Genomic DNA, 143,843 nt, shown 5'->3' with positions numbered 1-143,843 from the left:
TTGTATTTAGTTATTGTTAATCATCGTTAATTAATTACCTTACGATTAATTAACGATTTGGTTTTTATTATGTCGTTACTAATTAACAATTCGTGTTAACAACTAATCGTCCCAAAAACTCCGTTGGATTGAGTACAATAGTCAATTATCATTAATCAACTATTTAGATTTTTCATGCCATAATTAATCAACGATTAGTAATAACGATAACACTGCTCAAAAAAAATGTTCTACGGAAATTTTTATGGTTTTAGGTTATATTGGGGCTGCGCTGTGTGATTTTTATACTGCTTATAGTGTATACCATTGAAATTTAATTTTCACTTTATCTCAAACAGTAGAGCCGATCTAACAAAACCAATGCCAGATTTAAAATCAACGCCCGAAAATCATTGCCAGATTTTAGGATGAAATGCCTGATAAAATCCCATCTTTAAGAACAAAACCAGAGTAGATGAGTATAATTAATTGTACAAAAACTCCGTTGGAGATTTACTATTTCACTATAAAACGAATAAAAGACAAAAGTATCCGTTTTACTATATACAGTGCAGATCTTCCAAACAAATCAATTCTTTCAAATGAATGAGACTGTTTTGAGAACCAAACATTTTATTTGTACTCAAATAACACTGAAATAAAATAATAAAATAAACAAGTCAAATAACGTACATTTACAAGTCAAAATCGATTCGAGTGAAACTCTAAAAAAGATTACGAATCATGTAGATAAGAATGTCATTTCTTCATATTTTCTTTTATGCATATAACTAAAGGGTCATCAGGGTATCGGTGTTGATGCGACCCCGAGGCTTTCGATTCCGCATTCGTTGTTGCCTCTGCGGATGCGGAAAAATCCGTCTTCACCCCAAGACGTGCCCCAGCTGTTCTTTACGATCCAATACTTCTCTCCGGTTTCGGTGTCAGCTCCGTATCCGACGACCAACACGGCGTGGTTGGTGATGAAAAAGGGGTTGAACCCGTCCCTCAATCCCGTGTGATGGTATATGCCACCGCTGTACTGCTGGAAGTCCGGGTACACCTCGAAACCGACGGCGATCGGTCCGTTCCGAACCAATTCCAATCTCATCAACTCTTCGTTACACCTGCAATGGAAAATGATACGCAGTCGGTATGGGATTAGAGATACTTTAGAACGGAAAATAATAATTAAAAAAAAATGTCATTTTGAAGCAGGTTTCAGAGGTTTTACTCGTTAGGGGCCGTTCAAGTATTACGTCATCATCGATGGAGGGGGGGGGGGGTTTCCGATTTGCTGACTTTTTATGACAAGGAGGGACGGGGGGGGGGGTGTTTGGATAATGTTTACGTCATTAATCACCCTTTATGAAAATATGAGTTAGGATTCAGAGGAGCAGAGCTGATGACGAAATTTTGCTGACAAAGGGGGGGAGGGGGGTCAGCGTTTTGCTGACAAGGACGGAGGGGGGGTCAAAAATTTGCTTACGTAATACTTGAACGGCCCCTTATTTGTTACCGGATGTTAAACAACACGCAAGAGCAAGTTTGAAAACCCTGACGTGATTTGGCAGGATGGCGATTTGCAGGGTTAGACCTGTGAATGGCTGAGAGCCAAAATAGTCTCATGAGTGGTTAGAGTTGGATCGCTCCGAACATTCTTTTTTCACGTTCACATCATACGTCTTAATAGCATCATGGAATCATGGTTGCCAATTTACGTCCTTAATCTCGAAAATCTTAACGGCGCAACGGGGGTCGACTGAAATTGCGTTTTCCAACTCCGACGCACAAATGCGAAATCTCAAATTCAAATTTATAAAATTATCTCCCACATAGAGCTGGCAGACCCTTAACAAAATTAAATATACAAACATTTTCAAGATGTCATTTTCATTTCGATTTGAATGATAGATGGCAGCACTTTTAACACGTATCGAGTTTGGGTCATCGAAGCATTTTGAACACATATAGCATGCACATCTCAGACTCATAGGCAATGTACGTTAGGGATACATATGCATGAAAAAAAAAACAACTCGAAAAAAAATAACTCGCATGCACCTACTCGCTAGAAATTCTTAAGAAAAATGTGTATGAGGTGTATAGAAGGACCGCAACTAGATACTTTGTTAGCCGGGGCAAGCATGCATTTTGGCGACCCCGTGTAATGTAGAAAGAGCAGTTAAAGAGTGAATTCGGCACCTCCACTAGTCTAGCTTCAGGGTCACCAGCTCCCTCCCCCTAGTTGCGTCCCAGGATATCTGTAACCTATAACGATTTTAACACTGATTACTACGGATGTAAACTCCGTATGGGATTGAAATTTGAGTTTTTGGGCAGTTTGGCTGTGGTCTGAACTGAAATGTCGACAATATCGGGGGGGGGGGGATATTAACTTGATGCTCTTCACTCGCAGTATAACGAGCTTTTTTTTTTTAACTCATACACATTATTTTCTGGCAAAGGATTCCTACTTGCCTGTTAAGGTCACTCTACTGACCATCCAATGGATATTCTGTCCAGAGAAAGCTAAACACGGATAAAAAGGCTTTCGAGTCATTGTGCACGTAATTTGAGGGCGATTCTTACCGATTCTAATGGAATGGATCGAGAAGAATCATTTGATGCCCATTTTAGACTACTACTGCTACTAAACCACACATGCATCTCATTCACATTCAAGATGTCTGCGGCGTCACACTCTTTTTTCAGACGTCAACGCTGACCGTCGTCTCTTTGTCTGCTCAGTGAATGTTAGAACTATAACGTTAAAAAGTACGTAAAAACGACACAAACAGTACGTAAAAACGACACAAACAGTACTTAAAATAGTGTGAAACTCAGTAACGTGTATTAATTAACCAGTAATTATGGACTGTCGTGCTCAAAACATTAACTGCTCAATGCTATATCATGTGAGTATTTGAAGCGGGTGAGTGCTCCTCCGCATTTTCACGCAATTTTTACCATCAAATGGAAAAAAATCTGTCCACTTGCTTATGGCGAAGGATGATTCAGAGCTGAACGTAGTAAGAGACTTAGCCAGAGAGGCAGGACTCAGTGCAGAAAATGAAAAGATGTACACAGACAAATTACTCCCGTGATTAAAAAATAACAACAAATTAAGCCACAAAGTTGGAGAGGATAGCAGGGCCACCACTAGAGGGTAGCAGGTGGGGTCTGGTGTCCCGGACGCTGGACCAAGAGGGGGCACAAATTTCACCCTTTACCTCCTCTAATATTACGCGGGGGGGGGGGTGACAAAATGTACGCTTGCCCCGGCTGGCCAAGCATCAAGTTGCAGCCCTGGAGGATAATCTTTCGCATTACTCTTATCGGTCTACTGCATCTATCTGAATAATTCCACGGACGAAATTAGATTAAACCTTGAAAAAAGCTTCTTGTTTGCAATGGAAAAGCCATGCCAACACGCGAAAAGAATCGAATTCCTTCTCAGGAGAGAGCTTTTCAAAGAGAAGGAGAAATCAGCAAAAGCATATCGCAAAAAAAATAATGCAGTCTCGTTCTAAATAAAAAATCGGCTACAACGAAGCCAAAGAAAAACAACAAAAAAAATATAGAAGGCCGAGATAATATACACAGAATCAGCCCCTCACCCCGACCAGGGACTCTAGAATAAATAATCAATCAAACAATTACAATAGCGATAACGATGAAGAAATCGATTGCGGGCCCGCTATCGACTCGCCGGCAATCAATTCTCAAGTAAACACGGGTAATCTGGCATCAACCTCAAGCGAGGCCTCCAATGCTCGAAACTGAACAAAATTAAACGATGGTTTCATCAGAGTAGGATCGAAAAGGGAAAAAATCAAAAAAGCAAACATTCCACCACTGGTTTTTATACTCTTGCTAAGATAATTGGCTTCGCGACTAGGCCAAAATTCGTAGTAATTGCGAAATCCCTAATTGCAAAACTGTAGGAAACAGAACTTACATATACACATACACAACAAACGATCATAGGAAAAACATCAAAATTTCTCACTACTACTAAACCAGACATGCACATCGTCCACATTCCTCTGCGGAACTTCTGACGAATTGCCACATGTTGGAATGTGTGTGTGTGTACAGTGAATCTTCCGTGAAGTTTGTTTCTGTGTAATGCTTGTTATGTGTAGTGCTTTCTTTCAAACCGAGCACAACTCAGGTCTATCACCATCTATGGGCGATTTTTACTACCTAGTGAGTTGTGCCGGAAGTGTAACTGTGTGTGTACCCAACAGTCTGAATGCGTATTTAGTGTTCTGTTTGATTTTTTCAGTGCCGCCATCTATATTTCAGAAGTGAAGTGAGTGATTTGTTATGATTGAATTATATTTGTAAGTCTGTTGCTCTCTGTGGCGAGACTTTTTAAAGGGGAGATCGGCTCGCATTCGCGCCTTGAAGTTGGAAATCGCAGGAAACCAACTTCAACCGACCACCACTGCGGCGACGGTGGGGTTTGAACCCGAATCCTCGCGATGCGAGCCTGTCACTATGACCACTCGACCACCACAGCGGCGAAATTTCTTACTGATAAAAAAATTTCATATCACACGTATCAATTACAAACAGAAAGGACAAATTTGTAATTGAAGGGCTCCCAGGAAATGTAAACCCGGAACACATCAGGAACGAATTCCAAGATAAAGAGTGTTTCCCTATCATGACAATAAATTACTTTAATGGAATGATTCTTTCCATTTTCTTAATGCAGGTACTGATAGAAATAAAAGAAATCGCCAACATTATCGACGATAACGCTGCATGAATGACGATAAATGCTGAAGACACCACTCCCAAAAGCGCTCGAAAAAAATGCATAATTGTGCGATAGATAATACTTCGAAGGAAACACCAAACAAACTGGATCTATCTGTATTCATTCTTTCGTAATGAAATATCGGAACTTTTTAAACTTAGTATAATGTAGTACACTCTTGAATTCATGTTTGGCATCACAGTGCGAAACAAAACAGAAGAACAAATGGCGTGAGGGAATTATCAAGTCTGTTTTATTTGCGATCCCAAGGCGATTCGTGGCTGTGTCTGGCTATTATAGAAATGATTCGCTGCGCAAAGTCTCGCAAACAACGAACAACAGTAAAACAGAAACAACAAATCCGTGTCGAACTTCAGGCGCCGTATTCGTGTAGAAGACACAGCGAGAGAACTTGCGCGACGAAGGCGATGACAGTCACCAGGTACAGGGAATACGAAGGGCTTGCTGCTGGTGATATCGAAGGATAGTAGTCGTCGTCGTCAACGGGATGCCCAACACTGTCCACTTGCCGAGGAGTCTCATTGTCGGATCCTTTTTGTCGGACCTCTCGTGGTCTTGGATCCTCTTTGTCCGAGGTGTGCTCTTTGAACGAGGAAGACGACGACACGCAGGTCTCTGTCGAAACGTCCCAGATGCCGTTGTCGTGCCGCTGGCGACATCTATTGCAGTAACTCCAGTGGACGGAATCTGCTTCGGACGCCGACGAAGACGAGCGGTCATCGCAGCCGTACTGTTCGATACCGCGGGCCAGCAGTGCTGAAAGTGAGTCTTCACCGATCGCAATTTCTCCCCCTGCCGTCCCCGACCTCTGCTGCTGTTCATCGCTGGACTCCAATTCCGAAGCGTCATCGGCGGTGATGGACTTGTTGGTGACGTCCGTAACGCTTCTCTGAACGTCTGAGTCTTCCTCCGGAGGTGGCGTTTTTACTTTCGCCATCATTTTGCGAGTACTCTTCGGACGAGGAGGACACCTCTTCTTTTTCTTGGATAGCTGTAGGTTTTTCTGGACAGCGTCTCTAACGTCTGAGGACGCAACTGCCGTTTCTTCAAGTACTTCAGGTGCGTAACGTTTTTCAAGTGAGCTCGTGGCAGTTTCAGCATCCAGTTCGGATCTGGCGTTAACGATGCCCGATTCCTCGCCTCTCAACGGCTGCTTTTTGCTGACGGCATTCAGTCGTGTAGCGCACATCATCCCCCTGCCGGAATTCTTTTGAACTATCGACAAAACCGACCTACAACGGGAATCGTCAGGAAATCCCACGTTCTTCGCAGAAAACGGATTCGGGTCACAAGATGACACAAACTCATCGTTAGGTGGCACGTCCGGGAGAAGAGTCGACGAACTAGAGTTAATACAACAGCTGTCGTAATGGTTCGAACCCGAAAGGCTTGTGAGTCTTGGAGCAGCGCTTTCCGTCGCTTGGTTCGGATCGACGGTGTCACTGGGTACCGAGAACAACGTCTTCAAACACAGTGATCGTATGACGGGGTCAGTGTAACTTTTTGAGCAGGACTTTTTGTCGGCGACCATCCCTAGATCGTTCTCGTTCCAGAACAACTTCTTAATGCTTCGAGATGAGACCAGTTCTGCGTCGTTCTCGGTATGCGATCCGCGACTGTTGCTCGTTTCATGTGACGCAGCGGAGGTCGATCCGGAACCCTTGTGTGGCACTGTGGTAGAGCGATTACTTGCGGTGGCGATCCCACTGTTCACCACCACATCTGCGTAGGTTTTGGCATAACATTCCGGTGGGTTTTCAGTTGAATTGTACATCTCCGTAGGAATGTACTCTACCTCTTCTCCCTCTTCGGATGTTGGAGACTGGACATCAGCGTCATATTCGGACGCCTCGTTATCATTGTTCACAACAAGGTAACTTTTCGCGGTCGAGTCTCTGAGTTGGGTGTTGTCGGCACTTATCCCTTCGCTGTCCATCACTTCGGGTGTCACATTGGTGTCACGAACACTTGCGCAGTCCCATTCTTCCACCGCAATTCCTTCCCCGTCGCCAGCGCTAGTGTGAGCATCGTTTTGGTCGGATGCTCGCAGTTTCATCTTCGTCGCGTCACAATCCAGTGCCGGTGCTAGTACATCATTAGGAGAGTCAGGGTTGTCTGTGACAACGGGTGATCGGTACGCGACACTACTGTAGCCGGCACAGGTGTCCGCGACGAAAGCTTTCTCGGATAAAATTTCAGGTCCAGCTTGGTTTCGCCACCAAAGCCCGTACTCCAAGGCCGCGGACGTGACCGGGTCGCTGGCGTTCGTGCTCTTCTCCAGGAGGGACTTGATGACGGTCGCCATCGAATTCGTGCTGCTGATCCTCCGGGCCGTCTCGGGAAAGGCGGCAACGACTTCGGATGCGAGCTGGCCGTCGATGGCGGTGGGAGAGGAACGGCGCCTTTCTGGAACCGGGACCCGTCGCTCGTCCCGATCGTCGTTGAATCCGTCGACCATGAGCGGGGATCCGTCGAAGCGATCGTCGACCAGACGGATTCCGTTGCTGGTATCGACGGTGTACGTCCTCGCGAAATGCCTGTTGTCGTAGCGCCTGGGCTGAGGCTGCGTTTGCTTGCCCGAGGCTTTTCCGTCCTGGCATCTGTAGAAGCTCTCGAGTGACATCACTCTCTCTGACTATAGACCCTTCCTTACGGAAAATTTGGTAGGTGGAATATTTATTCGAACTATCTCCCCTGGCTGATATATACCCAACCTTTCTCGGAAATGAATTATTCCTAAATTTGCCTAAAAAAACTCGTAGCTTTCTTGTTATACACAATGAAACTAATTGAAATCGTCTCGAGAGCTATTCTTTTATCAAATCGAGCAAAAGGTGTGCCTTTTTGTCGACTCAAAACTACTCCAGAAATAACATTTTTGTAAATTCGGCGCAGAATTCCCCCTGCAGCAATGATATTGTATCCATCAATAATTAGAATTATTGATGGATACAATATACAGGGTGATTACTTGATATCCATTACCGCAAATTACTGACAATCGGTTGATCCAAAGGCATACTTCCAATCAGAAAAATTATCCAAATAACGCGTAAAACTCAGATGCGTTATTTATGTTGCCAGGGGTAACTTAAATATAAAAATTAACTTTTTATACGGACCCCCCCCCCCACATCCCCCGTCCTCAAAAACTCAATTGTAAATTTGTTGCCCTGTCTCTCCTGAGACCAACAAAAGAAATTCCACGTTTCTAAGTGTAATATTCATTGAGATATTTTTTTGAATCAAAAAATCGGAGAAAAGTTGGGGAAGAAAAGCAAAAACCACAACGGCCAACGATTCTTTCCCTCATTAATTAATGCTGTTCTTCCTCAACTTTCGTCCGATTTTTGAATTCAAATATCTTTGTGAATATTGCACTTGAAAATGTGGAATCCCTTTTCCAGACCTTCAAGTCTAGCTACGCTTATGGTGGTAATTTTTACGACGAAGCTGAGGCCACAAAAAGTTCATGAATATACGATTCAACTCATATTCCTCAGTAAATACGGTTCGTCTGCAAACCATAGGATGACACTTCCCCCCCCCCCAAAAAAAAAAAACCAAAATTGCCTCGTGTAAGCCACTAAAACTCGGGGGCAGATCAATATCCCGGGGCCACGAATTTTAATGTTTCTCAATCTGATTTGTGTACCCTTGGAGTTCGGAACCTCTACCTAGTTAAGGCCGTATTGTTAGGGGGATAGCTGCTGCACAAAAGACGATCATCAGAAATTTCGAAATGATTCCAAACTATCCAATCGATATAATCTCGGCAACTGATCCTCATCACGAGCTTATCCATTTCAGAGTTTGGTTGAAATCGGACGTGTTCGGCTGAGCAACCTGTTTATTCTTAGAATACGGGACTCTTAACCAACGAACCGACACGTTATGGTCACGGTCAGCCTGTGAAATGACTTCACTCATTCTGTCATAATAATTCACAGCCGAATTCTAAAATTGAAGAAAATTATTTTATTTTCTGATATATGTAATTAATAGGATTCACACATTATAGCGGATATCCAAACACAATATAGCGGATATCCAAACACAATATAGCGGATATCCAAACACAATATAGCGGATATCCAAACACAATATAGCGGATATCCAAACACAATATAGCGGTAGAAATACACTGTTATGGTGCTTTTCGAATCCCTAAGGTATAGGAGTGACGCTCACGGCAATGCTCTCGATGCCGCATTCGTTGGTGCCCCTGCGGATGCGGAAAAATCCGTCTTCGCCCCAAGAGGTTCCCCAACTGTTCTTCACGATCCAGTATTTCTCTCCGGTGTGCCCATCGGTTCCGTATCCCGTTATGAGCACGACGTGGTTCGTGATGAAGAACGGGTTGTACCCATCCCTAAGTCCCGTGTGATGGTACACGCCTCCTCTGTACTGATGGAAGTCCGGGTACACTTCGAAAGAAACGGCGACGGGTCCGTTTCGGACGAGTTCCAGTTTCATCAGCTCCTCGTTGCATCTGCATCGATAAAAAAGAAATGACAGAAGGAAACACTTGTTGGGGTTGGTCGACCGTTCTTTTCATCACTCCAAAACACTATCTAGCTTGACCTAGAGTTAGCAGATTTGAAAATTGAAAAAAGAGGGCGCCTGTGCATGCACCCTTAGTAACATCACTTTCCCAATTTCCACAACAGATGGCGTCACGTTACTGACACCCCCCCCCCTCCGCCATCGCAACAGTTTTTCTCCGCAACTAAAACAGAACCGGCAAAAAAAAGCAATACAAGAACAAATCCGTCTCCCTTTGCTTACAATACGTTGTTTCCGACGTTCGGTTAGTTTTACTACTTTGCCTGGAGCATGGAAAGATGTTTTCCTTGGCAAAGAACCTTTTCCTTTTCGTCGGGCGACTAATTCGGAAGAGTGGTCAAATTTGAGGAAAGAGTTGTCAAGAAAACTAGAGTAGAATCGGAAAACAGCGGGAAAACCATAAATCCTCCTCCAGAGTAAAGGAAAGGTCAGTGAGCGACCAAAAGAGTGGCCTAGAGTGTATGAGCATGTGTGCGCTGTATTTTAATCTGGAAATGTGCTGCGCTGGTCACTTAAGTAATGCAGAACTGCACCGTTGATCACTTAAGTGAACCGTAAAATGTGCCGCTTTGTTAATTTCACAAAATTAGGTTTGAAGTCGCGGGCAATATCAGATGACTCCGAGAGCCACATTAAGCCAGCGGGCCATGGTTCGAGCATGTTTGATTTAAGGCGTTTTACGTTCTTGAGCGTCAAAAATAAAGTACCTCACACCCCAATGCTTCATGCCCCCCACCCATTTCCCCCATTCATATCATGTCATGCCGAACCCGCCTTTAATGAGATTCAAGTTTTATAGATTTGAATGTTTTTTTGAACCGAAATTTCGCCACCCGGGTGCACGTGCCGTAATACAGCCCATGATGGGATCTTTGATGGGCTCTTTCATGGAGCCTGAAGCAACCCTCTCCCCATTTGGGGGTGGGGGGATGCCATGCCTAACCCCTACTTCAAGAAAGTTTGAAGTATAATAGACATTTGGTTTTAAAACCGAAATTTCGCTACCCCTAATAATAATTTCACTTGCCCTAATAAGCTGAACCATAACTACATAGATAATGACTCATTAATGAATAAATAATGAATAAACGATTTTGTACGTGTACTTTGTACATGTAAAACTTAATAAAATATACTCACGCTCCATAATAGCCTCCAATGTATTTATAGTGGGCAACGTAGTAGCGTTTGCAACGTTTTTCGGAGCATTTGCTGTCCTGTCCGACGTATGGGTTGCATTCCTCAGGGACGACACCAAAGTCCTGGGCGTATTTACCTGCTATCAAATACGGGAAACCACCCTCGCATCCTGAAGCGAAAAAAAAATTAAATTAACTTTCTAACAGCAAAAGCAATCAATTATAGATCAGCGTTTTTCCCAAGATACAGGGTAGTTATAAATGAACTGACACTACTCAGACGTACGTAGCGTCCATTCTGACGAACGATATGTATATACTGTATTTTGATGAAGCTTGGTTTTTTTTTTTTTTGATACATGGACCGTGGAGGGCACAAATGTTTTTGACCACCAGTGACAGTTTTTTATTCCAGTCATATTTTTCCCATGGTTTTAATTAAATACGTCCACCACAACGAGCACTACATAGGTCGGTGTAGTGCCAGTATAGTTAAACGTAGGGCGAGCGCCGATGGATGGAGAGCCTTCATTTCCCAGCCAACTCCACTGGTTGGAAATTGCCGTATGGCGATATATGACAGGAGTTGGTGTGCGGTAAAGTAGCAGTATAATTAAACTCTGAGTATGTAGCGTCCGAAGTGGCAGACGTATTTCATTGAAACCATGGGAGAAAAGATAACTGCGATAAATAAAGCCCCACTTTTTCACTTTTCACATGGTGGTCAAAAATCGAACTTCCCCCCCCCCCCCCCCCACACATGGTCTTTCCCCCAGAGTTCGCCAATACGCATCTAGATGCGTGATTCACGCACCAAAATTTAATTTTTACTCCTTCGAATTTCGTTGAGGAGTGAAAATACACCTCAATTAATCCTCCTAGATTTTAGGCAATTTTTTTAAATAGAGTTATTCCTCACTGACAAAAAGAAGAAATAATACCCCTCATTTTACAAAAAATACTCCTTGTAATTTGGGAGAGAGAAGTGAAAATTCTTCAAACTTATTTTTTTGGATAACACTGGTCCTTATATCCTGTATACAGTACCAAGTTTCATCAAAGTACCTCTATCACAATGGGCACCACATACGTCTGAGTAGTGGTTTATTTATAACCACCCATGTTAAAACACTAGTAATGTTATATTACTCATAGTAAAACGTAGCAGGGTTTATGCTCGTTTTTTTTTATTAATAGCAGCAATATGACTGAGGTTGAATGAAATGGCCGACTGCACATGACCCCCCCCCCCCACAAGGGTGGGGCTGACAGGGCTTCAGCCCGGAGGCCAGGGATGATTCTTCATCATTTTTTTCCCACACTATAAATTCAATATGGGGGGGGGGGGAAAGGTGTCAGCTTTGGGTACGTGGGGGACCATGCAATTCCAATATGGCAATAAACTGAATGAGATAAAATGGTAGAAAATGTTAGCAAATGAAAAAAACTGAAATTACCCTGTGCGTACTCGGAGCAACTGACTACGTCTTGCGGAGAGAAAACGGGCGTGGAGGTGTTGTTCGTCATGATTCTGAGCCGGGCTTCCAACATGGCCATCGAAGCAAAGGCGAAGCAGCTTCCACAATTACCTGTAAGCATTGCAGATCAGTTTCAATCAAGCTCGCCCAGTAAAAAGAAAATTATATCTCATTGAATTTTTTTACGTTACGAAATTCAGTGATGAACGCCGTATTATGAAATACAGCACCATCACCACCACCGCTCACCTTGGTTCCTCACCGGTGAAACATAATTCACACCGTTCACGTTCCTCCAATCAAACTCCGCTGGAAGCTCTGATGCCAACTTGGCATGGTACCTTGTCACTGGGGCGGTTGGTGGCATCCTTATTCGTAAAAACAAAATAGGAAAGAATTTCAAGCACATGATAATGTACACGTTGCGTTCCCTACATTTTACCATTGTAATATTGACTCCAATGATTCTACTACCAATCGAGATCCAGTCCAGCTTACTGTCCCTCCCGTATTCTGAAGAAATCTCTCACCAAGGTACCTAAAGGGCCTTCTACCAAAGCCTAGAGAGTATTATCTAGGAGGTTTTGCCTCTGCACAGGACTTTTAGCAAGCCTTCGCGGTTTTTCCAAGAATCTTATTGTGTGAGAAATAAAAATAATAATGTCTATATTCCCTTCCCTGAATTTCTGTCCTCTTTTTCGCCCTTCCCTGAATTTCCTTCCCCTTCGCCGCACACACATTTCCTGAATTTTTTCCCCTTCTTTACTTTCTCTCTGAATTTCACTCTGATTCGCGCTCCTCACTGAATTTTTGTTCTCTTTCGCCTTTTCCTAAATTTGCCTTCTTTTGCCATTCCCTAAATCTCCCACCCCTTTCCTTTTTCTCTGAATTTTTGCCCTAATTTGCCCCTCGCTTTATTTCTGTTGATTTTTGCCCTTCCCCGAATTTCTGTCCTCTTTTTCCATTCCCTGAATTTCTATCCTCTTTCGCTTTTTCTCCCTGAATTTCTATCCTCTTTCGCTTTTTCTCCTTGAATTTTTTCCCCTTCTTTGCTTTTCCTCTGAATTTCTGTCCTCGTTTGTCCTTCCCGAGTTTCTTCCCTCCTTTGCTTTTCCTTTTTCTGCATAGGCATGGATTCAGAGTGACATGTTGGAAGGTGTGATTAATTGGGTAGCTTCATTAAGTCATACATTATTTTACGGACATGTTTTATTACTTTATTTTTTCCATATTATTTGGCTCCTGAGGGTGGGGTGATCACCCCCATCGGCTCCACCTGGATCCACGCCTATTTCTGCCTCCCCTTTTTTCCCTTATTTTCCTGCCCTTCTTTTTCCTTTTTGGCTTCTGGAGTCCGTAAGATTCTAAGAGGAGGTTCTACCACTCGGGCATTGATTCCTATAACTCGAAAGGTTCTCTCTCTTCAAAAAGAATGAACTAATGATCAATTACAAATCAAATTTTATTTAAATCTTTTATATAGTGTAATAAGGTCCATTTCTTTTATAAATTGCATCTTGAGAGAGAGGAAAAGGAATTGGTAATAGTAGAGGAGACACACATACCCGTGAATTCTAGATTTCAATCCTCCTCCTCTCTTGATGACATCCGACAGTCTCTTGAGATTGTTCTCCTCGTAGGATGTCGCCCACCAGGATTTCTGGACTTTATTGATCATGTCGATGAATATGGTACTGGGTCTTGAAACTTCGTGGGGCATGAATCTGTTGTAATAGAGAAGCATTCAAAGGAATCAGTAAAATGGGGGAAAAAAGTTACATTAATTATACCATAGAAATCAATACACAGTAAAACCTGTCAATAACGATACTGTAGAGACCAGTGTTATCCAAAAAAAAAAAAAAAAATTTGTAGAGTTATTAATTTCACGCCACTCCAAAATTTTAAGGTGCAATTTTGTAAAAAGCGGGGGGGGGGGCATTTTTTTAAAATTAAAAACAGAGAAATGATTCTACTAAAAAAATACCAAAAATTTGAAGGAGTATTTTCACTCCTCAACGGAATTTGAAGGAGTAAAATTGAATTTCGATGCGTGATAAAAAATAGAATAGACCTAGAAAAAATATTTTTACACAGGCAGTTTATTGTTGTAGACCAGGGGTTCTTAACTTATAGGCCGCGACCCAAACTTGGATCACCGGGGCTTCCAAGATGGGTCGTTCAAATCCACTAATCACCAGGGACTCTTGAGCTATTCGTTCCAAATCGGAATTTGTTTCGCAAGAACTTCCGAAGAGGGTCAAAAGAACCCCCTAGCAGCCAACGATTTTCTAAGCTTTTTTTTTCAAACCGACCACAATTTACGTCTATCGCCATCTATGGGCATTTTACTACCTAGTGAGTTGTGCCGGAAGTGTATGTACCTAATAGTCTGAGTGCGTATCTAATGTTGTGTATGATTTTTTAGTGTCATCTCAAAAAGGTTAAAAACTGTTGTAGACAGTTTGAGCATTTGCGCTATTTCCTATCGAACCGGAATTTCGCCGGGACCAAAGATATCGTTATAGCAGCCATTGGGGTGCGGTCTCACCGGGTCCCGTGCCTTGAGGGTCCCCCCCCCCCCGCACTCACGGTAATAAAAATGAAAAAATATCTGTCAATTAATTTTTTTTTAATTAAGTCTGTCTTTTTACCCCTCGGCTGTGGCCACCACATCCAGAACGGGGGCCGTTAGCCTGAAATCATTGAGGGGGGGGGCAGACCATCCGGAGCAAGATTTTTCACGAATTCCCCACTTTGATGAATTTTTTATGTATAAAAAAACAATTACCTTTGTTGGACAACTGCAAACTCAACTTTTGCGGGTGCCATAGCTATGCCACCACACAGTTTGGGAATCGCTGAGATACTACTATACATAGTCGATCCCGCTTATAACGTTCCCATTTAGAATGTTTTCCCGCTTAGTACGATTTACTTTCGTGGTCCCAAAACTCTAAGTAATTCTCATTAAGATTCCCCGTTTAAAGCGTTTTCCCGCCTACAACGTTTTTCATGACAATTTTTTGAAAAACGTTATAAGCGGGATCCACTGTACATCATGGGCGGTGATACGGAGGGAGGGCCGTGGTGGGCATTGCCCCCCCCCCCAGCGTCAAAGGTGGACTCGACTGATCTAATGTATAAATGTATATATGAATTGACATCATCATCATCATCGTGACCCCCCCCCCCCCAGACTTCCAAGTCTATTTCCGCCTATGCTGTACATATGCTGCACAAACTGGTGAACTGTGAATTTATTTAATCTAAAAAGAATAATACTATTTAAAGGTTTTCTTCAAGTGTTTTTCAAAATGTTTTTTCTTATCGTTCGACAGGAAAATGTGATTAAATTAATTTGATTTTGCTGGCGTGAAATTTTAGTTTGAAATTGCCGCATTTGTGAATTTCATAAATTTTTTGGAACTAGTAGTGTCATCTGTCAGTGTTTACATAAACTATAGCGGATAAGCCCAAGGAAATTTATTTGCCGCTAGATGTCAGCGTAGATACTGTATATTTTGAATTTGATTGTAGACAAAAAACTGAAAGTGGTTATGAAGTCCGTAGACAACTTTGCACTATGACGTAACTTAGAACCCCTTAATACTAGTGGCTATACTTAATACTATGGCCATACTTAATACAGGCGTCTTAACGTAACTTATTCAATCACCAAGAAGAAAAAAATGACCCTGATCAGGAAGTCGGTAAAACATTTTTATCTCTATGACGTCATGAGGGTAATAAATGACAAACTAACAGAGAAATGCTATCACTCAATGAGAGTTATAACTATCGGTAAAACCAAGGCTTCGAATAACGATTAGTATTAAATTTATTAGTTGTGCAACACTGAAGTATCAAGTGAAAAACAATTCCCTGACTATGACGTCATTCCAATCCCTCTGTGAATCACAAGCATCTTTCTAAACACCGTAGGTTCTCCACAGCAAATGAGAACTCCTCAAAAAATTATAAATAGAAGAAAGCATGTTTAAATTATATCGATTACAAAGATTGTAAAATCATGGTTTGTATAAAAGGGTAAGTGTTTATTTAATGAGTAGGTAAATCATTGAAATATCAACTGGAAAAAAAAATTTTCCGACTATGACGTCAAGTTAACATTTCGTCCAATCAAAAACAACACGATTTCGAACACCGTAGATATTTTTGGAACCAGCTGTTGCAAAGGCAGCGCACGGATACGATTCATATATCGGTCGTTTTTTTTTCTTTTCTCTGAACGCTCGAGATTTGAATCCGTCATTGTATGTCGGCGAAACAACACGGTAATTAATCTCATTATTGTGTTTGTTTTTAATTGAGATTTTAGTAATTATTTAAAGAATAATCGCGTAATTATCCACGCGTGATAATTCGAGAGATGGGAGACGCAGCCAAAGATACAATTCCGATGGAAGTAATCGATCCTAAGACGAACGTCCGTTACGTGCGGGGACGTTTCCTGGGCAAGGGCGGTTTCGCCAAGTGCTACGAGTTCACCAACTCCAACACGGGAACCCCGTTTGCGGGCAAGGTGGTCTCTAAGAGCATCCTCAACAAGCCCCATCACAAATCCAAGATGTTCCAGGAGATATCCATCCACCAGAGCATCTCCCACAAATACATAGTGAAATTCTACACCTACTTCGAGGATGACGACAACCTCTACATCATCCTCGAGCTGTGCCGCAAGCGCTCCCTGATGGAGATGCACAAGCGCAGAAAGGCGCTCACCCTGCCCGAGGTGAGGTACTTCATGAAGCAGATCCTCCTAGCGTGCGATCACCTGCACACCAGCAAGATCATCCACAGAGACCTGAAGCTGGGAAACCTGTTCCTCGACGACAACATGGATGTGAAGGTTGGAGATTTCGGACTTGCGACCCGCGTCACGTTCGAGGGCGAAAGGAAGAAGACCCTGTGCGGGACCCCCAACTACATAGCGCCAGAGATCCTCAGCAAGAAGGGCCACAGCTACGAGGTAGACATTTGGTCTCTCGGGTGCATAATGTACACCCTGCTGGTGGGCACGCCTCCTTTTGAGACGTCGTCCCTGAGGTCAACTTACAGCAAGATAAAGAAGAACGACTATCATCTGCCAAGGGAGCTGGACCACGATGCCCAGGTCCTCATCAGAAAGATGCTACACCCACAGCCTCTCTTGCGACCAAGTCCGGCAAAGATATTGGGACACAGCTTCTTCGTGAATCAGCCGATTCCAAGCAAGCTGCCGACATCTTGCCTCACTATGCAACCCAGGCTGGCGGCTAATGTTACGGGAATATCGCATTCACCAAACGTGAATGTAAATGTTAGGAGACCCCTAGTGGAGAAAGATCAGATCCCGCAGAATGTGGAGAGGATCGCCGCGAAGGATAACGTGCAAGGAAAGAAGTTAAAACCTTCAGAGAACATGGTTCTCGGAGAGGAAATCACGACAACTGTCCACCAGCCTCCATCGGATTATTACATAGGGGACCTGCTCCAGCAGTTGCTGTCAGTCATTGGGAGCTGCCCGCGCCAGCGTTTCACTGGCCAGGAAGAAGACGCCCAAGACCCAGCTTCCGTACCCTTCATATGGATCAGCAAGTGGGTCGACTACAGTGATAAGTACGGGCTCGGCTACCAGCTCTGCGATAACAGTAAAGCCGTCCTGTACAATGACAAGACCAGACTGATCCTGCTTGCAGATGGCGTCAGTCTCCACTACATCGACCAAAACTCCAGTGCAGCTTTCTACACCACTCAGGACTACCCTCCGATCCTCGAGAAGAAAGTGAAGCTCCTGATGTACTTCATCACGTATATGGCTGAAAACCTACTGAAGGCGGGTGAGTCGGCGACGCCGAGGGAGAATGACGTCATGAGCCAGGTGCCGTACCTGCGTCAGTGGTTCCGCACTAAGGCCGGAATGATATTCCACTTGACCAACGGCACCCTGCAGATCAACATGTTCAAGGACCACACCAAAGTCATCATTTGTCCCGTCATGGGAGCCGTTTCATACATCGACGAGAAGAAGAACTTCACCACTTACAAGTTCAAGCTCATTGAGAAGTTTGGTTGTCCTGCGGTTCTCGCCGATCGGTTGCAATATGCGAAAACCGTAGTGGATAAATACTTGTTGAAATGAGCTTTTTTAATGTGATTCGTGATGATTCCCCCATATGTTTTTGTGTATTGTGATGTACTAGTTGTGTTTAGTTTTGATTATCCTTAAGCAACGATTCCAAAACAATTATAATTTCCCTTGATAATTCTGAATGTTTTAAGGAACAATTGTGCATTTACTTTATATTTTAATGTCGTCAAAGATACAGTTGAATGCGTTGTCGTTTTAAGTGGTCTTTTTTAATTTTCATTATTTTATTTTTGAGATCGAATGGGAAATGTATTTTTTAGTTCTCGTTACTGGATTATGTGATTGCCAGTGTATTTTTATATATATATACTGATTCTATCATTATATAAACTATGCTTTGTATAATATATGGAGGTCATGCCTTGAGAAAGTTGTGTGTCGTGTTCTGATACTTTATTCTTAAAGCTAAAATAAATTTTATGTATGACCATTTTCTAGTTGGTAATCCCTTATGGTTAATTTTTTTCCCCGTAAGCGTGATCAGTGACAAAGTCTGACTTTTTATGTGTCAAGATTGACAACCCAGAATGCTGTGTTTTTCTACATTTTCTGTCATATTTCTATTGATTAAGGGTCATTCAAGTATTATGTCAGCATCAAAGGGTTTCCGGATTTGATGACAGGGGGGGGGGGATTGAAGGTTGCTTATGTCATCAACCACCCCTTTTTGAAGATATTAAATATTCTAAGCTGCTGCTGAAATTTTACTGACAGTGGGGGGGGGGGTCAAAAATGGCTGAAAATCTGCTTACGTAATACTTGAATGGCCCCTTATAACATTTTAGATTGATTTATTTGCCAAACAGTATTTTTTGTGTAATTGTATGTGTTCTTTGTCAGCCACCTTGAATTGACCGTTGAGAAAGCAGTGATGTAGGTTAATTTTCTGAAAGTGGTCAGCTCCAAGGTGGCAACTTTTTCCACGCCAAGCCATCGTAATTTTTGCTGCTGTCAATTCGAGACAGCCAAGAGAAGTTACACAATTATAATGAATAAAGTTATTGCATGAATCAATCTAATATGCAATAATGTGGGATAGTCAATCGGAATGTGCAGGAGGGATGGAGTGGGTAACTACGGAAATGGTACAGCTTTGGTATAAGGTCCAATTTGGCAATTTTTGGTGATTTTTTTTTTCCATCGCCAAACACGTCCAATGAAAAGTCACCAATGCAATCAGACACCAAAAAAATTTACAGCAGGGAAAATATAACGGAAATTAAGCATATTAATGAAAATATTACTTTCTAGACTAAACATCAAAGCAACGTAAGGTATCCAGACTCTCTTAAATAGACAACAGCCCTCTTTGTTGTATAAATAAATATTCTGAATGGAAAAAATAATAAACCGACAAGGGTATGCAAAAAAGTAATTGATATTAAGATACGTGATAGAATAGTATCCGTATTTATACAGTGAGTATGTGGACTCACTGTATACATACACCAACAATAACATAAATTTCCCATAAGTTATGATCAGCGACAAAGTGGTGACCTTTTATGTGTCAAAATTAGCAACCTGACAGCCATATTTTTTCTCACCTGACAGCCTAATTTGTATTTGTTGCTAGTTTATGGCAACCCTTCGTTAACCGCATTAATTCACTGCATATATTTGTTTTTGTTTTTCATGGGAAAATGTTTTTGTAGTTATCAACATTTCGATTAACTATCGCACAGTACTGCATATTAGATTGATTCATGTAATAAATATATTTGTGTAACTTTTGTTGGCCATCTTGAATTGACCACAGCAAAAACGATGACAGCTTGGCATGGCAAAAAAAAGTTGCCGCATTATAACACTGATTGCTCTTATTGCAAATTAACCCTGACTGCGGCAGTTTAATGCCTATTTATCGTCTGATTGGTGAATTCCTAATACAAGTTAAACTGTTATTTTGGTGGGGGTTTTTTTTTCTAAAAAATGGGACAAATCCCATGTGTCATGGTGACTAGAAATCTGTATTGGTGCTTAAAATTTTCTAGTTGTAAATAGTTGAAAATTTTTGGCGACAAAAAGGCCCCAAAACAGAATATACCAAAAATCGTGATGCAGAAGAATTTCTGGAAAAATTTTGATAAATGAATAAAGAAAGGAACTGCGTAGAAAAACTATGGGAATTATCACCGCAGAACGTTTTTTGCCAGCTAAGTGTTTGGTGTTGAGCATTCTGCTTTAAGGCAAAAGGATAGACAATATATTGAAAAATCAATCTCTGTAATTAATGTCAAGCCTATATTAATTTACATCAGATAATATTGGTTCAATCGGGTTAAAATCAATTACTTATAAAGCCCAGGTCGCCATGGTGACTAAAAAAATTATATTGGCACCTAAAATTTTTCTTTGTGGTTATAGAATTGGCTTCTGAGGGCAACACTAATTTTTGTGACTTCATGTCAATAAAGCCTTGGAAAAGAAAAAAAAATATTTTTGATCATTTCCCTCGGGGATTGGGTCGTGCCAAAATGTTTTGTTTTTTTTTTTCAAATTGTCAAGCCTTTTGGCGTAGGCTTCCATCTACCACTTCGATTAGATCAGGGGTTCTCAACCGGTGCACCTCCCAGGGGCTCTGCGACGACTTGAGGAAAATAATATAAATAAGTAAATTTTTGATAGATAAATAAGAAGCCTAGAAGGTATACTGGCCATAAAAATTCTGTACAAAAAAGGGTTCCGCCATAGAAATTATATACTGGATTACTCGATTTAACTGGATTCATAAAAACCAGAAAAATAACCTAAATAAAAAGCGGTTTGCAGGGTTAGCATCGCTAGGTCACTGGAATTTTTTTAAGACTGAAAAAAACAAAACAGCCAATAGGTGGCATTGGCATACACAAGTCAAAGAAAAGATGCGCAAATAATGAACAGAATGCCTCCAAATCATTTATTGCAGCAGTATGTGTTCCACATGACCACCACAGGGGATAGCACATTGCAGGCGCGTCACAAATCCAGCAACGGCAGGGTGCAGCAGGTCCATATACACGGTTTACAATGGTGAATTGGTTGTGGATTAGGAGTGCAAGTTCTTATAACTCTCGTTTGCATATTTCCACTAAAGTTGCTTGTACCAATGCCACCTATCGGTCGTTTTTTTCCCCTGTCAAAAAGTTCCCGTGACCTAGGGATGCAAACTTTTTTATTTTGGTTATTTTTCCGGTTTTTATGAATTTTTAAAGTTTCTACGGACTCTTTGCCCACCCTGTATATGTTGCTGATCCAAAAAAAGGGTGCTCACTGTTGATACAATGAGTTCATGAAAATTTCTGGTTGGCACCCAATTTTTTTCTTTTTTTTAAAGCTTTTCAATACATGTTTCATTGTTGAATCTGTTTTGTTTCTTAGCACCTCTTCCCCTCTCTTCAGTGTCGAATTTTCTACAACTCTAGAAACAAAGTTCCAGCTAGACGATTTGTGTGGGCATACCACTGAATCGATTGATGTATGTGCTCTGGCCAAACTTGTGTGTGTGTGGGGTGGAACATAAGCAATGTAAGCATTATAGGATTGGGATTAGCCCCCATAAGCAGAAGGTTTTGCCTTGATCTACAACAGGCCCCCCAGCTGACTGAAAATGTTCTGCGGGAAGATTCCTTTATGGTGCTTTTTATACGGGAAAGTTCTTTTCTTAAAATTCGTCCTGAGATTGTTCTGCGACCCAGGTTGAAGTTTTTACCTTATTCTGCTTTGGGGAGGATTGAATCACACATGGATGTTTTGTCAGTCTCTAAATACTTGTGATTCAAATTTGCCATTCCAGAAATTATGGGGTATTCTATGGACTTGCCAAGTCCAGACACAACGATAACCAGGACTTCACAAATCCCAGGTCGCCATGGCAACTAAAAAATTTGTATTGGCACCTTAAATTTGCTGTGTGTAATTTACTAGCTTGGGCAAACAAAACTCTTGGCTCTCAAAATAATTGGTTGTCGCTTAGATTTTTTTGATTTGTGAAACCCTGCTAATGGGACTAACTAGGCTGGAAGCAGGGCCATCTTAATTCAGTGAAACCCTCTTTTACAGCAAAATAGTAATTTCCCCTTGTAAAATAAAAGTATGCATTTCAAACACCTAATTAACGTTCCTCCTTTTTCACGAGCAAATTTTTTAATACCATTGGTGTCTGTAAAAGGGGTTTTACTGTAGTAACCGTTCCCCTCTGCCTAAATTTGTTAATAGCGACAGTACCCAATTGTCCGGGGAAAATATGTTGTAAAAATTTTGTATGTGTTTTTTTTACACAAAATAAAGTGTTCCAGACTCTGCCACGGAGCTGGGCTGGAAGAGATCTCGGCAACAGGATAAGTCCAGTGGCAAAGTTCTGGCGTTCATTCATTCCCCTCTGCCTTCAATCTGGGAAACCAAATTTGAGGCACGAATGCCAGCTGGTGTCTCATTGAAAAAAATTCTCCAGAGAGAGCAGGCAGTCCTACAACATGAAAAATTCAAGCATTCGCCGTCTTCAAAATATGGAACACGGGTGGCAGCACTAGCAAGTGCATGAAATAAGCAAAAGTCAGACAACATGCATATACATACACTCACACAACACCTTCCAACATTTACTGATTCGTTAGAAATTCTTCAGAGGAATGTGTACAAGGTGCATGTTTGGTGACGACCTTTCCAGGGCCATCTTGAGAGCATGATGGATCTCCCTACCCGACAGGAAATGCATGCTTACCAATTTACATGCTTAATCTTGGCCAGAACTCATTAGCATAAGCGCATCCATTAAAATGTCACCACCTCTGTGCCCACAAGTATGATATAATTGGTGTTAACGCATATCCAATGCCAATACATTATACTGGCTTTCATAACATTAACACCATTTATGTCATACTTGTGCGCAGAGGTGGTGACACGTATCATTTTAGGGAGTCTCAACCATAGCCCCCCACATCCTGGAGCAGGGGCCCCAGACAGATCTTTTACGGAACCTCCAGACCAGACTTTCACAGGCCCCTTAGGGGTCATTCAAGTATTACGTCAGCTTCGAGGAGTGGGGGGGGGGTTCGGATTTGCTGACTTTCGATGACAAGAGGGGGAAGGGAGGTTTGAAGGTCACTTATGTCATCAACCACCCTTTTTGAAGATATGAAATATTCTAAGCTGCTGGTAGGGGGTCAAAAATGGCTGAAAATCTGCTTACGTAATACTTGAATGACCCCTTATGATAAATTTATTGCTTGAAAAAAACAAAAAAATGATGAGAATCGTTTTGGGGCCATGGTCTCAACACCCTCCCAAAAAATGATTCTGCAACCTTAAGTGACAGCAAACCTGCAACCTTAAGTTACTTAAGTTATTTCTAAGTTATTTACTTAGTTACCTTAACTACCTTAGTTACTTACTTACTACCTTAAGTTATTTCTGCAACCTTAAGTTAACAGAGTATTACTCGTGGCATACTCTGTGGAACACGGGGAGTTGTTTCTGAAGGACCCAAATAAAAAACCTTAAGTGCCCTTAGACTCCGGCTTCGTGAGCTTATCGGTGCACTATTTGGCCCACGATGCTGTTAAGATAGCTTTGCCTGGTTGGCCCGTGCGTTGAGATTGCCCATGGCTCCAAAAATAATCCGAAAAGTGATCAAGACTTACAAGAGGTCTTTCTGTACGTGGTATTTCGGAGGCAGGGACTGCTTCTTCTTGGCTGCATAGCAGGCCCAGTTCTTACCGAGCACGTCGTGGCTCCAACCTGGCAGCGTGGTGTCGCAAATACTTGTGATGTTGGCCCCTTCCTGCTTGTACATTGAGAAGGCGAAGTACTTCCTGTAGTTGATGGTCACCTCGAAGCCCTGGTTGTATATGATGGTCCAGTGTCCCTTGTTGCCGAGTCCGTCCACGACCAGGTTTGGAAACATCAGTTCCAAGTCATAGGAGTACACCGCGGGTCCTGCAAATATGTAATAAGGGTCGCATATTCAACAGGGATAAAAAATACCAGCATTGGCATACCCTAATCCTTAGGGTAGGCCCAAGGTATAGTCTTGGCGGAAGATTTGACGCCCCCTCCGGGAAGTGACAAGGTGGGCATGAAAAAAAGCGCCCTAAACATGGGCGAAGATACGGGGGGTGCGTCGGAGGGCATTGCCCCCCCAGCGTCAAAGGTGACTTATCTAATGTGTATATGCATATATGAATTGACGTCATCGTGCCCCCCCCCCAGACTTCCAAGTCTATTCCGCCTATGCCCCTAGAATATCACTACTTGAGGGACCCTGTTCCCTTTATATTTTCAGCTTTCTGCGTCCTGGACTACAGGACCCCCCCCCCCCCATACTCCTATTTGTCGGGGGAGGAGGCAGCATCCAGGGAGGATATTTCTTCTTTAATAATCGTAAAAATATAAAAATTTACGAGCCGTAGAATGGGAAGTGGCTGCTGCCAAAAGTGTTTGGGTCACAGTCGCCATCCCCCGAATTCGCGAGACGGTCCTGTGTGGGCATTAAAATATTCAACAAAAAAACAACAACAGGGGTCCTTCAAGTTTCTCTCTTCATCAGACCCCGATCGAATAATTCCAACATAGAAAAAGCCGGATGAGCTACAGCCCAGGGACCCCATGAATATTATGGTTATCGTTTTTAAGACTTTAAATTAGGAGTTCTTAACCTTTTGCGTCGCGTTTCACAGACCCCTTTTACCAATAAAGTCGAAAGGCCACGGACTCCCCCCCCCCCCACATACTGTAAAAGAAATGCCACGGACCCCTTATACTATAAAGGCCATGGACATGGCCCCCCATATTCTGGAGCAGGGCCCCTAGGCTGGGATCTTTTGCGGACCCTTCTATAGTTAATTTATAGCGTGAAAAAAAACGAAAAATATGTGTAACGGGTTCCGTGGCTAGAGCCCTGACCATAGACTTAAGATATAAATAGACCGCGCACGCTATTCATAAAACTTGTCGAACGTGAAGAAAAGATGAGCAGTATTGTCGGGGAAAGAACAGGTTCTGCGCTATTACATTTGGCGCGTTTTCGCAGAAGCTAGGATGTTGCTGTAACGAAATTTGACTCAATTCGATCAAGTTGATGAAAACTTTCCTTCATTTTTTCAATGAATTTCACTCATTTTTATGTGAAATATTTAGGGAGTATCAGATTTGAAAAAATAAATTCTATAAAATAAACAAATATTGGAAAACGGAACAACGTATATGTTGTAAAACCTAATTCATTTATATTTTTAAATATTCTCTTCATTCACTTTGTCGCTTTTAATTTCGAAAATTTATTTATACTAGGGGTTATTAAAACAAAAATATATCTTTCCAGAACATTACAATTACTCTATATACTCATAATTAATGTATAATTAATTATAATGCATCATATTATGTTATGTAATGTAACACATTCACACTCATACCATATTCAGTCATGAAATAATATTCAAACAATAAGAAAAAGTTTCATTTCTAACATTCCTGAAAAACCTTTTATAACCTCATCACACAAAACTGTAAACACTTACATAATATTTATTTCAGGATTAAAATAGATTTTACTCAAGAAAATTACAGAATCTCATCATCAATTTCTCTAAATTATAAGAATTAAAATTCCATGTAGAGTATATATGTAATAATTTAAAGTGTGTATATATATATATATAATATTTTAAGATATAATATTTCATATAATATAATATTTACACATGTCACATATATATATATATATATATACACATATATATATGTGACATATGTAATCTCTTCGCTCCAAAAGTATGCATATGTTAATCTTAATTTAAGGTATTAAATCGTTTTTAGAATGATTCTTTTTCAAGATAACATCTGAGGTACACAATATATGACTTCAGGTCTTAGTACAGATATTGACTCAAAAAATCAATTGAATAATTAATTTTCTTGTTTGAAGCGGCAATTTCACATACAACAAACATAAATTAATGAATAAAAAAATTTCTTTTCTGTAATAGTTTTATCTCAGGTGTGAAGAGGGGTAAAAATACTATTATTTTTAAAGGTTGTTATGCATTTTTATGCAAAACTGCAATTGTCTAGAGGGGGGGGGGGAAGTTTTCCTCACATTCTATTTAAATAGAATATTTTTCATAAATTTCTCCTTCTGAAAAGCATATTTTCTTCCAAGTTGAGCAAAAGTCGAATGAACTCACTAGCTCGCCAAATCTCGCCAAATCTTGCGGAGACGTATATTTCAGTTAAAACTTCATAAAACTCACAATTTCAATCATTTATTGCCAAAAATTCTATTAAAACATTTAATAATGATTCATGACATTTGAATTTTACCAAAACTTGGAACTTTAATTGAATTAAATCCAAAATGGAGTCGTTAAAAACTGAGATTACGTCAGAAATCCATTGCATCGTCAATTTAATATTCCAATTTTTAATTTATAAGAAGGGGAATAAGCAAAAAAGTATTCCCTTGTGAAAGGATACTGGTCCCCCTTTCCTAAACCGCTCAGAACATCCGAAAGCTGCGCAAGCGTTGGCCATTCTAATCAAAAATAAGACAGTGCGTGTAGATCGTCATACGAGTAGCCATAAGGAAAGCATTGCCAGCGAGATTCCCTGACCAGCCTTTCGACTGGAGTCACGTGACTCCGGATCTTTGCTTCACATTGTAACCCCTCGCGCGCACTCTATAGTATTATTACTCTGTGGCCCTGACAGCCCCGCCCTTGTGGGGATCACGAACCCCCCCCCCTCCCCAAAAAAAAAAAAAGTACTGTCAAACAAAGGTGACGGAACCCTCATACCATAAAAAGAAAGGTCATGGAACTCTTCTTTTACCATAGAGTGAAGGCCACAGACCATTTCGAAGGTTTTTTTAACAGCTGGCTGATGCGCAGATATATTTAAGAAAGTGAGAAAATATTCTGGAATGCCTTTGCGGGGAATCGAACCCTCGTCTTTTCACTTTGTACCAATAAAAAACACACAGACCTTTTGTACCAATGAAATGAAGACCACGGACCCGTCATACCGTGAAAGAAAGGCCAACGGCGTCGCAAAGTGGGGGGAAGCCAGAGTCTACCACAATGTTAGAAAAAGATATGGAGTAACATGCACATCAGTCTTTTGTTTTATTGCTAACAGTAGGTCTCCGCTCTAAATGTCAGTTTTCTCCCTCTTCCGAATTTCTAGCTACGGCCCTGGACCTCTCATACCATAAAATGGAGGCCACGGATCTCTTGAACCAATAAAATGTAGGTCATAGACAACTTTCCAGAATAACATTAAACATAAACGTATATGAGTTAATTATCTTCTCATCAAAGCTCACTGACCTCTTGAAGCCTTTTTTTTCATAGCGCTGATCTAGGGCGTTTATCTATGTTTAGCTTCGTGGAATCGTCCCGTATTTTACGGGGCAGATAAATTTTTTCCTAATTTTGGCTCTTGGGAGAGGAGATCGCTCCCTCTGGAGCCGCGCATGCTTCCTAAGGATCTCTGGTAAAAACCCCTGCTTTTTCAAATTTACTAGAAATGAGTCCGTGAAAAATCCCGGCCTGGGGGGGGGGGTTCGGAAAAGGTGGGGGAAACGTCGGATTTTGAATTAATCCAAGGAATCTCATATCATCGGTGCAAAAAGTAATAGGAAAATAAAAGCGTGATCTCTGGACTGACCTTTAAATTTTGAGCAGTCCAGGTCCGAGGAGCTGCTCCTCTCGCCTTCGTAGAACGTCCAGACTCCGTGTATGTCCTCATAAGTGCAATTTGCTGGTGTGTCCGCTCGTGTTACGGGACAGTATAACGAGGCGATGATGCCCAACAGGGCGAAAATCAAGCCCTTTGTCATCATTTAAGGTATTCTATAAAAATTTAGTAATGAGATGGGGCCCTTTATGTGTACAGTAATCACAATGACGAGCCCTTTAAAAAGTCTGATCGAACCTAGATGGCTTTTATCAACATCAATAACATGGATCAGCTGATCAGCTCGCGATTTTTATCAGGAGGCGTTCAAAGTTCAGGCTTCCTTTTCGTTATGTGTTGCAGAGAAGAACGCAAATGCTTGGCGTTATCGATGTGTCCCGATATACTTTTTATTTATGGACACGCAGAGAGGGAAATCTTCTCTGGAACAATGTGTCTGCAAAATTTTGTTTCAAAACGAAATGTTTTATCACCTAAAAGATAAAGCCTGTTTTTTTTTGTTCTGACTCTGCATATCGAATCATGTGTCAATTATGAAACATTCATAGGAAATATAAAAAAAGAAGAGACGCGAATTACATTCGAAACGATTACTTAATGTACTATATGATCATAGAGCCAATGATCGCCAATATGCATCAAACTTCAATTTTGCTCCAAATTTTTCGTTTGACGAGTGGAAAATGTAGGTAATTAATTCCTTAAAAATTTAGGTAGTTTCATAGTTTTTCATTAAAAAAAATGGACCCCCCCCCACTTCTCTTTTTAAAAAACTACCCTTCAAAATTTTGGAGAGGAGTGAATTTACTCTTCAAAATTATTTTTTCGGATAACACTGATCAGGGCCATCTCGGTGAAGCACCCGTACCGTATATTCAACGGGACATTCACGTATTTCTTCATAAGTGCGGAATCAGAAGAAGGCGATCGCCCCTCCCAAGAGTCGATTTAATATGGGGGAAATTTGTCTTTCCTGTACTTTTTTCCTTCTTTTGTCTATACGAGATGATCCAATGCACCTACACAATAGGTCCAGCACATCGTCCTGGGTTCTCCTCCATTAAATTTGCAGAAGAAGCCTGAGGGAAGGCAAAAACCTTTAGCAAAACGAAACCAAGGCAGATTTCTGCAGCTGCGAATGGAGCAGAGGCAGGCCTGCCTGTACTCCATTTGCGGCTGAAGATGTCTGCCTTGTCTTAATTCCCAGCTGCGAATTAAGGAAAGGCAGATTTTTCACCACTGATATCGAATCATGTGCTAATTATGAAACATTCATAAAAATATCGGTAAAAAAAAAATTGGGGTGGGCGGTGTTGTAGACACGGCCGCATTTCCTGGGATTTTCATCTCATTTCCCGTGATCTCCGAAGAACAATAACAAGCATTACACAGAAATAAATTGCACGTTAAGTTCACAACACATACACTCACAGCTTCCAGCAAGGCCCCAGGTCTTCTTCGACCACCTGCTTATATATCTTCATTGAGACAGAGATGGCCACGATCTGGTTAGGAGGAGGAGGATCTCGGAAGAACCTTACTAACATTTTTTTATAGATCACATTTCAATACTATTAAACCAAACATGCACCTCGTCAATATTCCCCTTCGGAACTTCTACCGAATCGGTACATGTTGGAATGTGCGTGTCCGTGTTTTGAACCTAACGAAAAGTTTATTTCTGTGTAATGCTTGTTATGTGTAGTGCTACTATCTGCCACCAATTTTTCTAACTATGAGTGAAGTGTAATAATTGAAGATTTTACCGTTGCTGCCAGACCAGAATTGAATTGTTAACCGAGACCAGACGTTAGGGGTGGTATATGAACTGACCAGAAATATCTGTGAAGAGGCAAAATGTGAGACTGTGTTTAGTGTTAGTTAGTGTGAAAGTGGGTGTATATGTGTAATGAGTGAGAAGATGAGTAAAGTCCACTTCAGGTCGTCAGGCTAAGCCAAATTTAAGCCAGAGAGCAGTGCCGCCACATCACGATACAATCATCAACCAGCAGCTACCATCACAAAAGATGACGCAACCATATCATCAAACAGAACCGTTGTTGCTCTCTGTGGCGAGACTTTTTAAAGGGGAGATCGACTCGCATTCGCGCCTCGAATTGGGAACCATAGAAAACCAAATTCAGCCGACCACCACTGAGGTGACTGTGGGGTGCGAACCGGGTCCTCGGGATACGAATCCATCACTATGGCCACTCGGCCACCACAGTGGCACATTTCTGTACTGGGTTATGACATGACTAAGTCAGGTTTAATGCCGGGATTGCACTATAAAAGATCTTTTATCCAACTTTTGTAGTGTAATCCCGGCCTAAGGGAATTAAATCACAAGAAACATGCTTTTTAGAAGTTGCTGTCAACAAAATTAGAATAAATTTAATCGTATTAATCGATAAATTATTGAATTAATTTATCCTTCAAATAACTGGCACACACTATATTTAACCTTTTAGGCGGCATCTCAATCTCTTGACCCTTTAGCATTGGCAAGCCCAGAAATTTTGTAATGTCGAAACAACCAGTAATTTGTCGGACAGAGTGGGTATGAAGTGCTTGTACCGCTATCTTCACACCGTGCTGAAGAGCGGAAAAAGTCTACCCATTGAAAAAGATATGGCTTTTATGGGGGAGGGGGGGGGGCTTAATGATAGCTGCTATGCCCCCTTAAGGGTAAACAAGTACATCACTGCAACGTTGCTGTAAGCAAGGGCGTAGCGAGGCAGGGAGACTTCTTGAGGGTCTGCCCCCCCCCCGAAATGTGAAAAAATGACCAAAAAAAGGGAAAAAGATGGCCAAATCTATTGTTCTATCACTTTGGCCCCCGAACGAAATTTCTGGCTACGCCACTGGCTGTAAGTGCAGAACGTGAAGCCTTTTTGTAACGGCAAATCTCTTTATTTCAAAACTAATTCAACGAAATGTTTTTTGTTTTGGAATGCTCAAATTGTTAGAAGGATTGTTCTACAAATGTTGAAATTACTCCGAAAGGGGAAAAAACTGATTTCTCTGTAGTTTAGTAAATTTTTCTAAAGAAATTTACATTATTTAAAATTACATTATTTATGAAGTAATAATTACATTATTCTGAAATAACATTAAAATTGCATTACAGGTATCCTTCGCTTTAGGCGATTTTCAAAAGTTGATTTTAGAATTCCTACCTGCAAAATTCATCTGGGAGTTTAACTTTAATCCCGGAAATGGACTTGGAAATCGAAGATATACAGGGTGATTCAGAAAAGATGGGGAAAACTTTCAGAGGTGATAGTACTCACCAATATAAACAATTATCATCAAAGAATGCATGGTCTAACATGAAACGCAAACACTATAGCGTGCATCGAAACGGCCGCTCCGCAAACGTTAAAACGGCATTCGTGTTGAAATTTATCGGGAGGAAAAGAACACCATGCATGCAAATGTCGCCTGGCAGTCGAGTGGTTAGGGAACTAGCTTCTCACTGTGCAGGTCTGGGTTCGAATCCCGGTTCAGGCATGGATGTTTACTAACACTAACAAATTCCCTGGACGGATCATGCTGATCCCTTGGGAATACGTGAGGATCACGTTATTAAAAAAAAAAAAAAAAATGTAACCGGGGAAGAGGAAAAACCCGTATGCAAATCTGCGTCACAGTGCATCAGACCGGGAAGTAAGAAAGGATCCCGTTTTGCACAGCTGCCGATGCAAGGGCTCAAATGTTTTCGGATTGGGCAACTGCCTGTGAGGGAAAACACCCACCGTACATTCGTGCTGCCTCTGTGGTACTTCGTTTGCAGCTCCGTAAATGAAATGCATGTCTGTTTTTTCAGTATTATTACTGAAGTGCGCTTTCATCCCGCACGTTACAATTGTTTGAACGGTTGCACTTCACAGGGCTGGCGTCCGCGCCGTTCATTCACTGTGACGCAGAATTGCATACCACTTCTTTTTCCCCAGGTTACATTTGCATGCACGGTGTTATTTTTCTCTCGATAAAGTTCAACAGGAATGCCGTTTTAACGTTTGCGGAGCGGCCGTATCGAAACGCACTAGCACGTTTGCGTTTCATGTTAGACTATGCATTCTTTGACGGCAATTGTTTGTATTGGAGTGTACTATCACCTCTTAAAGTTTTTCTCATCTTTTCTGAGTCACCCTGTATAGGGTGTTGCCTTGAAGTGGTGAAAAACTCAGAGGGGTGATGTTAGGCATCAAGAACAAAAATTGCCGTAGAACATGTGGTACCGCAAACCACCTTTAGTCGGTAAAAATCGCAAGTGTACTTATGATGGGTGTAACGTGGAGTCAACTAATCGAAATGTTTAACTAATTACTTCATTTAACTAATTTACTTCCTAATATTTTACTATAACTAATCACAATGTTTCCTGATATCTGAGCTCATCGGACCAATGTAACAAACGATATACCATTGCTTGGAGACAATTATTTTTCCTATCATCAGACATGATTTGGTGCAATTTGGTAGAGTTATCGGTAGAACGATAGGAACGTCCAATACCATTTAAAAACACACCAGAAAAGACGGAATTGGTGACATATCGCTATTTTGGTACAAAATTGGTGACAAATAGGTAAACCGGGCACTAACCCATAGCACAAAACTATAGCAATAAAAGCAAAATGGCAAGAAATCAGTGATCTGTAAATTTGGATCAGTTTTCAAATGTAAAACTTGACAAAATTCCTGACTTGAAAAAAAAAAAAAACCAGGCTCTTAACCAAATAAAAATTAACGAAACCATAAATTCGAAATTAATTTTATTTGTTTATTGTATAAAATTAAATAGATTGTTTAGCTTCCCACAAAACTATGGGGTTAGTTCACAATACACGGTATACTTTTGTGTCAAGTTTTAGGCCAGGATTACACTATAAAAGTTTTGTAAAAGTGCTTTTATAAAACGTGAAAAATAAAACCAATAAACTGATCGGTTGCATTTTCTCGAATGTAATCGATCAGCTTATTGATGGTATTTTTTGTTTTATAAAAGCACTTTTACAAAACATTTACAGTGTAATCCCAGCCTTAGACTACGCTAAAAAGCTAAAATAGCAATATGTTGTTGCCAACACTAACCTCTCTGGAATTAGACGCCACATTTTTAAACGTTACTGAGTGCTCCTATCGTTCCACCGGTATATAACCTCAGTAAATCACATCAAATTGTGGGGCGCGGTAGCCCAGGTTGATAAGATACTCGCCTAAAGTACCAAAGGATGTTTAGAGGTGTCGCGAATCGATGCCCGGTTCGTCCTTGTCAGAAAACTTTCCTGACACAGGGGTGCAACAGAAACGGCGACATGACCGCAGAAAAAATTGCTACCACAGGAAGTTCCCCATCGAGGGGTAAGCGCACCAACCTCTCGACGAGTGTAAAAAACAAGCCTGCCGTTCGGAATCGGCAATAAATTGTAGGTCCCGGTCAAAAATTAGCCCTCGTGTGCAGAAAATTATCAAATTGCGTCTGACAATGAAAAAAGTCGCCAAGCAGCGGCGTACCGTAATTAGGAATTTACCAATTATGGGTAATTTTCATAAAAAACCGGACTATGAGAAAAAGTCTGCACAGATCTTAGAGGAGGTAGAGGGAAACCCTATTTTTTTTTCTGGTTCTGTCAAGGCAACGAGAGGCCTATGAACTATCTTTCCTCTGTCGCGGTCGTTTTCTATGTGTTTACCATAGCCTTTTGGAAGTGATGTTCTGTTTACTTGCGTTATTTTTTGTTAATAATGGTGCTTTCATGCTGTACCTATGCTTGCTATGGAAAGCATGCTTCAACAACCAAGTGGTTACAAATATTTCTGCGCTTAATTGAGTAAAATTGTAATCTATTTGTCTCAAGAGTATATTCAGGTTGTTCTTGGCGACCGAATTTTCCGCCAAGTACAATAGTGTTACTATAGTGATCTGTAGGCGATAGATGGCGCGATTTGTTCGATGGCTCTCAGAAATATCGAAATCGGTTGATGCCGGTTTCGGTTCATCGGAGGAAGATGCTATTGGTTAGAACATTCCAGAAAGTCCCGCCCCTCCAGACATTGGTTCAACCCCTCCGTATGGTGGCGCCACCGACTAGGAAACTGTAAAATAGAGTTTTGTGGAATGTTCTTTTTCTCGAAGTTTCTCCGGGGTTATAAATAGTGCGGCGCTCACAAGATGTCAGGCTCAGAGAGGCACAAGGAGATTCAATCAGTTGTGTTTAAACTTTCCGAGAAAGTTGTTAGCTCTCTGATTAGGCTGTAAATACGTGTAAATTGCTGTTCTGTAAATAAATCTGTGTTTGTCCGTCGAACCGCTTCTTGTTTTGCAATCTCGAAGTCTTGCGGAAAATTATCCGCAACAATAGTTCAGAGATGTGTGTTTTAACCTATTTTTAACTGCTCTTCCGCTTCTTAACAGAATTGCACATAGTTTTTGTGTATGGCAACTGGTTACTTGACATATCTGAACAGTTTAAAAAACTAGGCACTAATTCAGTATATGCTTTTCTTTTTAGTTAATTTAACTTTTCAATTAAGTTTTTAATTAATACAAACTAATTAACTTTACATACTTAAAATAATTTGTCATTATGATGGCGGGAAATCTCATATGTAACGTAAGAAAAGACGGGAAAGTAATCTTTTAATTGGTAAAAAAATTATTTCAGGTCAAAAAAATTCCTATCAAAATTAAGATAAATTTTAACCTCTAAAAAATTATAAAAAAAGGGTAAATTTAAAAATCCGAAAGTTATTCGTTTCAAAAATTATGAATTTTCATCAAATTGTTCTGGATTTATTTTTTTCATTAATCCCGAAATTATACCTTTCATTAATTCGGAAATTATTTCTTTCATAAATTCCGAAATTATTTTTTTCGCTGATTCTTTAGTTCTAGAAATAATCGTCTTTCATTGTTTTCAACCATTTTCTGAAAATGATCGGCGGGCCACGACAAAAGGCATCGAGGGCCAAATGTCGGAGGCGGACCAAAGACGAACACGCCAAATTGCGAAGCGCATAAGATAACCGCCAAACATAGCAGCTTTGCTAATATAAGTCATGTATCTCGCTCTGAGCACACGGTCAGAAGAAGGCGTGAATGAACTTGCTCCCTCTACTTCTATATCTCCTCTAAGGCACAGACTCCTTTCGAAAATAAAAGTGCATACAGCAACCTCTGTGTGTGGCCATGTTTTTCACAAGTAATTATTTTAACGTAATTGGATATTTGGCGACAAAAATGGTAATTTGCATTTCTGGAGTGTACCATTTTTAGAATCGCTCTCTTTACGGGCCATATAAAATTATCTTAAGAGCCAGTTCGGCCAGTGCACTTATGGCTACTGTTGTGAAAATCACCGTGGTTGGTAACGTATCGCCACATTATCATGAAAGTCAGAAGCGGTATAGTGGAATTTCTCGATGACTGACACCACGGGATCGGAAGTTTTGTCTGTTTACGAGAGAGTGTACCTTTACTGTTTAGCGGAAATACATTTTGAGGCCGCGTTTCATAGACTTCAGAAGTATCCGTTAATGGGAAGTGTTTGCTAGAGAGATTCCACAGTGCCACTAATCTGTGTTCCCATGGAAATTTTATATCAAAAGCATAGACTTCAACTGACGTAACATCAATTCTCTTTGCAACAAGGACACATAATTATCACCTTTATTACATCTAACGTTATGATTGCTTTAAAAAAAGCAGAAAGAAAGGAATGCATTCGCAAGGCCACAATGTTTCAATGAATAACAAGTGGACAATCTTTCAATGAATAACAAGTGGACAGTCTTTCAATGAATAACAGGTCGACAATCTTTCAATGAATAACAAGTGGACAATCTTTCAATGAATAACAAGTGGACAATCTTTCAATGAATAACAAGTGGACAATCTTTCAATGAATAACAAGTGGACAATCTTTCAATGAATAACAAGTCGACAATCTTTTAGAAACAAAGAAAATAAGAAAGTACATAAAAAAACTACATGTCCTCGTCTCCAGAATCAGCATCGGCAACAGCTTCTTTAGCGTATTTCTCAGCTTCCTTGAACACGTCCGGTGGAACAAACTGGTGTTTCCCAGCGGTCTCCTTGCAAACCCAACTCAATTCCAGCTCGAACTTCTTATCCTTGACCTCATCGTGCACGATGTAGATGATCTTGGCGGCTTCTTTGACCAGTTCCTTGCAGCTCATGTTCTTCAGATTAAGCTTCTCCATCTCCGTCTTGGCGGCCTGTTTCGCCTTCCCGATGGCGCACCCGTAGCATCCCAGGGAAGTGCCGGACGGGTCGATGCAGTACAGCTGGGCCTCGCCGCGCTCGTACGAGCCGAGCAGGATGCTCGCGCCGAACGGCCTCATCCAGCTGTACAGAGTGACCGTGTGCACGTACATGGCGACGTGGTCCCTCAGGTGCTTGATCGGGATCGGACTGCCGTAATCGGAGAAGTAGCTGTCGGTTTCCGACCTAGCCGTCTCCACGATCTGCCTCGCGTCGGCGAGCAGGCCAGCGACGGCGATCCCGATGTGGCGGCCGACGGTGAAGATGCGCTTGTTGGCGCCCATCTCGTACAGTTTGGACGTGACTAGCTTCTCGACGGCGAAAACGACGCCATCTCGACCCTTCAATGCAATGCCAGTACCGCTGTTCTCGACGGCCTTCTGAGCGTATTCGACCTGGAAAACTCTACCGTCCGGTGAGAACTGGGACGCCGAGAGGTCATAACCCGCGCCGATTGAACTCATCCTGAGTCGTCCGGGAAATCAAAATTGTGTCGGGGGGGGGGGGGGAATCAGAAAACTATCTTCTGTCGTCTGATAGGTATAGAATCGAAACTTCCTTGGAAGAGAATGTTCAAAACACCTTCCACAATCACAAGCAGAAAGTTTACTTTAACCTTACAGTAACCGTTAAAAAGACAAAAACAAGGAGGAGACGTGAACATTGAAATCTTAAAACGAGTTGGGAATCCAATTCAAAATTAATGACCATATTTTGATAAAATTAAACCGGGGCATTCAATTGGAATAGAGATAGGTGGTTTTTTCTCAGCCCTATATATCAAGGAAACAGATATTTTCAAGATTTCTTTTTATGTCGAAGTGATTTTTAGTCTGTTTGTTTAGTTTATAAAATGTTTAGTTTTCAAAATTGATGAAACCAGTCAGTAACGAAGTGGTGAGATGCTCGTCTTCCACTATGAGGGTTACCGTCAAGGTCTACGTGTTCAAATCCGGGAGAAGAAAATCGAAAACAAGTTCTTTACCTATCGAGCCTGGGCGTCCGCCGATAGATGGCATTTTCAATTCCCACCCAACTTCACTGGTTGTAAATTGCCGTATGGCGATATATGACCGGAGTGTGTGCGGTAAAGTAGTCAGTGGCGTCTTACAGTAACAATTTGGTCGACAGGGCCTGGAGCTCAAAGCACTGAATCGAACAGAGGGGCTCAAAATTATTAAAGGGTTTCAGCAATTCAGAAAAATTATCTTTATCATAAATTCCGGAATTGTTTCAATTAATTATGAAAATGTTTTTCATTAATTTTGGTATTATGTATTTTTCTTTCATCAATTTTTGTTTAGTGTGTCCATATTTCTTCATGGATATTTTTGGCATTTTTCTGCGCATTCTGAAACAATTTTATGCCTTTTCTGAATGCCGACTTCTCCTTAATGAATACTGTATATGAAATCATGGCTCAAGAGAACCTCCTTCTCCTAACCAGAACATGGACCGCCGCTCTGTCTCAATGAAGAGATATAAGCAAGTGATCAAAGACCTGCGTCATGCTGGAAAAGCTCAAGATCTGCCAACCTAGATTCACATTTTTTACACTATCCCTTATCGCTTTTAACTACTTTTTTTTATCAGTACTTCGTCAGCTTTTATACTCTCAGAATGCTCTTTTCTTTTCAAGATAAACATTACGCACGCTGTCCGTGAACCAAAGGGGGCGCGATGTATAAGCACGTTTTTTACGAGCAAAGGGTATGACGTTGTGCAAAACTGAGGACAGCTTTGTACTGAATTCTTCCCATTGATTTACCACCCCGACTGATTCCAACCGGTGTGTTTGAAAACTCCCTCTAACCTTTCTCTCAAAACAGAGTAATTGAATTATCCGGGTAATTAAAATCCCCTAATACGACAACCCTCTTATGCTTACACATGTAGGAAATTTCATCATGAAGTTTGGCGATGGAGTTTGGATCCTTATTCGGTGGATTATAACAAACCCCAACAATAAGTTTATGACGTCTTTTGTTTTCAAGCTCAACCCATATATAGTTTTAATCACTTCTCCGCACGTTACTCTTTAGCCTACAAACATGATTTCCCGTAAAGCAACACTCCACCCCCTTTCCTATCCGATCTTATTTCTCAAAAAAGTATCGTATCCCGAGATGTATAAGAATGATTCATCCCCTTCGCTTGCTCAAGATTCCGTAATGGCTGAGATCCAGGCCCTCCACAGCTATCAGTTTCTAAAAAGTCTTTCTTATTACCTAAGCTCCTGGCATTTATTAGCACACATTTTAATTTGCCCTGTGATTTAGTGTCCCTATGATTCTCGCGTTAAAAAATAAACTAAGAGTGAAGATAAAAAACACACACACACATTCGTAACAACACATTATCAATCTTGTAATGTTGGCTTTCTTGGCACGTTTCAACAAACAAAATCAACATTAACATTCGAAAATTCCCCCATCCTCGACCATATTTATGTTCAGTTAAGTAATTAATTGACGATTTATGATATTTACCAACAGGAGCTTGGGATTGAACATAATCGTAGTTGGATATCATAAATTCTCGGTTTATGATCAAAATTAATAAGAAATTGAAAAAAAATTAGTCTGCCTTCTTTTACTTTCCCAATATCGAGAGTGTCCACTATAACAGCTGTAATAGTACAGTAATGCAGTAACATGCATTAAAGCTCTATTCCACGGGACCGGGGATCAGAGAAGTGTCCGTTAGAGGAGGTTCCACTGTATTGCTCTTATTGGGTTGCTGTATTTTTTATATAGTTTAGATATAAAAGGTGTCCTGTAAGTGCTAGCACAGTCTTTATCTCGTCAACCCTCAACCGTCCGTTGTAGAGGTATGGTTCCAATTTTAAAAATGCTCAAAAAGCGTTTAAAAATTGCCCTGTACCAGTTTTCACAGAGTGAAAATACGGTGTCCGAGGATGATGTCTCTGCTATGAATACGAAGGTTTTTAACTGTTAGCTGATGCGAAGATGAATTTAGGAAAGAGAAAATTCACCTGCCCTTCTTTGCGGGAAATCTAACCCATACCCTCTCACTTGCAGGGTGTGACCGCCCTAGACTACAAAAGCAACGAATATCTCAATCTTTCCTTGTATGCACTGAAAGGACCGTATATGTACAGCCAGACATAATTCAAGCGAAAGCTTGCTGACACTGCCACCAGATGGCAACTTATCCAAGTTAGTCGGATTCTCTAGGACGAGACTACCAGAGACTTATCACCGATTCGTCAAATATAGATCCAAATCTGTTGCCAAAAGCTTGTACGTGAAGTTGTTATATGCGGTTTTTATTTTTTTGTAATATTACGTTCCACAAATGTAAGCATCTCATTTATAGTTGGGAAAACTTTGTCCTGCGCCGAAAGGACAAAGTTGCTGTCTGGGAACAGCAGCAGCTTGCTATACATTTACAATTTACAGATCACTTTTGAAGAGTGGGCCACATAAGATGAGCACCTTAGCATTACATTTGATCATTTTCTGCACACGGGGGCTAATTAGACCGGGACCTACAATTTATTGCCGAGATCCCAAAACGACATCTTTTTTTTTAAATACTCATCTAGACGTTGGTGCGCTAACACCCCCCCCCCCCCCATATGGAACTCCTTGCGGTAGCAATCTTTTTCTGTGGTCATGTCGCCATTTCTGTTGTACCCGTGTCAGGAAAGTTTCTGACGAGGACAAACGGGGTATCGAGAACTCGCGACACCTCCAAACATCCTTCGGTACTTCAGGCGAATATCTTATCGACCTGGGTTACGACGCCCCCCTCACATTATGCCCTATCCCTCAAATTTTTTCTAAACAGTTTATTATATACACAGGGTTTTTATTCTTTGTAATGTATCCTTCCGCGACTGCTCGCAATCACATTTAGTGCCGTAGAGGCGATTTGTTTCAGTATGGAATGTGTCTGTTGTGTCCAGTAGGTGCTGCAATAGTTCCGATTCAACAAATTAGCAATGAGTTAACGAATAAGATACGTATTGTGTTGCGAGGGCCGCAACTACGGGGATCAGGTGGGGGGGGGGGTCTCGTGCCCCGGACCAGAGGGGGCGCAAATTTCATTCTCAAACCTTACCTTCAACATTACAAGGGGAGCCAAAATGCGCGCTAGCCCCGGGTGACCAAGCATCTAGTTGCGGCCGTGTGTTGCAGGTTTGAAATAAGAATTAACCAACAAACAAGAGTTTGCAAGTAGTCTTGTTCAATATTGCAACACACAGATCGGATAAAATTCATAATTTTTAATTTAAAAAAAAACAACCACGCAATAAATGTATTTTTAAAAAAATCATTTTATTGCTTTCCACTGAGTTTTCTCAATAAATAAACATCACAGAGAACACATTATATTCGGACAATTTCCTTTTTCAAAATAAAGCTTTTAGTACATGCAGGAACAATCGATGCGACTATATTTTTTAAAAAAAGATGAAATTTAAAACGATAAAAATCTCCACCGACGACACAAAAATCAGCTCATATACGTATAATATGTAAAAAAAAAACCAAAAAAATGAGTCACATTCATTAAAATCATTTTAAAATGAGCAAATAGTATTTCGAGAACATATTTCTCGCTACGTTTTTTATCTCAAATGTCATTTGTTATCACAATAGAGAACATCGTGTGCTTTTCTTAAAAAATTGTTACAATCAACGGTCATTTAAAATATCTCTCTATGGCACAACTTTTCGATAGTATAAATTACTTTTTTTCTCCTTTCGATAAAAATTTGACTTTGGATGTTGTTGCTTACAAAAAGCAATTGTTGGTTCTCGCTCTATCTTTTCAGCACGCAATGAAATACCAGCCAGTCGTTAAGGACTAGAGATGCTCTGGCACAGTCAGTAGAGCATCTTCATTCGAACGATGCACGTCGCAGTTCTGAAAGAATAATGAATACGGTGTAATTACACGAAAAATAAATCGAAATACAGAAACAACGAAAATGTTACGACATGCATTACTCTTGAAAGGCAATAGTGGTCATTTGTCGTTGAAGAGAATTGCTCGTGAAACACATACTTGTTATCACAGAGTAATAATACTATCTTAAGTCTTATACTATCTTTAATTATATCTTAAGTCTATGCTTGTTATACGAATGATCTGGATAGATAGATAAAGCTCCATTTGTGTTCTTGATTCAAAATTTTTGCATTCTCGTGATTATTGTTACGATTACCAAAAAAAAAAGTGATACATGAAATTTAAGAAAAACTACCTCTATGCAGGCCGGAATCCAAGATTATGGGACGGGAGGAGCGAATTGTGTAAGTTCATTTGATAGTCCCATATTTTACGGGACAAAAATTTTCTGGATAAAGGCGGACATATTCAGCTATGAATGGATCAAAGGCAGACAGACATATTCAGCTATGAATGGATCAAAGGCAGACAGACATCTTCAGCTTTGAATGGAGCAGAGGCAAGCATCTTCAGCTGTGAATGGAGCAGAGGCAAGCATCTTCAGCTGTGAATGGAGCAGAGGCAAGCATCTTCAGCTGTGAATGGAGCAGAGGCAAGCATCTTCAGCTGTGAATGGAGCAGAGGCAGACTTCATATTCGAATGGAGCAGAGGCAGACTTCATATTCGAATGGAGCAGAGGCAGACTTCATATTCGAATGGAGCAGAGGCAGACTTCATATTCGAATGGAGCAGAGGCAGACTTCATATTCGAATGGAGCAGAGGCAGACTTCATATTCGAATGGAGCAGAGGCAGACTTCATATTCGAATGGAGCAGAGGCAGACTTCATATTCGAATGGAGCAGAGGCAGACTTCATATTCGAATGGAGCAGAGGCAGACTTCATATTCGAATGGAGCGGCGAATCCAGGGTGATGTGTCGGAAAAGGGACAAGTCTGACATCTTGGACCCAACCGCAGCACTGATTGTAGTTATGTGTACTGTCTCTTGCGTTGGATCCACTTTGCTGTATGCCTGTGGAGGCTGGGTGGAAGAATTTATTTCCTTCAAATAAATGCCCCCCCTTAAAGAAGAATGTGCCATAATCTGTGACGTACGTCGCAGAACAATCTGGAAGAATTTAAAGGCGATTTTTACTGCGGAACATTTCCAGTCAGCCGAGGTGCTAGTCGCAGAACAAGGCAACACATTCTGCTTTGGGGAATGAATGATACTTTTTTTTGCGGTTTTGCTAAAATTATTCAAATAAAAAGATTTGGGGGGGGGGGGGGATAAAGCATGAAAATGCCATGCTGTTTGGCACCGAATGTCCAGATTTCTTGGCGATGAAGACAAATGTATTGCAACGAATGACCAATGTGTCAGATGAGTTTGCTCTCTTTTGTAGACAACTTTATTCTGGTTTACGATATACCCAGTCCCATCTTGACACATGGGCTCAACCAAGCACCCTCAGACACATAGTACCAGATCTCACGAACATGAAGCTATCCTATGATTTTCAAGAATAGGTATAGAGAAGACATTTTTCTGGAAATTTCTTTCCGAATTCACCTCGCCATAAAGTCAACTTGTCTCCACCAAGAATCAAACCCAGTCCTTTTGCAAACAGGACAAGCGTGCTCTATACTGATGGGTCGCGTCGACCAATTTCTTCCTTATTCACGCACACTGTGGCGTAAGGAGCCGAAGTAGAGGCAGAGTGTAGCGGGTTTGATCGGGAGACAAGTTGAGTTGACTTTACTTTCCGAGTTCATCGCACCATAATATCCAGAAAAAATGTCTTTCTTTCATCCATCGGGCTGAGAAACATGACCTCACTCTTGCTAGTAGGTAGTCCTCCAAGCACGGAGCTGAGACTTGGCTACATCACGTGATGGCACATAGGACGATTCTATTCTTTTAGGTTAGCGATTGCGCATCAAGAATCACTCGTCAGCGACTAAGCACTTTCATATTTGGTTTCCCTTCTAGAAAATAATCATCCGAATTGATCATTTAGATCATTTTTGTCGCACCACGGTCATTTTCTGCACACGAGGGCTAATTAGACCGGGACCTACAATTTATTGCCGATTCCGAACGGCAGGCTTGTTTTTTATACTCATCGAGAGGTTGGTGTGCTAACCCCTCGATGGGGGACTCCCTGCGGTAGCAGTTTTTTGCTGCGGTCAAGTCGCCGTTTTTTTGTTGTACCCCTGTGTCAAGAAAGTTTTCTGACAAGGACGAACCGGGTATCGAACTCGCGACACCTCTTAACATCCTTTGGTACTTTAGGCGAGCATCTTATCGACCGGGCTACCGCGCCCTCATCCGAATTGACAAGTGACATAGTCCTCTAAGCAGAAGAATAGAATTGGCTATGTAATAAGCTGGAGGATAGCAACACCCCCCCCCCCCAAATGAACATAACTTGCCCTAAAGTTCTTGAAACGGCTCTGGCCATACCAATAATTAGAGTAGAAATAAACATGTTCTGATACACATTTGGTGAATGCAAGGTAGGTTTGACAAATTGGAAAAAAGAAATTAGGGGCCCAGTCAAATTTTCTAGACGACAAAAATCCCCCCGGAAAAGCAGTGAAAATAATGTTTTAGGGGTTTCTGGACACTGGTGACCTTTTACAATGCTGGTAGAAACCACAAATTTCAATTCTCACACGTTGCCCCTCACATTCCAATTTAGTCACACAAAATTTTGGCATCGTGAATTTTTAATTGCCATGGTGACTAGGGATCAAAGGTGAGTCAAGCCCCGCTGAATGGACCGGTTATGACAACCACCATTTCAGAGGAATTAAACTTGCTGCTTTGCCGTAATGATAGTTGGTAGTTTTTCCACACAGGACAATTCTCAAAGCAGTATCTCCCAAAGTCTGCTTCTTTCCTTTGGTGGGGGAAGGGGTTGTATCAGCTACAAATACAATAAGGAATCCTATGGATTGGATTAGCAAGGAGGGTGCGGAGAACATTTTTTAAAGGGAGACAGTGCGATAAATGAGTTTATATGACATGAATGTCGCTCTCCACTTGTTAATACAAGATATACAGAAGACTGGATGTTGTGAAGATATTTATTATTTGAGATGTTAATTTTTTAAGGAAGGAAAAAATTCATCTCTGCCTCTACCGGGAGTCGAACCCGGTAGATGTCATATATATATATAGCCCTCTGGTGGCTCGTCGTCCATGAGCTATTAGCTGATCGGTTTCACCGTCCATTGCACGGTTCCGTTCGGCATATACACGCTCTAGCGAAGGAAAATCTCTATCTCCTCTGTAGCTTAGTGGTCAGAGCACTCGTCCGGCAATTGAGGGACCCGGGTTCGACTCCCGGTAGAGGCAGAGAGTTTTTTCCTCCCTTAAAAAATTAACATCTCAAATAATAAATATCTTCACAGCATCCAGTCTTCTGTATATCTTGTATACATGAGTTTAGAATACAAGACTGTCAGAAGATACAGAAACTAGATAAGAAAAGGTTAAACAATCGAATTTTGGTAGAATAACGTAGAAAGCTTTCAAAGCTGGTTTTAAAGTGCTTCCATCACAAATAAACGAGCTCAGTAAACTGCCAAAAGCACTTGCTGGTGATTTGCTATAGGGCGTATTAGTGGTGACGTCACGACAGGCAGCGCCGATTCCAAATAGAACCCCTTTATGTATATGAATTAATTCATCTATCTTCTCAATTTCATATATCTTAATTCCAAACAAACATGGGCTGGACGAAATTATAAAGGAAAACGCCATAGGACGTATAGGTGTCTCTGTTTAAATTATTTTTCTAAAAAAAATATAATCAAATAAGACTTGAGCTTTTTATTTCTCGCACGGTATCTGTTAACGTAATGGCTCTGAATAGATTTCATTAAATTTGAATTTTTATTTATTTTCAAATAACTTCCTTCCATTAATTACTCTTACTTTAAATTTTCATCAATTATGAACTTATTTCTTTCAAAAACTCCTAATTTTTTCGTAATTCATTACGCTTGATAATTCCAAAATTATTCTCAAATAATTCTGATTTGTATCTGCAGTTTTGCAATTATTGCTTTTCATTAGTACTAAAATTATTTTTTTGCAATAGTTCTAAAAATGATTTATTTCATTAAGACTTTTTATATATTCTGTAATTATGTATACCTACCTTTTAGATGCAGAGTTTGGCCTCTCGAAATACGTGGCGTGTATAAAATCATAGGGTCCCCCGACGATCCCCTTTAGTGTTTCAAATTCATTAATATTGATTCCGGAAAGCATCTCTCACAGTTCTAACTAAATACTGCAATATAGATCTCTCAGTGGTCAGAGCTTTTTTTGAACTATTTTCTTGTTTTTGGAATTTAATTTTTTTTCTATGTAAGGTAGCTAATTTCTAAAAATGGTCGGCGAGCCTCTGCAAAAAGCTCAGAGAGCCACGGATTGAGGAGCCATGGCCCTCCATGGGTGGGGTTGACAGGGCTCTAGCCCTGGGGCCCGGGACATCTCATTTTTTGGTTTTCACGCTATAAATTAACCATAGAAGGGCCCGTAAAAAGTGACCAGGGGCCCTGGCCTAAGCGAAGTTGCGATTAGTTTTCACTTTAGTATCTAGTCGAATTCCGTTTTAACGAATAAATCTCGTTTTAACGAACACTTTTCGAATCCCCCAGATAAGTTAATATAGGAACAATGTATAATCCTGGAATTCCTTTATAACGAAAGAAAATATCTCGGGCATTGTGAAAGTGTTTATAATCAGGCAGAAAACACATCATTTTTCATAGAGGAAAAAAAATTATCCGAAGACAATTTGTTCGATTGAATCATTATTCAATGATTGAAGGTGGATTCGTGATTTAATGCAGGAATCGACTGCATGGATACTAGGATAAATACAACTTAACAGATAGCGTGCGAGAAATAAAAAGCTTTCATAGCTAATTAGAGGAAAATTATTCATATATTTTTAACAATGCATGTTTGACCGATAAATTGATTGTTTCCATTGGCGTAAGGACCATCTAGGTCAAGCTGCGCCAAAAAAAAAAATGTCCATACAAAAAGAAAACAAGACTATCCTTGTTATGACGTTTGAATTGTAAAAACTATAATTTGCCGTATAAATCAATGGCTTTGATGAATTTAAAAATATGAGATGTATTGCAATGGTCAGATAAAATGTCACGAAGTGAAAGATGATTCTGACCAAAAGCGGTTATAAAATGATGCGAACAAGTAAAAGCATGAGCAATGATCAATGGAATTTGGCAATGTTAGCACACTGGTTGACTCTCGTAATAACAAATATGATTGCGCGAGGCGACTGCGTCCTATGCGTAACCGGGCAAGCAAAACTTCCTTCTTTCGGTTAGTCCTGCAGCTCGAACGCCAATGGCCAAGCATAGGCTTGATAGCATGTAGTTTATTGTTAATTTTATTGTTCCAATGAACCTGCCACCGGCGATACATCACTTCTCTGAGCATTGAGGAGTGGTCACTGGCAGGGACCAAAAGATTGTCAATGTTTTTCGAGCTGCGGTGTCTGCTTTCTCGTTGCCTGGTATTCCTATATGACCTGGTAACCAGTAAAATTTTACTGTGGTACCGTGATGAGTGAGGTAATGTAGTTCATGAAAAATGGCATGAATGAATGGACGTGCGTGGAAAGTGAAGGAACACAGTGCCTGCAATGCGCTGAGAGAGTCACTATAAACTATGCATCGTCGGTGGCGTTTGTGTCGTACATGACGTAGAGCCTGAAGGATAGCGTACAGTTCTGCAGAATAAATAGAAAATGTGTCAAGTAGTTTGAAAGATGTCTCCTGACAGCAAATGTAGGCACAACCGACATGCCTAGGGATCTTGGAGCCGTCGGTATATATGGGGAAGTACTTGTTGTACTTACCCCTGTGCTTAAAGAATATCTGTCGATACATGACATCTGCTATGGTGGCTCTAGGGTATGATGATAGTGATAGAGGGACATCTGGCAGAAACTGTTTCCATGGTACCAGTTGGCCAGCAACTGGGGCCACGAGAATTTGAAGTTTCCATTTCAACAGCTCACAAGTCTTATTTAATCATATTTTTTTAGAAAAATAATTTAAATAGACTCACCTACGTCCTATGGCGTTTTCCTTTACAATTTCGCGCAGCTCATGTTTGTTTGGAATTAGCGCTGTCGGTCATGACGTTACACAAATGCGCCGCTTACAGAGGTAGGTGGCATGGCATTTGAGTTAATCCATGGGTCAAGGCCGTAGCTGGGGGGGGGGGGGTTCTGGTCCCCAACCCCTAATGACGACGCCATCTTACCCAGATCCAGCAGGGCAAGAGGGGAAATAATTCCCAAAATCGACTTACCAGTGGAGGCAAGTTCGGGGGACGCAGGTGTCACCCCTCTTTTCTCCCGTCAGCCTGTGACCCTTAACATTTAAAATAAGATTTCGGGATTAGGAGTTTCAGTGCAGAGCCACAACTACAGGGACAGGTCTGGAGTCAGATCAGGGGATGCAAATTTCATCTATTAATCTCTCCGTCAACATTACAAAGGGGCGCCAAAATGTGTGTTTGCCCCAGCTGACCAACGTTCTAGTTGCGGCCCTGAGAGGGAGTATGATTTTTTTTTTTTGTCTACATCTTCAGTGTAGTCAAGTTAGCTACAGAGTCTGGGTTTCTACAGTGTAGTCAATATGATCTGTAAGGCTTGTTGAAAAACTAAAATTGAAACTAAACTTTCTGGTAATTAGTAAAAAAAACCCAATAAATCTTTAAAATTTGTGACTTCACGTACTATCACAACTTCAACCTGGATCACCAGTTGGTGCAATCTTCGATCACAACTTGGACAGCTAAGAAAATAATTCTGGTGCAGGCGAGAGTCAATAGCGGATATGTACGGTATTTGGGAGTCAATTCTTCTGAACCATGGCTTTTTTTAAATCCAGAAATCTTACCTCATAGAAATTGAAATGCCAGAAATGGAGACCGTCATATAATTTAAGAATTGTCTACAAAATCTACCCTCAAAACCAATGAGAATGAGTGCCATCTATTATTCAACAGTTCTTTTTTGGAAAATGATTAGTCTCATTCTGGCGGATCTAACTCTAGCTTCGAAGAATTACACAATCGCTTCACCTATGATGGTAAGTCTCAAGATGTAAATCAACACAAGACATTCTTTGAATGAAAAAATAGTATTTAAAAAAATTCCAATCCTCCACCAAAACGCTCTCAGCACCTTGACTATTCATTTTATCAAACAGAACAAGATACAAAGTGGCTAAAAATAAACAGACTACTCAGATGCATGTAGCACCCATTCTGATGAAACTTGGTATATAGGATCATTTGGGGAAAAAAGATTCAATAAAAAATAGTTAAATTTTTGACCACCAGGTGAAAAATACGAGCTTATTTATCGCAGTTATCTTTTTCCTAGGGTCAGTTTAAGTATACTGACACTACTATGACCTATGTAGCACCCATTACGGTAGACGTATTTCATTGGAACTTGGTACATATATGTATAAGTGACTTGGAAAAATATAACCAATAAAAAGTGCCACTTTTTCACCTGGTTATCAAAAACAACTTTTTTATTGAATCTTTTCCCCCCCATGGTCCATACATCCTATATACCACGTTTCGTCAAAATACCTCTACCAGAATGGGCGCTTCATACGTCTGTGTAGTGTCAGTTTATTTAATACCACGCTGTACTGAACTAGAAAAAAAATTTACTATAACATTAGAAATTTAACTCCAGCAATGTGCATATAACAGACATTTCTCAAAGCAATGCAACAACACTCTTGAAACATTAAACTGAGAATAATATCACAGAAATAGAGACAAAAACGTGATATGATCCAAAATAAACAACAATCGTTAACAAAAAAAACAAGTAAATTTATTTATAACTAAAAATAACAACCACAATTGACAAAAAAAAAATCGAAACTAAGTTACAAGAAATTCTTCCATCGATCTCCATATAAATAAAATCCTTACACTAAATATCCTAATAGATAAAATATATATATATAATCGGTATATGCAACGTCTTGAATACATATATTAACTATAACACAATGAACAGATAAGTCCACAAGCCAAGAAAGAGCGAAACAAAATAAATAGGGTTGAACAGTTATAACAATATCACAAATGCATTATTTCTGTGCAAAAAAAAAAATTGATAAAACAAAAGAAAAAATTCCAGTATAGCTACTTCGCACATATAAAAAACAAAATAATTTGACACTTAAAGCATAACACAGCGCAATTCAGATCTGTTGCAGAAACTCAAGCGCTAAAATATTTTGCTAATATGCTGCGGAATAGATAGACGTCAGACTACTTATAGTAGATTGATATACATGTATTGCACAATTTGCAACAGTTATCACAAAAAAATTTTCCCATTATAATTCAACATTTTTTTCAAGCTGCGAATATAAGTGAAATGAAAACATGACAAGAAATAACAGTATTCACCGGGAGATACATCAGATAAAAAAGATTCATTGCGTTCAGCACATCACTTAAATCAGGAGTTCTTAACCCATGGGTTGCGACCCTAGCTTGTGTTGCAGGGACTTCCGATACGGGTTTCATAAATCCACTTTCAGCCAGGGATTCTTGATTAGCAGGGGATTCCAAGAATGGCTGTACGAATCCATTTACAGCTAGGGTTTCTTGAGCTATGACTCATGGTCCAAACTTAATTTGCATGGTCTTCAGATATGGGCTTGGGCTGTACAGATTCAATTACAGGCAAGGACTCAAGCTATGGGTCACAACTTGATTTGCAGGAACATCCAAGATGGATGGTGCAAATTTTTTTACAGCCAGGAATCTTGAGCTACGAGTCTTGACCCAAACTAGATTTACAGGGGCTTAACTAGATTACGGGTACCTTCTGAGATTTACAGGAACTCATGAGCTATAGGTCGCAACCCAGAGTGATTTACAGAGGCATCCGAAAAGGGCCGTTCAAGTAAACTTGCAGTAAGGGTCTCTTGAGCTACGAATTACTGACCCAAACTTCATTTGCAGGGGACTTCCCAAATGAGTCATATCAAAATCCACTTACAGGCAGGGATTCTCAAGCTATTGGTCACCACCACAACTTGATTCACAGGAGGCTTCCGAGTCCCAAAATTTCAATATATAATCACTAACCAACGATTTTTAATCCTCACAGTCATGGGGACTGTGCTATCGCCTGCTCTGCCTAGGAACCTTCAAGTCAGTCAGGGCTTAAATGAGGGAGTTAATCAAAATGTACAATTTTAATGAATTATATTGCATTTTTTTTAGTTTCTCAGCTTCTGCCTGACGAATTAAATTGTGACTGAATTTGCTTTCCCAAAACAAGATCAAAGTTGAAGAGCTTCAGTTTCGTCAAGTTTTGATATACCAGGCTTGGACAAGAAAACCAAAACACTTTAAAATATAAATAAGACTTTTCTGATCTTGAAATTTTCAACGTATTGGTGTACATACTCGTTTAATGCTACGAGACTGACATATATGTAAAGACCTGTGTGTGTGTGTGTGTGTGTGCCAACCTTCAGATAATAAAAACCCGTAATTTTCTTATGAAAATTCCTCAATTTACTTTCCGGCAAAAATACTTATTATGGCGAAAAAAAATTACCATGCTAAGAATCAACATATAATGTGACCATATTTTATGGGACATTCCTGTATTCTTCATCATCATTTGCTGTCCAACTATTCTAAAGGAATGCCTTTTTTTCAACGTGATGCTTCCTTGAATACTACTTACTGGGCCTTTTCGTGAAATTCTAATTAACAGATTTATAGAAACCCTCAATTTCCTTCAAGGCAATAAGGAATTTTACCTAAAACTAATGATGTCCTGTATTTTCTGGTATATGGAGATCCCGATTTTCTGTAGTTTTCGCCATGAAATATGGCTGGCATAGTATACCCATTGTATTATTTACCAGCTGTCTTACGATCAAACACATATAAAAGAACACTTTCAACATGAACGAACTGCCATGTTTGTTTACATTTATAGATGCAGATGGCTTTGACCACCATTCATACAATGTACTGTTCAGGTGATGCGATATAAGTTTTTTTATGTAAATGGGGGATCACTTTATAAAGAATGAGAAACACACAGCCCCCCCCCCCCCTTCCCAATCCATTACTCTGCCGATAAAGGGCTCCCACAATTTGTCGATATGACCCTACAAATGTTAATTTGTAGCCCAGAATATTCTGAAAACGAAAAACCAAACAGGAATACATAAATGTCGCTGGCTCGCCGCAACACTTTGAGGATAACTTTCACCCAGAAAGACTTGTGATGCTATTGAGATGGGCCTGGCAACACATTGTGGAAATCCCCCCAGGCTTTAATCAGTATTTTTGATAGGCAGAGAAATAAGCAATGCGGAACTTTAAACCCAATGATTATAATGTTATGAATATCAGGGTATGCGATTCTATACAGAATTGAAAATCAATTCAGATACAACATCAGAGTATTATCATTTCCAAACACATTTTGAAATAGTGCACAAGTTTGAGTCAACAGGCAATTTTGTCATAAAAAATGCATGGGCTGGACATGAAAAACACTCAATCTGTTGCAGTTCAAGTCCACACTTGTCTTGCAAAGTGGATTGCCCCAAATTCAGACACTAGCCACTTTGAGAAGATACTAGACTTTAGACACTGACCCTAACAAATCAAGATACATCTATTTTGAATGTGTACAATCAAACCCTCACAGCGATACCCTTGATTGTTGTAATCTGTATGGTCAGAATAGATTTCAAAATTGAAAAGCTGGCAGCAAGAAGGTGGGGGTGAGCTTTATTTTTCTTCAACTATGTCAAGAAGGAGAGTCTTTTTTTGCCCCCAATACTACGATGGTGTAAATTCTGTCCATTGAGAAAAACAGGTGCTGGAACCTGGAGGATAATGCAGTTTGAGACATCCCCAATAAATTTTACTAGAGAAGGGCTAAGGTTCCCCCCCTTAATAATTAATGGATATACAACGCAATGCACCGCACCACTCACCCTCCTGCATAAGTGCTTGAGTTCTGTATATACAGGACTTTCAGCCCTCATTTGTGTTTCCCCCCCCCCCCATTTTGACGCCTTTGACAGGAACTAACCATTGGTCACCTTTACCTAGCATGAAACAAAAGAAATACATATATTTTTAAACAAGAAAGTGAACTTGACCCAAGTGTCAGAAACGAAGCTAAGCTAACCCCTTCTTGCTACAAGCCTTACATTTCGTACTGAAATATTCAACACCTTTGATTAGAAATTTACCGAAAATTATCAAATTAATGAATATATATGGATCTGTATATATAAATATCAGTTCGTTCCATATATCTCTCAGCTTTTGATGATATAACTTAAGCTGCGAATACATTTGGCACCCAAGTCAATCAAATCAAAAAATTGTTAATTTCTTCAAGCTGCGATGATTCGAGGGGAGGGAAATAGATTTTTTTAACAGTTATGTCTATGTAGGAGGTTCGTCCAAAAAAACTTTTTTCAAAATAAGTCATCAATGATTGATTCTCGCTTGTTGTCTTATTAGCGCCACATGAGGGCTCTCAGCCAAATCTGCTTGATTATTTCCCTGACCAAAACCCCCCAAAAATATAATTCAAAATTTTAATCTTCTGAATTTTGATTTTTGTTTTTTCCCCATCATGGAATTTTTCCCTGACTCCAGATCGCTATGAACCCTGCATATAAAGGTGATCTTTATAAGAAATAAGCAGTTTGCTGCATCATTGTATGTTTAACTTTCAGTCGCCAAACATTCAGGCAAATAACTGATGTAGAATTAGTTAATAATGCAATAAATCTTTTTTTTGGAAAAAATCTATTTACATCGCATTAGTAAAGACAAGTAAACAGTTGCTTATAGGCTATTTTGAAATTTTCGTTTGTTTGGACAGACCTCATATTCACATATGGAAGATGTATTTCGCTCTTATTAAAATGTGGAAAGGAATAAAAATTTTATGATACATAATTTTTATACTTGGATTTTGTTTAACATGAATAAACACTTATATACAGGGGGGAATAAAATACACAAGATTTCAGTACACAGTGCTCATAGATCCACATAAGAGCGGCATCTTATTCGCACACTGTTCCATTTGAACACTCTGCTCACTTTCCGTTTGCTTCGTCTTGAATTTTTCATCCAGTGTTCCAGGAATCTGCAATTAAACATAGAAAAAGATTTTAAGATTTCATAAAATTAATATAAATACATATGCACACACAAAAAAGTATTTATTGTTAATTGAGGGATGTATGCAAAATTATTTAAAAGCCATGGAAATCAGAGCAGGAAAATTAGAATAACAGTTATAACGCACCTTGTGAATTTTGCAAAATTTTTCCCCATGAATAAACACTGCACCAATAGCAACAATTGGAAGTGCGTAACGCGCGCGCGCGCAATATTGTTAATTGAGGATGAACAATATATGTGAGCCAGGAGTGCATCATAAATCACTTTCACTGAAACTGTGCACAAATAGCCTGGCAATATCGCTGAATAAATACCAGTTTCATATGGTTTGAGAATCTTAATCACTACAAAAAAAAACTAATGCAATTTCCTGCCTATAATTCATAGATTACAAGCTATAATTATAAAACCATGTCTAATTCCCCCCCCCCCCCCAAAATCTTGGAGCAGGAGCCCCTAGGCTGATATCTTTGACAAGCAAAAGATACTGTGATTACAGTGAATTTATAAAAAAAAAAATTAGAATCATATTGGGCCCCATGGCTGGAGCCATCAGCCCCACACTTATTTGGGTAATGTATATATGGAGATGGGGGGGGGGGGGTATTGCCCCATCAAAGATTTGTGAGGGTGACAATATGTATGTGTGCATATAGATTGACACAATCTTTACCATAGCTCCCAGTCCTTCAAGTCTATCTCTGCCTATGCATGTACAGTAATGATCAAAAGTCTTTTTGACAAATGCAATAATGATTGTAGCCCCAACTTATTTACATGCACTGCCCTGACCATGACATATGTAAAGCAGAAGAAATATTTATTGCCACCTGTAGCTGAAATTTGTTTGGGATTAGTGAGCTTTTATTGTCTAATTTTTGTTTTTGGACGGATCACAAGTGTTTTAACAAATACAGTTTGACCAAATATGGAAGTAATTAATACTTTCCCCCTCTCCCAAGACTTTATGGTAGGGTTATGCAGAACGCATAATGAAAACTAAAACAGTGGTTCTCAACCTGGGACCATATAGCTCCCTTGTGATCCTGGAACATTCTAAGGGGCATAGGGGTAAAAATGAGATAAAAGGGGAGCCACGGCAAGCGGTGGGGGAGAACTCAGAGATGTGAAGAAATAAAGCTTTCAAGTGAAATATATAGGGGGAATGTCGCTATTTTCAGAATCCAGCAGCCCATGGAACCTCTGCCATCTTAACTTGGCTGATGACTTGGAGGCCTCATGTCCATAGGAAGCCTACATAAAATCTGGTACGATTTTCGAGCATAAATATGTAAGCTGTTATGGTTACTTGCAATGAAGAAAAAGCCCCCTAAAACATCACTTTGCCTAGAGGTCCATGATGCTGAGACAGCCATGCATAGATTCTTTTCTCCCCCCACCAAAAAAGAAGTTCACTGAACTCTAACCCAAATTAAATGGAAAATTGCTGTCTGGAAAGGTTATTTATTGTGTAGGTTCATTGGGTCGTCCAGTATTTTACACAGATCCATTTTTCCCATATAATTCTGCTCTTGGGAGGGATGCTAACCCTAACTTCTGGATACGTACCTGGCCTGGGGTTACAGAGATAAAAAGTTTCTATAAATAAGGTCTATTATTATAAAATTATAGTTTTCACTAAATTCAATAAACGGAAAAGGTCTGGCTCCTGCATGAGAGTGGGGGTGCTGGGTAGGATAAGGGAAACCGTGAGAAGAAAATATAATATAATAGAGCCATGAGGTAAAAAAGGCCAAGAACCACTGCTCGAAAACAAAAAATTCTGTGGATTTTTTTTTTGGGAGAGAAGTGCAATTAAGGCTTTAAATATGGAGTGAAGTGCAGCTCAAGTGATTGTTTTTCAAGACAAATCAATTTTTAGAACAATGTTTAATAATTTCTGGTACCTGTAAAAGTATTTTCTTTCAATACAACCAAAGATGATGACAGATAGGATAGGTAGAACAATCAAAATGCACGCAAAGTGAGAAAGATCCTCAAAATGTGCCCACTAGGTGAAAAACCTGATGAATTTAATTACAGACTGAATGTGAGTATCACTTGTAAAACATTGGTTGAACATTATGGTTTGTTTGGTTGGTTGTCTTCCAAGTGAAAAACATAATTACGGATGGGCAAGGGAGAAGTAGAATTATGCCAATCTTCCTACTGACGAGAGAAACAATCCAAGGTGTGTGAATAGGGGTAATACATAACTACACCATATGAAGTATTACAGGCAGTTATGAGGTAATTATTAAGGTATTATAGGCTCTTACTGTTAAACCCCAAAGCCAAATGCGGGATGCTTTTCTGCTAATGGTGTTGGTACTCTTTACCTTCTGGAAAAAAAACTCAAGGGACAGGTTTTATTATAAAAATGTATTTCGTAACCACGCCATCCTTTAGGACGTGACATGCCACTCTTACACATATTCCAGCATGACAGTGACAGTAAATATAGCTCAAAAGTTGTTAGAAATTGCTTGAATGGCAACAAAATGAGCATTTTATAGGTGGCAAAGTCAGAGCCTTAACTTGAATACTATCAAGCATTTAGGGTATTCAAGTTATTGGGATAAATCGAGATGCTATCCATACTTAGATGAGACAGCCATAATATTTTATGGGCAGTGTGTATATTTATACTTCATCATAATTATTGGTTTTTATTGCTCTTATTGGGTTTGCTGCATTTGTGGTATGGTTTAGATATATACTTGACAACAATATTTTTCTGGCCTTTTTATTTCCCAACCACCTCATTGTGCATCTTATTTGTTGTGGTTTTTGTATTTGTATGGATTGAGTTTGACAGATGAGCTCACATAAAAGTAAATTAATTTTTTTTCTGAATTTAAAAAGATTAGATACACAATTTTTTGTTCATAATAGTTTGTAATGAGATTTTTTGTGTTTCATAGGATAGATTTAATTAAAAAACTCAAATACAAATTTTGCACACACATTTAGTTGTTTAAAGACTTGGGAATACAATGTTTTATAGACACAAGACTTTTACTGCATAAAACATCTAAATTCCTTAATGCATATATTATCTGCAACTTTTTTCTCTAAACAAAGTTAGAACAAAATGGAAAAATGTCTTTAAATATTTCACAAAAATATTTTTTCATAGATTAGTGGTTCTCAAACTTTTGCCACTTGTGGCAAACTTGTTTTAGTCATCGCGACTCTCCACAATAATATAGAAAATCACTTCATAAGCAACAAACAGGCACACATGACCAGGCCGTAACTAAACTGGGGCAACAGGGACACTGCTCTGAATTTTGGGCCACACAAAATTTACACTTGTTTTTTTTATAATATTTTCAAGAGGGGCCTGGGAAGAAACACTAAGGCCCTGCACATCAATATAGACAACTAACCATGATGCATACTTTGAGAAGCACTGGTTTATACAGGGTGATCACTTAATTCCCCTTGTCACATTTTACTGGCAAACTTGATCCTAGAGAGAGAGAGGTGTACTTCAAGTATCCCAATCATATAACTCAGATACATCATTCATGTTGCAAGGGATTGTATAGTTATTAAAATAAAAATATTAATTTTTTTATATGGACATCCTATCACCAGAAACCAAATTATAAAGTTCTTGCTCTGTCTCCAGAGGCAACCCCTCCCCAAAAAAAAAAAACCATGTTTCTCAAAACAATCCAAGAGTAACATTTGAGATATTTAAATTGAAAAATTTAGAAAGAGCAGTAATAACTAATAACAGACGCTTCTTTCTTCCGACTTATACTGTTCTTTCCCACTTTTCCCCTAATTTTGAAGTTAAATATCTCAACGAATATTGCCCTTGGAAACAGATTTTTTTTTTTTGGTCTCAAGAGACAAGGTAACTATTTCGTAATTGAGTTTTTGAGGACAGGGTGTCCACATGAAAAGTTAAGAAAAAGTTAATTTTTTTTCTTATTTTAATATCTATACAAGCCCTTGCAACATGACGTATCTGATTTCTCCTAAGCATTTGGAAAAATTTAATTGGAAGCATGCCTCTAGAATCAACGGCTCACCAGTAAAATGCGGCAAGGAGAAGTAATCGATCACCCTGTAGCCTATAATAGTTGGCATACAGATGCCAGCAGAAAGATCAACTTTTTTTAAGAAATGAGAAATGTGAAGGGGGATGTTGGCCCCCCAAGATTTTATTCAGGGGTAACACAGATAACAAAGAAATTTGCAAGTGCAGATTATACATTGTTGTTGATAATAGGAAGGAAATTGCAATTTTTTTTATGCGTATTACATACTATTGCCTATTCAATGCTGATTATTATAAATACTGCACTACTTCTGGGACACCCTATACATAGGAATGTAGGTGTTAAAAACTACATTTTCTGCATAATATAGATATGGAAAAACCATATTTCATAATATTGGTGAAATCCCCCATCCGTAAAGCAAAGGTAAAAGAAAATTAATGCAAACGATCAAAATCTTAAAATATTGATATTGTAATATAGATATAGAATTTAAAAAAATTCCATAAGATTCACATAGGTGGCTATTCCCAGACTTGAAAAATCTGTAGTTTGTGACGTGACAAAATGTTTTGCTGCTAAAGAAAACACCATGCAAACAAGAGGGAAAACCTGATAACATAGGGTGATCATGAAATCCATTTTCCCGGGACATTCCCATTCTTTCCCATATAGTTTTGGCTGTCCCAACTTTAATAAATAAAAATGTCCTGCATTTTGAACAAAGCCTCTTGAATTTTAATTCTTCAATGAAATCTAAAGTTAATTTATAAGTTGGTAAAATAATTTTGTTATAATTTGCCTATGAATATTTTTCTTGCATACGAGACATTTCACATTTTTTTAACAGAATTAATTTCAATCTACAGTGATTTGCAGTAGTGTTGCATTTCCTGCCATTAGCAATTTTTCAGTGAATTTAACGTTAGAATGTGGAAACTTTTGGCATGGCATTTGGAGACAATTAGCAATTTTCCCATATTTCTCTCAAGGAAACCTGATCAAACTAGGATTGCAATGACTGAGGGACTTTCTCTTGACTCTTAATTCATGTGAAGCCACAATTTGGAGGATTTCCGTATATTTATAGAAAAATCTGAACAATATTGGATGAATCTGGTTTCTGAACGGGGAAGATTTTAATAAGGCGGAAAACTCAGAAGCATTGGCACCTGTGGATTCACATCACACCATTTTAGTTACAATAAAAAGTTGACCTATTTGGCAAACTATTTCCTAAACTTGAAAGAACTCAGATATTAATAGGAAAAAATCCTTTTCTAGATAATTACATCCCTTCACATGTTAGGAAGAGTTTGTGATGGATGCTTTGAAATTTTGTGCTACTGCTCGGGCACATGCAAAAACTTAGCTAGCTGCATCTTGTTTGCAAAAAAAAAAAAAATGTTACCCTTTCCCAAATATTTTTTTTTTATTGGCTTCAAGAGAAGAAATGCCTCACAAAAATGAGATCTGGTTGAAATTTTTGAGAGTAAACTTTGCGGCCTGGTAGGGCCTCAGAAAAATCACTTGGCCTGGGGGCCACATGATGCTCTTAAGATGGCCCTATCATGCCCACGTGATAGCAAACCTAAAATGATAAAATTTTACCTTTATTTTTATAATCAAAATCCCCAATGCAGAATATGCCTAAAACTGCAACCTACATCACAGAACAGTCAGTGCTGCTGCAGAACAAGCTCAGTAGGAAAAGAATTGTGAAAATAACATTATCGTAGGAATTTTTAGCACAGAAAATTTTCAATAAGATGAGAGCTCATTGCAAAACAATGCAACATTCTGCTATTAGAAGTAAAAATTAATATATCCAACTGTTTTAAGCCCCATCTCATTCTATTGCAGGTGTTCTCAAGAATGTCTGAACAACTGAGGCATTTTCAGAGAGAGATAGCATTTCACTCCAGACACTTAAATTGTTGGAACTCCATATTAATGGGAATACATTATTTTGGGAAGAAATCAAATATATCTAATACCCGATGCAAGCAGATTTGACTATACTTAGAACATATTAAGAGTATGAACATTCTTTGCAGGATTTTTTACTAATATGCAACCATTGGGGTTCAGATTTTTTTTATGACCTAAAGATGAAACATCATTGCTGATAGGTTAAAAAACCTAAATTTAAAGTTTAACAGATCAGCAATAACATTTTATCTTTAGGTCATAAAAATCTAAGCCCTAGTAATCATAAATAAGGAAAATGCACTTAAAAACAAGTGAAAAGTATATAGCATAAACTGACATGGATAAAAGGTCAGAGTTAATTTTTTGGAACAGGGTTGAATTAGTAGCTTGTCTAAATAAAATGCTGAATGAAAACATTGAGGTGCATAAAAATAAAATGAGCATTAACTTGACATATGTACAAATACATTCTTCAAAAATACCAAAACACAAAATATATAACATGCTGTTTGAACACAAAATTATCCCATTCTATAAAGATAATGTACTCTTAAATTTATAGATAGAATTCCAAAAGGGGTGAAGAATGATCCTATTGTTCCAGCCAAAATCTGATCCTAGAAATTTCAAAATTAATCCACCTTAAATCTACTTTGGACATTGAAGTCGCACAAAGCTCAAATATAGAAAGCATCAAGTTTCCCCCAATATCTTGAAATGTTACTCCACTGAAAAATTCAGCTCTATATTCAAGAAATTCCATTTTTTTCTTTAATAATAAACAATGTGTGGATTTGCATTGCCAAAAACATCTTAAAATAATGATGTAATAAAGAATTCAACCCAGTCAAGGGTCTAGCAACTAAACTTAACAATTCATTTTATGGCTCTTTTTACCAAAGATAGACTTCTATGAATGAAGCAAGCTCATCCTATTTAATGTTCCTCACTATATCTACCCAAATACTAGTCTGTCATGGGACAAAAATATATTGATATAACTGCTAATGTCTATATAAGTTTTATGTTATATAAAATTGATTTTCTGTGTGCATGCTCTATACAAATCCATAATTTTAAGCACGTCGGCAAATTTTACATGTATACGAAACAAGACCAAAATTTAACGACAGACTTTAAAAGTTCATCACAGCTGGGTAAAAAACTCAAAAAACAATGGTTTTTGCAGTCTCAACAATGAATAACTTTTACAATGTTTACTTTAATTACCATGGTTCCCAAACAATACATTTTAGACGTATATTCCTTTACAATGGTTTGTAACTTCTTTAATGGTTCCAGTGTATAGAAAAAACCCAGGCAGCATTAGGGTATTACAGCTAGTATATTTTAAAGAGAAAATCTTAAAAAAAAAAAACTGACAATCAACTGAAATCTGATAGCCAGAACTATAGCAGACAGATGCCCATGCGGCAAGACAAATTTAAGGGAGCTACATTTTCTCCTCTTTTTAAAGTGTATATAATAAAATGAAAATACAATCAATTTTCTCATAAATGAATCTGAAAAAAGATTAAATTTGACAAAAAAAAAGCTATTCAATTTTATTCTTCATATGCAAAATTATCTTGAAAATCTTATTGATGGGGGAAAAAAATATCAGTTCATGTCAAAATGACCTCTTGAACTAATAAAGCTTAGCATATCTGCCTGAATTGTGAACAGAAGAAAATGTAGCAGATTTATTTGAAGGTGGTTATATATTTATACATAATACAAGGAAATTTCAGAATAGACAAGATCGTCAACATAATTTCTTGACAAACGCACTGTAACAAAAATATTCAAGCTTTACACACAAGCAACAGCATGAGCGAGCTCTAACAATCAAATATGTTTACTGAGAAAAAAAAGAAACTGAATAAAAAAGTAATGAATTTAAACTTAAGGCTGAACTTACAGTGCTGTCCTTGCCTGCCTCAAAGAGATGTAGGTAAAGTCCATATCTTCAGTTGCGTACCGAAAGTACCGCACACTATAAAGAACAAGGATAAAAAAACTGCCTCCTGAATTTGGAGCACAGTAACCCTTTTTCTTCTCTATTCACAATTTTTAAGAACTACGATTCTTAAACTTCGCGGGGGGAAAAGAACAAATTGGGAATAAAATGAATCATTTAAGGAAATTAAATTCAGTCAGTCCAGCAACACGATTAAATTGCTAAATGGTTTCTGTATAATTTCACAGGCAATGAATATAAAAAATTCAATTCTGACCACTGATCTCGGGAAATTAAAGGATAAGTTATCTCTCTTAACACATGGGTCCATTCAAGCACAGCTCGGAGACCTCACAAAAATTAGAACTAGTTCAAATTCATGAAAGAGTGCCAGGTAGGGGGAAAAAAAAAAAGAAATCACAGCACAGGAGCTCATGATACTTTTAAGATGGCCCTGTGAAGGATATCAATCTATTGTCTAGTTTGTTGATTGGTGAACAGCATGTGTGTCAATGTGCCATTGAGTAACTCTAGAACTGGATTAATTTTGATACTAAGCATGACAAAATTGATACAATTATGTTGTAAATGGAATAACATTGCAACATAGATTTAGTATAACATATCAGAAAAGTTGCCCCAACTCCTGTTCTAGTTTATCCTCTCATTTTAAAACTCAAATAAATAGGCTGAACAACATTAAAACTTTTAAAGTGCATTAACGAAAAGATAACCTCACCCATTACATTTTCCTTACCAAAAATCAAGTTGAACTAGCTCAAAAAATACCCCAAATCTACATCCAAAACCTAAGTTTAGAAATAGTCAGAACTGAAGCATTTATGGCTACAATATAGCTATGCACATCTAAAATATTTTTATGCACCATTCAATCAGCATACATATTTGACTTTAGCTATTCATTAGAAACATCCCTTACCCGACTCTGGGAAGACGGAATAAGGCTATATAATAATATTCCTTTAGGTATGAGGTATTGAAACTCCAACATGTTCCAAGTTCATGATATTATCCCAATAGCATTAAAATACACTATTTCAGTTCGTGCATTATTGTTTGATTTCTAATGCATAATAATGAAAATTTGTTTATGCATTCAAAGATAAATCACATAACAATAAAGTTATTTTTTTTAATAATTAAGTGTGACGCGACTTGAAATGCTTGACAAATGTACATTTTACAATCAACTAAACCATACCAGCAAAAAAAAATTTTGTTGAGCTCTACAGGATTTTAAAAAAGACATGGAAACTGAAGAAATGATAAAATTCATCACTCCAAAGAATATACATAGAGTGAACATCCTCTATGAATACATACAAAGAATATCCTAGATAACACAAGGAAAATATCTTTGCAGTAATCCTTGATTTTTAAACATAAGGGTATTGCAAGATAAAGGTAGAATATTTATTAAAATACAACCCCATGTATCAAACACAGCCCATTCCTCTCCATTTGGTTCATTTAATGCAGAAGTAAGGACAAATTGTCATCTATACCTCGTAATATACAGGACACAATCATAAAGTTCCCAAAAACCTGTCATTGAAAATGTAGGGGTCAAATTATGAAGATACACCATTCTGAGAAGTTGACAAAAATGCTGCATATCTGATGAGGGGGAAAAACTACTTTTTTTGTTCTTTCAAGTCTATGATCTTTCTTTCATTATTTTAATTAAAAATAGCCTGTAAAGCTTTGCAATAAATATGAAGAATATACACGGCTGAAAAGCCTGAACTAAGAAGAAAGCTTGGTGACTTAGCTGTGGAAAAAAGTTCTAAGTTTGTGAACAGCATGCTCCTTCTAAATGAACTGGCTTATGCACACATAAGTGGAAGCGCATAGCTTTTTTTCTACAAAGAAATCATATTTCAACGCAATTCAGACACCTCCTGATGTCAAATGTTGGAAACTAGTGTTAAAGAAATGAAAATGAACTGGTACAGATGAGGGCTCTTTGCTCAAGAATGCCCCTTTCCACCCCCCCCCCCTTCACCACTCCAGTCAATATTTTCACTATTTTCCAACTGCTTGTTCAAATGATAGTCATTTGTGACTGATATTTCCTCGAATAAACCAACAGCCCAAAGCACATAAATTCAGGTCAGCACTAGGACTGCATCGAATACCTAGTCAAAATGTACCTAACAAAACAAATAAATGGCTGAAATGCTAGGATCAATAAAGAGCAAAATCTTGATATAAAATTATTTTGTGAACCATGAAAAAATGTTGTGTGAAGGTATTGTTACATACTGAAGGCAACATCGAGTATGAATAATAACCATAGAGGGGTTTTTTTAGTAAAGGAAATCATTGCATGGAGAGTTTAACCTCCTCAGTCATTGTGTTGCTTATGGGAGACACTAAACATGACTTTGAGAAGAGTATCTAGCTAAATGAAAAATGCTCAGAAACAGTTCATTCTCTCACTACATAAAAAGATTCACACTCGAAAAGTACACCAGTTTGTTGTCAGTGAAGGATATCTCTCACACACACTTTTGGTAGCAATATTTATATTCTCATACTCATGTGTTGGCAGAAACTAATTCCAGCAGTTTCATAGTTAAAACGAAACAGAAAAAAACAAAATTCAAAATGACTGAGGAGGTAGAAAACTCTAAATATTAAAAAAAAAAATTTGAATAGAGTTATATGTAATTCAGTACAGAGGATATCATTTCAAAGACAATCTAGCAAGTGCCCAACTCTCTGCAAGATGAGCCACACGAAGACAATAACAATAGCCTGTGCATGTGAAAGGTGTACATAAAAGATTCACAATCGAAAAGTACACCAGTTCATTGGTGCGTAAAGGATAACCATCTCATATCTAGCCCGCAGACTAAAAAAGTTATGCACCCCTAATCTTTTGCAATAAGGATAAAAACTATAACAAACATTCTACAATGTCTGTTCAGGAAAATTCAATTGCACCTTGTACCAATGAGTAAAATATATCAGTATGTAAATTACTCGGGAGTTGAAAAAAAACCCTATCAAATTCATAATGTTTATAAATCAAAAATGATTTTAAATCAAGAAAAAAAACTTGAAACTCACAACAGGTTTGTCTCTGTGGGTATCAACAGCAGCAATTGGCAACTTGAACATCTCCATCTCGCAACCATAAGCAACAGGCGTTAGTTTGATCACAGTATGTAGTGGCACTCTTAGATAAGGTAATTCTTCTGTCAAAAATTTTCAAATTAAAGCACTTCGAATAGAACACTTGTTTCGACAAAACAGCATACATTTCATCAATGAAATAAGAATTATGAGCATGTAACAAAGCTGGTCGTTTTTGATAACTAATAGTTTATATGACTTATCAAAAAATGTAGATGTTTTGATTCAACCAGAGTGATAAAGTCAGAAAATATACATTTATACCATTAACAGTCAAAAAACAATTATTCAATATACCATTTAATTCAAATCATAAAATTTGCAGCACAATATGATCATGATCAGCTAAAAATATGTGTGCCAACTCAATGGTTAGAAGGAATCATTTCACTCAACTTTGATAATTTTATTTCTATGAGAGAATCATAGTTGAGTGACCAATGAGAAAAGATTGAAAACTGTCATACACTCAAGGGGTCCTACCATCACCTGATGCTTATGAAGGATAATCCGAGAAAGACAATCTGCTGTATAAGGAGAAAAGGTACATTTTCGTACTAGCTTGAAGCTTGAACAAGAATAGTTTTCTGTCTATGTGAAAAGGAGCGAGAAGACCCATTCACTGAGATTTGGATTATAGTATTTTACTTGCGATGGCATTGTGCTTGTGAAAAGCTAATTTTTTATTTCTTTTGAAAAACAATCACAAAAATATGAAATACTTCCATTTCATTATACGAACAGTAATTTTTCTTGCAAAATAAACAGGTGATTGACATTTTCACTCGCTAAATAAGGAATTCATTTGGCAATTTACAATAGATTAAACTAAATTTTAAATTCACATGAAAATGTACAAATGCACTCATATGAAAAAAGTTGTAAATCCACTGCAGATGATAATATGGGATATAAGCATTATTTCGGAAGAAAAATATGAACGAGAGAGATGAGGTATTTATTAAATTCTCAAAACTGTTGGCCTCGATCAATCACAATTGTTGATTCAACAATAATGCTACAGAAAGCCAAACAATTTTAACTCACCACTGCAAAAATTATATATATAGGGATAATCAAAGCCATGGGGAAGGAAACAATTCAATCTGAGCTTTTACAGAAATCATGGTACGTTTAACTTCACTGAATGATCTTGCTGAAATATCAAGAAAAACATTTGTGATTATATAAAAAAAAAAAATGTGTATTTAATTACAAAATTTACATAAAAATGAACCCCCAGCTAGCTATGCACGGAAACCTTATCCTGCTGAAGTACAATGCGACAAATAATAAGAAAAGTGATAGCAGCACCACCAAGAAAATCTTAAATGCATGCCAGTGATTGATCAGGATGAAAGGGAAAAATATTTTCCTTGTATTTTTCTCCGTGATGTCACGTGATCTTAAGAGTAATTTGCAAAGATCAGTACAGGGTTCTCCTTTAACCTAAATCTGTTGAACGATCATTGAGAATCGACCTGTCTGTATCTGTCGGATTCTTAATAAGCATTAGAAGATGGCAGGACTCCTGAGTTTCATGCATTTGGAAGCTAATGATTTAATGTAGCAATTTGTAAACTGTTGAGCTCAACGAGATAGAATTTCTTGGCAAAAACCTGGTTGCTGATACATCAATTAAACACAACCACAAATTCAACAATATTCCCTAAACCTTACAGGTTTATTAAATATTCAGCTTACTACCTGATTGTGCTGAACTTATTTCTACAATTTTTTTTTTTTGTAATTAGGTAATGAAATTGAAGCATTAGGTTTATTCCAACACCAGGGTATACTGCTATAGAAAAATTGATCATTTTTCATCTATTTTTCAATCAGACTTCTTGACCGATGTGTTGGTTTTGTTACCAAACAAGCATCATCAATGCCATTTCACCAATTAAGTGGGTTTTGACAGAAATGTAATAAAAATAATTCGAAAAATAAATTTAATTAGCATTGTAATTTGAAACACTACAATTTTAAATGCTTATGATCTTACCCGAGTTCTTATCCAAGAAGTAAGCCAAAAGACACCTCAAAACAGCTTGATGGCCAACAACTAGCACATTCTGTTGTCTTTCAAGCTCCTAGTTTCAATAACCAAAACATAAACGTGACTTAGTCATATGCAATACCATTCTTCATACAATAAAAAAAAAAGGAAACGTTTGATATAACGAGAATTTCGCTATAAAGAGTGACTGTGAAAGAGCTATATAATATTAAAGATACAAAATAATATATTCTATTATAGTGCGTCAGAAATGGATGCATTCAATATAACATCAAAAAAATATTCAAAACACCAGTTTCCCTTTCCTCACAAATTAACTGCTTAAAACTGCTGAAAAAATTTTGCACAAACTACTTCTCATGCTACCCTTTTTCACTCACATGCTATAGACATAAATATGTCTGTGGCAGTTAAGGGGTTAAACAATGATTCCCAACAAGGTTGTTAATGCCCCCTGGGGGGATGGCAGAAGCTACGGGTATAACATAGGATTCTATGGGTTAGATTGTGTTGAGGGAAAAAATTCTGGAGGGGCAATGGGACAAAAACGTCGAGAAACTATGGGTTAAACTAAGAATGGCACTCTCGGGTAATTCTCAAAATAGACACTGAAAAATCACATTTTTACAGCCTATTCGATTTTAGGCTTCCCACTACACAGACAGGATATTTGACACTTTTATTTGACTTTAGTCTCTCTGAATAACTAAGAAAGGGGTGTCTACCAAATACCTAACACAAAATTCTGTGACTTTTTCTCATTCGACAAAATGAACCATGCTGGGCTTTCTTATATCAGTGGTTTCCAAACTGAGTAGTGACCACCTATGCTGGTTTGGGTTAATACAATAAGGGGTTTTAATGAAAGATGGAATGAGAGTGAATTTTTCAAAATAAAAACATTTTATATCATTTTAATCCTTTGAAACTTTCCACTGAGCATGATGTCAATGAATATACACATATACAGAAATGCCAACATTGGCATTCAGCCCTCAGATCATGAATATCCAATACAATCCATCCGAGCATATGCCCATCTGTCAACCCTAGAACCCCCCCCCCCCACCTTCGTTTTTGTCATATCAGAGTTCCTTTGGCACCTAAAATGAAATTTTCCAAAACAAGCTCCACGGACGTGCCCACGCAAGTTGAAAGTGCACCTTGCAAATGCAAAACTACTGAACACACTATTGATCAATATTAAACTGTATGCACAACGGCGGCACAGCGTTGCAAAGTGCTGCGCCTCATAGCAAAAGTGGTCTAAATAGAATGTGTACGAATGAGCTCATTTCTTTACTGATATTACATTACAGCATGCAGACAAAACATATTGGCACGGGTAAATAAAAGAATCAAAAGAAACGTTTGTGTAAGGATACAAACATAGTCTGGCAGATTTTCCAATTCTGACAGTTAATGCCCCATTCACCCATGCAGAGAAGCACAGTAGAGGGCTGATCGGGTTCCAGCCCAGGGACTAAAGATAATTCTCAATTTTTTTTTCTTCATACTATCACTATACGAGGCCCGCAAAAAATATGGCCTGGGCCTGTTGAAGATCTCAGCTTAGGACAGCTTCTTTACGTAACTGCAGGATGTGGTTCTCAAACTTTGGAAGACCGCAGTACAGTTGATTGCTTTTTCTTCATTGGAAGCCTTGCCATACACACGATTAATAGAAAATAAATGGGTAAAAATGAAATAAACCACTCATGGGCTGATGTCAGGGCCAGACGATTGAGAAACTGCACTATAACGGGGCCTTCGTGTGATGTTCATTTTCCCCTTCTTACTCCAGTAAGAGGGAAAAATCATGATGGCCCAGACTACACCAACCCAGGACCCTTCCAAAAGAAAGGAATTCACATGTTCCTTTTCCTAATCACATTTTCTGAAGTCCAATATAAGATGCTTGTTATTTGCTTGTCTATCTACAATCACAAGCTTGTCACCATATTCCATTGGTTCTCTTTTGTCAGCTGCCTCCCTTGCGTAATTCATAGTTTATAGGCGACTCTCCCAAAAAGTTAAGCAGATATTTTTCCATATAAAAGAACCAAATCAGAGCATAAATAAGCCCACAAATCAGTATCTTCAGCTTGCCACGACACTCCTAGGAGCCGCAACACACTTTTAGAAACACTCTGGTATTCCTCCAAATTCAGCCTAAATGTTGCGTCACAACACAATTAGTGGCGAATGAATCCAATGTTTGTCTTCTCTTGAACTCTCGTTCTGTCACATGTGCATACTTTACTAACTAGTTATAGCAAATGACAAAATTGCAAAGATAGACTCAATTAGAAAAGAAAAACTTTCTTCCTGTGGTGGGGGGGGGGGGGGGAATTGGTCCCTTTTCACTTGGTTCTCAAAAGGACTGAAAGGGCTGCAGCCTCGAAGCCCGGGACAACCACCATCATTGTTTTTTTATGATTTAAATTTACTATAGAGCTCCCCCTCCTCAGTGAAAACTCTGGCTTGCAGAACCGCCAAAGATCCAACAGCCCTGCTTCACGATGTTGGGGGGGGGGAAGGTCATGGCCTTTCTATAGAAAACCAATATTGTTCCCAAGAGAACTCCCAACTGTCATGCCAGTCACCCCCACAAGGAATTAAAACATGATCCTAAGAACATTGCTTTAAGGGAATATTACAGATGTTGAAAGTTCCTGACAAGCAAAGAAAGAAAAGTTTTTTGTTCAACCAGTCTAAATAGCTTTTTTGCCCCACCCATATAATGTCTGCCCCAATGTAAGGTGGCTACATAATATTGGCATTGTTCTTTTTGTTGCTTCTCACCCATCCCCATCCCTCTGGGACGAAAAAAGTAAATGAAACCTGAGAAGAAAATATTAAATGCTACAGCTTCTCCTAGATTTTATGGAAAAAAATCGAAAAGTTCTCTGAAGAATCAAAAAAAATCTGACCTTCACTTAAATTTTGTGACCTTTTTTTCATTCCGTGGCTTTTCTGGGACTTTGTACCTTTTTCATGATAGACACCCTGTAAGACAGTGTCACTTCCAGGGCTTATTTGACTAGAAATCGCTGTTTAAAGTTGTTGCTGATGGAGTAAACAAATGCTAAAAACTTTCTGATTAGAGGAAAATGTTAACGGGTCTTATACTGCCATGAAAGTGAGGAAGATATAACAATTGAAAATTTTAATTGTTTGGTTGGTCAGTTCAATTGCTTTGATACTAAATTCTATATACAAATAAATTGGAATCAACTGCGTTTACAAGACCAAAATTCAATTTCACAACTGGAGTTTCTTCATTCGCTAATATTACAACCAAACAATCTAAAAAACATTTTAATGCAATGATAAAGCAACTGCTTTCAACAATTTACAACCTGAGAGAGCAAAAAATTAAAATTCCTCCTAACGAGAAGTTTGTTATAGTGATTATTTTTATGACTGAGCCCATTATATATACACCAAATACATACACATATATACATACACATATATACATACACAATATATATATATATACATACATATACACATACATATATATCATAGCTGCCAACTTTTGAAAATGAAAATTCGGGAGATTTTCGCGCAAACCCGTATTTTATGCTAAAACTCCTCCCTAATAAATACAATAGGGATTTTTCCAAATAAAATAGGGATTTTCCAAACATAAAAGTTAAAGCGTAGGGAATAAAATCCCTACTGAAGTCAAATTAAAACAGGGATTTTACACACATGGAAGTTATAATAATAACTTGGGAATAAAATTCCTACGCAAAAAACAAGTGAAATTGGAGGCCAAAACTTCAATGATGTAAATATAAATATTGTGTTCAATCAGAAACGCTGTGAACAAACATTCTGCGCGAATGACCCCAAAATCATCGGAAGATGAAGGAAAACACCGTCAATTTTTGAAGAACACTGACTTTTTGTGACACTTGCTTGATGTTTTTTTTTTAATTTCACATGAGTGATGATGGCAGTCTTTCCATGACCGATGTTTATGTCCGTAACACAACTTGTACAAAAAGGAAAAGTAGGCCCTCTTCTGGAACGTTTGATGGAAGGAAATTCATCGGAATAAGTATCTTTAAAATTGATTAAATATGTTTTTGCTTATCATTATTCATGCTTTGTTATATCGCACGTACGTAACTTCAACAAAAGAAATTTTCACCATATACGCGTCACTAGAATCTTCGATTATTATCCAGGACTATTGGCTGCTAAGCCATTTCCCTGCACGATAAGACAAACAACTTTCTTGTTACCATCAGAGGGTTTGTAAAATTTCCTTAAAAAGGGAATTTCCCCATTTACGACGTGTGACGTCATTTCGAAAGGGGAAAAGTTCATGCCCCACAAGAAATTCCTTAGGGATTGTTTTCATAAGCGGGGATTTTTTTTACTGAAGTAGGGAATTTTTAGGGACAATTAGGGATTTTTGTGATTTTCGTAAAAATTCGGGAGATTTAAGAACTTTTCGGGAGGTCGAGCGATGAAGCTAAAATTCGGGAGATTCCCGAAAAATTCGGGAGACTTGGCAGCTATGATATATATATATGTATGTATATACACACACACACACATACATATTATATATAACACAGCATATTAAATTTAAGGATATACATTGACAAATTGTTTTGATTGATCAGACAATGTGTGCTTAATAAGCTGATGGATCACTTAGGGGTCATTAAAATATTATGTCAGCATCAATTAGGGGGTTCCGATTTGCTACAAAGGGGGGAGGGAGTTTGAATGATGCTTACATCATAAACCACCCTTTATAAAAATATAAAATATTTTTTTAATGGAATTTTACTCAGGGCACCAAAAACGAGAAAAATCTTTCACTAGTTTGTGGGCACCTGAACTAACATTTTCCCTAATGATAAATCCCCTAGAGAGCCACTTTAACGATCTCTAAATGTTTCACGGATCCTTCAAGTAATCCGGAAATGTCCTGGCTGCTTAAGTGCTCTGGAACTGTGCAACGCATCAGTCCAGTGATCCGTAATTATGCCTCGGATCACTTAAGTAATCTGGGAATGTTCCGCAGGTAACTTGAGTGACATAGAACCACACTGGGGGCTGCTTAAGTGCTCTAAAATTGTGCTGCATGTCAGTCAAGGGATTTATAAATGTGCCACAGATTATTTAAGGTATCCGACTACCTTTCTTGTCACTTTTCTTTAAAATGGTTCTGGAGTGAACTTCAATTACATTTTTTGATAGAAAGTGTTTCGAAATGGTGAAAATAGAGACATTTTGGTCTACCTATTATATTTACTATGAAAAAGTCGTTTTATGTCAAATTTTAGGCAAAATTCATGTGATATTGAAAACACGATTGCAAAAACTTTTATTAATGAAATGCTTTGTGATTTTCACAGTGCATTTAGCTAGTAATGTTGCAGGTTTTGAACCAAAATTTAAAGGATTGCATGATATACTCATAAGTTACACCAAAATATGTTTAAGTACGTGTGAATTTTTTGAAATTTCATCCTACATTTTGTCTATAAACACTGTAATTCACAAAATGTATGTGATAGACCTTAGATTTTGGTTTAAAACCTCAACAATATATAGCAAAATATCACATTAAAATTTCGTAAGGATGCAATGCATCAGTTTTTACAAATCATGTCACAAAGTCAAGTAAAATGTCAAAAATAACAATCTTTAAAGTCTTAACACGTTTAAAGTCTTTATTCGCGTATTACTTGTATGTAAAAACGCAACACCAAAATGAACGTAACTTTGATTTTAAGCATCATATAAACAAAACAAGGCCTGTTTTAGAATCACAACAAATAGGGCTTTAATAATAATAAAAAAAATGAAAATATATATTTTTTCTTCCAAAATGACGTTTTCAACGTAGTCGGATACCTTAAGTGTTCTGGAACTGTGTCGCAGGTTAGTTAATTGATCTTTAAATGTGCAACGGGCTTACTTCAGTGATCTGAAAATGTGCAACGGGCTTACTTCAGTGATATGAAAATGTGCCACGGGCTTACTTCAATGATCTGAAAATGTGCCACGAGCTTACTTCAATGATCTGAAAATGTGCCACGGGCTTACTTCAGTGATCTGAAAATGTGCCATGAGACACTTAAGCAATCTGTAAATGTGCAGCTTAGTTCATTTTTACAAAATCGGGTTTGAGGGACAAGCCTTCAGGGCCACATTTGGTCCGCAGGTCAAGGGTTTACCATATATGGCTTAAAGAGTGGGTCACAATGGATTTCCTTAAAGAGAAATTTTGTGTTCTTACCCTTCATATAGCACTGAAATTAACAGAAATTGATTATTATATTGATTATTATTATTGAAACATATGAAGGTATTTTTAAAAAATTTTTTTTTTACATTAAAAACTTTTTTTCCATCTGGGGAGGAGCCCGAGCCCTCTGTGCCTCCCAACTTCTGCGTATGTTTCTGATCAAACCAATATGTGTTAGGAGGTCGAGGTAATGCTGACGAAATTTTGCTGACAAGGGGGGAGGGGTCAAAAATGGCTAAAAATTTGTTGACTTGAATGACCCCTTACTGACGATTTGTCATTTAAGAGAAAAGAAATTCTTTGGCATATATGAAGATGTATACATTTTGAATATTTGCACAGTATAAGGGCTAAACAGCGAAGTAATACATTTTCATTATTAGTTGGATACAAGTCCCTTAGCAATACAAGATACCATTATAAAATTGTTGTATAAAAAAATATGCATCAAGAGTTGAGTTCAAAATGAGATTTATAAGCCAAAGTTATTGCATAACCACATCTGAACAAATTACGCATATGAGTCAAGCTGAACAAAACAGAGAAAATTTATTTCTATCAATTCTATAGTTAACTTTTGGGCGAGATAATCAAAAAAAGAATAACGCAAGTAAACCCAAAATATAAAGAAAAAATGTTTCATATTTCGGGTTTACTTACATTTTATTATGTAGGGAATTAATTTTTAATAAAAAATAAATTTATGAAAGTGATTTAGTTTTCAAGAGAAGTTCTTTCCTGCACCCAAATATAGTCTGTCATCTTTCCCAAATGTAACAAGAGTTATTGTGCACATCAGAAATCATGAAAGACAATGGACAAATACACTTACCATAATAACAGGTTCTAACCTGGATACCAAATCTTCGTATGACTAGAAAGAAAATTTATGAAAAATGAATTATAAATGGGAAACATGATAGAAAATCTGTTTAGTAAAACACCTAACAGTTAAATAATTTAGGAGCATGTCCTTAAAGAATTCATTTGCATAGAATGGAAATGCCCATGCAAAAGATATGGACAAAATAAAACATTGCACATTTATAACTATTATTTACAAAGATATTATGTGAAAAATATATATCTTCATCTTATAATAAAAACCTAGTACATGATTTTTTTTTTGAAGATTTTTTTTTTGAAAATGACTGAGTTTTAAATTCAGAACATATCTCACTTATTACAGCATTTAAAAAAAATTGTGAATCCTGCTCTCTATAGAGAAAAATAAACCCCAATTTTTTTTATTTTTTTTTTGCTCTTCCAGTGAAGCTTGTAATTTATATAAAGGGCTTTCATTGTAAGGTGATATGAAAATTTCGACCAATATCAATCTTTTCTCTCAGCCCTAGAAATGCCAAAATAGAGATGGTCCCCCAAAGTCAAAAGCAGAGTCGACTGATCTAATGTCTATTCACATATACATCATCATGCCCCTTCCTTTGAGACTTTCAAAATCTATCTCCACCTATGAATTTCTTCGATTTCAGATTGCTGCGCTTGGGTATAATTAACATCTATATATTTGTTATAGACATTTTATATTTGCCACCTCATTGGGTGATTGTGCTTGTTGTGACTTTGAATATGTATTCATATGTTTATTAAAAAATATATGAAGTATATTGTTTCTAAAATATAGTCGAACCCTGATTCAATACTACCATTTATCACATAAATCTGGTGCTATAATGTGTGGCCTTACATCAAATCATAGTCACAGTTTAATGTGTGTAAAGCCTAGAAATGGAAGTTTTGTTCATTAAAAATTTGTCACAGCAGGTTTAGTACGACATGGGGGAAAGGGCAGGGCCGCCTTAACAGCATCGTGGGCCCCCGGGCCAAATGATTCTTCTGAGGCACTATGTGGTGAATTCTCTGAAATTCCAACCGCATTTCATTTTTACGAGGCTCCTTTTCTCTGGAGGCCCCAGGTGGCCCGGGTGGGCCCATGCGTTAAGACGCCACTGGGAAAGGGAGTGTTACAACAGGGTTAAAAGACTAGTTTCTGGAAAATTTAAATGTAAAAAAGCCTTACCTCACCCCTTGGATACCGGTAATGAAACTTATCCTGATCCCGAGCCGCAAACTCATCTGGATATTTTTCTTGGATTTCTTCGTAAGTCATCTCTTCACAAATACCCTATGAAATTATAAACATGGTGTAAACTTTTGGAATTATTCACAAAATTACAGTGATACAATTTAAACCAGCTGTCTGCAGTAAATGGTACGTTTATTAGCAAAACTGTAAGAATGTTGTACAGAAATTTCGAAAATTTATTTATTTTTTAATTTTTTAAAATTTACAAAAAAAAAAAAACTGGAGATTTTGGGGTTCCAAAAATCCTCATTTGTGTGAAGAGAAACCACTGCATTCGCCTAAAGTTACTGCATGGGCTGCGGTATGCACCAGAGGCATTATCAGCCCCTTCTTCGTGCGAGAAACGACTACTACTGAACATTACGTTACAATTTTGGAACAATTTGTCAGCACACATGGCGCATACCACAGCCCATGCAGTAACTTTAGGCGAATGCAGTGGTTTCTCTTCACACAAATGAGGATTTTCGGAACCCCAAAATCTCCAGTTTTGTTTTCTTTTTTTAAATTTTAAAAAAAACTAAATTTTCGAAATTTCTGTACAACATTCTTACAGTTTTGCTAATAAACGTACCGTTTACCGCATAATTCTATTGATCTTTGTTGTAGAGATATTTAATTTTGATATTTAATACTAGTTAAAAAAAAAGTTTGAGTATATTTTGTATACTGTCATTCATAGCATAACATGAATGAAAAATCCACTGGAATGTAGATGGGACAAATTCTCTTGTATCAAATTTTGTTATTTAATTTTTTTCTCTTCTTTGAATGTGAAAACTTTTTCCTGTTTTGAAGTTTTTCCTGCTTAAATTAATTTTAAGATGGGTTGTGGAAAACATGGGAGAAAGGCATTACTACTATTACTTAGAAAGGATGCAATGTAGTTACTCTCACACATATAGTTGTTGATAAATTTTATAAGTTATTCAAAACTTTTCTTTTTAGCAGAATGTGTGAGAGTTTGATTTAATTTCACATTATGTACAAAAAAAGCAATTTTTAACAGAAAAAGTTGCCACATTAGCACTGACTCCTCCCGTAATTTTTCAACCAACAAAAACAGTGAATTCGCCTCCACCCAGGGCACCCGATTTACCATGGCCGTAATTTTTTTTCTGGAGAGGAAACAATTTTACTGCTCTTGACTGTGAAATTTGATAATTTTGCAAAGGAAAATTTATTACCTTTTCTTAAATATACCATTCCATCAAAAATGCCATCCGAGGGTTACGGATCTGATCACAGTATGCAGCAACCTGGGCTGCAAGTACGAACAAAAATTTACTAGCGCCCGGGCATCCATTTTTTTAACAGAGAAAAAGAGTAAACTCTGTATCCTTTTCTTTGTTCAACACCCATGGAACCAGACCCCAGCCCTCTCCTATTGCGGTCATAACAACGACTCGAGACAAAAACGTTTTAATAACTTCCAAGGTCTAAAAAGGAGATTTTTTTGCATAACACTAAGAATGGAGTGCAAGATGTCGATATTAAGTCAACAATCAGTATCATGAAGATGCTCTAAATTAAGTTACGGTCAGAAGCGGATAAAGGTCAGTTGTTGACGGCCCCAGACATAAAAAAATTAATATTAGCCCTCTTAAATTAGAAAAAAAGTAAAGTAGGGGGCCAAAGGCACGTTCGGTGTGCCCACCATTAAATCCACCTCTGTTTACAGCTCGCATGCACATTAACAGATTTTATCAGCCTGGTGACCAATTTTCATCTGATTTGGAAACCCTTGTGTTAAACTACAAGTTGAATTGCAGGATTCTGTGATCTTTTCATAAATAGTTCTCCTTTCGATCATATTTGGGGCTTCGATTTCTTGCTGAGATTTAAATCTAGTTAGAAAAATAACATAAATTTTATTTCTAGATAGATCGCAATTTTCAATTGGATGAATTTTTTATTGTAAGTAAACCCAAAATACCTGCGAGCATCTTTAACCTTGGCCAGCTACAAGAGCATTCTCCAAAGCGTATTAATAATACGCATCTAATACGCTTTGGTATTCTCTCACTGCGCATAAATTAGTTTCTGCACAGACTCTTAAATAGTCATTTCAAATAACATTTAAAAAAAATTAACAAAAGTAATGATAGAACAAACAAATGTAACTTGCTCGATGCTCCAAGAAAGGAATTCGGCCCTTAGGACTAAAACAATTTAAAAGCAAATAAAATAAAGGATCAATTTTAAAATATGAAAATGATAGAACAAGTGAGCACGTGGGGAAATAAGAAAAAATGATAGTAGAGAAGGGGGGAAAAAAATTACATACTAGCATAAAAGTACGCCTTTTATGCTAGTTTTTTTTTCGACCAGCTTTTCCCTAAAATGACTACTTTTTAATCAAGGAGCTTTCTTTCCAAGTGCCTTGAAATCAAGTTATGCTGACGTCACACGGTATGCTCCCGGGAAGATAAGACGCCTTCATATATCGGGGTTCCTTATATATAGAGGTTCTACAGGAAAAGGGAGCTAACAATCATAGTTCAATGAAGGGAGGGAGAAAATTAATGACCTAGAACCAGTAAAGTCCCTCCTTGAAGAAAATAAACACTGACAGCAGAAAAACGTGTGAGACAGAGGTTTTTTTTTGCTGAAAAAAGTGGAAAAAGTGACCTGGGCCTGAAAATACGTAATAAAAGTGACTAGTTTCTAAAAAAGTGACCAGTGCCGAACCTGCGAAATGCATATTTGGAGATCTGCTCATGCCAACGAAACTTTTCCGCAGTGAATCCAAACTCACTGTAATACCTCAAAATTTCCACAGACTTGGCAATGCAGAGCTTAATAATACTAAAGGGTAAAAATGTGTCATATTGGATAGTAAGGTTCATATATTATGCCTTTGATAGAAAGAAATCCACACCTGGACAATGATCCTTGTACCAAAAAAGAAAAGCATTTTCACTATGAGAAGCAGTCATCTCCAAATTTCAAGATGACAGGTTGGTGACATTCCGCATTGTACCAGGCACTTCTCCAAACCATTCTGGTTAAAGAAAGTAGCTCAAGCAATAAAAATATGTATATCGGGAATCTGGTTCATGTAATTTTATGGATGAGTACAGAAGCATCAAATATTGAAATATGGTAAGAGCAATCCACATGACTAGCTTTTTTAGCATGCTTTTCATTCCGATAATAAAAATCCTTCATATCTACCGGTATGTGAATCAATTCATTGTTAATAAGCCTGTACTGCTTTAGGAAGGGTGTCAAATCAGGGGCAGGGGAAAATAATTACAAAAAAATTTGAAAAATGTTTTCTCAGTAAAATTTTAAACCACGGATGTATTGGATAAAATAATTTGCAGAATATATAATTTTTGATGCATTGCATCTAGTTGGGAACAAAACCAGATAAAAATTGAATAAGTATCATTTTATAAAGTAGTACAAAGTTGAGAGTGCTTGAATCATTTCACTGGTGCAGCCTTATACACCGGAAGGTGCAGCCCATGACGCTGTAGCTAAACACTATGCTGATCCTTGAACAGAAAGAAGTTGGGCACCCCTGATGTAGATTGTACAGAAAAACTATTTTCTGAAGTTTATTAAAATGAATGGGATCCCCTTATGAAATCTTCAATGTTAAAATAAAAAATTTCTAAAAATAGTCATACTCACAGCATCTATTTCATTGAGTGCTTTCCATCGTTCTTGAGGTGCATCAATTCCAGCAGCTGTTTGGATGGTTCTTTTCAACTGACTAGTCCACACACGCAGACGAGGTATGTTTTGCTCTTGTATAAAGCAAGACAATGCCTGAGCATACTAAACAGACAAGAGAAAGTGTGAAAAAATAATACATTGATGATCAAAACTGTTACCTACTGGACTTGTTCAATCAAACTATACACACAGTAAGCTTGAACTCACCTGCCATCCTCTATCCGACAGTTCTGCATCACCACCAATGCGACCACTCACATTCAAGATGCTTTCACCATGCTTTAAGGAAAAGAAAAATGTTATACAATTCATAAAGTTACAATTTGTTTGACAACCGTAAAACTTGCTACAATAATACTCAATGTAAAAATAAATCCCTCTACAATGATATTTTTACAAATCTTGTTTGAAATTACCCATAGCCTAATGTTAAAATCCACTCGATATAACGATATCCTTTACTATGGTAAAACCCTCTATGACAATATTTTTTCAGAAGATTTTGAAACTGTTACACCAACATTGCATTTTATATTTCACTTGAAATATCCTTTAATTTATTTAAAAATTTAACCATTCACAAAGAGGTATGTGCCAGAAAACTAAAACCATACCCTTGTCAAGTATATTGATCGGGGAATTATATGAATATTCATCAAGTAATAGACGACCCTGCTTTGGATATGACCTGTAAGTATATAAGAGAATTCCATTTAATCACCATTTTAAATACAAAGAAATACATGACATTTGTAACTGATGCAACCAAAGTTTCATACCCTGATGTCTATGGACTAAAACTTTTTCTCCGGCATTGAATATCTTCATGAAAGAGTATATTCCTTCACTCTTCTCATCTATGGTTTGATAAGCATCTTGGTAATGTGCAATTCGCTGCATGAAATCCTGGAGAGCTTCATCTTTGTTACTGTCACGATAGTCTGGACTATGAATTTTCACCTCCTAATAGAAATGAAATTTGGATGTGAAACAGTTCAATTAGCATAATTTTTACTGTGACATGTTATTTAAGAAAAACCTATCAACATACATCACATAGGCATCTGACCCCCTCCCCCAACCCAAATAATTAGAATACTCTTCACCATAACCCCCATAAGTGGAGATAGACTCGAGAATCTGGGGGGGGGGGACACACACACACACACACACATTCCATGATCTCAACATAATATACATATGTCACCCATATACATATTTGATGTTGCCCCCACCCACTTACACCATTTAATCCTGTATATACAAGGTGTCTAGTAATCCTCCCACCAATTTTTTTTTTGTCTTCAAAGCCCCGATATATTTTAACACTTGAAACTAGTATGTACAACTGATAATTTAATTTTAACTGAAATTAGAGCCACGCTAGCTTCACTGAACATACAATGAAGAGTATTAATCCTTTTTTCACTTAAAGTAAATAATGACCTAAATTTATAAAGATTGCATATAAGATATTTTAGGATATTATCAAACTTTTGTTGAATTTTGATAACTATGTTAAATGGCAATTTAATAATTTCCTGATGCTAACCACTAAACCTATAATGCGAGGCTAGAAGACAATAAGATAACAGCTCATGAGTGGTTTGGCTTATATATCATAGCTGCCAAGTCTCCAGAATTTTCTGGGAGTCTCCCTCTCTGGACCTCCCGAAAAGTTCTTAAATCTCCTGAATTTTCACAAAAATCACAAAAATCCCTACTTCATTTAAAAAGAATCCCTGCTTCTAAAAACAATTCCAAAGGAATTTCTCTTGGGGCAAAAAGTCTGCCTTTTTCTTTTTCCCCTTTCGAAATGACGTCACATATCATAAATGGAATAATAGTGAGAAATTCCTTTTTTAAGGAAGTTTTACAAACCCTCTGATGGTAACGAGAAAAGTTGTTTGTCTTATCGTGCAGGGAAACAGCTTAGCAGCCAATAGTCCTGGATAATAATTGAAGATTATATTGACGCACATGTGGTCAAAACTTCCTCTTTTGTTGAAGTTATGTACGTGGGATAAAATATAAATACTGATAAACAAAAAAATATTTAATCAATTTTAAAGATACTTATTCCGATGAATTTCCTTTCATCAAACGTTCCAGAAAAAGGCAGACTTTCTTTTTGTACAAAGTTGTGTTAAGGACGTAAACATCGGTCATGGTGGAAAGACTGACATCACCCATGTGAAATCAAAAAAACATCAAGTGTCGCAAAAAGTGTTCTTCAAAAATTAACATTTTTTCCTTCATCTGATGATTTTGGGGTCATTCCCGCAGAATGTCTGTACGCATTGTTTCTGATTGAACACAATATTTTTTTTTTTGGATCACTATTGAAGTTTTGGCCTCCAATTTCATTTGTTTTTTTGCGTAGGGAGGGAATAAAATCCACTTTTTATGTGAAAAATCCCTATTTGGAAAAATCCCTTTCGTATTTATTAGATAGTTTTTAATATAAAATATAGGTCCACGTGAAAATCTCCCTAATTTTCATTCTCAACAGTTGGCAGCTATGATATATGCTCGTGTTTGCTTGATAGTTCCTGCCAGATAACTGTAAATGCCTGAAATAGAAGTCTGGGATAAGTCTGTACAATCAATGCCTTTAGGTAGAAATTAAACCTTCTACTCCAAGGGTGTTCAACCTTTTGGAGAGCACGGCCACTTCAGTGGTTCCAAAACATGTTGCAGGCCACATAAATGATTTATAAATGCACCATGGGCCACTCAAGTGAAGTGAGAATGTGCCATGGGCCACTTTAAGTGATCTGGAACAGTGTTCTAATGTGCAGAGGGTCACTTAACACATTCGCATCGAGTTAAGACATATGCTGAAATAGCTTTATATCACTTAATACATGTGAGAACATAACATTAAGTATAAAACTTGTTTTAGTAAAAATAGACTGATGTGAATGTGTTAAGTGATTTGTAAAAGTACCACAAGCCACTCAAGTGACCTGGAACAGGGCCCTAAATGTGCCGCAGGCCACTTAAATGATCTAGGAATGTGCCATGAGTGACATAAGTTTTGGTTATGTGCTTAGTTCTTTTTAAAAAATGTTTGAGGTCAAGGACCATGGGTTGAACATGTCCTATGCATTAGGAATGAGCTTATTTATCCATAAATGCTAGAGCAAGTCACCTGTTTAAAGCCAGACATCATGGGAAAGCGGCTTAAGAACCATAGCTCTGGAGTGTGTGGTCTCTCATAGTTCTACCAAAATTTACAAGATATGTACATGGCACAATATACATAACAGGTTTAGTTTGTGCATCATTGTTGATGCATGTCATTCGAGGAGAAAGCGTTGCAAGTTTTTGGAATCACCAGAAAACAGGGTTCGTGAATCTGGTTAAAACCAGTACCATCTCCAATTTTTCACACTTTAGCTTGGATGTTAGTTTCCTTGAACATCGAAAACTATGATTGGGGTCTTGAACTGGCAAAACTGTCATATTTCCATGCCTTGAGGTCAAAACAATGTGGTAAATGGTACTAAATGGTATTGTACTTACCCTTATATTTGCTTCGATAATATTTGGATCGTTGCAGATGGACTCAATGAAAAATAACTTGAAACCATATTTCTCACAAACAATGGTGTATATGAGCTTCCTTCTGTCCAGAGTAGTATTAGTGGCATCATATACCTGAATAACCAGAAAGAAAAAGGGGGTTTGAACCATAAAATTTTCTAATATAAAAACTCTTACATAAGAGGTTGCTGTTATTTTAAAATATATGACATCCATACTTGTTGTGGGCATCTTTTTCTCAACCACCACGTTGGGCATTTTGCCTGTTGTGGCCATGCATTTGTATAAAAAACTTCAAGGGGTTCAGAATTTAATAAAATGAGCAAAGAGTGAATTTTTGGTGCCTTTCATGATTAAACACACAAAACCTGCACACCCGATCTTAGATGTATAACCCTGTTCATTTGTCACCAAAAAGTATTTGAAACATGTAATACAATGAAAAGTAAGACAAGTGGGAACCCTTCATTCAACAAATTTGGTCATGCTGGACCGTTTTCTTACATCAGTTGTTTCCAAACTGCGAGTAGCGACCACCTAGGAGGGTTTCAGTTAATAAAATAGAGGGTCTTAATCAAAGGGGGAATGCAAGTAAATTAACAAAAAAAAAACCTGAATTTCATTTTATTTAAAAGTTTTTAAAAACTTAGGGTTGTTTCCCTAACAAGATGGGAGACTAATGTCCTCCTTTGCTCTTCTGCCTACGCCAATAATTTTTTTTAATATTGGGGGGAGCATTCCATTGCCCTCCCCATTTCCCTACCTATGGCTTCAATCAACTTTGCGAAATCGCCTAAGCCCTCAGGTTATCATGAATAGTCAATGCAATCCTGCATACGCCCTTGCGAGTCATATATATGGACGTCTGCAAACCCTAGACCCCCCCCTCCCCCAGCCCTCACTCATGGCCCGGTTTGGACGATGTCAGGACCTGGCAGTTAATGAACACTGCACTAAACCAACCAAGGGCCCTTTCGAAACACGTGCGGATTTCACATATTCCTTTTCCCATTTTTTTAAAGTCCAATATTAGACGTTTGTTACTATTTGCTCTATAGTTATGCTTAGGTGTCCGTCTAGACCAGGAATCTTCAATCCGGTGCTCCCCAAAACACCCAGAGTGCTGAGTACTCGTTAGCACTTGATCAACGTTTCATTTAAACACCTTGAGCAAATTCCATTATTAAAACCATCCGGATTTCATACATTCGTATGTCAAACATGACATAAGAGTGCTCTTCTTTTGAAGATGGGTACAGGCAGTGCTCGCGACTGGAAAAAGGTTAAGACTTCTGGTCTAGATCACAAGCTTACTACCGCATTCTAGTGGTTCTATTTTGTCAGCTGCCTCCCTTGCATAATTCATGGTTCATCGGCGACTTCAAAAGAAGTTTGATAATTTTTTCACCATATAAAAGAACCACTTTAAAGCATGGGTTTTGTGAGCATGAATCCATATTTTGAACTCGACACGACACTCCTAGGAGCCCCAACACACTTTTGTAAGCACTGTGGTACTTTAAATTTGGCCTAAAAGTTGTCGCAACACAATTAATGATGAACAAGTTCAATATGTCAGTCGTCTCTTGAATTCTCTCGTTCTATCGCATACGTATACTGTACAATTTCGTCATTCGCTATAGCTAGTCTGTAAAGATTGATGCGATCAAAATAAAAAATGGATTATAATTTTAAAAATTCTTTCGCAGGAGAAAAAAATTTGTGCCCTTTCACCCTTCACAAGGATGGGGCTGACAGGGTGCAGCCCTAAGGCCCAGGACAATCACCATCATTGTTTTTCTATGATTTAAATTGATTACAGAGTCCCCTCTCCATAGTGAAAACCCTGGCTTGCAGACCAGACAAAGATCCGACAGCCCTGCTTCACGATGTGAGGGGGGAAGGTCATGGCCTTTCTATAGAAAACCAATATTGTATTACGATACAAATGTGAAGCCTTTATAATGGCTGGTTATGCCAAAAGCATGAAGAGTATTGTAGTTTGCCCTTTGGCAACATGTTAAGTGGAATGTCTTCCATAAATAAAGTGTGATGATGAACATGCGTTTCCTTGTGTGATTAGTGTATTTCATTTAACCGATGTATCCAGTCCACCCATCCCGTTGTTTCGCAACATGTTGTTCTCAAGAGGACTCCCAACTGTCATGCCAGTCACCCCCCCCCCCCCACCCAGGAATTAAAACATGATACTAAGAACATTGCTTTAGGGGAATATTATAGATGTTGATAGGCCCTGACAAGCAAAGAAAGAAAAGTTCTTTTTGTTAAACCAGTCTAAATAACTTTTTTGCCCCACCCATATAATGTCTGCCCCAATGTAAGGTGGCTACATAATATTGGCATTGTTCTTTTCTGTTGCTACTCACCCACCCATCTGGAACAAAAAAAAATAAGAATAAAGCTTGAGAAAAAAATATTAAATGCCACAGCTTCTCCAAGCATAGATTTTAAGGAGAAAAATTGAAAAAAAAAAATTTGACCTTCACTCAAATATATTGTGACTTCTGTAACCTTTTTCTCATTCTGTGACTTTCCCATGATGGTAGACACCGATGAAAAATAACTTGTAGAATTTATATAATTTTTAAAGACGATATTACATCTTTAAATTGATGTGTATTCAATATTTGTTTGAATAAATCTTTAATGAAAAAATACTAAAAACTTCAATTGACTAACAAAGGCTTGTTAGGCAGGCGTCACAAGGAGTTCCTCAAGGAAGTGCCCTTGGCCCCATACTTTTTCACTTTTTATCGATAAACTCAATCAGAGTATCGATGGGATAACTAGCAAATTTACAGATGATGTGATGACGCTAATGGGGATACTCGGGAATCATAGCGATAGGGAGTTGCTCCAGACCAACTTAAACAGGATTGCAGCATGGGCAAATGAATGGAGCATGACGTTTAGCGTTGATAAGAGCATGGTCTCTTATTTTGGTTCGAGCAACCCACGATTCTCTTACGAGTTGAATGGTGTCACTATCCCGGATGCAGCTAGGGTCACCGATTTGGGAATTCTCATTGACAAGCGGCTTAGGTTTTCTGATCATTGTTCAGTGGTAGTCAAAAATCGAATAGAATGCTTGGTCTCATTTTCAAAAAAAGTCTCTTCGGGTTCTCCTAAAGTCATTCTTCCGCTTTTTCGAGGTTTAGTTCGTCCTGGACTGGAGTATGCTGTAAGGTTTTGGAGACCATACATACAGAGGGATATAGACTTGGTTGAAGGGGTGCAGAGAAGAGCTACGCGTGTCCTTATTGGCACACGGGACTTGAGGTATGAAGAGAGACTTCGGTTTTTAAATATGTTTACATTGGATGAACGCAGATGTCGCAGAGATATGATCGAAGTGTTCAAAATTTTCAATGGAATGGATAGGATGGACCATGAACTTTTAGTACACCGTCAATCAACTGCTTTTACAAGGGGACACCAGTATTGATTGGTAAGGGACAATGCAAGGTTATGGTGTCGCAGAGAATTTTTCTCTAATAGGGTTGTCAATAAATGGAATAGCTTACCCCCGGAGGTAGTAAATTGTAACACAATTGACACGTTTAAAAAGAAATACGATAAACATGTTGGGGTAAATCGAGAAGCTATCCATACTTAGAATAAGACAACCATAAGTATTCTTTATGGGCATTGTATAATATTTTATCATGTGTATATATTGTTTATAATGTTTCTAATTACATTTTTAATTGGGATGCTTTATTTTTGAAATATATGACACCCATATTTGTTATGGGCATCTTTTACTCAGCCACCTCATTGGGCATTTTGCCTGTTGTGTTGTATTTGTTCCAATCACATTAGAACATAGAGGTTGCACCATATACAATTTAAAGTTACAACCTATTACAAATTATTGAGACAATAGACAAATGTCCCAGAAATCAGGTAAAAAAAAAGAAAAGGTACTTTAAATCATATACAGAAAATTATAAAAAAATTCCTTGAGATTTTAAAAATAAGCAATTGAATTTAGCTAGTCAATGAATCGCAATTACTCACAGCTACTTCGCCTTCCTCTTCAAGCCAGTTGCACATATCTTCTAGGGCGGTGATAGCGCACTTACTGGAAAATAAAATAAAGTTTGTTTTTAAAAATGTAATTTAAAAAAATTTAACATTTCTTTAAAATAAATAGCACCATTAAAAAAATTACTTTCGTATCGCCATAGCTTCAATGTTATCAGGTCTGAAGAAATCATGGTTCCTGTATGCTTTTGTTGCAAGGCGACGATACTCTCCAACATTAAAAACTAACAAAGAGAGAAAAAAAATTGTTTTTATAGAATAGAGATGCAACTTTTACTTTTCGAAATTGTAACTTTTTAAGATAAAGACACATCGGGAAAGCACATTTTAAAATTCATCAGTAATATAAAATTTTGAAAAGCTTTGCTCATTTACATGAACCATACATGATAAACTTATGGCCCTCTCAGTCATCTGATGTTGCCTACGGCCTGAAACTTAATTCTGTAAAAATGAACTAAGCGGCGGCACAGTTACAGATCATTTCGACGACCTGCGGTGCAGTTATATTTCACATATTCATTCATTCATATAATAAAATGCCCATAAAAAAAATACTTAATAGTTTCTCGAATTATCTCAACATGTTTATCGTATTTCTTTTTAAACAGTGTATGCCTTTGCTTTAGTATTAAATATTTTCTTCAGTTTGGCGTCCATAAATTAGTTCTTTTTTTAAACAAGGCATGAGGAAAGGAACAAACCTAAATCCACCAATTTGATGTTGAAAATACATGGTATGGTTATAACAGAAGCATACTCATCTCCAGATCACTTAAGTGGCCTATAGTGAAGTTCCAGATCATTCATGTTATCCGCAGCAGTCTCAAATTATGCAAGTTAGGCATGAAGTAATTCCAGATCACTCAAGTAGCCCACTGCACAATCCCAGAGCACTTGAGCGGCCTACTGCATATCTTCACAATTTAAGTTACTCGCAAAACATTCCAAGACCATTCAAGTGACATGCAGCATATTTACAGATTGCTTGAATGAATCGCTGCACATTCCCAGATCTCTTAAGTGGCCTGCGGTCTGTTCCAGATTTTTAAGTGATCTGGCTCGCAACCTGCTAAAGATTGCATTTTTTGCATCAGGAGGGGCTCAAAGTACTAGTTGGTTATCGGGACAACAGCCAATTAGCGCTGAAAAAAAGTCATGTAAGTTGTATGTGGAAGTACTTTGATAGTCAGAGCCATCTAGATTGGAATCCAAGGATACAAAATGTGAATCTTCCTCGCATGTGAACATTCACAGGATAAACATGCATAAAATATTTACTTGAAGAAACTGTATAAATTAACAGATCAGCTAATCATAGCTTGAAAGAAATATTGAATAAAAGAATGTTATTACGCTTATACAAGACAAAAGAAAGCCGAAATTATCACCTCTTGTCCTGATGCCAATCCAATTAAGGTAATGAGTCAACTTTTTAGAAATGTAAGTCTTTCCCCTTGCAGGTAGACCGACCGTGACAATGACATGCGGTAGGTTAACATAATTTGTTCTGTCGCCTAATTTAATGAAAAAATGAAAAGATTAGCAACATGATAACGAATGCTCAAAGCTAAATGAATGCAAACAAAAATTCATAGGCAAACAAATTACTGTAGTTTCCAGTAATAAACATATAATAACTCATTAAAATTTTATTTTTAGCTTTTGTGGCCAATTCCAAGCCATTACCTACCCAATTAATTCAAAATGTCTGAAACAAAAAGTTTGGGGAATTTCAATGAATTCTTAAAAGAATTTTTTTTAGGTATATATCCTTTTGATCTATTTAAAAAAGAAAATCATTCCAAGATTATGTCCAATCAACAATACTACGAAATAAAATTTTAAAAGTTTCACCTTTAATTTTATTTCAAAATCAGGGGTTTTTCCTTCTTGAATGAAAATTACGAAGCTCCAGTGTTTTGACAAAACATTATTTCCTCCCCCCCCCCTCTGTAATTTTATATAACGTGGCTGATTTACATGAAATTACAGTACCTACTATTTTTTCCCCTTCTGACGAAAAACTTAAAATATTTTGACACTTTGTGAAAATAATGCGCAGCTTTAATCCCCAAAGCAGAATATGCCAAAACAATACATATGTCAAAATAGAAAAATCAGTGCTGCTACAACAATCTGGAATAAATTTTAAGAAAAGTAAAAAAATACTATCATGGGAATTTTTACAGCAGAACATTCAGTGAGCTGAGGGCTTGTTGCAAAACAATGCAAAACATTCTGCTTTGCAGACTTCAATAGAATAGATTCAACTTTCACAAATTCCCTTTAACAATGAAAAACTATTGGAAAGAGAAATAAGCCAAATGCTATTGGAGTTCTTTCATGCATATGTATGTTGCAACTTTAGACAAAAAAGTCTAAAAATATTATGGATGAGATATTCAAGACTAAAAAAAGAATCTATCTTTTTCTGCTTATTTCTGAACCATTCATAACAATGGAATGCTATGCAAATGACGCCCGTGCAGGGTGCAAAGCAAATGGGGGGGGGGGGGGGAATGACATTTTACTGGCGAACTGTTGATCCTAGAGTTATACTTCCAATCATAAAGAGTAGCCAAATAAAATGTAGTACTCAGACATGTCATTCATGTTTCAAGGGGTTGTAAATTTTTTAATATAACCATACAAACTTCTTATGAAGTCCCTGTGTGCCCAAAGAACCCAGTTACAAAGCTGTTGCCCCGTCTCTTCCTGATGCCAAAAAAAAAAAAACCTGTTTCTAAGTGAAATATTAACTGAGATATCTGAATTTTAAAAACAGAGGAAAATTAGAAAAAAAAACAGCGTTAAAAATATGGGCAAAATGGTTTTTCAGCATTTAGAATTGATTTTTCTCAAATTTTCTCCGTTTTTCAAATTTCAATATTTCAGAGATTATTGCACTTAGAAACATGGAATGTTTTTTGTTGGCATCACAACACAGGGCAACAACTTTCTAATTCGATTTTGGGACACATGGAGACAATAAACAATTGATTTTTCAAATTTTAATAACCATACAACCCCTCGAAATATGAATGACATATCTGAGTACTACGCGTTATTTGGAAAGTTTTTCTAATTGGAGGTGTACCTCTTGGACTGTGGTTCTCAACTGGTGCTCTGCAGAGCCCTTGGGGCTATGTGTGCACTTCCCAGGGACACCGCGGCCACTCGAGAATAATAAAATAAATCAATAAATTTCATGAAAAAAAAAAAAAAAAAAAAAGGCCTAAAGGATACCGCCATATAAATAATATACTAAAAAGGGCCTCTCGAGTTAAACAGAGCTCCGCCATAGAAATTATACACCGAAAAGGGCTCCGCGAGTCAGAAAAGGTTGAGAACCGCTGCTCTAGGATCAACAGTTCACTAGTAAAATGCCATACTCCCCCTTGCTACGCAACCTGTATAAAGTTTTCTATAGCTTGTTGTTACAGCAGAATCCCCCTCCCGAAATTCCCCCCTCCCGGGTCATCTTAAGAGCATCATCGGTGCCCCCCAGGATAAATGATTTTCCCAAGTCCCCCTGGCAAACATTCTTGAAAATTTCAACCGGATCTCATTTTTGTTAGGCCCCCCTCTTCACTTAAGGTGCCCGGGTGGGTCTACACATTAAGACTGCATTGCCCCCTTATCCAAAACCAGAATTTGCCATTAACGCCCTTCTAGTAATTCATTAGAATTTGTGTCTGGTGTAATATTCTACTTGTCATCTGGAATATTTCAACAATGCAAGATGATGGAAGTTTTTAGTGGGTGCAGGGTTGATGTAGTCTAATTTAAGAATTTTGCTCACTTCTAATATTGAGCATCTTCAGGATTAATGTAAAATTAAAGCAACAGCTCATACTTACATGTACTGTTCCCTCATTTTTTTTGGTTTTTTTTTTTACCTACACAGATATTTTTTAATGCACAACAAGGCAATTTGTCATATACACCAATTGTGTACCAAATAATTTTGCATGTACAAAAGAGGGTGCATTGCGATGGCTCAGCTAACAATGCTTATTTTTGCTTTGAATGGTCTCGTCAATGTTACAATTCCAGTGAAAGTGACCAACCACGGATACACTGGAAAACTAATTCCATGCCTGAGAACCTATCAAATAACAAATGTTGATCCCTTGAAACTGAAATTTCTCACAATTATAGAAAAAACTGAGTTTAAAAATAAAAAAAATAGATGTTTTGAACAGGAATTCGGAATATAATTCCATCACCTTGGACTCTGAAACCTCAATACAAAACAAATTATCATGAGACAGAGATGGATTGATGGTTTCGTTACCCACATAGCCTACCCGGCTATGCAAATTTAGGCAACCTCCTTCCATTCCTGTCTAATGTTCTTGACTGCTCTGGATTACTCATAATATGCTGTCATGAACTATAACCTGCTTAACCACCATCTGTAAATATTGGCATCATTCATGCCTCCCACGTCTACCTCAGCCAATGGTTTGAATCGATATGTCAGTTTCACTATACTACTACTAAACTGTTCATGCACCTTTTACACATTCCTCTACAGAATTTCTAATGAATTGGTACATGCAGTGCTGTCTTAACACATGGGGACCTACCCAGGATCTCACAAAAATAAGATCTAGTTGAAATTTTCGCCAGTAAACATGTAAACTTGCCTGAGGGGACCTTTAAAAAGTCGAATGGCTCGGAGACCCACAATGGCATTGGGTACATGTCAGAATGTATGTTCTACATAAATGTGTGGCCCTAAACATATCTATATTGTCAGAATTGTACTTGTTTCACATTCTTGTTGGTGCTGCCATCTGTCTCTTATACATTGAAGTAAAAATGGTGAATGCTTTAATTTTATCATGTTATGTCAGAATCCTATTGTAGGTCTGCCATCTCTCTAAAGATAAGATTTAAATGGGAGACCGGCTCGCATTCATGCCTCGAAGTTGGAAAAAACTGCAGAAAAACCAACTTTTCAGCCGACCACCACCATGCATCGAAGGGGTTTGAACCTGGATGCTCACAATGAGAGTCTAGCACCAAGGTTTAAGCTAGATAAAAACTTCCTTTTGCAAAAAAAAAAAGCGAAAATGGAAAGAAAAGCTTTAGAAAAATGCTACAATGCTAATGAATTGATGGTTGGATGTCTACTCATTTCGTACTTCCTGTATGTATTTTTACGAAAATGACTACTTCTTTCACCTTCTAAGATTTTCTTTTGCATTTTGTGAAAAATGCAGCCACAGCTTAAACCCTGTCCAGTACGATGCCCTCAAAATCAGACTTGTTATAGCTGCACATAAAAAATAGCAACTAAACGACTCGACAAACTATAGAGGTCAGAAACGTCAAGTGCCATCAAGTCGAGTCATTTATCTACAATCTTTAATGTGCAGTTAAAAAGCCCACATAAAACATTGTAGATGCTAGATGGCATTTGAATAACATGCAAATATATCAAGACCTTTGTGCATTAAAAACCTTTATCTCAAACCATCATGGATAGGATTTTTCAAGGTCAATAAATAGCTGATAACCAATATAAAAGACATTGATAACACATGTACAAAGATAAGCCTTTTTTTTACATGAAAACAATGACAAGCATGGAATATAATCATGGAATTTCAAACACAAACAAATCATGCAACTAATTGAGAACTAATAACACTACTTTTTAGTTCCTGTTTACCTTTCAAGCAATCCTGTTTAGTCAACGAAAGTCTTTTCCCGAAATTCGCGCTCCCAAACATGATCAAAGGCTAAATAAAACGGGAACTAAATAAAACCGTGATATGCAATATATATCAACTAATTAAATTAATTCCGACCCGTGTTTTAACATGGCTCCATCGGCACCAGTGAAGTGGAGAGGAAGCTCATACTAAATAATAGGAGAGGAAAAAAAATGGCAGAACTCATGTAGGTCACGCAGGTCAAACCCCAAGGTCTTCCTGTGAGCGCCATTCCTAGGATTCAAAAAAAACGGATTCGAACCGAAACAATAAAATAAACCGGGAGTCGATGTTTATTTGCGTTCGGGAGGAAAAATGCTTCCAGGAATCCTAGACGTCCCGGGTAAAATAAGAGATGAAGGCTCCCCCTTTCCCCGCGTAGGTGACAGCTGTTTAAAGGGACCCCCTACTACGAGATATGGGCGGGGCTCACGGAGACAACTTCGTCGTCCAGCCAATCGACGACCGACAGGGATTATGACGTCACGCGAGGAGGACGGGCTACGTCATTGATGACGTTGGGAGAGATAATACAATAGAGCTGTTGAACTGCGACCTTCAAAACGCTCATAATTCCCCCTTCATAGAAAAAGACGTTTTTTATCCAAAAGTCGTTGACGTCGGTTTCGTCTGGGCTCCCGTTTTGATATAGAAACAGGTGATTAAACAATAGAGCAATCGGAAAATCGTGAATGGACCACAACTAGAAACGAAAATTTACTATCGCCCAGGGCCAGTATTAATTTTGGAGCTCCCTCTACCAGGGCCGTCTTAAGAGCATCATGGGCCCCCGGGCCAAGTGATTTTTCTGAGGCCCTAGCTGGCCAATTCTCGAAAAATTCAACTGCTTGTCGTTTTTCTGAGGCCCCTCTCCTCTTGAGGTGCCCGGGTAAGCCCATGCGTTAAGACGGCACTGCTCTCTACGCAGTGGCATATTTACGAGGGGGCTATAGCAGGCCTGTAGCCAGAAATTTCTTACGGAGGACCACCACTTTGATTATGGGGGGGACCAAGATAGAATAGATATTTGGCCATCTTTTCCCCTCTTTATAGGCATTCCCTCACATTTCGGGGAGGGACCAGACCACCCTCCACATGGCCTTGGGCGGCAAAATTTGTATAACCCTAAATAAATTCACCTCTGTGAGACAGTAAGGGACTAAGTGAGTGACAGTTTGCAAGCATGTGAATGATCAAAAGAGTGACCAGGTCAGTCAGTGGCAGAGCGTGCGCGAAAAAAATGCAAATGAACAAAAGAGGAATCTAGAGCGTGTGCAAGCATGTGAATGACCTAGAGCAGTGTTTCTCAAGCGCAGGGCCCTGATATCATTGATACCGGGCAGCGAGTGATTTGCCGGTTCATTTTCCGTTGGTCGTGTTTGACCGAGCCTTCGACTCACAAAAATGAATGAAACTGGGCTGCGCTCTTGAAAAGGTTAAGAACCACTGACCTAGAGCATGTGTAAACCTGTAAATGATCAAAAGAGTGACCTAGAGCGTGTGTATGTATATACATGTGCAAGCAATATGAACAGTGTGCAAGCATATGAATGACTAAAGAGTGATTTACAGAGTGTGAGCATGGGAGTGATCAAAAGAGTGACTTGGAGAGATACAGATGTACTTGCAGTGGAGGGGGGGGGGCAGGTTATAGCACAGGGTGGAAAATTCGAGGAAAGTGTCAAAAAAATTGGACTAGAATGGGAGAAGGGCGGCCCCACCTCCACGTTATTTTGATCAGAAAAAGAATGAACTCTGCGCCCTTGCTGGTCCAGCGCATCAGATTTCCTCCACCAATATAATCTGTAATGAGCAATATATAATTTGAAATTCGACGTTGCAAAAAAGAATGTACGAAAGTACGATAATTACACAGTGAAACCCGTTAAAACGACTTTCAAGAGACCGAATCAAAAACATCGTATAAATTCAGAAGTCTCACACAGGCGTATTTATGGTTTTGCCACCCTTCTCCCATTCAAGTCTAACTTTACTGACAAATTTGCAGCCCGGGCTACAACCCTCTTGCGTCCCCTTCCCCCTAACCCTGTGAAAACACCTGTCTGCAATTTGCTAATTCTTACTAAAATTGCTGAAGGGTGTGAAATAAAGGCTGCTAGAAATCGCAATGAACAAGAATGAATTTCATGAAAAAGTATTCAAATGATCTGATGACCATATTTGATTTTGAGACATATAATGTAGGCTATAAACTGGGATCTTAAATAATAAAATCCTTAAAGTACGAAACATCGCCAATTGTCATCAGATATGTTGTCAGAAGTAGGCACGATTACTAATTAGTGATTAAAATTCCAAAAAGATTGCGTACAAAACGCCAAACCCGACACTTATGCGAGATTAATATTTATAACTTGCACCATAATTATCATATAATTTATATTACGAAAATTCAGTGCAGTCACGACTTTAGTATATATCACAAATTCGAATAAGTATTGTTGAAAAAACGGGACAAATGTTTAAAAAATAATCTGAACGAAAATTGCAGAAATGCCACGTAATATGGGAGCACAAGTAAAACAATTTAATTTATAGGGCTGCCTGGAAGGACGCTGTGCCCCAAGGGGCACAATATGATTATTATGTGTTCATGTCTTGTCCTTTCTATGTAGTTTGTTTCGTCATTGAAATGTATTTTGTGCTTGTTTTCGCAAATAAAAACAGACTAGTAAGTAAACCGAATCACTTTCCGTTGTTCGCAAACCGAGCCGTTCGAGAGTTGACCAATTGTTTCCGACAGGTTGAGAAACACCGACTAGAGAAATAAAATTAGCAGAACATTACCTTTGCTTATATCTCGATTATTCACATAGTATTCCTTTGAAAAATAAACGAAAAAAATTAGTTTAAACCCTCTTTGAAACAACTAGCAAACGAAGCACAACAGCGAAAGAAAATTATGCTAGAAATGATGAAAGAACTGATACTGTGTGTGCGTGTGTGTATATACAGTATGTCTCATGACATACCGCAGACCTGTACTCAGTGCCGTCATAGCCCAATCGGGAACGGCTCGGGAGCATCGAGCGTGACCTTCGAAATTAATGTCACTCACGTAAATTACGATAAGAGGCCTCGTAATAATGAGATTTGATGCTATGAATATTTATTTGGAAGAAAGCACAGAAATTTATAAACGGGTGCTTTCGTCTAATTAGGGACCCCAGAATATCACTTTACCCGAGGTCCCATGGTGCTGTAAAGGCCCTTCCTGTACCCTCCAAATGCTTACAATGGACTTGGTTCTGGAATTGCATAGCCATTTTAGTTTCAATTGATGCACATTAAAAAAAAATTATTGGCGTCATCTGCTGTTGACTTGCAGCACCAATTTCTGAATCTATGCATATTTTAGCAATGTGTTTACCTGTTATTTTGAATAAATTCATTTTGTAAGTTATTATTTCCGATGAAATTTATTGAAGAGTTGAATTCAATTAGAGAAATTTGATGGTCAGATATCGGTTAACATGTGTTTTCATTTTGTTCTTGGGAAGAAAAAAATTTTCTGAACAGTTTCGGTATTTTTGCGTGCCAAAATTAGTTTTGTTTTTTAGCGCGTCATCTTTGACTTTAAATACTACTTTCTAATTTCACACGAATTTTTGGCGTATTTTTTCCTTTTTTATCGCTTTTTCTACCCGAGAAATAAATTTCTCAATAATTTACAGAATACTTGGTTGTTTGGATAAGTATCCGATTATTTTATAGGTGGGCACAACAGTCAAATATCGGTTAATACGATGTTTCTTCTGCCTTCATGAGCCTGTCTGATTTTGATTTCCTTATATTTCGTTTTGTTTGTTTATTATGTTTTCAACGTAGCAACCAAAGCTGGACAAATCTATTTCCCGAGGCGTGTAAAAATTTTAAACGGGCATACATTTTTTTTATGGTTTACGGAAATTTCTCCCCGGTACATTTCGCCTCTATGGCCTCTATGGCCTCTATTCGCCTGGTCAGTGACGAAGTAAGTGAATGACCGTAAGACTGACCAAGTGAGTGACTGCATGAATGGCCGTATGAGTGATCAAGTGAATAACCGTAAGACTGTGCAAGTGAATGACCTTGACTATGAATGGCCAAATGTGCGACCGTATGCATGGCCAGTTGAGGAGTGAGTGACCGTCAGAGTGAATGACCATAAGATTGACCAAGTGAATGACCGTAAGACTGACCAAGGGGTGGGTGAGTGATCAAGTCAGTGGCCGTATGAATGACCAATCGAAAGGATAGAGTGAGCGTATGAGTGAACGAGTGGGTGACTGAGTGAATGGCAATATGTGAAGTGAGTGACCAAGTCATGTAATGTGAGTATGAAGTGTATCTGAAGTATGTGGAGTTTTAGTGATCAAGTCAGTGACCGTATGAGTGACAACACTTCGTCTCTCATGTGGTCACTTAGTCACTCGATCATTCACTCGCAAATATGGTTACTCAGATGGCCCGGACCTGCGAAATGTATGGGGCGAAATTTCCGGATCCCCCTTTTATTTGCCTATTCGTTTCAGAATCGGGAAATTTCCGGAATGACAAGCCCCAATTTTTACTAGGACGATTTTTCAGAAAAAACTCTTCCACTTTTGTCAGCGTCATAATATATTTGGCTATGAGCCAATTCTGAATTGGAAATTTTTTGCATCATTTTCATCCGCAGATCCGTACCCTCCAGATGCTTACAGCATGGACTTTTTATACTTCCTCTGGGAATAACGCTGAAAACATTGAGAAAAATTCTCAAAAAAAACATACGGCCGTCTTTCAAACAATAAAAACCCGTTGTTTTGGGGTTCGCCACGTCTGCGTATTCCCAGAAACAAGAATTAAACAAATCATTTAAGTGTCCGTACCAAATGGTTATTAGCTAGTCAACGACTACTTCCCTATATGTCAACAATCACAAAGAAATTTATGGCTTTTGCGGTGATAATATGCAAGATAAACTGTTTCAGCAACATTTTTTTTCAGTGTCTCCAAAAATTACGCGCATTTGATGAATATAAATGACGTTTATTAAAAAAAGACGAAGTGAAAACGTCGAATAAATGAAATCTATAAACATAACATGTCCCGACTGATTCATCGCCTATTATAGCCATATTTATAGCTTTAGTGGTTTCAGCTATAAGGACTCACTAATCGCACCCCGGGGGCGTTTGGGAATCACTGCTCTAGACGTCTAGAGGAAATGGAGCAATCACGGCCAAGCCGAAACCGCTGCAGCTACATAAATATGAAATTTGGTCAGTATTATATTTTATAAAGTAGATACCCACTAAGGGCCCTTTCACACGGAGCGGATGCAGACGCGGATGAAGTTTTAACAATTGGAATATACTGCGCCTTTCAGACGAGCCGAAAAATCTCCGCACCTAGGAAATGTTCATGCGGGTCCGGACGTCGTCCGCATGTGTCAAAACCTAAGTGCGGGCTCCGCATCCGCACATAGAAGTTTTGACAATAGGTTTATTCGGAGCGAATTCGTCCGCATCTTTGGCTACTTTTTGAAGGTGATTTTTCACGGAATTTTTTTTAATTATTTGCCATAAATACCCTTAAAAACACCATATGATGGTCCCTGCTCATTAATATAATGTACCTACATACGTCTATCCCTTTGTTTCGTTCTGAGATTGAGATATAGCAACTTTAACTGCCTTTTGTCCATACGTTACAATTTTATACAATAAAACCTGCCAACAACGGCCACTGACGGGACCAAAATTATAAGCCGTTCTGTTCATTTCGAATATTTAATATTAATTTAATACTTTAATAACTTTTAAATTTAATTTAAAATTTTTAATTTTTTTTCTTTTTAAATTTTTAAAATTATTTAAAAATATAAATATCTGAAATATTATTTTAAATATTTGTTATTTTTTTAAATTTTTAATCTGTTAATTTTTTTAAACTTTAAAAAAAATACTTTTATTAAACAACGTTATCAATGTACGGTGTTCACTCAGGGCCGGATTAAGACGTTTGAAGACCCTAGCACTAGAATAGTTTTGGTGGTTCCCCCGATACCTACAAGTTTATTTTACTTGATATTGAGTCTATAAACTAAAAAAATGAAATTTTATATTTCAGAAGTGACTAATCTAAGGATGGGATTTCACTCTAAAAGGTTTATGAAAGTTATTTTATAAAACTTGAAAAAAGCAACTAATAAATTGCAAGTGCAACCGATAAATTTATTAGTTGCTTTTTTAAAAGAATTATTATAAAATGTTTATAGCGTAATCCGTACTTGAGGCCGGGATTATACTTAAAAAGTTTTGTATAATCATCTTTATAAAAGTTAAAAAATTCAACCAATAGGTGCATCGGTTGCATTCAAGCAAATGCAACCGGTGATCTTAATGGTTGAATTTTTCACGTTTTATCAAAGAGCTTTTACAAAACTTTTATAGTGTAATCCCGGCCTAAGACAGAATTGTGATGTGAATATTTCTAAGCACAGACATTTTGAAAGTCCCAACCCCTCCCTTTTTTTATACTTGCAAATTCTTTGATATTTGCTGAATATTTTTTTTTTTTTTTTTTGGAACATCGAATGTTTTGGATATTTTTGGATTGGATTTTTCGAACATTGGATGTGTTTTTGGAATTTTCTTTCACATTTTTCCGAAAAGACAGATTTTTTTTCAAAATTTTTTGAAAATATTTTAAGATATTTTCTCCCATCGACTACTTGTGAGGATCGGAATGGAGGCATCTTTAGGCTCAATGATAAAAACCATCAAAGAATGCCTCTAGGCTGCCTATGGGCACTGAATCAGGGGTGAAGGAGAAAAATAATTACAAAAATTGCGAAAAAAGTTTTTATGCACGAATTTCGAACTAAAGATGCGGGCGATTCGTCCGCATCTTCAGCGCTCGTTTGAAAGGGTATGCGGACCCGCGTCCGCTCCGTGTGAAAGGGGCTAAGACGGGATTTCTGAAAATTCACCCCCCCCCCCCCGGACCTATTAGGTATTCAAATGTTATGAGAATCATCGCAGAATAATTTTCAGATGGCCAAATCCACACGAGTGAAGCCGCGGATAACAGCTAGTTACATAAAATGTACAGAAACTAATTGCGACCGAAGCCGAACCTCGTAATTATGTATGAAAATTCATATAAACTTTAAGTGTCGCGGAAATTCAACTGCAGGTTCAAGTGCGCCGCAAGACAAAAAAATTGGAAAACACCGTCATAGACCCGCAACTCTCTCAAGGTAGCGATAAATGGTCGAATAAGTTGGGTAAATATTAATATTTATTGTAAACAAAATACACACACATACACATTACAAAATAGTGGACAATAACACGAATAAGACACATAACGAATATACACTTTGTGGCCCCAAGGGACACTAAGTTCTTCCAGGAAGCCAAAAAGACATAGTATTACACTTTTTTCGCCGCCATTGATGAGCCGCCAAGTACGCAATATATAATTATAGAAAAACATAAGAAATTTAAGACATGTATAACAGTTCAATGTAAAATGAAAATCCATATTTAATGAAATTTAAACATGATGCGAGTATGTTCTGGGTACAACATTAATACACATAAGAATATATAGTTTTAAACAGTAATTTGTAAAAAAAATTGTTAATTTTATATTTATCTAGCTTTTTTATGTGAACAGTTTCAGAACATATAATTTTGAATGCTTTTGCATGTATGTAAATTTCATATTTGTGTGTGTGGTTAATATTATTAGTAGTTGGTTTTTTTGGCTGAAATGAATTCATGAATTTAGGAGCAGTAAATGAGAAACGTTCGAAAGATTTTTTTGTTCTCGGCGCTTCAAAATCATGTTTGAATCTCGCTGCTGTTTTATTTGTTTTTCTCTGAAGCCAATTTTTATTTTTCGTCGCAAAGTTTATCGTTCGGTAAATATATAATTGTCTTATGTCTAGTGTGTGACAGTTAATTTTTCTATCGTTTCCAGTATAGGCTTGTGTTAGCATATTTCTTACCTTGTTATACGTGGTACTTAGATACATGATATTACAATGGTATGCTCCACCCCACGCACACAAACCATAAGTTATAATTTAGAAAACCCACGCGTAAAAGACATCTTTCAAAAAATCCTCCCCTATCAAATACTTGAGCGTGTACAAAAGAGCTGTGTAAAATCGAATTTTTTATTTTATTTTATCGCAATGAATATTCCATTTCAAGTCATCCTGTATTGTTACCCCTAAGTATTCGTACTCATACTCTTTGGATTCCTTGGCAGGTGCAGTTTTGTTGTGTTTGAGGATGACATATGAATTTGATGGGAATTTCTGTGTCGGAATTTAAGCCTCTCGTTTTAGTTATCTGATATTTGGTCTTTTGCACGTTCAATTCAAGTTTGTTTGCAACCATCCACACGTCTCAGATCATCCTCTGCCTTTGTTATTAAAGTTATGTCATCCTCTGTGTACAGAGCTGTAACTTTCACCGGCAAATGAAATTAATTGACCGTTTAGTTTCAGTTTACAGAAGTCATTTATGTAAATGAAAAATAATATGGGACCCAAAACAGATCCCTGGGGAACCCCTTTTTGAACCTGGAGATTACTCATTTTCTGATTTATAACTACTGCTTGTTGTCTGTCAAAGTAATACGTTTTGAACCATTCCAATATTCGACCTCGTATACCAGCTCTATATAATTTTTCTGTTAATACACTCAAATCCACATTACCAAATGCTTGTTTTAGGTCTAAATAAATAATAGAGTATTTATTGTCATTGTAGCCAGTATTAAACAGCGACAGATTTTTATTATAGCCATTTCAGTGTTTTAATTTTTTTTAAACTGAATTGATTCGGGGCCAAATAATTATGATTCAAAAACCTATTAGTTGTTGATTTATAAATTTTTCGGTTATTTTAGAGAAAAACTGGAAGAATCGATATTGATCTGTAGTTTATCATTGCATTTGGGTCTCTTTTCTTATAAATTGGGTAGACAAGAGAAAAATTTAATTCATTGTAGAAATAATTTCCACTGATAGATAGTACATCGATATTGTAAGATGCTATTATTTTTTGCATTTTTGGAGTTAGGCCATCATATTCAGTTGCTTTAGTTTCATTTAATTCATTTATTGTTCTTTTCAAGAAAGGGATGTCAATATCCATGCATACCATTGAGTTTATAACATCTCATTCATGCTTTAATAAGTACTTTTGCACCAAAAGATTTGTATTATTTATATTTCTTTCAATAAATTCTTTGTTAAATTCATTTGCTAAAACTTGTGGATGCTGATAAATTGGTAGAACTTGCTTTCCACTATTTTTATTGAGCACAAAATAGTTTAAGCATTTCCATTGCTTCCGTTTGTCAGTACATTCAACAAATTTAGCCTTTTGATACTCTTGTTTAGCTTTTCGTATTGAAATTTTTAACATTTTATCATAATTTTTGTATTCTATTTCATACGATATTATGTTGGGATATTTTCTATATTTTTTATACAATTTTTCTTCGATATATTTATCTTTTCTATTAGTTCTTTAGTAATTCATTTATTCTTGCTTCTTTTAGTAATGTTTGATGATGTCCACAGATTTGAGTTTCAGAATTTTTGAATATTTAATGGTAATTCAATATTAATGGTGATAATGTTAAATTCCCAATGATGCACATCAATATCCTCGACCGGGGTAACGCCGTTGACAAACCTGGAAGCCATGGTGCATACTTTGAGAAGAACCACTGGGACAGCGCATCATGGTCATGTCCTTCCACATCTGGCCGCAGGTACCCCCTTCATAGTGAGTTTATAGTATGGAAAAAAATTAAGGGGAGTCCCCAGGCTGAAGCCCCATCAGCCCCACTCTTGTGGAAACCATAGTATCAGTGCACAAACTTTCCTGCTGGAGAGCCATATTTCATACAGAATTACTCCGAGACGTACAAGAGCTGAATGGAACAGTTTCTCAAGGGCCACATATGGATAAAAACCCACTGATGAAATAATTATGATCAAACTCGTTTTTCATAGGTGTTAAATTTCTGAGTGGGGGGGAGGAACGAAAAAGTTTCCGAAATCATGGCCAAGAAGCAATTTAATCCTTTTGATATGCGGAGAAGAAACCAATGTGGCCAACAAGTTAATCTTCCAAATCCTTAATTTATACATGCTCAACCTGTGGCCCGCAACCAAACCATTCAAGTGGCCAATGAAAGAGTAAGAAATCATGCTCAGTGGCACGTTTGCAGATTGCTTTAAGTTGCCAATAGAGCATATTCAGATCACTTAAGCGACTCCAAGCACAAAAAAAAAATATTTTAGTGATTCCCAGCACACCTCCAGTTCACTTAAATGGTACGTGGTTCATTTGCGGATTACTTGAATGGCCAGCGGCACACTTTCAGATCCCCAGATTGACTCGCGACACGTTTCCAGCAGCCTAAAGTGGCCCTCCGAGCCGGTTTCCCCATTTGAAAAAGTGTCCGCAGAGAGCAGGCAGACCAACAACACGATACTAACATAACATAGAAATTCAATCAAGCATTTCCATCTTCATTTCAGAAAATGGACGGCAGATGGAAGCACGAACAAGAGACGAGCGCAACTCAACAACAAATGCATTAGGGCCACACATTCTCAGAACACGCACTCTCTCTCCGGCATGTGCCGATTCGTTAGAAATTCCGTAGAAGAATGTGTACGGATATGTTGTTGCAGTAGCCTAACGTGGGCCGCGGCACATTTCCAGTTGATCCGAGTGGCTCAAGGCACATTTTCATATAACTGCTTTTTATCACAAGAAGAGCCAAAACGCGATGACCATTCGACCAATTAAATTTTATCTTGTAAACGTGGCAATTTTTGTATAAACTTTGTTATTATATTTTCATATTGGGGGGGGGGGGGGCAGAGAAATATCATTTGGAAATTATTTGTTATTAATGTTTTTGATTGAATAAAAGATTCAAGAAAACTAACCAAAAAATAGAGGGGGGGGGGGGAATTGGAAATATACGGGACAATGTGGGACGTATGGTCACTCTTAAGTTAAAAACACACATATACACACACAAACGCCACTCCCCTCCCAACAGCGAGCTCTAGATCCGCCTCTGACTCAACTGCACACTTTCTCTAGTTGATTGAACAAGATAGGATTTTTAGCACCAAGATTAGAAGGCGAATGTTAACCACAATCACACCAAATACGCCGCAGGGAATTTGGTCAGAGCTAGATTTTTGCGGTCACTCTGCAGCATAATTAACGTAGCGGTATATTTTGTCTTTCAATCTTGAATCGACTAGTAGACAAAGCTAATTGCGTCTAGCCCAAACATGACGACGCACTAACATTTTGCCTTTAACGTGTGGAAACCGAAAAAAAGAGTGCGTACGAACAATCTAAATGTCAATGTCGTGACACGAATCATCGCGTCCAAAAACCGGAAACCTCAAAATACATTTCCACAGAAGTCCGACTTTTTAAAAAATAAGGAGTTACATAATATTTTTCCAAAGGATACCTTGAAGACCGGATTAATATAAATCCTTTTATCACGTTCTCGAGAACATAATCCGAGACGAAAAATTCATTAAAAACGACAATGCGGAAGAAGACTTGTATCAAAAACGGGAAGAGATCAAGTCGGGGTTGTACGCAGGATCGACCTTTGGAAGAAGCCCACATACCACAGGCTCAAGCAGGGCAAGAGGGACATTTACCCAGGGCCCCAAAGTTCAAACACGGGAAAACCCAAAAACTTTGACGCAGGCCCCTCTAATTCTTGCTTTTCCCGGAACCTCCTGGTGTCAAAGTCGGGCCCTTGGTTTTGAGGGAGGGGAACACGATTAATCTCTTTCAGAGAAAATTTGAAAAATCGCCAAAGAACATCTTGAATCAAGAGATTTAAAAGATAGCATATAAAAGATATTTTCTATCCACATTTGAATTTAAAAAATATATACTCTATATTTAAATTTTTGATCGCCCTAGGATTCAGGAAACCGAGTGAGGATCGTCTCAAAAGGAGAACGCCCCCCCCCCCCTTGGGTATGTATCTGAATCATGTACATTAATCGAAGATAGCAGCATTGCTTTTTTCAACAGCGACTCGTTAAACGCATTGTGCTGAATGAGGCGATTTGTTAAAACATTCAGAAATAAACATTGTTAAATTAACCAATGCCAAAAAAAATTGTTAAATTTACCAATGCCAAAAAAAAATGTTAAATTAACTAACGCTGAAAAAAAAACATTGTTGAAGAATCCAACGCTGAAAAATAGTTTGGAAGTGCAATATTTTGAAGATAGCATATTTTTTGGATGCATAATATTTTGAAGAGATATGTCTGAATTGAAGAAAGAATTGAATATTGCGAAATCACTATCACCCGGTAAAAAGTTGATTAAAAGTCGGTGCCCGAAAAACAACTTTTTTTCCACGTACAGTTGGGACATACTTCGGAAATTCTGGAAGCGAGCGTCGTCGTAAGCTAATAAAATGGATCAATCGATAATGTTTGTGGTGGCCTTCGATGCTAAATTTATAAAGGAACTCGCTTTGACCACTACACCAAAGTGAAGTGAAAAGTAGGGGCGCTTAAAGAGAGCACCACCGGAAATGAAAGAAAACCGATTTCGCATCATTTCCTGGAAAAGGGTTTTGCGGGTATTAGAAATCTTTCACAGTAATACGCCTTTTGAAAATGAATGATGTGGTATTTTTACTTCAGTAATTCCTTCTACACGAATAGTTCCGGTGTGTGTATATTACTAGAGTTTTATTTTTCATCTAACCACTTTCGAGTTTGTGGGAACTTTTACACATCCGCACTGCAATGGTAAAGACGTTTTTATAGCTACATACTTCGTGCAATGCGGAACGGCCGAGGTTCGATCCTAGCGACCGGCCGGCACTTTCAAAAGAAATTTATGCCGCATTTCCTAACCCACGAGACGCAAAAAAAGTCGGAAATCGGCACAGTTCCAGAGAATTTCAAGAAAAACCACGTGTTTCAACAATGTATTCAAACACTGCTGAATTGAAAAATAGTCGATCCCGCTTATAACGTTCCCGTTTAGAACGTTTTCCAGCTCAGTACGACTAATTTTTGCGAATTTAACTTTCTTCCTATATTGATAATGTTAATTTTTCCCCGATACAACCTTTGAATTTTTTGCTATTCCCACTTACAACGTTCGAGAAATTCACATCGGGCTTCCCCCCCCCCCTGAAAACAGCGTACTTTTTCGCAGGTAAAGAAACGAAAATGGCTTTTGTTTATGTGCCAGCGATTAACAATTATGTGAAAAATAAAAGGGGGGGTCTTTTTTTTTTCAAGGGTTTTAGGCACAATAATAATTTCACTTTGTCCAACAATAGTGTACAGAGCATAAACTGCCCTTACCGCTGTTCACATACGATTGGGTAATCAAAGTCACGTCACTGAATAAAGGCCCGCCTCACACGGGTAAACTAAAATCGAACCCGAGTTGCCTCAAGGAGACTTGACAGATAAGCAGGGGCGTAGCCAGAAATTTCGTTCGGGGAGTGACCAAAGTGATAGAACAATAGATTTGGCCATCTTTTTCCCTTTTTCGGTCATTTTCTCACATTTCGGGGTGGACCAGAACCCCAAGTTCCCCCCCCCCGTTACGCCCTTGCAGATAAGAACTATAGCCGCCACAGTGGTGGTCGGCTGAAGTTGGTTATCTGTGGTTCCCAACTTCGAGGCGCAAATGCGAGCCGATCTCCCCGTTAAAAAGTCTCGCCACAGAGAGCAACAGACCTACAAACAGTACAAATATTCAGTCACCACACATCGCTCACTTCACTTCTGAGATATAGATGGCAGCACTGAAAAATCATACATAACACTAGATACGCACTCAGACTGTTAGGTACACACAATTACACTTCCGGCACAACTCACTAGGTAGAAAATAGCCTATGGCGATAGACCTGAGTTGTGCTCGGTTAAAAAAAAAAAAAAAAGATAAGAACTATATAGTTAAACTTTTACTAACTAAAAAGTTCTTAGAAGGGGTTAATTTTTTACCTTTGCGGTCTTATTAAAATTTGCCGCACACTAGATCGATTCCAAAAAATTATTCTCAGTGGTGTTAGACGACATCTTCGTATAACAAAGGAATAAACGGGGTAAGTGTTAATAAATTAAAAACACTACTAAAATAGCTATGATCGGTGAAAATCTGCCTTATATAATTCTTATAGACATCTCCCGATTAAAACGATTTTTAGTTGAGATTTTTGAAAAACGTTATAAGCGGGATGTAGATACAGCGCACACACATTCTTCGTGAAATGAATCGATCTCTTGCGGCCCAGACACATGCACGTGCAGGAACTCAGTCTGGTAAGTAACTAAAACACTGATTCTCAATACTACCTCACTTTTTATCAGATCACAAATTTTTAGGTATTTCTGATTTATTTGGTGATGAATGCTTTCCATTTTGAACCCACGATAAAATGTTTCGAAAACATTCAATCTATATGTATATCAAATTGATTTTTCCGTGCGTGCATGTTCTCTATACAAATCTATAATTTTAGACCAATCGTCGCAAAAAATAAAATTCCTTTGGCCTATATACCAAGCAGGGCCAGACTTGAACGAAAAGCTACAATAACAATTCGTCAGAGCTGGGCAAATGCCCGAAAAACGGTCGGGCAACAATGTTTTTGGGCCTTAACAATGACTTCTGGAATGTTTACTTTGGTTACTGTGGTTTCTTAACGTGTTTCAGACATGTATATGCCTTTACAATGGTGTCACTTTAATGCAGCCAGTATATAGAGCCCATAGACGGAGATGGAAATCTGGGGGGCACGATGATGTCAATTCATATGTATACATACATTAAATCGGTCGACTTGGCCTTTGACGCTGGGGACATTGCCCCCCACCCCCCGTATCTCCGCCCATGATAGAGCCAGCGTCGGGTATTATAGCCAGTTATCTTATAAAACGGCTCCTTTCACAGTAATTCAAGTGAAAAATTCATTTGTTAACACTGATTAATTCAAAGCAATGCTTTCTTCAACATCTGTTTTAACAATACCTTTTTTCAATGCAATTTTTGGAAGCTGTTTTGTTTCTGACGAAGTTAATAACATTGATACGCCAACATTCCGGCTGGTTGACCATATTTCACTCAAGATTACTTTGGCAGGCCGTGAAAGGGTTAAATTACTTCGTTGAGAGTGCAAATAAAAAACACCGATGAAATAAAATTATACATATTTATTTCAATGGAGGATGCCATCGATGACAACCGCGTGAAGCTTCTATTAGAAAGGATTTTACAATGAGTTCCAGTTACCACATTTATCGTTCAATATTCTCACCAGCAAGGCCCAACCCACATGGGTAAAGGGATAATATCCCGGAAGGGAAAACGCCCGAGCCTTGTCTAGTCTGACAGTTAGCATTTATTGCTTTGCCCCCAAGAAATCGATGCATCATTGAATTGATATTCATAGTTTCTCAGCCGTTCACTAAACGGTAAGTGGCGTGTCAGGGAATCGACAACGAGACGCAAGTCGATAATAAAAACCCACTTGACACAATGGGAGTGAATATCACTTTCGAAACTATTTATATATAGTAAATAGTGTTATTTTCGGGAACAACCGAAATTAGCTGCGGTGTGAAGTGTTATACGTGATTACTCGGCATTTTCTTCTCTAAAAATGATAATAAATAGGTTGAGGAGTTTTGGTACACTTTATAGGGTAACACTGTTGTATTGTTATAATGAGAACTATCAGAATCACAGGCTAATCGTTGAGAAAGCAGAGTATTTTACGGGAGGGCAGAACCATTATTTTCTACTATATTTTTCAGTCTTGGAAATTATCTCTGGATCAGTGTCTGGTACCAATTTTAGGTACTTCTGACGTTTTACAAATCAAAAATTACATTGCACCGTTTTTCTTTGGGCTGGAAGAGATCTCGGCAACGGGAGAAGTCTAGTGGCAAACTTCTGACGTTCATTAGTTTTTCTTTACAGGCTCATAAGTTCAAGTTACTTGGTTCGCGATTTAATTTCAATACAACTAACGATTCGCGAACGACGAAAAACATGAATCACGGTACGTAAGAGCGAAGTTTGTATTAGTAATAATGCATGTGTGTAACTAGTAATAATGCAATGTTATCATTGAATACGTATTTCGAAATAGTGATGTCATGATAGGGCGAAAAATGCGTCTTTGGTTAGAGTAAAGGGCAAAATGAGTATAATGCATTTTGCTGAGCAATCGTATCAACGATTCAGCTTATGTAAGTATTACTCAGTTCATAGTTGGAAGGCCGTTTCAACATAAATGGGTTCCAAAATTACTTGTACGAATAACGTTTTATCATCGGGGCAACCCGGCCGTTAAATAAATGGGCATCTCATTGCATTAACCGTTTGAGCTACATTGATTCTCACCATTGAGAACCTTTTCGAATCAACGCATCTTCAACAATCTAAATCGACATCGTCGATGAGAAAACATCGCAATCTTCTTTTATGGATAGAATTACTGATTTTTCCATCACTCCAACATCCCTGAGTGCATGCAAATTGGGAGAGAAATCACTGATCGTTCACCAAAAAAATTATGTAATTGGCATGGGGGGGGGGCCACCGGATGGAGGTGGACGATTGCCGGCCTCCTTTCACTATATACACCAAAGCCTACTATCTACAGTAGGAGGCTTTGTGACCTCGATGAGCCCCCCTTCTCGTTCGAAGAGACTATCCGCTTATTAATCAATAGCGAGGTATTCAGAATTGTGGTGGGAGAGGCCGTCGCCAGGACAGTGAACCTGGGAGTCTGTCCAAGACCCTCTAAAACAGTGGTTCTTAACCTTTCAAAGCCCGTGGGCCAATTTTTTTTTTTTTTTTTTTTTTTGTGAGTGGAAGGTCCGGTCACAGGGCCGCAACTAAGCTGAAGCAGGGGGTTCTGGTGCCCCGGGCACAAGGGGTACCGTACCTTCATCCTTTAACTCAGGTGGTTCTCTGGCTCTGACACCTAGGATGGAATTATTTCAAGCAGTAGGAACTTACTAGAAAGAGCCCCTGCGAAAAATTCTGACCTGTGAGGGAAAGTCCAAAGATTCTAGCCTGGGGGCCCGAGTTCCAGGATGTGCAGAGGGAGGAGGGTATGTACCATTGAAATAACGTTAATTATAGACCAACCGAAATTACCTTATAAAAATACAACCAGATGAATGATCGTTTGACTGGTTTCGAACGTGAACTGCACGCGCATCTTATTTGTAATATGACCATCAAATGACGATAATTGATAAGCAGCATTGAAGGATGGATTATATAATTATTTTCCCCCACAGGTTCCTTGACTATATTGTATATTAGTCCAGTTACCGGTAAGTAGATCTTTATCTTCTTTCAAAGCAAGGGCGTAGCCGGGGGGGGGGGGGACTTGGGAGTCTGGTCCCCCCCCCCCCGAAATGTGAGAAAATGACCGAAAAAAGGGAAAAAGATGGCCAAATCTATTGTTCTGTCACTTTGGTCCCCCCCCCCGAACGAAATTTCTGGCTACGCCCCTGTTTCAAAGGGTATTATTATGAGATAGGGCTTCAACCCCACGTTGAGGATTTTTGGCGCCGTATCTGTATTCACCCTGCCCTATGATACATTCATCGATCTGAAGGAAAAAAACCGAAATATGGTCCGAATACGATGCCGTTTGATTCGAGGATAATGTTTGGATACACCGATTCAATGCGCTTGGGCAAAATGGGGCGCCTGCCCAAATTTCAACATTTTCATTTTCTTACACAAATTCATTATAGAAGGGCTCGCCAAAGATCCCAGCCTATGGATACTGAGGAAAAATATCAACGGAGGTATGCCTGTACGCATTATCAGGCAGAGGTAAGAACGACCGCCCACATCATGGGGGCGACAGGTGCGGTCGCACCGGGCTCCGCATTTACGGTAATACAAGTGAAAAGTATACATATATGTAATAAAAAATACATTTTTTTTGTAGTAAAGGTGGTGTCTGAACTGATTTGATTCTGGGATTATTTTTCTCATTAATTCTGAATTTTCATTTTTCTCTCCTGAAGCCGATTTCAGTCGTCTGAGGCCCCCAAAGCAGAATGTTTTGCATTGTTCTGCAACGAGCCTTCTGTTGAAATGTTTTGCATTAAAAACAACCATAGTGTTTTCTACACTTTCCCTTGAAATTGTTCCAGATTGTTCTGCCACGTGCGTCGAACATATCGGTATATCCTGCTTTGGGGGTTGAGGCCCCGGGCGCAAGAGAAAAAGATTGGACCCATAAATTAGAAAAAAGTTTAAAGTTTTTCGGGGCCCTTCAGAAGTCGGGGTGCGCGAGCCGTTAAATCGGCCTCTGTTCCTCTCGCAATCTCGGGATTCTTCTACTCAATTCTGGATTTGCATGAATTCTAGGAAATTTTTTTTCTTTCATTAATTCTGAATTTTCATGAGCTCTGGGAGATTTTTTCACTCATTAATTCTTAATTTCCCTCCATTCTGGGGTCATTCAAGTATTACATCAACATCGAGGGGGGGGGGGGTTTCGGATTTGCTGACAAGGAAGGGGTATGAAGGTTGCTTACGTCATCAACCACTGTTTATGAAGAATATTCGAACATTTTGAATATTTCAAGCTGCTGACGAAATTTTTCCGACAAGGGGGAGGGGTCAAAATGGCTAAAAATCTGCTGACGTAATACTTGAATGGCCGCTTTCTCTCACTTATTCTGAATTATTTGACATTTTTATCTTATTAATTCTGAATTTTAATGTATTCTGGAATTTTTTTGTTTTGATTAATTCTGAACTTTCATTGGCGAGTTGATATTTTACAGCATTCTTGTATAGTCTATGATATAGGGCCATAACTAGGATTTTTGCCGCCCGGGGCAAACATGATTCAGCCGCCCCACAACTTTAAAATTCTATAATTTTACAACGGTCCTCTTTGTTCTCACCCAAAATTGTCACCCCCCCCCCCTAAATTTTTCCGCCCGTGGCAGTTGCCCCTCTCTCTCCAATTCCGGCCCTGCTGTGATAATGCATGAATCTTTAGATAGATTTCCCTCCCTCCACAGAATATAAAATCGGGGAGCAAGGGCGTAGCGAGGGGACTCGGGGGTCTGGTTCCCCCCCCCCCCGAAATGTGAGAAAATGACCGAAAAAAGGGAAAAAGATGGCCAAATCCATTGTTCTGTCACTTTGGTCCCTCCCCCGAACGAAATTTCTGGCTACGCCCCTGTCGGGGAACACTATGAATCGATGAAACTATTTTCGCACCTGCCCCCCCCCCCCGTCTGATAAGGGCAGCCTTGCCTGGGATCTTTGGCCATGAAAAATTCTGGCCTGAGGGGCGCCAATCTGTAGTGACCTTAGTGTTAAAAAATGCTCGTACTCCCTCCTAACGCGCTTCCTGTCTGTAGGGGACCAAGGACTTCGGATTCAAATTTCACAAAAATCGATAAACAATCAAATGCAAAAAAAAAAAAAAATTCATACCATGTCCCCCCATTCATTTTGGAACCGGAATCTGGCAGGTTCCCCCACCCCATGATCATGGGCCCTTTAAAGTGTAAAAAAATATATCAGGACGTCCCAGGCTTCAACCCATTCGCTCCCCACTCCTATGTGGGCATCATGAGTCTCACACACATGGAGAATGATGGGGCTCCAGCTGAATATTAACTATTAATATTTGCATTTTATTTTACACGTGATTTCAAAGATAAAAAAAATACATATCTATCGAAAATGTGCATGTAGAACCGAACAGTGTTCGAGGGCCCAAACGGGGGGGGGGGGGGTCGTCACCGAAATGTGAGAATATGACTGATACACCTGCCCCCCCCCCCCCCACCATCCTGCAGGAGGGGCGCCGAGCTGGAAACTTTCTCGGGCCCCGGCACTAAGACTTTTAAAGACTTTCCGGCCCCCCCCCCAGATTTCTCTATGAAACAAAAAAAAATGAAAATCGTCCCGAGTCCTGTCAGCACCACCCTTGGGGGAAGCAGGCGGGGCTGGTGCCTCGGACCAGAGTGGGAGCAAATTTCACCCTTTTAACCTCTCAACATTACAAGGGGGCGATAAAATGCGTGCGCCCGCTAACCTACTATGTAGTAACGCCCCTGCTTGTAGGCGGTGCCATCCTGAAACACATACGTAATATATGGCTAATCCCCGGTGGCCCGAGACGGTTATTATATTTTGTTACGCTATAAATTCACTGTACAAGGGCCAGTGAAAAGTCTGGACTAGGGTCATTGCAGACATAACGCATGGCGGGCAGTGGGCCTCCTCCAGTGCAGAGGGTGGCCTCATGAAAACGACATCTGGTTGAAATTATCGATAGTAAGCATGTAAATCAGTAGGTAGAAATTTCTAGTCAGGTAATGGAGGAAGGAGGGCTTCAGAAAAATCTTTGTTCGGGAGGCCCACAATGCTCTTAAAGACAGCCATGCCTAGGATCCCCGTTGCAGGATGTGGGGGGAACAAGATAGAACAAAGAATTATCCACGTTATTTTACCACTTTGATCCCTCCCCACTCGAAACACCAGTTAGTTGTCCCGGTGTCCCCCACCCCTCCGAAAAAATTCCTAAAGGCTCGCAAAACAAATCGCCTCGCCCCCCCCCAACCCGAATAAAACAAATTCGTATGGGCTTTATAAACAGCCCCTTTAATTTGTAGGGGTATCCACCACTCGACTCGGCGCCTTGGGTGGGACGGGGCCCTACGGACCCACCGCACGAATTGGCCCATCAAATTGAAATTCAAGATGCCGGTAGTATTCATGTGAATGTCACTGGCATTTCAAGAACGGTGTCAAAGTACCCGATCCCAATAATTCATTTTCACAACGGGTTTTGTGTGTAAAAGGTATGAAAGAAAAAACAAAATTACACAGACCCACTGTTGGGTCAACAATGGATCTATTCAAACAATTAAAAAAAAGAAATCCTTACCTCTTATTGGGAATGGTTTTGTTCCATTGCTGTACTTTTTTCGCGCTGCCATCGCAAATAGTACACAACCATACGAAGAATAGGATGAGGGAATAGAATAGCGTGATGATGACTGAACCGATTCTCCGCTAGGAATGAATAGCAAAAAAAAAAATTTTTTTTTGTGCTGAGCCTGCCGGCTGCGCTGCTGTTTACCCTCGTGTCCGCTTGGCGGCGCTACCAGACACAGCAGAAATGATTCCTCTCCCCCTTCCTTAAACCTTTTTTATTTTTTGTGAATCAATGTACGTATTATTGCCGAAAAGGGGGGGGGGGAAATGGGGTTTTTAATCTTGGGCTTCTTTCCCAACTATTTTATCTACGTTATTGTTTTTGTATTCCTTTTTTTTTCTTGTTTTGAGTCTCATTGTTCCCTCTCGCTTAAGTCACCGATTTCCGAAAAAAAAAAGTCACGATCTGTGACGTAAAACGCGTCACCAGTGACCGGTAGATGACGTCGTTGTTGAATGAATCGATTTCCCGAAATCTGCGATGAGATTCGGTTGTTGTTGTTGTTGTTGAGTGACTGGAGCTAAAGTCGCTGCAACTGGAGAGCGACCGTCGTATTTTTGTCGTGATAAATGCGGGACAGTTTGGGGGATGGTGGTTTATGAGAGAATAACGAGTGCCGTTGCCAATAATCACCAAAAAAATGATTGTCAATTATAATTATACCTGGCAGAAATGTTGACGTTCACTGGAGTACATCGTCAGTTATTACAGCGGTGGAAACGGGTAAATTCTATTGCAGCTGATTCGATAGTAATTTTTTTTCTTCAACATAAACTCATACAAGTGCCGTCCCAACGCATTGGTCCAACCGGGTCCGGCCCGAGGGTTTCAAGAGAATGAGGGGGGGGGGCCCTACGAAAATGAGATCTGGTTGAAATTTTCTAGAATTTTCTGGGCAGGACCGAAAAAAAATCACTTGGCCCGGGGGCCCATGATGTTCTTAAGATGACCCTGCATTCAACAATGCTTTCTTTGACATCAAAAGTTTCGAAACAATGCTTTCTTCAACATCAAAAGGTTCGAAACAATGCTTTCTTCAACATCAAAAGGTTCAAAACAATGCTTTCTTCAACATCAAAAGGTTCGAAACAATAACAATGCTTTCTTCAACGTAGGTTGCTTCTACAATTCTTTCTTCAACGTAGGTTCCTTCTACAATGCTTTCTTTAACGTCAGTTCCTTCAACAGTGTTTCTTTACGTCGGTTCCTTCAATAATGCTTTCTTCAGAATTGACACGACCAAAACAATGCTTTCTTCAGAATTGACACGGCCAAAACAATGCTTTCTTCAGAATTGACACGGCCAAAACAATGCTTTCTTCAATATCAAATCAGTTAACAATGCTTTTTTTAAAAGCAACTCAGTTAACAATGCTTTCTTCAACATTCACTCAATTAACAATGCTTTCTTCAACATTCACTCAATTAACAATGCTTTCTTCAACATTCACTCACTTAACAATGCTTTCTTCAACATGCACTCACTTAACAATGCTTTCTTCAACATTCACTCACTTAACAATGCTTTCTACGAAATGTACACGCCTAAACAGTGTTTTATTCACTGTCAGCTTGTTTCAACGACGCTTTTTTTTCAACATTGGTTTCTTCAACAATGCTTTTTAGGCATTAGTTTTTACATTAGACAACGATTTCTTCGAAATCGACTAATGCTATCTTCAATCAACCGGCATGATTCAGATGCATGTGCAAAGGTGGGGGGCATAGGTACCCCGTGTCTCCAAGATGACCATTAAAAATATTTTGAAATATGATCAATATTCAACAATGCTTTATTAAAATCAAATTATTCAACATACCTATTGTTTTTGTAGTAAATTCTTCATTTTTGTAAAAAATTTTTCTTTTTATAAAAAGAAAACTTGATTTTATTTTTATAATCAAAATTAAGAGGTTATGGGATTGGTGCTATCCCTCTTATTAGCACCAATTCCCCCCTTCCATAAACTTAGGTAGCACGAGGTTCTTCAGGAAACTGCCTTCCTCTCAACTTGATAAACTTAGCTTATGGATCTTAAAATATTTCCAAGGAATCTGAAGATAGGGCTTGACAAATCACAAAAAAATCTAGGCGCTAGATCAGATCAATTTCTTAGGAGTCAAACTAAAAATCCATCACATAATGGCCGCCTTCGGTATTGATAGATAAGCTGACACAAATTCCAAAAGTTTTGTGTATTGTCCTCAAACACTGTCCAAAGTTTTTGTCGGTAAAATTTGTCCGGTAAAATCAGGGCCGTCTGAAGAGCACCATGGGCCCCCGGTCCAAGGGATTTTTCTGAGGCCCCTACCAGGCAAATGTACATGTATGCTCCTCGAAAATTTCAACTATGCCTCATTTTTGTGAGGCCCCTCTTCGCTTGAGGCCACCGGGCCGTGCCCGGGTGAGCCCATGCGTTAAGACGGCACTGCGTAAAATACGGTTCGATCAAATTGAACTTACAAAGTTCGACCGTCCCGTCACATCGTCCTGGATCCGCAACTGCCACACATAGAAGGTTTCAGGTGCCAATACCTTAGTTGCCATGGTTACCTGGAGCCTGGGATTTGTCAATCCCTGTGTGGGGGGGGGGGAGAGCATCCGTGATAATTGTTTAAAACCCATGCTATAGAGTTAGAAATCATAATTCGGGCGTGTTTCGAACATGTGGGTTCTCGTTTTGAGCTTTATGTAGGAAATTTTGATTTCTAATAAATTGTGGGAGTGCTCGAGGACCCATTCCACAAATTACCGTGGGTCACCCACAGAACCATCGGCTCCGACGCCACTGTACGGATCCCGAGAAGAATATTTCTTTCACCATACACATAAAAAAAAACACCACCGAATAAAGGGCTCCACAAGAAAATGGCCACGTAATGCCTCGAGATGTAGGATATTGCAAGCCTTGCATCGATCTGCTTTTCTTTTTTGCCGCCACTGCTCCACTGGTGCCCCTGTTAATATATAGAAGACCTTGGCACGAGTTTCTTGCAGACGATTCACGTCCCGTATTTGTTTTTTCTTTTCTTTCCCCCCCCCCCTCTCGTTCCTTCTTCTATTTCTTCACTTTTCTTCTTGTTTCTTCAAGTTTTCATGGGCAACGATTTTTCTCATGGTTGTTTTTCCGCATTAACTTCTTGACGACGACGATGACGACTCTATTGCTCTTGATCTTGGGACGAAAAAAATACGTCGTAGTAAACAACTCTTATCTCAATATTTGGAGAGAAAAAAAGGTGGCTGATATTGATTAATTATCATTTTATTTATTTATTTATTTAATACCACGCTACAGAAAACAATCCAATTACAGCAAGGTATGACCCAAACATTGTAAATATTATGAAATCAAACAGAATATAATGCAATACACAGATATAAAATACATAAAATAGAGTCAATACCAAATAAATAAAATAAAGGTCTTTAATTTTGATACAAAACAGTTCGAATCAATAATTTTTTTTGTAGACAGTGTTGTCTTGGCGGTTAGGCGAATGGGGACTTTATGGCCAAAAATTATTGATACTGTGCTTGGGCAGAGGGCCCAAATTCGAAAACTGTCTGCTCATTTACAGTAAGTGATAGCAGCCGGTGCGGTCATGTACTGTAACTGGGCTAAGGAGGCCAGATGTTCCGGTTTTTTGTTTAAAAATGTACTTTTCTGAAAAGTGCTTCCGGGACGAATGTTTCTCCCGGTTTTCAATTCCCGTGATTAAATAAATTAAATTATTTTTCAATATTTAGTTTGAAGAACTGTTTTGTTCCAAAATTTCAAAACTTGGTACTAAAACTCGGAGCCGCTTCTATGAGACGCTGGACCCAGTGCAAAAACAACCTCGGATTCCTTCGTAGAAAGAATTGTTTCCGATGTAATTCATTATATTATTCAAAATATTCTAAACATTTTCATCATTTTAAAGCACCCACTTTGCTTTGTTGTACAAAAGTATTTTTCGATTCATATAGAAGACACTATTCACAATATAGTGTCTTTTTATATTCGTTTCAGCAATATGACTTTATGTCCATATCTGCACAATATTTCTATTGCATTGTAGATTAGCAATTCGACACTGAACTGAACAAACAACGCTTTCAAGACCAACACCTACAATAGATTAGATATTATTGACCGTGGGTGTTGTATGCGTGTCACATGCATCAAGCTTCATCACCAATAGGCAATTTTACCCATTTGCCGAGCAATTCGTCATTGTATTTTCTCTCTGAGAAATATGTTTTACGGGATGCCCGGTTTTTATTAAGAAATTAGCCCGGTTTCGCAATTGCATGATCTGGCCATCCTAAACTGGGAATGAATGGAATCATATACAGTAGAACCTCCCAATAACGGACACCCATGGGACCGAAAATTTTGTCCGCTAGAAGCACGAATGGGCAATGTCCTTGGGGAAAAAAAAGAACGTGGGAAATGTGTGGCGTTTGAATGTTTACTCTATATCCATGTTACTCTATGGAAGTTATTTCCCTAAAATGTTTTGTTATATATAGAGCCCGGAAGTTTAGGCACTAAAAATGGCCAAAATAGGCAAGCACTAAAAATACCAAAAATAGGCACTAAAAAAAGGCATTTATAATTTTCGAAAGGAAGAAAAAACAGCTAAAAACAAAGGTATTAAGGGTGCAAAAACTAGATGAAAAATTGGTTCCACTTATTCCGTCTATGTCATGTCTGCTCCTACCCTGCCTTGTGTGAGTGACCAGTCAGTCTGTGAGTGTGAGTCATTTCGTGACCTCTTGGGACAATCATCGGTCCGCTATAGGCATGCATCGCAGTCTAATGCCTGAGCGAGACATGTGAAGCCTGTTTAGAAAGCAAAAAATTCTTATTTTCCTCTGCTTTTGTAACGCGGCTGCGTTCCTCTGAAACAAAATCGTTCACGTCTAACACCATCCGGTTAAAGCAAAGTTAATGCATAGCAAATGGGGCTGGGGGAACTTTCTGATGGTAATTAGAAAGTTGTTATTATTAGAAAATTTTAATACTGAGAATTGGAAAATGTTACAAAGAGCAATTCTTTTGAAGTTCTGAATGCTCCAAATACCCAAGTTTTACAGATTATTTTCTTCCGAAATTCACTAATAAACTTAAAACTATGTTAAAATAGGCATTTGTGGCACGAAAATGTAAAAAAAAACATTTTTACCAAAAAATTTTAAAATAGGCAAAAAAAGGCATTTATGGCATTTTCCCTGAACTTCCGGGCTCTAGTTATATGTGTTTCAATAGGGACACGCATTCGCGTTTCAAGCAAAACTTAGTTTTGTTTCTTCCACTAATTTTTTTTTCCGGATCTACAACATATTTCTCACATTTATGTATTTTTCACAGGTCCGTAAGTTATTCCCATCATTTCCGCAGGTCTGCGAAATTGCTCAACTTGAATCATTCATCTCAAGTTGAAGATTACTGGTATAGATAGACATCTATCTCTGTTCGTAAAAGAAAACATAAAAATCAAGATTTTTGTGAAAAAGGAAATTTCTGATTTCCATCTGAGAATCCCACATAAATTCCGTATTTGTTTTTTTTGTCTGGCGTTGTCTGAAATCTGCACGAATGTTTACTCACTTGTCAATGAATATGCAATTATATTATTTATTTGAATATCTTATTTTACTGGATAAACAAGTAAATTACGAACCTCCCAACTGAAATAATATTGAGTAAAATAGTGTGTAAACATACCAAAATTCGTTGATAAACATATAACATGCACAATGAGGGGAAATACATTTTTGTAGCGTAAAATATATAATTCTACTATTTCGTAGCTCAATATTAAGCAAGATATTTGAACTGAAAAATCATCGAAAATGGGAGCAAGAACAGCATATACCAGCGGTTCTCAACCAGTGTTCCGCGGAGTCCTTGGATATCCGTGTGCACTGCCTGGGAGAATAAACAATAATTATATACCACAAGAAAAAGGCTCCGCGAATCGAAAAAGGTTGAGAACTGCTGCAGTATAGTATTAACGTATATCAACATACAAGAAACACACACATCATTGAACTGTAAAACCTCTGCTGCCACCTATCAAATAAAAAACACAACTGTCATAGTTCTTCTATTGAAATTGATGAACGGTTCTTGATTAAGATTCACCGCGACACAGTCCCAAAGCACTTAAGCGTACATTTTCAAGTAATTTTGTCTTCAACATATTTGAGCATCTTGCCTGTTGTGGCCATTGTATTTAAGTGACCCGCGGCACAATTCCAGACCACCTGAGTAGCACGCGGCACATTTCCAGATCACTTAACACAAGGTTTACCGGGAGGGTCATTTTGACCCATTTCGAACTTCATGAGTAAAACTATAGAAACCGTTTAGATTTTTTTTCCGCCACTCGTACTGACTTATTAATTCAACGAGATGAGCACATATCGAAATTTGTCTTCTTGTCTTCTTGAAAGCCTTCTAATTTCGAAGTTCGCTCTGTGGTATACCTATTTCTACCGATACGGGTCAATTTGACGCATTAGTAAAATAAGCATTAACGCCAGTAAATTGGCTCTGTTTATGCCCTACGTATTTGTGTTGGAAGACCCTGATGCAGAAAAACATCGGGAAAACAAACGAAAGTCAATCCGCGAATTGCTGTCAGCGTGGATTCACATCTGCAGACACTAACCGTATCGTGTCAGACACGGCTAACATTCTTTAACATGAAACCAATGAACGTATTCATAACTACCGTACCGTGTCTGCACAGGCACAGACAGACATTTTTTATAATAAAAAATGGTTGCTGTGTCTTACACGATGCGTCGAGTGTCTGAAGATGTGAATCCACCCTCAGCAGTTTCAGTCTGTGCATTCAAAAAGAAAGTCTCGTGCATTTTGCGTATCAGCGCCATTGTAATATTTAATTTTACCGTGTTTCGACAAATAACCCTGCTTTATTCATCCTATGTCTAAGGCCGGGATTGCACTATAAAAGTTCATTTTTATAAAAACTTGAATAATGCAACGAATAAACTGATCGGTTGCATTGGCTCGAATGTAACCGATCGGCTTGTTGGCTGTATTTTTTTTTTTTTTTTTTTTTAATATATATAAATCAAATATTTTATATTATTATATATAAATTATTATATTATATTATATATATATAAATCAATATTTTTCAAGTTTTATAGAAGTTTGATAAATTATGAAGTTTTTCAAATTTCCTCTCCAAGTATTTTTGAATATTTTGGATTTAGCAGCAATAAATGCATGGGTCCTGTACAAAGAACGTACTGGAACAAATTTATCCAGAAAGGATTTTCAAAGAGGATATCATACAAATACAACGCCACAACAGGCAAATTGCCCAACGAGGTGGCTGACTTAAGAACATAATGCCCTACCTACTACTGCTACACCATACATGCACCCCTCCCCTTGCGAAACCCCCAACGAATCGGTACATGCGGGAATGTGCGTGTACGTGTAGTGAAATCTGACGTGAAGTTTTTTGTTTCTCTGTAATGCTTGTTATGTGTAGTGCTGCCATCTGCCACCAGTTTTTCTAACTATGAGTGAAGTGTTATGATTGAATGATTTATCGTTGTAGGACTGTTGCTCTCTGTGGCGAGACTTTTTAACGGGGAGATCGGCTCGCATTTGCACCTTGAAGTTGGGAACCACAGAAAACCAACTTCAGCCGACCACCACTGTGGGGTTCGAACCCGGATCCTCGCATGTCCGTCACTATAACCACTCAACCACCACAGCGGCCATTTTCTTTTTCAATTGGCCGAAGAACCGTAAAGAAAAAGAAGACCATTGATCGTCCGTCGCCAAATACTCCACAAGGACGAAGGCTCGCCAAATTGGATATTGCAACAGGAACAAAACCCACAACACCTGTACAGAATTTAAAAAGACTGTTTGCGGAAAATGTGTAAGCGAAATTAAGTACATCTGTAAAAAATGCGCGGAATAAATGTAATATAATGTTAAATGTTATAAATTTTATGTACACACATATATCTCATAGTTTCATTTATAAAAGTACGTTTAAATATAGCAGTTATATAGTACGTTTTTTTAAGTTGTTTTTTAAAGAAAATGTGTGATTTTGTTCATGGTTCAAATTGACCAGTGTCGGTAGAGATAGGTATATAAGAAATGTCGGTAAACTTAGTGTTAAGTAACCTGTTCTAGATCACTTAAGTAAGTGAACCCGTGACACGTTTTCAAACCAATGAAGTCGCCCGCACTGTCCTAAAGGTTGAGGACCCTAGGCCTATTAATACAACTTTACACCCTGCGCAGTATCATCAATGAAGCGATGAAAAATTATTTATTATCTAATATAGATGAAAGTATCAATGACATGCATCGATCAGACGGACAATATCACGTTTTCCCATTTCCTCAACGAAACCTTCATTCGAAGAAGAAGAAGAAGAGGTCATTCGACCCGACATTGAAGTCGTTCAGAGTTCACGCCACTGATTTGCATGATGTTGCGCTTCTGCGTGAACCGTTACGCCACACTGTAAAAAAGAATGATTTACATCCGATAAACAAAGTGGTTTCCTGTTAAAAGTGTAGAAAGTGAATAAACTTTTCTTGCCAGAACTCTCGCAGAATTCTAATAAGTATCCGAGAGATAATGGATTCTCCGTTCTCTTTCTTCATCGTCGTAGAGTTAGCTGATCGAATTTTTTAACTGCATCACTATACAGCAGGGCGAACGTGACCTGTTCTCCCAAACGAAAGGGGGTGGGGGTTTGATCATGGCCTCCTCCAAGGTAGGGCTGACAGCGCTCCAGCCCTGGGGCCCGGGATGATTCTTATCATTTTTTGTTTTTTCACGCTATAAATTCCTCATAAAGGGGCCCGTGAAAGCCTGGTCTGGGGGGGGGGCTGCAAAAGATCTCAACTAGGGCCCTGATCTAGGATGTGGGGGCCATGGCAATGACAGCAGGGTTCTCAGTCAAAGCGATTTTTCTGACGCCCCCACTACCTAGCGAGGCATGTTTACTTTCGAAAATTTTAACACCAGAACTAATTTTCACGAAGTCTCCCTCAACACTTGAGGCCCCCGACCGTGCTCATGCGTTAAGACGGTCCTGAATGACAGTTGTGAAAACAAAAGCTGTTGTGGGGGGCAGGGGAGAAATAAAGCATGAAAATATGTATGAATATTCAATTACTTTTAAAATGCAATAAAACGACCAAAATAGTCTGACAGGTTTTCGGGCCCCAGGATTGCCGATACCCTTTGAATCCGGGGGGCCCTGAAGATCGACCTTATTATTAATAAAAAAAAAACTCACGGTGAAAAATAAATTTTAAATTTAATAAACTAAAGAGGATTTCACTCCTGGAAGAAAGTGGGGGCCCCTTTTAAGACAAGGCAACCACGAGAAAAAATATATCCCAACTGAAATTATGTAAATAGTCATTATTTATCATTTATTATGTCATCTTTCACCTGTAAATAGTCATTAACGCATTTCACTGTAAATCTCGCCAAATTGACCTCAAACTTGGTGAATTTAGCGACAGCTCCGATGCTTTGGCGATGTCATGGTGTCAAGTGAAGGAGTGGATCTCGCCAGAATATCAGAACTTTCCACAACCTTTCTTTTGCCTTAACAGCGCAGCCAAAACCGAACTATGAGCAGTTATTGAGTTGTTGTTTTTTTTTGAAAGACGAGATCTTTTGCATGTGAGAGAAATCACTCTCTGGGTAGCTTGTTTCGCCGAATCGTTGCCTGTGAATGCGTGTAAATAGCGGCTCTGTAAAGTAATTCTGTGTTGCCCTTGAAATTGCTTCGTGCTTTGCCATCTCGAGTGCTTGTGAGAGACATCATCCGGAACAATATGGTCGAAAGGGGATAAGAAAATTGCGCCTCCGAACATTTCGTTCCCCCCTCCCCCGGAAATTTAGCCCCTGGCATTTCACCCCCGACCGTGAATGACCGAGTGAGTAACTAAGCGAGTGTGAATAAGTGATTGGCTATGAGTAGGCAAGTGATTGGGTAGTATGAGTAAGTGAGTGACTGTATGAGCGACCGCATGAGTTAAAAAGTGTGAGTGAGACTACTACTACTGAACCAGACATGCACCTCGTCCATATTCACCTTCGGAATTTCTAACGAATTGGTACATGTTGGAATGTGTGTGTAGTGAACCTGAAGTGAAGTTTGCTTCTGTGTATTGCTTATTGTGTGCAATGCTTCCATCTGCCATCAATTTTTCTAACTATGAGTGAAATGTAATGATTGAATAATTGTATTGTTGTAGGCCTGTTGCTCTCTGTGGCGACCCATTTTAACGGGGAGATCGTCTGTGAGTGAGACTGCATGTTGATCAAGTTAGTGACCGTATGAGTGACCTCCCTCACATACTGTCACCCACACCTTCAACTTATCACGCATACGGTCACACACCCATTTACTTAGTCACTCAACTCATATGGTCACTCACCACTCATCATTTGTCACTCATAAAGTCATTTACTTGGTCACCCACCCACTCGCTTCGTCACTCACACATTCAGGGCTGGCAAAATGTTGGGGGCGACATTCCCGTGAACCGGTTTGAACGGGGCCATAGGGGAAAAAAGGTTAAGAAACACTGACCTAAATCGACTTAAAATACCACACTCACTTATTTCGAGAAATGCAGTGTAATTTAATATTGATTGCGATCCAATAAAAAAAAACGAGGGAGAAGAAGAAGAACTGCACTACGTTAACATTCCATGGAAAGATTCTTTACGCCGCTGTCCACAGATAATTCCTTCAGCAATAGCGAATATTCTGGTATAAATTGGAAGAGAAAAAATAAGTACTGTATATATTTTGTGTCACGTTAACATACTCTTGAACAAAATCACCTTGACACGAGAGATAAAGCCACGTGTCTCTTCGGCAATAAAGCAGGATAAGCGATAACAGTTTCGTTCCAAAGATTATAAAATAATGTCACGGAAGTAAGTGAAAGTGTTGGTGACGTTCCTTCCGTCATTTACTGATAGAAGATTGTGCGTTTGTGCGTTCGGATAACACTTATCCTTAACATAAAAAGATATGTATTGTATATAGGTTGTCCAGCTACAAAAGATAGCATCAACCCCGAGGAACAAGAATCCTTGCTCCAAGTAGATGAAAAGTGTCCAAAGAATCATACCTCTCTGATGCATAGTTTCCGAGTAATTAGGGTGCGATTATAGTGCATGCGTGTTTCCAGTTCTGGAAACCCGTGTTGTCTCCGATTGGTTAAAAACCCGAATTTCAAAGCTAAAAAAGTTGAAATTCGGGTTTTTAACCAATCGGAGACGATGCGGGGTTCCAGAATCGGAAACACGGGTACACTAGCCTTTTAGTAAGAGCCAAAACCGTAGGCGGTATGATTGGCAGGGAATTAGTGTGACGTATTTGGTTTCGCGTTTTATTCGGAAACTGGATCGTGGAGGTATGGTTCCTTTGCCAATTTTTGTCGGACAGGAGTGTTTTGTCCCGTAGTGTTTATGCGGTGCTAACGGGACATTTTGTATACCGCAGTGTTCAAGGTGCTCTTCTCCAATTATATATAAAGTGAAATTGGCTGGATGGGGGTGCTATGTGAAAATGAATTTTGGAAAGAATATTCACATTTCTCTGCGAGGAATCGAACCACAAACCTTTCACTGTCCTGGCGAGTGCTTTTAGTTCCGGCGCCACTGGCCTAGAGAGTGAGAATCAGTGAGTGACCAAAAGACAGCGAAGTGCCAGGTCAGTGAGTAATTATAAGAGTGACGCGGAGAGTGAGAAAATAGGGCAATGAGTGATCAAAATAGTGACCTAGAGAACGTGTGCACCTAATTTAGTCTTTCTCTCTTGGTCACTCCCATGTGTACACATTATCTAGGTCCTAGAGAGTGTAAGAGTAACAAAAAGATGTCAGGGGCGTTTGAACGTGTTTTGAACCCGTGAGTGCTGATCTAATATAGAAAATTTAGATTTCTGAATCAGTTTTGGGGGTGCTCAGACCCGTGCTTCGAATTCCCGTTGGTGCTCGAGCAACCACAGCACCCCACGGCTCCGACGCCATTGATGGTAAAGCACTCGCCAGGACAGTGAAGAGGTTGGTGGTTTGATTCCCCCACAGAAGGGATGTGAATTTTCTTTCCAAAATCCATCATTGCTTGGTATCCAGGCTATTGCACTTTGCAGTGTTCACGCTGTCAATCGCCAACGAGCTTAAGTGAGCTACAATAACATCATTCATTTGGCGAATAAATTAAAAAGATTGAATTCACCACACAAATTTCCTCCATTCAGCTTCTTGACGGTCGAATCGACTAGCCGAAAAGCCGCAGTGGCTATGCATCTCGTTTTGTTTTGTTTTTTGTACGAAGGCGATTTTATCTTGGCGGGATTTTATAGTTTGAAATACAGTGAATGAGTTGAGAAGATCACCGACTATTTTTGAACTGAGTAGCTGTGTTGAACGTACGGCTTTAAAAAAAAATTCAAATATAGTCATGTCCCGCATGTGCTACAACCAGAAAACTTTCTCGGCAAATCACAGACAGTTTCCGTAAAATTGGTCCCCCCCCCCCGCCTTTTTTTTCGTTTGACTGCATATTTTTTTTCCGTCTGATCAGCCAATTGTTTTTATCTGACTAGCTAACTACTTCGGTTAACGAGCTTCACTGGTTCTTCGAACGTGCTCGTACATCGAATCAAACTACTCCATAGGAAATATTGTAAACGCGGATAATTCGTTTCACAATTATTCATTCACATAAAAATGAAAATAAAGACGCCATTCAATCAATAATACAACACAACAATTTAAAAAATAAATTATATTCGTTAGAAATTCTCCGTAGAGAAATGTATACGAGGTGCATGTACGGTTAAGTAGTAGTAATCCTATGGTCTTCCACAATCTCTTCGATAAATGTTGGCTCCTGTTCATGAACTGACCCCTCAAAGTCACGTTCAATAATTCAATCTCATCTCACAGTTTTTCTCAAGAAAAATCCTGAAAACTTCAAACGAACGTACGCGTGGTTACAATGCTTGCTTGCTACCTCTAGTTTCGTAAACAGTCATGCTGGCATTCATTTTTCGAGTGAAGCACGCTGACCGGAGACTGTAGGGGGAGAGAATTACCCGCAATCCCACAGTACGTATGTGGGCGAAAGCGAAAAAACATCGACTTGGTTGTAACTACGTGAAAATAAACAAACGCGTCAGAAATTTTTGCTCGTAATGCGAATCATCATTTATTAACCGAGTCAAAATTTGTTGAAAAATTTTTGCTCGCTATGCGAATTGCTCGTTAACCGAAGTTCCATTGTATATACAATCGCATACAGGGTGTCACAAAATGTACGTAGGTTTCTGCAGGTACCGATAGAAATAATCATCGAGACGAGCATTTTGGTATGAAACAACGGGAAAGGGAACTCTGAATATAGTTCTCATAGTCATAATTAGACTACGACGCTATAGCCAGACATACCCTGTGTCGATTATCTCTATCAAAAAAAAGTAGCTAGAATCCTGGTTTCATTGCTGATGGAGATAACCAAAAATTCTCACGATATACGCAACAAAAAAAGACACCAACGTCATTCCTCTGGGGGTGGTCTTCACGTAACAAATTATCACCAGCGGCTGCTGTTCTCGAAGATGATACTACGTCGTAATTGGAGTTATACACACCACGAGAATGCATTAGTTGATTGTTATCATTGAATTCCATCAATCAAGGATAAGCAGACATTTATCAGATTTCAGCTTCGGTGTCAATGGGACCCGTTCAATCGCCGAGAATAAAATCAACGGAGAGAGAGAGAGAGAGAGAGGAGAGGCCAACCAGGAAATCACACGAATGATCAGTTTCATCACGAGCTGCAATATATATTTCATATTGATGACCTAATTAATCAACATATTGGCAGTAGCAATACCAATAACGTGGATATTCTTCCTTCATTTGGCTTCGTTCTAACCCATTGGGGTTATCAGCATTAATTGATTTCTATGAATTCGTTTACTTATTATTTATTTTTTCGGCTACTATTAATATCTAATATTTTGGCTTCATTTTTTTAAAATAAATTCAAAAACTAAACTTAAAAAGTCAGCTTTGATTTCAAAAAAATATTTGAAAAAAAAACTAAGTTTCAACGTGAATTGTTCTTCACACCTATTTCACCTATTAATTCCAGCCGGTACAACAATATACAGTATGTCCCGTAAGTCCTAACTCGGCCTTTATCTCATCAACCGTTAATCGTAGAGGTATGATTCCAATTTAGGAATGAGCAAAATGTGTTCAAAAATCACCCTGTGCCAGTTTCGAGAGTGAAAATACAGTGTGCCATGAAACAAAGAAAAAATATTAAATTTTTATACGAACCCCCCCCCCCCCCGTTCTCTAACTTCCAATTAGAAAGTTATCGCTCTGCCTCATGTGATAGTGATAGGAACCGAGAGACACCCAGGCTCTGTCACAATAGGCGATAAAAGCACACCGTTCCTGAGGACTCGGGTGAATTCGGGGAACCTAACCATTTATTGAGCTTGAAAAAGATATGCATACATGGGCAGGTGCCATTATGCACATCGCCAGTAAACAAGTATAAAATTTATGATCGGAAAAATGGTTCTTGGTAAAATTTGTTCCGCTTCTCTTCAGGGATTTTAATTGAATCAGTTACTGAAGACCAGACCAGACAAGACCCGGACTCTGTCCCTTGAGGGATATAACCCCTTTACCCTATCGGGTTGGGTCTTGCCGTAAATCAGTTACAATCAATCAATGAAAACTGTCAGTCTGCGTCTGGGTTGATCTAATCGCTGCACCGCGTGGTTTGATTCGGTCCAAAGACATTCGTCAGCAATTGCTACCTGTGTCTAGTTTGTCTCTTGTGATGCCAACAAAAAAATTTCACGTTTCTAAGTTCAATATTCGCTGATATAGCCTATTCGAATGCAAAACTTGCAAAGAACTTCATGAAAGAGCAGCAAAAACTAACGGACACAACGCTCCTTTCCCTCATTTATGCTGTCCTTTCCCAACTTTTCTTAGATTTTAGAACTTGAATCTCTCTCTCTCAGCGAACAGTGTACTTGGAAAGGCGTTTCTTTTTCCGCCTCAGGAGAGACACGGCAACAACTTTCTCTAAATGGGTTTTCTATGACAGGACGTCCACATGAAAATGCAGATTTTTTTTTTGTAGCATACTGTATTTTCACCGTGAAAATTAGTATAGGGTGGTTTTTTTTAATCACATTTTGAGAATTTTTTAAATTGGAAACATACCTCTACAACAGGGGAACGTTTGAGAGCTATTGCTCTATACCTATAAGCCTATCTGTTCTCCTTCAGTCTGTTATTGGAATCATCCACAGAGTAAGAATAATTATATCTTTAGTCTATGAAATCATCAGACACATACACAGACACCTCTTCTTGCAAATAAGATGTTATAAAAAGCAGCTAGCTCTGTGCCATTTTTCTGCGCGATCTTCACGATGCTTCAGAAATAATATTATACAGTCGACGCTCGACCGACCCCTTCGGCCAGTCGAAAACGGATGTTATATTGGGAGTGCCGTTATTTCGATAGTAGAACATATATGATAGTCGTTGCATGGAAATATTTTGGATTTATCCTGCCTGTCGTTGTAATGGAATGGTCGCTATAACGTGGGGGGGGGGGCATTATAACGAGTGTCGACGTATTTTGCTTGTTTTGACCAGACTTTTCAATTTGATAGCCAAAAGTATCGTCAAAAACATTGACACTATATAAAGGTTGTCTCCAAACTATGAAAAATTCTACATTATGAAAAGGTTGTCTCAAAACTTTTCACTAATATAGAACTCCAAAGTACCCCAAAGTACTTTTCGCTAATATAGAACTCCAAAATATTCTAAAGTGCTTTTCACTAATATAGAACTCCAGAGTACTTTTTACTAATACAGAACTTCAAAGTACCCCAAAGTACTTTTCACTAATATAGAACTCCAAAATATTCCAAAGTGCTTTTCACTAATGTAGAACTCCAAAATATTCCAAAGTGCTTTTCACTAATATAGAACTCCACAGTACTCCAAAGTACTTTTCACTAATACAGAACTTCAAAGTACCCCAAAGTGCTTTTCACTAATATAGAACTCCAAAGTACTTTTCACTAATACAGAACTTCAAAGTACCCCAAAGTACCTATCGCTAATATAGAACTCCAGAGTACTTTTTACTAATACAGAACTTCAAAGTACCCCAAAGTACCTATCGCTAATATAGAACTCCAGAGTACTTTTTACTAATACAGAACTTCAAAGTACCCCAAAGTACTTTTCACTAATATAGAACTCCAAAATATTCCAAAGTGCTTTTCACTAATATAGAACTCCACAGTACTCCAAAGTACTTTTCACTAATACAGAACTTCAAAGTACCCCAAAGTGATTTTCACTAATATAGAACTCCAAAGTGCTTTTCACTAATATAGAACTCCACAGTACTCCAAAGTATTTTTCACTAATACAGAACTTCAAAGTACCCCAAAGTGCTTTTCACTAATATAGAACTCCAAAGTACTTTTCACTAATATGGAACTCCAAAATATTCGAAAGTGCTTTTCACTAATATAGAACTCCACAGTACTCCAAAGTACTTTTCACTAATACAGAACTTCAAAGTACCCCAAAGTGCTTTTCACTAATATAGAACTCCACAGTACTCCAAAGTACTTTTCACTAATACAGAACTTCAAAGTACCCCAAAGTGCTTTTCACTAATATAGAACTCCAAAGTACTTTTCACTAATACAGAACTTCAAAGTACCCCAAAGTGCTTTTCACTAATATAGAACTCCACAGTACTCCAAAGTACTTTTCACTAATACAGAACTTCAAAGTACCCCAAAGTGCTTTTCACTAATATAGAACTCCAAAATATTCCAAAGTGCTTTTCACTAATATAGAACTCCAAAATATTCCAAAGTGCTTTTCACTAATATAGAACTCCACAGTACTCCAAAGTACTTTTCACTAATATGGGACTCCAAAATATTCCAAAGTGCTTTTCACTAATATAGAACTCCACAGTAGTCCAAAGTACTTTTCACTAATACAGAACTTCAAAGTACCCCAAAGTGCTTTTCACTAATATAGAACTCCAAAGTACTTTTCACTAATACAGAACTTCAAAGTACCCCAAAGTACCTATCGCTAATATAGAACTCCAGAGTACTTTTTACTAATACAGAACTTCAAAGTACCCCAAAGTACTTTTCACTAATATAGAACTCCAAAATATTCCAAAGTGCTTTTCACTAATATAGAACTCCACAGTACTCCAAAGTACTTTTCACTAATACAGAACTTCAAAGTACCCCAAAGTGATTTTCACTAATATAGAACTCCAAAGTGCTTTTCACTAATATAGAACTCCAAAGTGCTTTTCACTAATATAGAACTCCACAGTACTCCAAAGTATTTTTCACTAATACAGAACTTCAAAGTACCCCAAAGTGCTTTTCACTAATATAGAACTCCAAAGTACTTTTCACTAATACAGAACTTCAAAGTACCCCAAAGTACCTATCGCTAATATAGAACTCCAGAGTACTTTTTACTAATACAGAACTTCAAAGTACCCCAAAGTACTTTTCACTAATATAGAACTCCAAAATATTCCAAAGTGCTTTTCACTAATATAGAACTCCACAGTACTCCAAAGTACTTTTCACTAATACAGAACTTCAAAGTACCCCAAAGTGATTTTCACTAATATAGAACTCCAAAGTGCTTTTCACTAATATAGAACTCCAAAGTGCTTTTCACTAATATAGAACTCCACAGTACTCCAAAGTATTTTTCACTAATACAGAACTTCAAAGTACCCCAAAGTGCTTTTCACTAATATAGAACTCCACAGTACTCCAAAGTACTTTTCACTAAAACAGAACTTCAAAGTACCCCAAAGTACTTTTCGCTAATATAGAACTCCAAAATATTCTAAAGTGCTTTTCACTAATATAGAACTCCAGAGTACTTTTTACTAATACAGAACTTCAAAGTACCCCAAAGTACTTTTCACTAATATAGAACTCCAAAATATTCCAAAGTGCTTTTCACTAATGTAGAACTCCAAAATATTCCAAAGTGCTTTTCACTAATATAGAACTCCACAGTACTCCAAAGTACTTTTCACTAATACAGAACTTCAAAGTACCCCAAAGTACCTATCGCTAATATAGAACTCCAGAGTACTTTTTACTAATACAGAACTTCAAAGTACCCCAAAGTACCTATCGCTAATATAGAACTCCAGAGTACTTTTTACTAATACAGAACTTCAAAGTACCCCAAAGTACTTTTCACTAATATAGAACTCCAAAATATTCGAAAGTGCTTTTCACTAATATAGAACTCCACAGTACTCCAAAGTACTTTTCACTAATACAGAACTTCAAAGTACCCCAAAGTGCTTTTCACTAATATAGAACTCCACAGTACTCCAAAGTACTTTTCACTAATACAGAACTTCAAAGTACCCCAAAGTGCTTTTCACTAATATAGAACTCCAAAGTACTTTTCACTAATACAGAACTTCAAAGTACCCCAAAGTGCTTTTCACTAATATAGAACTCCACAGTACTCCAAAGTACTTTTCACTAATACAGAACTTCAAAGTACCCCAAAGTGCTTTTCACTAATATAGAACTCCAAAATATTCCAAAGTGCTTTTCACTAATATAGAACTCCAAAATATTCCAAAGTGCTTTTCACTAATATAGAACTCCACAGTACTCCAAAGTACTTTTCACTAATATGGGACTCCAAAATATTCCAAAGTGCTTTTCACTAATATAGAACTCCACAGTAGTCCAAAGTACTTTTCACTAATACAGAACTTCAAAGTACCCCAAAGTGCTTTTCACTAATATAGAACTCCAAAGTACTTTTCACTAATACAGAACTTCAAAGTACCCCAAAGTACCTATCGCTAATATAGAACTCCAGAGTACTTTTTACTAATACAGAACTTCAAAGTACCCCAAAGTACTTTTCACTAATATAGAACTCCAAAATATTCCAAAGTGCTTTTCACTAATATAGAACTCCACAGTACTCCAAAGTACTTTTCACTAATACAGAACTTCAAAGTACCCCAAAGTGATTTTCACTAATATAGAACTCCAAAGTGCTTTTCACTAATATAGAACTCCAAAGTGCTTTTCACTAATATAGAACTCCAAAGTGCTTTTCACTAATATAGAACTCCACAGTACTCCAAAGTATTTTTCACTAATACAGAACTTCAAAGTACCCCAAAGTGCTTTTCACTAATATAGAACTCCACAGTACTCCAAAGTACTTTTCACTAATACAGAACTTCAAAGTACCCCAAAGTACTTTTCGCTAATATAGAACTCCAAAATATTCTAAAGTGCTTTTCACTAATATAGAACTCCAGAGTACTTTTTACTAATACAGAACTTCAAAGTACCCCAAAGTACTTTTCACTAATATAGAACTCCAAAATATTCCAAAGTGCTTTTCACTAATGTAGAACTCCAAAATATTCCAAAGTGCTTTTCACTAATATAGAACTCCACAGTACTCCAAAGTACTTTTCACTAATACAGAACTTCAAAGTACCCCAAAGTGCTTTTCACTAATATAGAACTCCAAAGTACTTTTCACTAATACAGAACTTCAAAGTACCCCAAAGTACCTATCGCTAATATAGAACTCCAGAGTACTTTTTACTAATACAGAACTTCAAAGTACCCCAAAGTACCTATCGCTAATATAGAACTCCAGAGTACTTTTTACTAATACAGAACTTCAAAGTACCCCAAAGTACTTTTCACTAATATAGAACTCCAAAATATTCGAAAGTGCTTTTCACTAATATAGAACTCCACAGTACTCCAAAGTACTTTTCACTAATACAGAACTTCAAAGTACCCCAAAGTGCTTTTCACTAATATAGAACTCCAAAGTACTTTTCACTAATACAGAACTTCAAAGTACCCCAAAGTGCTTTTCACTAATATAGAACTCCACAGTACTCCAAAGTACTTTTCACTAATACAGAACTTCAAAGTACCCCAAAGTGCTTTTCACTAATATAGAACTCCAAAATATTCCAAAGTGCTTTTCACTAATATAGAACTCCAAAATATTCCAAAGTGCTTTTCACTAATATAGAACTCCACAGTACTCCAAAGTACTTTTCACTAATATGGGACTCCAAAATATTCCAAAGTGCTTTTCACTAATATAGAACTCCACAGTAGTCCAAAGTACTTTTCACTAATACAGAACTTCAAAGTACCCCAAAGTGCTTTTCACTAATATAGAACTCCAAAGTACTTTTCACTAATACAGAACTTCAAAGTACCCCAAAGTACCTATCGCTAATATAGAACTCCAGAGTACTTTTTACTAATACAGAACTTCAAAGTACCCCAAAGTACTTTTCACTAATATAGAACTCCAAAATATTCCAAAGTGCTTTTCACTAATATAGAACTCCACAGTACTCCAAAGTACTTTTCACTAATACAGAACTTCAAAGTACCCCAAAGTGATTTTCACTAATATAGAACTCCAAAGTGCTTTTCACTAATATAGAACTCCAAAGTGCTTTTCACTAATATAGAACTCCACAGTACTCCAAAGTATTTTTCACTAATACAGAACTTCAAAGTACCCCAAAGTGCTTTTCACTAATATAGAACTCCACAGTACTCCAAAGTACTTTTCACTAATACAGAACTTCAAAGTACCCCAAAGTGATTTTCACTAATATAGAACTCCAAAGTGCTTTTCACTAATATAGAACTCCAAAGTGCTTTTCACTAATATAGAACTCCACAGTACTCCAAAGTATTTTTCACTAATACAGAACTTCAAAGTACCCCAAAGTGCTTTTCACTAATATAGAACTCCAAAGTACCCCAAAGTGCTTTTCACTAATATAGAACTCCAAAGTACTTTTCACTAATATGGAACTCCAAAATATTCGAAAGTGCTTTTCACTAATATAGAACTTCACAGTACTCCAAAGTACTTTTCACTAATACAGAACTTCAAAGTACCCAAAGTGCTTTTCACTAATATAGAACTCCAAAGTACTTTTCACTAATACAGAACTTCAAAGTACCCCAAAGTGCTTTTCACTAATATAGAACTCCAAAATATTCCAAAGTGCTTTTCACTAATATAGAACTCCAAAGTACTTTTCACTAATACAGAACTCCACAGTACCCCAAAGTGCTTTTCACTAATATAGAACTCCACAGTAGTCCAAAGTGCTTTTCACTAATATAGAACTCCACAGTACTCCAAAGTACTTTTCACTAATATGGGACTCCAAAATATTCCAAAGTGCTTTTCACTAATATAGAACTCCACAGTAGTCCAAAGTACTTTTCACTAATACAGAACTTCAAAGTACCCCAAAGTACTTTTCACTAATATAGAACTCCAAAATATTCCAAAGTGCTTTTCACTAATATAGAAACTCCAAACAAAGAACATCTTAAATTTTTGGGTTATTTATTGTCTGTGTCTTTTCTATGGGATTAGACTAGTGTTTTTCAAAGTGTGTGCCCTCCTAGGGGCGTCGCCAATATTTGTCAACGATTTCGCGGCAAGCAGTTGACATTGATGATTGCCTATTTAGTGTTTTGAGAAGTGTGGTTCTTTTTTTAAAACTATTTTGGGGAGCCGTGGTTAAACGTTGCCACGGCAAGAGAGATATGGGTGGCAGAAGTTTGAGAACTACTGCTCTAAGTCATCAGTGTGGTCTGCTCCCCTCAGGAGTCGCAAACCACACTTTGGGAACCACTGTATTAGGGTAATAGACGTGGAGAAAAAAAATCTTTTTAGATAGTCGTATCCAAGGGTCGGCAAAAAAGTATTCGCCTCAGGCGGCAAAATTTCTGGGACAGCCTCCGGCTTAGATGATATAACCATTAAGTTAATGCTTTTTAAGATTATCATATGCTGAATATTATTCTGTAAAGGGGGGTCCGTGATCTGTTTCTTACTAGTGAAGGAGCTCCCTGGGCTTTGCCTTATGAGCACAAAGAGCCTGTGGAACACAAAAGGTTAAGAATCCCTGCATGTTGTTAGACAGACAATTTTTAGTTACCTAAATATGTCAGTGAATTTCACCGACCATGCTGCAAACCCTGTAAAGTCGCTGCAAAACCTATATCTGAACCCAAGGGCGTAGCGGGGGGGGGGGGACCCCCAAGCCGCCCCCCCCCACCCCGAAATGTGAGAAAATGACCGAAAAAAGGGAAAAAGATGGCCAAATCCATTGTTCTGTCACTTTGGTCCCCCCCGAACGAAATTTCTGGCTACGCCCCTGTCTGAACCCAATATAGAAAATCTAGGACACGTCCCAAGGAAACGTCTTTTCTCATCAGGGACTCACAGCCTGATCTTCACTCGACTAAAAAGTTCTGCAGCACTATAATCATTCTAATTGCACTGATAGTTATTACAAATAATCAAAGCTATAGAGTCATTATCCAGAGTATTGTTGTTGGCATATTTGCGTATAAGGAAAAAAAAAAAGACGACCGTAAATTCAATAAACAATAATTATTGTTTGGCCATTATAAAGTAGAAAACAAATAGTAACCTAAATAGAAGTAGCTTCTATTATTGGTGGGAAAGGAGGACGTGATTAGAGTCACGTAACTCCGGCATTCCTCAGGAGAGAAAGGACAGATAATGGCAATAATTTTCTTACTTATTGACATCACTTTAAATGCCACTGACTGCATACGTGTGTGTGTTTTTGTTCTCGAACCTTTTTGCCCCTCCATTAACATCTGTTTTACGTATACGCTAAATGAGATCAGTCACGTCCCCCAGACACTGACCATAAACTGCACGTGCCAATGTCTATCTACATATATCTAATCAAGCTTGTTATAAGAATACACACATACACGTGGAAAATGACCTTTCTCAGAATTTAAAGAAAAAAAAAAAAAACGGAAGAAACTCGTCTATCACGCCAGGTATCACGTGATTATTGAATGTCCTCCGCTACGCAATCATCATCGCCTTCAACGAAATCGAAAACCCTACGTTCTTTTCTCTTAAATATTTTCTGGCTCTATTTTTGGCATCGTCAAGGTTTCGGTCATTCAGCATGAGGTAGACAACTTGTCTCACCTGGTCGTGACGTCATGAGTTGGCATCGATTGATATTCCCCCGAAGATACACGATGGAGTATAGCCTATATCTCAGTAACAGCCCTTTGAGCGCAGTAAATAGTTCACATCTGCTGTAATTAACAAAAGCTCTAGAGTCAAATGGGAGAGGATTAGATGCATTGGCGTACGCAAAAGTGGGGGGGGGGGGCCCGAGCAGAGATTATAGTGTTATTTTGCAAGAAAAAAAACGTAACTCCCCCCCCCCCCCACCGAAAGAAAAAAAATTTAACCCTTCCTCCAAGAAAATCCTGCGTACCCGAATGATTAGATGGTTAACATTCAGAAAGATCCGTGAAAACGCAGCTATTATTTTGAAGAGAAACCAATGATAAAATTGGGAAAAGTGTCATACAAGGCTATACTCTTTTGCCAACACTATTTATTGCTGCACGCAGAGGCGTCGGAAGTGTTTTAGCTACCTCCTTAGGTATTCCGCTTGAGCATTATGTAGGGAAATTTGATGTCTGAATTGACTCTGATATAACAAAATGATATGGATGCTCGAGATCTACAGTACCCTTCTCCCCATTCCCAGCTTCAGCGCAGTCTGGAAGTTTTGGGACATGAAAAAAGAAAACTACTAGTTGATTCAATCTATTTTTTGGCTTCACGTGTTTCATACCCTTTGTAAGTAAAAAAAAACTCAAGGACTATTCAAGCACTTTTCCAAGCAAAATTTAGAAATTCAAGGACATTCATATCGTAATTTACTGAAAATCGTGACTTTTTTTTTCCAAAAAATGAAATTAATTCGATTTTTTAAATTTATATTCAACATTTACTCAATTTTTTTTTTTAATTTCGAGTTTGAAATGCTAATATGTAAATACATATAATTTATAAAACAATTTATAAAACAACAAAGCCACTTTTTAGCAACAAAAAGTCACCACATACAAGGCAAGTCTAGGACCAAGGCTGGTCCTAGAAATTTTCCATCTGAGACGAATAATATTTTGCCGCTCTTAAGATACGACTGTCTGAAAAGAATTTTCTTTCTTCACCTCTATTACCTTGATACAGAGGTTCCCAAAGTGTTGGTTACGACCCGCTTGGGGGAAGGGGGTTAACGATAATGATTTAAGATGTCGCGAGAGAATTTCCTAAATAAAAACGTCCTGATGAGAGTAAATATATGGAATCAATATAATGACACTTATTTTTGAAGAGGGGTGGTCCTGTAGAGGGCGTACCTGCTTATATTTTTCCCTATGGGTTTTGGCAAAATTTCTGCCCTTCAAAGGATTAATTGAGTTTTTATTCAATTTAATTCACTTTTATTCATCACGTCAACAAACATACATTGCGCAAAACGAAGAAAATCCATCTAAGGGATCGTTGTCAATCAATACTGGTGGACACAAACATTGTTGGGTTAATTTTGAAGTACAAAAATTAAATAATAGTAATAAACTAATCATAATTATGAAAAATAATAATAAAAATAACAAACGAACACAAAAGAAAAAACGCAAAACAAAGAAATCATCTATGAATATGACAGACACATATACACAGGCACAAAATATTACATTGAGTTAAATAAAGGTGAATGATCTGTTCTATTCATATGAAATAAATTATAAATGAAACAAATAATTAGCATTAAAACAAACATTAATTTTAGCACGCATATATCATGCAACGCTTTAAAATTCTCCTTAAAATTCACTAAAAATTAATCTGAAGAGTCTTATTCAATCAACTATCACAAATGTGCTTTTGAGCATTTTTATGAGAAAACATGAAAATTGATATTTATTTTCTGAATTCAAAGATAAGATTTATTTATTGAAAAAACGCGCAAGCACACACACCGCCACGGCTGAAGGAAGAGCGTTAGTTCAGTGTTTTTCAAGATTGGCTTTTCCCACAGTCAGAAACCGATTCGGATGACTCCATTTTCCAGCAGGACGGGGCACTGGAGTTTCGACGTTCCAGAATTTTTGAACAATCACGTTCATAAACGATGAATCGGCTGTACGGGACCTGACGATTCAGTTAAACATCACTGGCTTCCAAGATCACCGGACACCTCACAGTGAGCGATTTCTTCTTGCGGGGGGTTTATAAAAGACTACGTTTATGTGATTCCCCTTCCAGCAACATTAGCCGAACTGAAGATACGCATAACAGCAGCAGTGGATGCAAACATGCTCGCAAAAGTTTGGGACGAATTTGACTACCGTAATATGCCGTCCATCCCTAGCTATAATACCCGGCGCTACCCGGGTTTTCTTCAATGAGGCTTTTTGACTCACGTGATGTCGTCTTTCTTTGAGGAACATGCAAACCGTGTCTAAGTTAACCAATATGGCGACTTCCTGCGCGACTTCATGAAATAAACAAATCTAGTTTTAAAGAAACATAGAAACGAATATATATTTTTTTCTTTTTAAGGGGCGCTAGGTATTTCGATTTCCGCCCCCCCCCCCTGAACTTCAAGTTATCCATCTGCCTGTTTCTGCTTCAAGAAATGCTTAATTGAAGCTGTGGAATTTTTTCGATGTAATGTTTTTAATATGTAAAATAATAATTAATTTATTAATAATAATTAATTTTAAAATATCCTCACCCACATGAATTTATGCAGTCGATATTAAAAGACAATACAAAAACGTTAATTTTCACGCTTGAGAAGACATAAATAAAAAGTTGAAATCAATGTTATTGCATGGATATTCAACTCAAAAGTAGGTTCGGAAAATTGCATTATATTTAATTTTCTGGGCTTCGTATCTCTAAGCGAACTCAATATTTCGAATATCGAGAATTCAATATAATTTTTCAAATTATTGGTGTGGCAGGAAACCCCACTAAATTTCTTCATTTAAACAGCGAAATCGGCAATTTTAACACTGATTTCTATGGGGGAGCCTGGCCCTCAAAGTGATGTTGATGATGATTCTGACAACTATTGAAAAAGTGGCTAACCATTATAAAGGCATGCATTAAAGAAGTGACAAACCATTGCGAGGGCATATACACGTCTGAAACTCATTGCTAGGGAACCACGGTAACCAAAGTAAACGTTCCGAAAGAGATTGTTGAGGGCCCAGAAACCATTGTTGCCCGACAGTTTTTTGGCCCATTTGCCCTGCTCTGACGACATTTCAAAGTAGCCTATCGTTCAAGTCGGGTCCCATTTGGTATACATGCAAAATTTCCGCTGTATGCCTCTAGGGGCGAGACAGCAATATATATGATTGATTGATATATGCAAAATTTGGTGACGATCGATCTAAAATTGTAGATTTGTATAGACAACATACACACAGTGCCGTCTTAACGCATGGGCCTACCCGGGCACGGCCCGGGGGCCTCGAGAGAAGAGGGGCCTCACAAAAATGAGATTCGGTTGAAATTTTCTGTAATTTACCTAGTAGGTCCTCAGAAAAACCACTTGGCCCGGGGGACCATGGTGTTCTTAAGACGCCCTGCATACACACACACACTCACACAGACAGAAAATCAATTATATATATATATATAGATTAGTAATAGTATATTCACTCGGTACGAAAGACAAATTATGTTTCATGGGCCAATTACCATGTCAAGAACATTCATTCAACCTCCCATACATAATTTCTGGGTGAGACACACACCGTGACAATGTCTGACAATTGTTATTAATTATCGAGGCTAAAATAAAAGATTTTATAAAAGATTTTATCTCGCACATCGCTTAAGCTCTGCGATAAATAATCTCGACGGCAACCCCACCTGATGACGCGGAAGTCCAAAGACAGATAGGTTCCGCCGAGATGAGATCAAACTGTAGCTGCCGTGAGAAAGAAATTCCTCTTGTAAGATAACAACCAGGGCAATAATAATAACAGATACACACACGCATATGCCGACCTGCTGGCATTTTGCCGCTGTTGACGATAGACGCTACCAACAAAAGAGAAAAGTCGCATCTTTTATAACATTAATAAAGGCAACCACAAGATGGTCTGATCGCCATAGAATTTCCCTGTGTTGCCCTGGACTAATGCCAACCCTTTAAGCAGGCAAAAGCTTCTTTCCATCTTACAACCACGCTCAAGGTCCCCATTTGTCCTTCAAAATTCTTCTTCCTACTGTGTGTGTGTTTACTATTTGCTTTGGCAAAAAAAGACTGTCGTGCTGCGAAGTCATGCAACGGGGATGAACAATCACGTGGTAGCGCCTTTCCGATACGTGGGTATGAAATTAAACTTCAAAAAGAAAAGAAAGAAATCCAATGACACAATAAGACGCTGGCGTCGGAGCCGGAGCACCCACAGTAGATTGTAGCACAGGTCTGAGCACCCCGAGAACTGTTTCAGAAATCAAAATCTCCCAATAAAGATCTAGTTGAGCACCTACAGGCAGTGCCGTCTTAACGAATGGGCCCACCCGGGCACGACCCGGGGGCCTCACAAAAATGGAAACTAATTGAAATTTAAGAGAATTTTCCAGGTAGGGCCTCAGAAAAATCAATTGGCCCGGGGGGCCCATGACGCTCTTAAGACGGCCCTGTCTACAGGTCCGAAACATTTCCGATGCCTCTGTAAACTGGGCCTGATTACAGCACGAACAAATGAAGCATTTGTCTAAAGAAGGGGGTTCTAGACCTTTTGTGTACCACGTGCTCTTTAGGAATAAGATGAACATCGGAGACTCCGGGCAAGACCTGGAAAATTCTCGAAAAAATTAAACTACTTCTCATTTTTCTGAGGCCTCTCTTTTCTTGGCTCGGGGGGGGGGGGGGGCATGCGTTAAGACGGCTCTGCGGTGACTATCTCCTCCCCTTCCAATACGACGAAGGCCAGGGACTCTCCCCCCATCCAATAACAGGAAAGCCAGGGCATGTCCGAAACTGGGGGAGGCCAAGACGCAACTGACCGAGGCGGCCAATTTCAGAAAAAAGGAAGAACTTTGTTGTAAAATTATCTAATTTTACAGTAAAAGGGTTGACAAAATCATGCGTTTGCCCTTCCTCCCTCACGGAAATTATAGTTACGAACCTGACCCAGGAATTCCCCCTTCCGATAAGATGAAGGCCACACAGAACTTTATAGAATACGTATATTCAGTATATAGTTATGTAGAGACAATAAGGTAATTTTTTCCTGTTCATATGGACACACCTGAAACCTTTCAAAGGACCCCTAGTTAAGATGAAGGTTTACGGAAATTTCGCTCCTGCCACGTCCCCCCCCCGTACATTCTGCCCCGGCCATTTCGCCTGCCCTGCTCGTGTGAATGACTGTATGAGTGACCACAGAAGTGGGTGAGCAACCGTTGGGTAAATAAATGGCCGTATGACTGAATGGCTGTAAGACTAACCCAATGAGTGACTGCATGAGTGACCATACGAGTGGGTGAATGACTGTATGAGTGATCAAGTTCGTGACCATATGAGTGATCAAGAATGATGAGCCACTCATTTGGAGGGGTGAGTGAACAAGTGAGTGTGGTCACTCATACAGTCAGTCCCTTGGTCACTCATGTGGTTACTAACTTGATCGCAACAACAGTCACTCATATTGGCTACACACTTGGTCACTCATACAGTCACTAACTTGATAATTAAAATGATCACTCAGTCGCTTATACAGTCTCTCATATAGCCACTCACTCAATCACTTATAGTTTTTCTTATGGCCACTCACTCAGTCGTTTATACAGTCCCTCATATGGTCATTCACTCACCCATACAGTCATTCAAACTCACTCATTGGTCACTCTGGTGATAATTCACTCATCCATGCAGTCACTCACCACTACAGCCAATCGCACACTCACTTGGTCCCTTATGTGGTCACTTAAACAGTCAATAACTTACTTGGTCTCTCATATAGTCAGGGCCGGCGAAATGTCAGACACAAAATTTCTGGATCGCAGTTAAGAACAACTGTCTAAAGCTATGCCATAGTGAGGGGAAGGCCTGTAACATGTAAAAAATGAATGTTATGTATGGAATAACATGGTTAAGTCTATTGATCTATCATTTGGTATTACTCGAAATACCACTTACTCGGAATCCCTCTAAAGAGACCCAATAATGTGAAGCTTGAAATTTTGAGATTGGTCAATGTGATCAATCTTGACACACTATTCTGTCGCATGTAGAATTGACAGCATATAGAATTGAGAAGGCCCTGGACATTGTATAGACAACCCTGGAGCATTAAAGGGCCCGCAAGTTAAAATCAGTCTGTGATCATAAGAAGCATTCAAAATGAAATTGATTTTTAGAGATTAGACAATCATGTCAGAAAGACAATCAGATTTCAATGCCCCATATCCTCGAGAGTAGTTTAATCATTTCTTCCTGGAAAAACTTTTTAAAGTAAATATGCTCGCACTCATGTATCCAAAAACAAATTATAATTATGGCTGAGAAAAATGCAGAAATCTAGAAAATATGACAAATTTTCTATCATCCTTTTCATGAAAAACATTTGGCCTAAACACAAAAATATGTATTAATCGATTACACATTTTCATCCCATCACAATTACTATTTCAATATACCTCATGGTGAAGATGCAACTGCAACTATTACTCATTCACACATTATAAGCATTCTTTATATAAAAAACCTTAAATATTTAAAGTATGCAGATTTTTTGTTCAAAGTGCTGCCGTCTACTTTGCAAAAAAAAAAAAAAAAAAAAAATAAAGAGCAAATGCATTAGTTCTTGTAATTGTGATAATTGCACAATTTTTTCATTGGTAGAAGTTTCCCCAAGAAGAATGTTAACATGGTGCACATGCGATTAATAAGTAATCTGTACATATAAATATCATGTCCAGACTAATTTATTGACTGACTGATTCATTATCGCAGAGCCGAAACCACTGAAGCTATAAGCACAAAACTTGAACAGTAGTTTTATTTCATGACAAAAAGACTCACTAAAAAGGAGTTGTCCAAAAGTTATATAGAGAAATTATGTTGTGTCGAAACCGTTGAAGTGAAAAATATAAAATTTGGTCAGAATTTTTATTTTGTAATGTAGAGACTCACTAAAAAGGGATTTTTCAAAATTCAACCCCTAAGGGGTAGGGGGTTCAAAGGTTGTATGGAGCAATCATCGCTGCAGCTATAAATATGAAATTCGCTCATCATTGATCATTGTTGTCGCACCACTGTCATTTTCTGCACACGAGGGCTAATTCGACCGGGATCTACAATTTATTGCCGATTCCGAATGGCAGGCTTGTCTTTTATACTCATCGAAAGGTTGGTGCGCTAACCCCTCGATGGGGGACTCCCTGCGGTAGCAATTGTTTCTGCGGTCAAGTCACAGTTTTTTGTTGTACCCCTGTGTCAGGAAAGTTTTCTGACAAGGACGAACTGGGTATCGAACTTGAGACACCTCTAAACATCCTTCTGTACTTTAGGAGAGCATCTTATCGACAGGGCTACCACGCCCCATGAAATTAAGTCAGTTGTTTCATTTTAAGATGTGAAGACTCACTAAGCAGGGACTTTTCAAATTTCAACCTCTAGGGTGGGGGGTCATAAGGTGGTTCAAAGGTTATATTATGGGGCAATCATGGCGACAAGCTGAAACCGCTGAAGCCATAAATATGAAATTTCATTAGTATTATATTTTATAATGTAGACACTCACTAAGACAGGATTTCTGAAAATTCAACCCCCAAGGGGATCATGATAGTTTCAAATATTAAATCGGGGGGGGGGGGGGATCATTGCTGAGTAATTTTCAGATAACCAAATCCACGCGAGC

General features: G+C 38.4%; 4 protein-coding genes across 11 annotated transcripts; 1 reads left to right on the top strand and 3 right to left on the bottom strand.

The window, feature by feature from the left end:
• Positions 1–594: 594 nt before the first annotated feature.
• On the bottom strand, positions 595–28,208 carry LOC149088939 (dipeptidyl peptidase 1-like). 2 transcript variants are annotated; one of them, XM_089251084.1, is made up of 7 exons: positions 27,757–28,208; positions 23,733–24,027; positions 13,520–13,678; positions 12,204–12,322; positions 11,934–12,065; positions 10,478–10,646; positions 595–1,106 (listed from the first exon to the last, which is right to left on the bottom strand). In XM_089251084.1, exons 1-7 carry the CDS (start codon positions 27,929–27,931, stop codon positions 782–784), a joined length of 1,374 nt encoding a protein of 457 aa, XP_089107210.1. In that variant the 5' UTR covers positions 27,932–28,208; the 3' UTR covers positions 595–781. The 2 variants fall into 2 exon arrangements, with proteins under 2 accessions (XP_089107210.1, XP_089107218.1); XM_089251092.1 differs by lacking the exon at positions 595–1,106 and adding an exon at positions 8,735–9,263 and having other exon boundaries at positions 27,757–28,048.
• On the top strand, positions 16,174–18,538 carry polo (Serine/threonine-protein kinase polo). The gene has a single exon (XM_089251072.1). It carries the CDS (start codon positions 16,348–16,350, stop codon positions 18,097–18,099), a length of 1,752 nt encoding a protein of 583 aa, XP_089107198.1. The 5' UTR covers positions 16,174–16,347; the 3' UTR covers positions 18,100–18,538.
• Positions 28,209–35,781: 7,573 nt separating the features above from the next.
• On the bottom strand, positions 35,782–36,543 carry LOC149088938 (proteasome subunit alpha type-3-like). The gene has a single exon (XM_089253237.1). The coding sequence runs from the start codon at positions 36,541–36,543 to the stop codon at positions 35,782–35,784; it is 762 nt and encodes a 253-aa protein (XP_089109363.1).
• Positions 36,544–40,362: 3,819 nt separating this feature from the next.
• On the bottom strand, positions 40,363–113,031 carry Pfrx (6-phosphofructo-2-kinase/fructose-2,6-biphosphatase). Of its 7 annotated transcripts, none has more exons than XM_089251054.1 (14): positions 112,820–113,031; positions 87,470–87,595; positions 86,206–86,302; positions 86,052–86,115; positions 81,990–82,124; positions 79,241–79,424; positions 79,076–79,149; positions 78,669–78,740; positions 78,417–78,563; positions 74,709–74,813; positions 73,500–73,541; positions 66,370–66,457; positions 64,299–64,426; positions 40,363–40,975 (listed from the first exon to the last, which is right to left on the bottom strand). In XM_089251054.1, the coding sequence occupies exons 1-14, from the start codon at positions 112,869–112,871 to the stop codon at positions 40,916–40,918; spliced, it is 1,374 nt and encodes a 457-aa protein (XP_089107180.1). In that variant the 5' UTR covers positions 112,872–113,031; the 3' UTR covers positions 40,363–40,915. The 7 variants fall into 7 exon arrangements, with proteins under 7 accessions (XP_089107180.1, XP_089107163.1, XP_089107172.1 ...); XM_089251037.1 differs by lacking the exon at positions 112,820–113,031 and adding an exon at positions 91,765–92,239; XM_089251046.1 differs by lacking the exon at positions 112,820–113,031 and adding an exon at positions 91,765–91,976 and having other exon boundaries at positions 64,299–64,423.
• Between the last annotated feature and the right edge of the window lie 30,812 nt (positions 113,032–143,843).

Source organism: Pholcus phalangioides, unplaced genomic scaffold (genome assembly GCF_987345545.1).
Source record: "Pholcus phalangioides strain wild (caught in Gottingen) unplaced genomic scaffold, Ppha-v1.0 ptg000003l_1, whole genome shotgun sequence".
Classification (NCBI taxonomy): domain Eukaryota; kingdom Metazoa; phylum Arthropoda; class Arachnida; order Araneae; family Pholcidae; genus Pholcus; species Pholcus phalangioides.
Note: the sequence above shows the minus strand (reverse complement) of the source record. Positions and strands in the feature narration are given on the sequence as shown.

Bases quoted from the DNA above. Each gene is read 5' to 3' on its own strand.
- polo (XM_089251072.1), top strand. From the start codon at position 16,348: ATGGGAGACGCAGCCAAAGATACAATTCCGATGGAAGTAATCGATCCT.
- LOC149088939 (XM_089251084.1), bottom strand. From the start codon at position 27,931: ATGATGACAAAGGGCTTGATTTTCGCCCTGTTGGGCATCATCGCCTCG. The intron at 24,028-27,756 runs GTCAGTCCAGAG...ACATATTTGCAG, and splicing joins GGACTGCTCAAAATTTAAAG to GACCCGCGGTGTACTCCTAT. The intron at 12,066-12,203 runs GTGAGCGGTGGT...CAATGCTTACAG, and splicing joins TTCACCGGTGAGGAACCAAG to GTAATTGTGGAAGCTGCTTC.
- LOC149088938 (XM_089253237.1), bottom strand. From the start codon at position 36,543: ATGAGTTCAATCGGCGCGGGTTATGACCTCTCGGCGTCCCAGTTCTCA.
- Pfrx (XM_089251012.1), bottom strand. From the start codon at position 91,825: ATGTTTGGGAGCGCGAATTTCGGGAAAAGACTTTCGTTGACTAAACAG. The intron at 86,303-87,469 runs GTGATAATTTCG...TCTCTTTGTTAG, and splicing joins GATTGGCATCAGGACAAGAG to TTTTTAATGTTGGAGAGTAT. The intron at 82,125-86,051 runs GTGAGTAATTGC...CTGGTTATTCAG, and splicing joins AAGAGGAAGGCGAAGTAGCT to GTATATGATGCCACTAATAC.